General features: G+C 35.9%; 17 protein-coding genes, 1 long non-coding RNA gene and 1 other non-coding gene across 25 annotated transcripts; 8 read left to right on the top strand and 11 right to left on the bottom strand.

The window, feature by feature from the left end:
• Positions 1 to 1,362: 1,362 nt before the first annotated feature.
• Positions 1,363 to 6,294, bottom strand: LOC133859954 (protein FAR1-RELATED SEQUENCE 5-like). 2 transcript variants are annotated; one of them, XM_062295543.1, is made up of 2 exons: positions 5,103 to 6,294; positions 1,363 to 4,136 (listed from the first exon to the last, which is right to left on the bottom strand). In XM_062295543.1, the coding sequence occupies exon 2, from the start codon at positions 4,129 to 4,131 to the stop codon at positions 1,612 to 1,614; it is 2,520 nt and encodes an 839-aa protein (XP_062151527.1). In that variant the 5' UTR covers positions 4,132 to 4,136; positions 5,103 to 6,294; the 3' UTR covers positions 1,363 to 1,611. The 2 variants fall into 2 exon arrangements, with proteins under 2 accessions (XP_062151527.1, XP_062151528.1); XM_062295544.1 differs by having other exon boundaries at positions 1,363 to 4,131.
• A 2,791-nt stretch (positions 6,295 to 9,085) lies between these two features.
• Positions 9,086 to 9,882, bottom strand: LOC133861084 (uncharacterized). The gene has a single exon (XM_062296789.1). It carries the CDS (start codon positions 9,844 to 9,846, stop codon positions 9,247 to 9,249), a length of 600 nt encoding a protein of 199 aa, XP_062152773.1. The 5' UTR covers positions 9,847 to 9,882; the 3' UTR covers positions 9,086 to 9,246.
• Positions 9,883 to 28,162: 18,280 nt separating this feature from the next.
• Positions 28,163 to 31,503, bottom strand: LOC133861271 (cystinosin homolog). Its single transcript, XM_062297017.1, has 8 exons — positions 31,191 to 31,503; positions 30,950 to 31,082; positions 30,059 to 30,148; positions 29,810 to 29,934; positions 29,323 to 29,365; positions 28,806 to 28,923; positions 28,677 to 28,726; positions 28,163 to 28,463 (listed from the first exon to the last, which is right to left on the bottom strand). Exons 1-8 carry the CDS (start codon positions 31,307 to 31,309, stop codon positions 28,317 to 28,319), a joined length of 825 nt encoding a protein of 274 aa, XP_062153001.1. The 5' UTR covers positions 31,310 to 31,503; the 3' UTR covers positions 28,163 to 28,316.
• A 422-nt stretch (positions 31,504 to 31,925) lies between these two features.
• LOC133859953 (cystinosin homolog) lies at positions 31,926 to 37,299 on the bottom strand. Its single transcript, XM_062295542.1, has 8 exons — positions 36,863 to 37,299; positions 36,613 to 36,745; positions 35,897 to 35,986; positions 35,656 to 35,780; positions 34,163 to 34,205; positions 32,897 to 33,014; positions 32,759 to 32,808; positions 31,926 to 32,293 (listed from the first exon to the last, which is right to left on the bottom strand). The coding sequence occupies exons 1-8, from the start codon at positions 36,979 to 36,981 to the stop codon at positions 32,144 to 32,146; spliced, it is 828 nt and encodes a 275-aa protein (XP_062151526.1). The 5' UTR covers positions 36,982 to 37,299; the 3' UTR covers positions 31,926 to 32,143.
• A 467-nt stretch (positions 37,300 to 37,766) lies between these two features.
• LOC133860936 (uncharacterized) lies at positions 37,767 to 40,720 on the top strand. 2 transcript variants are annotated; one of them, XM_062296611.1, is made up of 5 exons: positions 37,767 to 38,307; positions 38,757 to 38,931; positions 39,532 to 39,809; positions 39,937 to 40,049; positions 40,384 to 40,720. In XM_062296611.1, exons 1-4 carry the CDS (start codon positions 37,876 to 37,878, stop codon positions 40,042 to 40,044), a joined length of 993 nt encoding a protein of 330 aa, XP_062152595.1. In that variant the 5' UTR covers positions 37,767 to 37,875; the 3' UTR covers positions 40,045 to 40,049; positions 40,384 to 40,720. The 2 variants fall into 2 exon arrangements, with proteins under 2 accessions (XP_062152595.1, XP_062152594.1); XM_062296610.1 differs by lacking the exon at positions 40,384 to 40,720 and having other exon boundaries at positions 37,768 to 38,307; positions 39,937 to 40,264.
• A 2,336-nt stretch (positions 40,721 to 43,056) lies between these two features.
• Positions 43,057 to 43,917, bottom strand: LOC133861863 (protein NOI4-like). 2 transcript variants are annotated; one of them, XM_062297682.1, is made up of 3 exons: positions 43,756 to 43,917; positions 43,449 to 43,643; positions 43,057 to 43,293 (listed from the first exon to the last, which is right to left on the bottom strand). In XM_062297682.1, exons 1-3 carry the CDS (start codon positions 43,762 to 43,764, stop codon positions 43,270 to 43,272), a joined length of 228 nt encoding a protein of 75 aa, XP_062153666.1. In that variant the 5' UTR covers positions 43,765 to 43,917; the 3' UTR covers positions 43,057 to 43,269. The 2 variants fall into 2 exon arrangements, with proteins under 2 accessions (XP_062153666.1, XP_062153665.1); XM_062297681.1 differs by having other exon boundaries at positions 43,449 to 43,646; positions 43,756 to 43,904.
• A 1,434-nt stretch (positions 43,918 to 45,351) lies between these two features.
• LOC133859952 (succinate dehydrogenase [ubiquinone] iron-sulfur subunit 2, mitochondrial) lies at positions 45,352 to 48,200 on the top strand. Its single transcript, XM_062295541.1, has 2 exons — positions 45,352 to 46,210; positions 47,804 to 48,200. The coding sequence occupies exons 1-2, from the start codon at positions 45,558 to 45,560 to the stop codon at positions 47,985 to 47,987; spliced, it is 837 nt and encodes a 278-aa protein (XP_062151525.1). The 5' UTR covers positions 45,352 to 45,557; the 3' UTR covers positions 47,988 to 48,200.
• A 726-nt stretch (positions 48,201 to 48,926) lies between these two features.
• Positions 48,927 to 49,573, top strand: LOC133860600 (early nodulin-like protein 21). The gene is made up of 2 exons (XM_062296177.1): positions 48,927 to 49,145; positions 49,242 to 49,573. Exons 1-2 carry the CDS (start codon positions 48,947 to 48,949, stop codon positions 49,571 to 49,573), a joined length of 531 nt encoding a protein of 176 aa, XP_062152161.1. The 5' UTR covers positions 48,927 to 48,946.
• Positions 49,574 to 50,617: 1,044 nt separating this feature from the next.
• LOC133859951 (uncharacterized membrane protein At3g27390) lies at positions 50,618 to 56,944 on the bottom strand. Its single transcript, XM_062295540.1, has 10 exons — positions 56,425 to 56,944; positions 55,533 to 55,641; positions 55,238 to 55,433; positions 55,004 to 55,140; positions 52,780 to 53,068; positions 52,111 to 52,217; positions 51,885 to 52,023; positions 51,510 to 51,705; positions 51,141 to 51,384; positions 50,618 to 51,058 (listed from the first exon to the last, which is right to left on the bottom strand). Exons 1-10 carry the CDS (start codon positions 56,516 to 56,518, stop codon positions 50,806 to 50,808), a joined length of 1,764 nt encoding a protein of 587 aa, XP_062151524.1. The 5' UTR covers positions 56,519 to 56,944; the 3' UTR covers positions 50,618 to 50,805.
• Positions 56,945 to 58,890: 1,946 nt separating this feature from the next.
• On the bottom strand, positions 58,891 to 61,666 carry LOC133859949 (protein LOW PHOTOSYNTHETIC EFFICIENCY 1, chloroplastic-like). Of its 2 annotated transcripts, XM_062295539.1 has the most exons (2): positions 61,519 to 61,666; positions 58,891 to 61,240 (listed from the first exon to the last, which is right to left on the bottom strand). In XM_062295539.1, exon 2 carries the CDS (start codon positions 61,210 to 61,212, stop codon positions 59,086 to 59,088), a length of 2,127 nt encoding a protein of 708 aa, XP_062151523.1. In that variant the 5' UTR covers positions 61,213 to 61,240; positions 61,519 to 61,666; the 3' UTR covers positions 58,891 to 59,085. The 2 variants fall into 2 exon arrangements, with proteins under 2 accessions (XP_062151523.1, XP_062151522.1); XM_062295538.1 differs by having other exon boundaries at positions 58,891 to 61,666.
• An 8,480-nt stretch (positions 61,667 to 70,146) lies between these two features.
• On the top strand, positions 70,147 to 71,082 carry LOC133861384 (BAG family molecular chaperone regulator 2-like). The gene is made up of 2 exons (XM_062297168.1): positions 70,147 to 70,448; positions 70,580 to 71,082. Exons 1-2 carry the CDS (start codon positions 70,217 to 70,219, stop codon positions 70,786 to 70,788), a joined length of 441 nt encoding a protein of 146 aa, XP_062153152.1. The 5' UTR covers positions 70,147 to 70,216; the 3' UTR covers positions 70,789 to 71,082.
• A 5,944-nt stretch (positions 71,083 to 77,026) lies between these two features.
• LOC133861565 (uncharacterized) lies at positions 77,027 to 78,931 on the top strand. The gene is made up of 2 exons (XR_009899035.1): positions 77,027 to 77,432; positions 78,565 to 78,931. It is a non-coding gene; the product is annotated as an uncharacterized LOC133861565 (long non-coding RNA).
• Positions 78,932 to 79,436: 505 nt separating this feature from the next.
• On the bottom strand, positions 79,437 to 83,760 carry LOC133861232 (uncharacterized). Its single transcript, XM_062296970.1, has 3 exons — positions 82,812 to 83,760; positions 81,560 to 81,796; positions 79,437 to 79,771 (listed from the first exon to the last, which is right to left on the bottom strand). Exons 1-3 carry the CDS (start codon positions 83,604 to 83,606, stop codon positions 79,748 to 79,750), a joined length of 1,056 nt encoding a protein of 351 aa, XP_062152954.1. The 5' UTR covers positions 83,607 to 83,760; the 3' UTR covers positions 79,437 to 79,747.
• Positions 83,761 to 85,117: 1,357 nt separating this feature from the next.
• TRNAP-AGG (transfer RNA proline (anticodon AGG)) lies at positions 85,118 to 85,189 on the bottom strand. Its single transcript has one exon. It is a non-coding gene; the product is annotated as a tRNA-Pro (tRNA).
• A 7,404-nt stretch (positions 85,190 to 92,593) lies between these two features.
• On the top strand, positions 92,594 to 94,738 carry LOC133860935 (pectate lyase-like). The gene is made up of 3 exons (XM_062296609.1): positions 92,594 to 92,725; positions 92,990 to 93,730; positions 94,084 to 94,738. Exons 1-3 carry the CDS (start codon positions 92,616 to 92,618, stop codon positions 94,442 to 94,444), a joined length of 1,212 nt encoding a protein of 403 aa, XP_062152593.1. The 5' UTR covers positions 92,594 to 92,615; the 3' UTR covers positions 94,445 to 94,738.
• A 10,742-nt stretch (positions 94,739 to 105,480) lies between these two features.
• LOC133860599 (uncharacterized) lies at positions 105,481 to 105,984 on the bottom strand. Its single transcript, XM_062296176.1, has one exon. It carries the CDS (start codon positions 105,982 to 105,984, stop codon positions 105,481 to 105,483), a length of 504 nt encoding a protein of 167 aa, XP_062152160.1.
• A 2,081-nt stretch (positions 105,985 to 108,065) lies between these two features.
• LOC133860002 (mitochondrial inner membrane protease ATP23) lies at positions 108,066 to 112,683 on the top strand. Of its 3 annotated transcripts, none has more exons than XR_009898838.1 (6): positions 108,066 to 108,241; positions 108,402 to 108,523; positions 108,793 to 108,930; positions 109,022 to 109,105; positions 110,357 to 110,586; positions 111,972 to 112,683. XR_009898838.1 is itself a non-coding variant. In XM_062295620.1 (5 exons), the coding sequence occupies exons 1-5, from the start codon at positions 108,127 to 108,129 to the stop codon at positions 110,489 to 110,491; spliced, it is 594 nt and encodes a 197-aa protein (XP_062151604.1). In that variant the 5' UTR covers positions 108,067 to 108,126; the 3' UTR covers positions 110,492 to 110,726. The 3 variants fall into 3 exon arrangements, 1 of the variants encoding a protein (XP_062151604.1); XR_009898839.1 differs by having other exon boundaries at positions 111,965 to 112,683; XM_062295620.1 differs by lacking the exon at positions 111,972 to 112,683 and having other exon boundaries at positions 108,067 to 108,241; positions 110,357 to 110,726.
• A 3,787-nt stretch (positions 112,684 to 116,470) lies between these two features.
• LOC133859946 (glycerol-3-phosphate dehydrogenase [NAD(+)]) lies at positions 116,471 to 119,629 on the top strand. Its single transcript, XM_062295534.1, has 11 exons — positions 116,471 to 116,768; positions 116,848 to 116,924; positions 117,018 to 117,090; positions 117,157 to 117,374; positions 117,446 to 117,553; positions 117,937 to 118,000; positions 118,083 to 118,120; positions 118,211 to 118,331; positions 118,407 to 118,461; positions 118,541 to 118,589; positions 119,059 to 119,629. Exons 1-11 carry the CDS (start codon positions 116,471 to 116,473, stop codon positions 119,239 to 119,241), a joined length of 1,284 nt encoding a protein of 427 aa, XP_062151518.1. The 3' UTR covers positions 119,242 to 119,629.
• Positions 119,630 to 120,501: 872 nt separating this feature from the next.
• On the bottom strand, positions 120,502 to 125,030 carry LOC133859945 (uncharacterized). The gene is made up of 5 exons (XM_062295533.1): positions 124,480 to 125,030; positions 123,608 to 123,644; positions 123,258 to 123,494; positions 123,103 to 123,150; positions 120,502 to 121,185 (listed from the first exon to the last, which is right to left on the bottom strand). The coding sequence occupies exons 1-5, from the start codon at positions 124,779 to 124,781 to the stop codon at positions 120,703 to 120,705; spliced, it is 1,107 nt and encodes a 368-aa protein (XP_062151517.1). The 5' UTR covers positions 124,782 to 125,030; the 3' UTR covers positions 120,502 to 120,702.
• Positions 125,031 to 125,298: the final 268 nt, after the last annotated feature.

The raw sequence follows: 125,298 nt of genomic DNA, 5'->3' as shown, positions 1-125,298 counted from the left end.
TTCCATAATCATGGAAAAAGAAAATTCCTTGACCTTTTTAGGCGCCCTTCTAGCCACATATCCAAATCCAAATCGTAGGCAATGAATAGAACATCGTTTTTCAATTCTGTATCATACATCTCTTCCTACCCAATCCTCATTTACACATACGGTGGACCTTGCGCTATGCTCTTCCTAGCCCCTACCTTGAGTTGAACCTCAACCCAAAGTCATTTCTCTAATCTTCCTTATTTCATTTCGTAAAACACAATAGTCACGCTACAGAAAGTAGAAACATTACATTACAATTTACAAATTCCTTTCTCAGTTAAAAATAAAATTAGCAGGCTCCAAAGTCCAAACCCTATAGAGAGGTTTTGTGTGTTCTACTTTTTACTAACGTTTCAGTTTGAGACGACACAACTCCTGCTCATCCGCACAGAAAACGATGGAGTTTCCCACCCAAGTTATTCCTAGGTCATGCAAGAGGTTCAAGTTCAACAATGAGTCCTTGCCCATTTATTTCTAAAGCTTCCAGCACCCTGAAGCACGCAACACCATATAACTATATTCCATTAGGACAGAAATCTTTGCTAGTTCAACCCCTTAAGCCTACAGGGTACCTGAAACAAATTCCACACATGTTACTTGCCTTTGCAATCTGAAGCAGCTATTCACAATAAATAAAACCAGTCCATTTACAGTTTCACACAGTTCAAGTAACAGAAATGACATCTCATACAGTGAGGAAATGAGCGTCACTTGGGTCAGAAAAATGAGCAGTCACCCATTTGCTTCTCTGTTTCAATACGTTAAGGTTCAATTTTGAGATCTAAAATTTAGGTTGCCAAACTCTTAGAAGAATGCAGCCGTCATAATTAATGATCTTGGGAATCTGCTACCATAGCCTAGCGAGCAGCAGATTTCTCTTGCAATCCACCAGTCCCCAGCAAATAATTTTTTTGCATTTCTATCACTTCTATCATGGTTGGGAAAAGAAACATGTTTTCTTGGCCCACAACCAAGCTTGAATTAGTAAGAACAGTAGTCACGGATTGATTCTACAATGGAATTGCTGTAACGATTTGAACATGATCTACATAACTATTGGCCATCCACCTTTTATAGGAAATGGAAAAACGAAGAAATCAGTGAATTGGTTATATATGCTTCAATGATGCCTGCCTTTCTTTCGCTAGCATGAAGAGTCACCCTTGCTGATTGCCAATGATCATCTGCAGCATCAGGCAAAACAGGTGTCCAACGTTGACGACCTATTGAATGTTGGGAGGAAAATTGATATGCCAAAGATTCCCTTATTCATAAACACAAGGGATGTACTGAAGAAAGGTGAAAAGAAAGATGAAAAAAGGAAAAGAGAGCTTCAAAATCTTTCAAGCTTCATATAAAAATAAAACAAGGTATACAGGATGATTTTGTATAGTATTGACATAAATTCAGACAATACACTGCTTCCTCTTTGCATTGTATTTTATGGGAGCAAATTCACCGGCTTAGTCAAATTTAGATAGCCAACAAATCAACTGTTACACGTCAGAGATCTTTTTATCTGCATTGTTTCAGCCAAGCTGTAATCTTCTGATGTGGTGCCCCCAAAGTTGCCTCTACAATTCAGACTCTTGCATCTTTTGTCCACCTCTTCAAGATGTATTTGGTCGGGAGCAGCTTTATGTTCCTATAATCGAGCACTTTTAATGCATGGCTACACAAAAGTCCCACAAACTCGAATTTCATACAATTGCAGGCAACGTTCTCATCAACGGAATTAAAAGTAACTGTGTACTCTTGTAGTTGCCCATATATGCTAACTTTGTACTCAAACAATGACCCATTCTCAGTGCATTGGTTTACGACTATATTTAGACATGTTTCATATTCTAGCTGAAACCATTCAAACATTTTTGGTGTGTAAATATCCCTTGCCTGCTTCAACAGAATTACATCCCCCATTAATCTTGGCATGTGTTGGCCCATCTCATAATTAGCTTCTAATTCTTTGTAGTGCCAATCATTCACCACCTTTCCAAGATGCTTGAAAAATGGAAGCACATCTGAGTCAGACTTTAGATACTTCTTTAAGTTAGCACTAAAATTTTCACGCAGCTGTGCACTTCTAATGTCAGCGCAAAAGTTATGCCTTCCATATGCTACGGCCCACTTCTCTCTACATTCAAATATCTCATGCAACCACTCATTCTCCCAAAGACCATATACGTCCAGCATAGCCTTCCATGCATTAATGAAATCCTCCTCCTCCTCATGATCAAAAAAGCAACTGCTTAAATCATTACTGAAAGAACCTGAGCCAACAAACATGTGGCTAAGTTGTCTAAGTGCATTTTGGTACACATGCCATACACACATCCGATGATGTGTTTCAGGAAATACTGAATCAATTGCTTCTGTCATTGTTGCATCGCCATATGTGAGGATAGTCTTAGGCTTCTTTCCAGACATGGCTTCTACAAAAGTTCGAAACAGCCACTTGAAAGATTCAACTGTTTCATCATATAAAAGTGCAGCACCAAAGATCACCATTTGCTTATGATGATTTACCCCGATGAAGGGTGCAAAAAGTCTGCAATCTTCGTATAATCTGCAAGTTGTATCAAAGCAAACCACATCGCCAAAATCACTGTAGTCCACCACCATCTTTGCATCCACCCAGAATACGTTAGCTATTTGATCATCCGCATCAAGTTGGATGGCATAAAAGAAAGAAGGGCTCTTTAAATGTTTGCTTTCAAAATATAGCCGTATCCTGTCTGCTTCTCCCACTCTCATCTCCCTCATGCATCGGGAAGGTAGTTTACTTTTATAATCTATGGGATCATAGGCCAGATTCCTGCAATCTCCAATTGTTGTAGATAGTAATTCAGAGGCTAATCTTGGCTGTATCTCAGTACCATCAACCAAATTTCCATCAACACCTTGAGCTACAGCCAGTCTCTTTTGTGACCGCAACATGCGAACTCTACATGCAGCAACAAGCTCATGATTGTGCTTTTCTTCAAAGTGAGTGACACGATATTTGCCATCAGACTGACGAGAAATGACCAGTTGCGCCAAACAGCCAATTCTTGTTTCCCTTCGAGGTCTCTTCACATTCAAATCCCGCTTGTCTTTCTGTCGAAAACCTTCTCTAAAACAAGTAAACCGTCTGGATGCCACAGCACCATCTATCTTACTCCTATTTACATAATCTTTCCGGACGCTGAACCCTACCCGTCCAGCATATGTATTGTAAAACTCATACGCATGATCTTCTGAGTCAAACCTCATTCCAAGTTTTGGTACACCATCCATCCCAGGATGATTGTCTAAGTCATCTGCAACCGCTTGAAAAAAATTTAATCTCTTTTGTGACGGTAACATATGAGCTGTAGATGGCGTTACCAATTCATGATTGTGCTTTGTTTCAAAATGAGTGACACGAAACTTGCCGTTGGATTGACGTGCGATAGTCATATGTGCCAAGCAACCAGTTCTAGTTTCCTGCCGGGATTTCCTCACATTAACATAATGTTTGTTAGGCCGATAACCTTGTCTATAACAAGTATACCTTCTGGACACCACAGCACCATTTATCCTACTTTTATTTACAAAATCTTTTCGAATGCTGAACCCTTCCAGAACAGCATATCTACTGTAACACTTATATGCATCATCTTCTGATTCGAACTCCATGCCAACTTTTGGTATCACATACATGCCATCCTCACTTTTTACAACAACACTGACCCCTGATGCATCGACAGAGAGAGGATTTGGGCTCTGAGACTCCAGCTCACCAATGACGCCCATCTCAAACTTGTTAACAGAGGATACTTTTGGGGTCTGACAGTCCTCACCATCAATTTCCTCCTGACTGTTATCAACAGAAGAAACACTCTGGGTCTGAGAATCATGCTCACTATCAATAAGCACCTGACTCTTGTCAACAGAAGAAACATTTGGACTTTGACAGTCACAGTCACCACCAATAACCACCCGATTCTGCTCAACAAAAGAAGCTTTTGGGCTCTGAGAATTCTTCCCTGGATCAATCACCAATGCAGGTGATGTTTGGCGCTCACTTTCTATATCTTCTTCCTGTGGATGACTTGTTATATCAGGCTCACCACTGTCCATCTGACCTTCAGTACAAGTATACAGGGAAAGGAAAAAATTGTGAGAAAAAATACAGCAGCAGCTTAGGAAGAACAATCATCCATGATCCATCTTAATACCTTTAATCGAAGTTACACACAGATGTAAACATACCAAACATTGACCATGACCAAATAGATTCAATCACAGAGAAGGAAACAGGAAAACAAAACCCTTTCCCTCCATAAAGTGTAAAGTGAATAGAAGCAAGCTGCTTAAAATTGTTGCCAAATGCTCGAGAACAAATACTATTCTTCTACCATGTCACTCAACTGAGAACCAAACTAAGCCTTAAAATCTAAAGAAGATTATAACATCTAAAAATGAAGATTCTTGAACTCATATTCTCCATAAGAACAGCCAACCCAACGATGCAAGATGGGTAAAGCATTAACCCTAACATACAACTATCCATCAATGTTCCATAGACCCTCTATGGGAACTTCTAATTTAGTCCTAGTAAAAATCAAAAAGGGTTCTTTTTTTTTGGGGGGGGGGGGGGGGGGTGGGGGGTGAAAATCAAAATGGGCATGAATGCCTGAGTCTTTGTAAGCATCCCCAGTTACCATGCTTTATAGTAAAATCTTTATACCATATTGCCACCTATATACAAGGAATTAAACAACCTTAGAATACCCAAAAACTAAAACTAACAGAATATAGCATCACTTAAAAAAAAACAAACAAACAAACAAATAGAACCCACTACAAAGTACAAAGTAAGCAACAGAAAAAGCCACGCCAATTGAATTTGACATTAATGCTCAGCTTGGTTTACTCAGTAAATAATGAAATTAGACAATCAGCACCATATTCTGCATATTTCAATTTTCTACAAAACCAAAATAACATAATTTTTTTTATCCCTGAAAAAACATATTAGCGACTGACAATAATTCAATTGCATAAAGAAATTTTACTTAATTTTGAATTTTCATCGCAGGAGGGTTAACCTGAGAGAATAAAGGGAAGGGAAAAGTGAGGAAAAACCCGCTGCGACGGTGGCGCAAACTTGGTTATGTTCCGTCTGGTGTTTTTCAACGGACCAGATTCATTCTGATCTGGGTGAACGGTCGGATGTGTTGGCCAGGCAGAGCAACCGGAAGAATTGTAGAGACTTGGACTTTTCTCAGCGGTTCGGTCAGAGAGTTGTGGAAAAGAAGAGAAAGAACTGGACCAAACTCACGTGGGGTCGTCCGTCTTGACGTGGCAGTTCGTTAGTGGTTATACCAAACTGCTACAGTGCTACCTCAAGGTGCCGTTTTGGACGGATCCGGATCCGGATCCTCTCCAGTTCATTAGAACTGGAGAGGAGCCGGTAAATGGTTGGGATTTTTTTCAAAAGAATAGAAGGTGTAAAAACTGCCACGTCAAAAGCGAAAAAAAAGTTCCTTCTTTCTCGGTTCTTCACTTCTTCCATTGCTCAGACAAAAAAAATCCCTTCGATTCTCTCAGCCTCTCAGGCTTGTTCATTCTCCTTCTACGAATTTTAGCTTCTGGGTCTGAATCTTTTGCGAACTACGTCATCTAGGAGATCTTGGAGTGCTGCATACTTTGGTAGTTTGAATCTCCCGAATTGAATTGGATCTTGGAGTGCTGCATACTCTATTAGGTTTCTGCAGAATTGAATTGGGTCTCTTGAGATTGGAGGGTCGGAATCAATTGGGTTTCCTGGGATTTGGCTTGGGAAAGGAGAGTGGGAGTGAACAGGGTTTACTGGAATTTGGCTAGGGATTGGGGGTTGTAGCAAGTTGGGTCTTTTCGGCTTGGAGTTTGGCTTGGATTGAATTGTGAATGGAGAGGAAGTGGTCACCCAGGTCCTGCCATTGAAGGGCGAAATTGGCAACGGCAGCAGCGTGAGTTTTGAGGTGGTTGAAGGCTTTGCAGAGGCTCTGTTTCTTATGCTCTGCGGACTGAAGATCTGCAGAGCCTTTCTCCAATGTGGACGACATTTCGGTGACGAGAAACAGAAAGGGGAAGTGATGCCTGACGAAGGGTGGATTTGAGTTTGAATCTCCCGATTTCATTAACTTTTCTAATTTACATACCGACAGAAGTGGGTATGGAAGAGGGGATTTGGGATTGAAACTTTGAATAGAAAAAGGGATTTTTTTTTTTCGTCTGAGCAATGGAAGAACGGAAGGAGGAGGGGATTTTTTTTTGCTTTTGACGTGGCAGTTTTTATACCTTTGATTCTTCTAAAAACGATCCCAACCATGTACCGGCTACTGGAGAGGATCCGGATCCGTTTTGGACGGTACTTCACATACCATGAAAATGTTTAGCTCCTTCAAAAAAAAAAAAAAAAAAAAAATGAAAATGTTTAGCGCCAAATGACTTCCAAGCACTTTTTTTTTTTTTTTTTTTTTTTTTTTTTTTTTTTTTTAAAAAAAAAAGAAAAGTAAAAGAAAAAGAGAAATATTAAAATCACTTTCTTTCTTTTTTCTTTTTTTTTTTTTTTTTTTTTTGAAACAAATAGCATGTGCTATTATAAGATCTGCAAATTACATCATGAGAAAGAGGGACAGGACCCCCCTAAGCTCTAAGCCAGAAAGATCTGACTTAAAAACAGCTGCCTGAGCAGAAACATCAAATATTACCAGAATTACATTTGAGCCTCTCTTACATTAACGCTCACTCTCAAATAAAAGAGGGCCGATCTAGCATCAAGCCAACAAAAATTTCAATAAAACATGAGTAATACACAGGCAGACTGTACAGGAGAAACAAGAGAATACACAAACAAACAAACAAACAAACAGAAACACAAAAACCAAGTAGCCGGCAGAAGAGGCAGGGGTGGATTCTGCCGAAGATGGATGCGGGTGGGAGCACGCACCGTCCCTGGTGCCACCCAGCCAAAGATCAACCACCATTAACCACAACCCCACCGCGCATGTTCAGAAAAAAGCGAAGCGTGGCTGTCACGCGCGCCAAAGAACAAAGAGCTCTCTGGCGCGTGCAGACCACGCGCCGGACTCTGTCGACCATCATGAACCGCGCTTCCATCGGCAGGAGCGGACGACGGTGGGGAACTCGGCTGAGGGCCGCGTGTCTTGAGAAAAGTAACGGGATTGAGTAGATCTGGCTCCGAAAAGACGATGAGAACAAATGAAGAAAAGGCCAAAACCACCGTTGAGTGACACAATCGGCCTCCACTACCCCAAGCTGGACTACTTGATTTCAGCTTCCTGCCTGAGATGAACAGAAAGAAAAGAAAAGCAAAGCAAAAAACGAAAACAAGCCACCATAGCCTCGAAAGGCTAGGGGAAAACACAGTCGCCACCGGATTTACCGGGGGGAACACCAACTTCACAACCCAAATGGCCGGAAGAAAACACGCCTCCACTGAGAAACTCAGGGAGGAGAACAAAAAAAACACCTTAGTCCACAAGGACTAAGGGACACACATGAGCCGGGGGGAGGGAGACCATCTCCCTCCCCCGGCAAACAGCCGGCTCCTTTAGGGGACCCTCTCTCTTGCAACAAGCGGAAGAACCAACCAACCCACCCTTTTATTTCATTATTACCTTATCTCGTTGATGTTGCCAAGCTAACAAGCCGCTGTATCAATTCATGTTAAAAAAAAAATTAATAACGAATTAGCATTGACACAGAAGTAGAATGAGGTAATAGTGGAGTAAAAAATATGATTTTTAACATTCTTTTTAAAAAATTAAGAGCTAATTAATAGTACCACATCAATAAAGTAAGATAAAAGTGTAGTATATAATAATATTATTTTTTTAATGAACAATGTCTAAGATTTTATTTTAACTAATATTTTAGACACCAAAAGTATTATAAAACTAATCTTTTGGGCACGTAGTTTCTCTTCATTTCAATTTAAAAAAATAAAAATAAATAATGTTATAAATGTTAACAAGATATTTAAATTTTTTTATCATGATATTTAAAATTTTTTAAATAGCATAACACTATATACCATGAAACAAAATTTGATGACAGATAATCATATTCCAGTTTATTTATCCAAACGGACTGCATGTTATAGGACCATATTAAATGTGGAAGTGAACCTAAATGAATTATCGTACTATTATGGTTTCGAATAAGGAATTTCTTTTTATTTATTTATTTATTTATTTTGATCTTCCTCTTTCCCTTTCCCTTCTATTTTTGTAAGGGACATGATTGGGGAACAACCCCAGCACAACTCCCTCACAACCCCACTCACAATGGAGTGGGTCTCATGTGTGTGGGTCCCACACCATTGTGAGTGGAGTTGTGAGGGAGTTGTGCAAAGGAGTTGTGGTTTTATCATTTTCCTTTTTGTAATGAGAAATGCTTGATTGTACACTCTCATCCCACTCCTATACCACCCTTGTGTACTTGGACCAATAATGTGAGAAATAGTAGAGAGAGTATAGTGGGACCCTATTTTTTTAACAACATTATTGGTCCACGTAGACAAAGGTGGGATATGAGTGGAATAAGAGTGTACAACCAAGCATTTCTCTTTTGTAATTGTCTAAAAAAGAAGAATGAAATAAGGATTTTATGTTTGCTATGTGTTTTCTTAGCCCTCTTTTATACATTTTAGAGGGATTTTTTTCCCGAGTTTCCATTTTTACCCAATGTAAAAAAATTCTAAGACTATATACCATATGTATTATAATAGTGGTAATACTAAAGGCCATTCAACATTTCTGTTGATTTACAAGAATTATTATAACTCAAACTATTGAAATAGTGTAATGCTACATTTTATTTTTTATTTTTGGGTTCTAAAAAATTAATGTGATTTTTAAATTACCATTAAATTTATAATAAATTAATATTGAATTTTGGTCTAATAATAATTTTAAAAACCACATAATATTCTGAATGACACAAAAAATACATTTAACATTACTCATTGAAATCCGTCTTTCAAATGCATGGTGTTAACAAGCTTGTAAATTGTAAAATCAAGTATATGAAAGCTTTACATGGTCCTGAATAAGAATCCATGACCTACTCACATACAAAGAGAGGTACATAAATTTAAGAAAAGTACAAAATAAAATAAAATAAAATACAAAGGAACCATTCACAATGGTCGGTGGACATAATAAATCAAAAAGAGATTAAAAATCACATTTCTTCCACTAGACACCACCCTTCCTCTCCTTCAACTTGGTCCAACACGAATCCCACGTCACAATAACTTACATTATCATCGTTTCTATCGCTATTATTGTCTTTTTTGCCGTCCTTATGATTATTAATCTCATTGTCCCTATCACATGGAGATTCAAAATCCATTATTGGCCCATCATACTCAAAATCACTATTATAAACTTCATCGTCATTCGTATAATCACCAAACATATGATCCAAAAGATTCGTGGCAGAAACTCCAGAAAAACTCAAGCCGGGTTGCCCGTCCACGACCCGCCAGCTGATTAACCGAGAACTCACAACGACGTCGCACGACTTCAACTTCTGGGCCCCCTTGGTCTTGGGCTTGGACTTACATGCCGGGTTGACATGGCACCCGTTGCACCTTGGGGTGCCACACTTCCCAGTGAATTTGGAGTGGTTGGTGGGCTTGGATGGGACCTTGGTGAACAACCCAGCAGTTGGGGGTGAATCGAATTTGTTGACAACCCGAGTCTCGGGTCTCCGGTTTAATGGAAATGGTAGGATCCAGTAGCTCCTAACCATTCCATGTTGGCGACCCTCTCTCTTCATATTTGCTGTGTGTTGTGGGCTAATGAGAAAATTAGAGTTGTGGCCTCTGCTTTATATAGGGAAGAGAAGCTTGGGAGGCAAGGCAAGCTGTATTCGTGTGGACCAAGCAAATGAGATAGACAGCTCATTTAGATAAACTAAAGAGAAACATTAGGCTTGTTTGATAAATACATGTACATAACAGAACAGAGTAGTGGGTTGTTAGTTTTGAAATTAGTAAAAAATGATGATCTGATATAAAATAAAAAGAATTTGTATAAAAATGTGAAAAAAAATTTGTATTGTAGTAATTTTTTTATTTGAATAGTAATAAAAAATTATTAATGTGATATAAAAAGTGAAAAAGTGGGAATGTTTTGATGTTGATTGGTTGTGAAAAATATAAAAAAATGAAAAAAAAAAAAAAAAAAAAAAAAAAGCATGAACAATGCTGTATTGTTTTGTATTCTATCAAACAAGGCCATTATTGTGTAGGTTAGAGAGTATGCTTGACTTTCTATATTATAAATTAAGTTAAAAAAAAAAAAAACAATTATAATAATTCAGTCTATCATCAGTCCTTCAAATACGTAATTTTTGCGTGCATATTTTAAAAATGCATTTTACATGCTCTAAAAATAAATATCAGTTTAATACATTGAATTATAGTTTTATTTAAAATAAAAATTTGCAAGCATCCCCATTTACCATGCTTATATAGCAAGCTCTCTACGTGGAAATGCCACGTGTATATACATGGAATTAAACAACATTAGAATACCCAAAAACTAAAACCAACAAATGATAGAACCAAACAAAACAGGGAAAAAAAACCCAAATAGAACCCACTACAGAGTACAAACTACAAATTAAGCAGCAGAACAAACCACGCCAATTGAATTTAACATTAATGCTCAGCTTGATTTACTCAGGAAATTAATAATGAAATTAGGCAATCAGCGCCATACTCTACATATTTCAATTTTCTACAAAATCAAAATAACATATATATATATATATTACTGAAAAAAATATTGGTGACCGACAATAATTCAATTGCATGAAAAAAATTATTTATTTCTTTTCTTTTTCTTTTTCTTTTTTTTTTTTTTAAAAAAAAAAAAAAAAAATTCATCACAAGAGGGTTCCTGAAACGGTTGCGCAAACTTTGTGATGCTCCAGCAAGTGTTTTTCAACGGACCAGATTCATTCTGATCTAGGTGAACGGTCAAGTGTGTTGGCCACGCATAGCAACCGAAATAATTGTAGAGACTTGCTAACTTGGGGTTTTCCTCAGCAGTTGAGTAAGACTTGAGAGAGTTGTGGACAAGAACAGAAAGAACTGGACCGAACCTCGCACTGGTCCTTCGTCTTGACGTGGCAATTCACTAGTTGTGATGCAAATAACTACCTCAAGGTGTTGTTTTGGAATATCAGGAATTCAATAATCCAAAGTTACAATTGAAAATTATCACTTACATATAATTAAAGATTATGACCTAACTACAGTTGAAGACTATGACATACTACAATTGAAATCTATCACGTAGTTACAGCTGAAAACTATTACGTAGTTGTAGTTGGAGATTATTTGTATTATTCTCATGTACCATAATTTTTCTATAAATAGGAGTGTTATATTGTAAATATTACTAAATAAATAAGAGCAAAATCTAGCTTTTTAAACTTTATCATGTGGACGTAGGTCATAGACTGAACCAGGTAATTCTTTGTGCCTGTTTTAATATTTCACTTTATATTTATTTATCCATTGTATTACTTTACATACCACAAAATGTTTAGCCCAATGGGCCTCCAAAAATAAGGATTTGGATTGGTATCTCTTATTATTAAGACGCTCAAATTGTAGGCAATTCAAACAAAAGTACGATTTTAAAATAGTGATTTTTAAAAATGTAGTTATACGTTTAGTAAAATTACAGTTTAACATTTAAAATCATAATTTAGCATTTAAAAATGCCCCTCGTCTGTGATTTGAAAAGGCATGTGTGTGTATGTATATATATTACATTTTTAAAAACGCAATCCTAAATTATCCATTTTTGGCCATTTGGTTTAAAAATACAAATTTTACTTGCATAATCACAATACTAAATGCACTCATATTATGGTCCTTTAAGGAGTAGCTCAATTTGCTAGAGACCACACCTTATGAAGCGGAAGTCACTAGTTCGAATCTCCCATCCCCCCTCTTGTGTGGACATGTCAAAAAAAAAAAAAAATGCACTAATATTATAAGACCCTCAAACTTATTTTACATTTGATGATCTCTATAAAGAGTTACTTACCCTTTCATAGAGTTATGACGTATGAAAAGACAAAATAAATAATATCTTTACCTTTTGTAAAAATAACTTATTGCATATATTTTTTTTTTCATCTTCTTCTTTTTATTCTGATTACTTATTGCATAGTTACTAGTGATTAAAGTATCGTTTACATTATTGTTGAAAGCTGACAGATTCTCCTTTACTTTTTAAGTTGGTAGATTCTCTTTTACATTATTGTTGTAAGCTGACAAAAGCAAGATTTTAAACCAAATTAAAGAAAACGAATCGTTTAAAAATGTGTTTTTAAAAAATTTTGATTTGAAAACACTTATTTGTGTGCGTTTTCAAATTGCAGACAATAAGATATTTTTTTTGAAAAAGCACAATTTTAAAGGTCAAATTTTGCCAAACACTTAACTGCGTTTTTAAAAATCATGTTTTTATATTGCACTTTTTAAAATCTTAAATCCAAACGGACGAACAACATGGTTCACTTCTTTGATTTGTGGACCCTTACAAGTTATAAGTGATCCACTAAACTTTTCGCATGCATTTCTTCTTCCATCCAACTCATCATGCAATTTGAAGTTTGAACACCCAAATTGTAAAGAATTCTCATTTAAAGAAATTTACATTTTTTTTTTCTTCTAATGATTAGTGTTGATATTTCATCTTGAATAATTTGTAGACACGTGTAGTCTCTCCATTACATATGCACCATATAATTTTATGCATCAGAAAATCAACCGGAGAAGAGCTGGTCCTTTATACAGAGGAGCATTTTTGTAATTTCACATAGTGTGAAATTATAAAATAATGTAAAATTACAAAAATGCCCCTATATAAAAAGGACTGACTCCTTTTCAACTAGAGAGGATTCTAATGACGGAAATGGCTTCACCCAAAAATAGGATTTTGATTTCAACTAGAATTTGCGAAAATCAAATCCAAATATTCAGAGTTTCAAATTCACTATCTCAACCACAATCGAAGACCATCACTGCCAACACCATATCTAATATGACTACATATTTATTTGATTCGGCCCAATCTAGAAAGCAAATATATCCAGCAATCTGGATTTAAACATCACATCATAGCTATAACCCCCTTTCCCCCCCTTCTCCTAGAATGACAAATAAGCATAATGCCCATTGTTGTATTCAAAGCAAATCCAACCTTAACCACCTAACTAGAAGTCTAGAAGAGAATACTCATGGGATAGGTGGTGTGTGGGAGTAACCCAGAAGTTTGAGAAATACACCATGGATAAAGAAGCATTGTTTAGAACACCAGCCTTTTTGACTAAGCCTAAAGCAAGATTAGCGATCCCACCTTACCCAAGTATGAAATACGTGAAACTTTTCCAAGTTAATGCTTGGATCTGAACTTAAAAGGATGAAGACTGAAGAGTATGAATATCACATTATTTTATCCAAATGCATGGGGCAGCTCATTCATATGAAATTGAAACATGTAGACGGCTTAAATCAATGCATGCAATCAAAATATCATACTTTAAAATGAACAAACATATAAAACATGCAAGAAGACAACCATAGATAAAGTCTACAGTACCCCTTCCAAAGGCATAAAAGCTAAATAACATTAGACGACCATGTCTAAATATTCGATGTTCAACAAACAATGCAGAATCCTCTGTTAAGTTCCTGAGTGGTCTTTAACATTCCTTATGCATAATTCAAGCGAAAAATGTCATTCAACACGTAAAAGCTTCTTTGCGGTATCGGTATCAGATGGAACATCTACAGAAAAACCAGGCATGAAACAGAGTTAGAAGACAACAATTGCAATAGAGTGTGAAGCAGAATAAACTCAAATGCCTTCGTTGACAAGTGATCAATTCCCCACTCAAATAACAAGTGCCCACCACCCTAGTGGACAAAATTTGGACACACCACTCCCAAAGTCTCCCCTTTACAGGTTTTGCCAAAACCCCCTCCTTTCCAAAAGTTTCACATTGGAAAAGATCAATCAAACTCACCAGCTATACTATATTGCAGTGTGAAGTAATGATCTTGCTACTAGCTCACCAAAGATACTCTTAAACACTCATGTCTTCCTTATTCAACATATACTACAACCAAGATGCAAAATGTGATATTGATTTTAAATATTTCAAATCAAATGGGAAAACAAGAAACTTACTGTATATCGCAATATCTTATCAAAGTGTGTAATCTGTGTCGTATTTTTTATTCCAATGCATAATCTTGGTCGCACAGATATAGTTAAAGTTTTCTCTCCAGGAATACAAAAAACTTCTACTATAACACATCGAGCATAATCATCATTGGAACATTGAAAGAGGCAGAACCTCTGCTTTGCCAGATGGAAAAAGGAAGGACGAGTGTGTTCCTCCCATATAGAATACTCTGGGAATAAAAATCTTCCGAGACCTCTCAAATACCCATCCGGCCATAGATCCGAATTCATATCATAGGCAATAAAAAATATATATTCCTTCATCCCAATGGGGCGTCCAATCCAGTAGAAAGTGTTATCAACACTTACATCTCTTTCTAGCCACACTTCATCGGGAACCACATGATAACGGAAGAGCTTGCGCTTAGCAGGCTCAAGCATTTTCCAAGCTCTATGCTGCAAGTCATAAGCATAGAATATAACATAATAAGGTTCAGCCGGAACACGGTGACCCACGACCAGCCTATCTGGATTTTGAAGCGCTGTAGAAAGGAGTATACGATCCGAAATGGAACGTACAAAATACTTGGGGGGTTGGGGACAAGTTCACGTGTTTCATTGGTGGGGTCAAAAACCTCAGCCCAATGACGAGAAAGTTCACCCAAAATAGAAATCCAAACAATCAACTTACGGCCTAAAACTGAAACTTGAGGCGGAAATCTTCAAGATTTCAAGGTAGGAATACACACCCATTCGTTAAAGACATAGGAGTAAGCTGTAATTCGTAGATGTTGCGCGTCCCCTGTATCGAGTCGTCGAAACCAATAGGGTTGAGCCCACCAAAGCATATGATTTTGGAGCCTAGGGCTTTAAAGCTGCCGACTGGAACTTTCCCTTTCCAAAAAGGAATGAGGGGAACTATGGTGACATTGCAGGGACCAAGGGTAAGGGTATACCACTCGGAATCGACCCATTGAGATCCCTCATCCTCCTGCCAATCATTCTTATCAAGCACTGAGAAAAAAATGTGGTAAAAAGGACGACGAGCAAAAGGACTAGGACCAGAATGATAAGCAATTGGCAACTCTTTTACATATTCACGAAGTGTTCCTCGAGGGCTGAATAGCGTCGCCGCCACCTCCGGCCACCTCCGACCACCTCCACCGTATGCTCTCCACTCTCTCGTCCTCACTGAGATCTCAACAGTAAAGTGGATTTGAAAATGAGATGTATAGGATATATGTTTATATCATTTATCGTTTTGTTGAGATCTCACAAATAATATATAAATATATAATTTCATTTTTTTTTAAAGAATGGACGATTAATAAATAGACTAGCTGACATAACAATAAATGTATGAGATAACTCTATTTAGAATAGGGTTACACTCCTTGAGTTTTCTAACCTTATTGTATATTTAAAGGAAACAGACTATGAAATAATATTATATTGAGTTTTATGTAGTAAATACAGTTTACTGTGTTTTTTAGAGTTTTTGGCTTACTTGAAATAGTCATTGGAGGTTACGATTCCCTCGAACGAACCAATCTATCAATTTCATGTATGCTTTGTTAATTGGTTCACATCATGTCCCCACTGAGATCTCAACAATAAAGTGGATTTGAAAAATGAGGTGTGTAGGATTTTTTTTTATTTTTTATTTTTAAAAATAAGGATGATTAATAAAGTGAGTGGCTGACAAGACAATAGGCTTTGTTTGGAAACCCCATTTGTCACTTTCACAACTATTATATTTATTAAAATAAACATAAGTACACTTGTGTTTGACTATTTCATTTTTTTTAAAAAAAAGTATTATTATAATTTTTTTTTATAAGATACTTTGAAGAAAATCAAACAAAGAAAATAAATTAGATGCTAGGTGGGAAGAACTTCCTCTTGAAACACGGGAGAAGATCCTTGGCCAAATTTAGAAGATTCCTAACTATTAACAACAATATTTATAAAATTCACAAGATTTAGAAAACAAAAGGCAAGTGAATCTTAAGGACTAATTAGAGAATGCTAACTAAAGAGACATTCAAGTACCAAATATTACCATTATTATGTAAACAATAAAACATACGTAAAAGATAAATAGGTCTAAAAACATAAAATGAGATAATATAGGTCCACATATATAGAAGTAACACTATTTGTGATATGCAACATGGGAAACCAATCCACCGAATATACAAATTAACTACATTACAATGAAAATCATTTCAGCTGTTGCATCGGATAATCAAACAAGCAAGCACTTCAGAGATTCACTAGAGAAATCATATAAACTCACCCAACATAGTGGCATTGACGTACAATAAGTGCATATACAAATGCAAATATAAAACAAAATACTAAATAAATAAATAGATAAAACTAGAATTGCATATGAATATTACATACTAACCACGTACGTCTATGGCCTGAAACCAAAACCAAATGGTTTGCTCTCTGGCATTGTGGCCAACTTCACTCCGAAATTATTGAGATGATCTTCGTTAAATTCCCTTAAAATAGCATCTAAAATTTTAGAACAGATGCCTGAAAATTTTCGATTGAGCTCCGCGTCGACTTGTGCATGCGTCTTCATTCATTAAATAGAACAAAAAATAAGTGTATTAATACGTGCAATTGTTAAAGTTGTTCAATTATCCAACTAACAAAATTAAAAATAGATATATACCATCTCACTGTCCCAAGCATTTGAGAATAATGGTGATGAACGTTCCATATAAAACGAACAACGGAGGAACAGTGTTGCGGATCCGAATTCAATGCATAATCTTGGTCGCACAAAACCAATATAGTTAAAGTCTTCTCCCCAGGAATACGAGAAACTTCTACTATAACGCATCAAGCATAATCATCATTGGAACATTGAAAGAGGCAGAACATTTGCTTTGCCAGATGGAAAAAGGAAGGACGAGTGTGTTCCCCCCATATAGAATACTCTTGGAATAAAAATCTTCCGACACCTCTCAAATACCCATCCAGCCACAGATCCGAATTCATATCATAGGCAATAAAAAAAATATCTTCCTTCATCCCAATGGGGCATTGAATCCAGTATAAAGTGTTATCAACACTTACAGCTCTTTCTAACCACACTTCATCGTGAACCACACGATAGCGGGGGAGCTTGCGCTTAGCAGGCTCAAGCATTTCCTAAGATCTATTATGCAAGTCATAAGCATAAAATATAGCAGAATAAGGTTCAGCCGGAACACGCTGAGCCACGACCAGCCTATCTGGATTCTGAAGTGCTGCAGAAAGGAGTATACGATCATAAACATAACGTACAAAATACTTTGGGGGGTTGGGGACAAGTTCACATGTTTCATTGGCGGGGTAAAAAATCTCAACCCAATGACGAGAAAGTTCACCCAAAATAGAATTCCAAACAATCAACTTACGGCCTAAAACCGAAACTTGAGGCCGAAATCTCCGTGATTTCAAGGTAGAAATACGCACCCATTTGTTAGCGACATGGGGAGTAAGCTGTAATTCGTAGATGTTGCGTGTCCCCCGTACTGAGGTCTCGAAACTAGTAGGGCTGAGCCCACCAAAGCAGATGATCTTGGAGCCTAGGACTTTAAAGCTCCTGATCGAAACTTTCCCTTTACAAAAAGGAATGAGAGGAACTGTGGAGACCTTGCAAGGACCAATGGTAAGGGTATATCACTTGGAATCGGCCCATTGAATTTCCTCATCCTTCTGCCAATCATTCTTATCAAACACCGAGAAAACAATGTGGTAAGAAAGACGATGAGCAAAAGGACTAGGACTTGGATGATATGCATCTGGTAACTCTTTCACGTATTCACGAAGTGTTCCTCGAGGGCTGAATAGCGTCGCCGCCACGCCGTGGTCTATGTCCATGGAGTTTTTTTGTTTTGGAGATTGTAAATTTTCCTTTATTTGGGTTGAATTCGTCTTCCCCTACCAACTCGCCGCCGCCTAGAACCACCACCACCGCATGCTCTCCACCCTCTCTTCCTCATTGAGATCTCAACAGTAAAATGGATTTGAAAATGAGATGTATAGGATATATGTTTATATCATTTATCGTTTTGTTGAGATCTCACAAATAATATATAAATATATAATTTTTTTTTTTTTAAAGAATGGACGATTAATAAATAGACTAGCTGACATGACAATAAATGTATGAGATAACTCTATCTAGAATAGGGTTACACTCCTTGAGTTTTCTAACCTTATTGTATATTTAAAGGAAACAGACTATGAAATAATATTATATTGAGTTTTATGTAGTAAATACAGTTTACTGTGTTTTTTAGAGTTTTTGGCTTACTTGAAATAGTCATTGGAGGTTACGATTCCCTCGAACGAACCAATCTATCAATTTCATGTATTCTTTGTTAATTGGTTCACATCACAGCCCCACTGAAATCTCAACAATAAAGTGGAATTAAAAATGAGATGTGTAGGATTTTTTAAAAAATAAAAAATAAAATAGGGATGATTAATAAATTGACTGGCTGACATGACAATAGGCTTTGTTTGGAAACCCCATTCGTCACTTTCACAACTATTATATTTATTAAAATAGACATAAGTACACTTGTGTTTGACTATTTCAATTTTTTTTTTAATTTTTTTTTTTTTAAGATACTTTGAAGAAAATCAAACAAAGAAAATAAATTAGATGCTAGGTGGGAAGAACTTCCTCTTGAAACACAGGAGAAGATCCTTGACCAAATTTAGAAGATTCCTAACTATTAACAACAATATTTATAAAATCCACAAGATTTAGAAAACAAAAGGCAAGTGAGTCTTAAGGACTAATTAGAGAATGCTAACTAAAGAGACATTCAAGTATCAAATATTAGCATTATTATGTAAACAATAAAACATACGTAAAAGATAAACAGGTCTAAAAACATAAAATGAGATAATATAGGTCCACATATATAGAAGTAACACTATTTGTGATATGCAACATGGGAAACCAATCCACCGAATATACAAATTAACTACATCACAATGAAAATCATCATAGTTGTTGCATCGGATAATCAAACAAGCAAGCACTTCAGAGATTCACTAGAGAAATCATATAAACTCACCCAACATAGTGGCATTGACGTACAATAAGTGCATATAGAAATGCAAATATAAAACAAAATACCAAATAAATAAATAGATAAAACTAGAATTGCATATGAATATTACATACTAACCACGTACATCTATGGCCTGAATCCAAAACCAAATGGTTTGCTCTCTGGCATTGTGGCCAACTTCACTCCGAAATTATTAAGATGATCTTCGTTAAATTTCCTTAAAATAGCATCTAAAATTTTAGAACAGACGCCTGAAAATTTCCGATTGAGCTTCGCGTCGACTTGTGCATGCGTCTTCATTCATTAAATAGAACAAAAAAAAAAAAAAAAAAGTGTATTAGTATGTACAACTGTTAAAGTTGTTCAATTATCCAACTAACAAAATTAAAAATAGATATATACCAATGAATGTTCCATATAAAATGAACAACGGAGGAATTGTGTTGCGGATCCAAATTCAAATAGTCATAAAAAAGAGAAGTGCTCAGAAAATAATGCATAGGATGGTTAGGAGGAAAATTGGTTTCCCAGCCCTGTAGCACATATTATGGTTTACGCAAAGGGAGGTATTAGTGGCGGAGCCAGAAATTTGCCTTTGGGACTTGGGATGACCCTTTTTTTTTTTTCCCGCTCTTTATGTTCTATATTTTTACTATACATAATAGTGGTGGAGCCACGTTAAGGTCAACCATGACCCCTAAAAATGATTTTTAAAAAATTATTTTATAAGAAAACTTGTTAAATAATTGATTCCCCACTGAGATCTCAACACTAAAGTGGATTTGAAAATGACATGTATAGAATTATGTTTATATCATTTTTTGTTTTGTTAAGATCTCAATTTTGATGAAATGTGTAGGATATGTGTTTATATCATTTCTCGTTTTTTGGGATCTCAATTTTGACGAGCTTTTGTTGAGATCTTAGTGGGGGCGTGAATTAATTACTTACAAAGTTTTCTTATAAAATAATAATTTTTTTTTAAACCAATTGTAATGGCCTTAACGTGGCTCCGCCACTGGGAGGTATCTTTCAAAGTGAACATGTTCTATATTCCTATAATCAATGATAATATGTATAGATCTAATTAACTCTATCTAGCGAATCAAACGTGGCAGGGTGATAAAGTTGGTAGAAACTATGCTCACAAACTATATTAAAATTTGGTGAATGCAAACCAACTTTGAAGATACTTGAAAAAAAGAAAACAAAGTTGACAAGAAGAGGCCAAAAGGCATGGGTGTGGTAGTTGAAAATTTTCGGTGTTCTCCTTATTAGAAAGGCGACTAGACGCATAAAGTCAACAGAATCTTCGCAAATTCCACCATGAAGAGTATACGGCTTGTCGTTACACGTGTAGAATATGGAATGGTTAGGGTCATTTCAGGGAGTTTATTAAACACCCTTTCATGGAGATTACTACACCATCTGTGTGAGAGATGGAGTTCGCAAAGATAATCCACGATGTTTCTAATCATTCTATGTCCTCTACGATCGAATTCAGCCATGTTTCCGAGCCGATCAAAGCGCCATAAACAATATGATGCTCTTGTTGCTTCGTTAACAGACGGTAACTTCACAAAAATGTACTGAACTATCACGCGTTTTAATGGAAAGGTACTGAACTATCATTTCTCTCGAACCGGGGTTTTAAACTATAAAAAATCCTTAAATAAGGGTATTTCATAAGCTTTGGGCGTTAAATCCTGACGGAATACCCAAAATACCCATCTTCTTTTTCTAAAAAAAAAAGAGAAGAAAAAAAATACTAGGATTTAGGTGTTGGTCAGAATTTAATGGAATTTGCAAAAATACCTATGCCTGAATTTTTGAAAATTTTTATAAAATTTTTAAAAAAATAAACATAGGGGTATTTTAAAAATTTTGACACGATTTAACGCCCAAATCTGACAGAATACCCTTATTTGAGGGTTTTTGATAATTTAAAACCCTGGTTCGAGAGAAATGATAGTTCCGTATCCTTCCGTCAAAACGTGTGATAGTTCAGTACCCTTTTGTGAAGTTCTCCCTAAATTCTGTCAAACACTACACAAAAATAAGAGAAAATTAATTAATTAAGTGATAATAAATATATATATATATATATATACATTTAAAAGGAAAAAAAGAAGAAGAAAAGAACGAAGAAGAAAAGAAAGAAAAACGTACCATTGTTTCGAGAGGTGGCGGAAACGGGAGTTCGGCTTGTGGTGGTGGACATGGAATATTAAACTCGGAGCAATGAGGAATAGATGGAATAATGGGACACCATTCATACATTTTGACACACAGTTGAAAGAAACACGAACAACTTTTTGGGAGTTCTAACAAACACGAACAGTGTACGTAGACCAAAATGAAATAGTTGAGAGAGATCACAGATTTGATGTGAAAATGGTGAAAGTATAACAGAGAGATGGTTGCCCTGGCCTCTTTATATAGAGGGGAATGATGTAGAATGCGTCTGCTAATCGTCTGATCGGGAGTGGACGAGCATTGTTCAAAATTATTGTAAAAATTAAACCCCATTTCCTTAATTGGAAACTGATAACTTTGGAGGATGAAGATGAGCAGTTGCCTGAAGAGGAAGAAAGAAGAGGACCTGTGTGACGTGATGAGCATTTACAATAAGCTGCACATAGGCTCATAACCGAGAAAAAGAAGGAAAAGAGTGATCCATGGGGAGAAAATTGCAGGAAATGTGATACAATTTTAAAAAATTTCTCATTTTGAAGTTAAACTGTCATTTTAAAGGTTAAATTGTGATTTTATCAAACACTTAGAGTACGTTTGAGATTGTGATTTTAAACCAAATCGTAGAAATGAACCGTCTGACAATTACGTTTTTAAAAAACTACGACTTGAAAATGCTGAAAACTGCTTTTACAAATAAACAATTGGTTTTTTTTTTTAAACGTAAAATTTTAAAGGTTAACATACAAATTTAAATGCTAAACTTTGATTTTAAATGTCAAATGCTTAGCTGAATTTTTAAGAATCACTTTTTCCAATATTTTTAAATCACTATTTTTAAATTTTACTTTCTAAAATCACAAATCCAAACGGACCCTTAGTTGTATTTTTTAAAAAATTGTGTTTTGAAACCATAAATCCAAATGGATCTTAAGTTTAAGAAAAAACAAAAAAAAAAAATTGAGGATAAAGTTTTTTTTCTAAACAATTTAGTTTATTAAACTGATATGTATCCTTAAAACACATGATTTTTACTTACATTTTTAATAATACGTAGTTATATGCTCTAAAGACGTATATCAGTTTAATGGACCGAGTTAAAACAATTTTCTTTTGTTGAAAAATTAATTGTTTGGAACAATATTTCATGACTGAAATTAAAGAAAATGAACCGTTTTGAATTGAATTTTTAAAAAGTTGCGATTGAAAAACACATATTTGTATGCGTTTTCAATCGCAGGCAATAATTTTTTTTTTTTTTTGAGAAAGTACAAACGCTTAACTGTTCTTTTTTTAAAAAAAATTATAATTTTATATCGCATTTTTTAAAATCTCCAACTCAAACAAACCTTATAAATTATAAGTGATCCACTAAACTTTTAGCATGCCTTTTTCATCCATCCTACTCATCACGCAATTTGGGCACCCTAGCCATAAAGAATTCTCATTTAAAGAATTTTACATTTTTTCTTCTTCTAATGATTAGTATTGATATTTCATCTTGAATAATTTTTAGACACGTGTACAGTCTCTCCCTTACACATGCGCCAAATAATTGTAGTGGCTCCAAAAGAATTTTTGGGCTAATCTTTTGGGATTTGGTTTAGGTGCTTCAGGAAAAACTACGAATCTTTTTTTGTTTTTAGTTTTTTTAAGGTCTAATTTTAGTTTCAAGATTTCATAAGAAAGAGAGATAGTGGAATTAAATTTAAAAAATTATAGTAATTTGTGCCTAATTAATGTTTTGTTTGTTTCGATGTAGAATAATTTTCATCATACAATATTTTCGGCGAAATTATTTTCTAGCATTTGGTTCGTACGAAAAAATACGAATGACGAAAAATTGAATCCGGTAACGTCTGGTCGTTGTTGTCAAATTCCTGCGAGCCAGTTTGGTCGGATTTTAGCCAGACTCCGCCAGATCTGGCAATAACTGGATGGATTCTGGCCGGAATCTAGTCTGTTGGAATCCAACCATGGCTGACGGACGTCGTCAGATTCCGGAGCCGGCAGCCGACCATTGCCAGAATCTGGCGAGTGCTGCCGGATTCTAGGAATCAGATATCAAAATTTGAGACTTTAGGCGATAGATTTGAGCTATCAATAAACTTCGATGCCCGGCGGTAACAAATTCCCACAAACGTGCGTGTTAGGACAAAGATTGTAAATCGTTTTCTAAAAATTAAAGAAGTTTTTATGGTTAAACTGAAAATGATTTCCGTTGACCATTATTTTCACCCCTACTAAATACTGTAAATTGCCGAAATCATTTTACGCTGAAACAAACGGAGCATAAACCAAATGCAATCTTTTGGGCCATCCACAAAGAAAACAGAGAATAATTATAAAAATGTTGAAATTTTGATTCAAACTTGATGTGTTGAACTAAGACCACAAAGCAAATTGACTGGGACAAAAGTTAATTATTGTTGAGTATATTAGGGATTTGATTTCAAGGATTTATTGTAATTATCTCCTATAAATTAGATTTGATTACCATCAAATTTGATTGATTTGATTGTTATCAAATTTGATGGTAATTAAATCACATTGATTTGATTACCATATTATCTACCCAAAAACTCTTATAAAATACGAGTCTAATGTATTAATATCTGTAACGCCCCAAATTTGAGCCAGCAAATTCGTAAGCAGAAATCTCCGGTTCCCATGAGACGTTACTACATCAGAGATAACTCTCGCAGCGGAATATATTTTTGTTCTTCTAAAGACTTAGGAATTGATAGCATAACACGTTAGAGCTGACTGAAATACCTCGAAACATTAATTAAAAGTTGTTTAGGTTATCATTACACGCTATTTGCATACTAGGTGCATTAAAAATAAGTGCCACAAACGGCACACAAACATACAACATAAAAATACACCAAACAAAACATCGTCATAATTATTACAAGCCTTGAAATAAAGCACACATAAATATGCCTAGCAATTTCTAAGCTAGCACATATTACTTCAGTAATGGTTTCAAAAACCATTAAAACTGGCATATGAGTCCATGCCTTCCTCTTCTAGATCTGCATCAGAAACTATGCAAATATGACGTTATCATATTTGCATAGACAAACAAGTGAGTCATCCATTTTCATATCTAAGTTACCATCAAACAAATAACAGTTCATAAAGAATGCAAATGCGAGCGTTGTATGAATATGCATCGTAGTAACCATTTAGTTTGATGTTTTATGATCATCTTTCTTCAGACCTCTCGTCCTAGGTTATCTGAACCCGTTTACGTCCGTTGCCTCCCACTTTGAAGTCTTACCTGTTTTTACTGGAATCCTACCGGTCCCAACTGTAGTGATTTATTAGAACTTCGGACTCGCCTTTTTAGGGTTCATTGATGGCCTTTCTGCCCCTTGCTACTACATCAGCTTTGGTTTTTTAACCCCCCTAAGTCAACTGACTAGCCGTTCCATCCACTTGCTACTACATCAGTTTATCGATGGCTATCTTATCAGCCGTTATATTTTATTAGACACAACATGCTATGCATAAACAACCACATGCAATAAACACACAACACACAGTCCTAATGAAACATAGAATCATTCCTCAGTAAGTACATCCATACTTACACTCTTTAGTATAGTTTCTTCGCTCATTTTTCTGCATATAAATCAATCCATATAATAAGTATATATATCAATTATCAATCAAACAAAACATTGTTTATAAACACTTATCTTTTTAAATCCATTACTTCATTATTTGAGATGGTCATTTATAACAATCTTAAATCCTTGGTTCATGATTTGGTGACGAGGCTATATGACCAATACCACCAAATACTAACTTAAAGGATTAAAATATATTATAAAAACATAAAAGTAAATACGATCAACGATTCATGTTTAAGCACCAGAACACAGCGTAGCTCTTGGTGACATAACGCTCAAACATGAATCTTAACAATTTATATGTATAATGATATTATGATGCAAGGGGTAGGGTAAGCAGTTGGCTGAGCCTCCTTACTATAATGCAAATGCTAAGATAAATATGTAAATATATGTACTAACAAGAATATATTCACTATTTTACAAAAGTTATTAAATCAACTAAAATCATTTCTTTGATTCATGGTCGAGCACTAAAACGGGTGACATAATGCTCAAACATGAATCTTAACAATTAATATGGAATGTTATATAATGAATAGACAAGTAATAAAAATTACCTATGATGATCCAAGACCATCACAAAGCTAAAATAAAACAAAAATAATATACATATATATCCATAATTTCATAAAATTCATAATAACATAAAATAAAATCAAAGAGAGGTATATGTGTTCTTTTCTTGAATTCTTTTCTTTTTAACCTTTATTATTTCTTTTGCACATAATGAACATAATCAAGCTTGAACTAATGAAATCAAAACTTAAACCATAAAATCAATGAAACAAATTATTGGAAGCTTACCAAAATACTTCCTAGCACACTTTAAAATTCGAACCACACAAAACTACACAAATTTCACAATTTTCTCTCTTGATCATGGATGTGTGTGTGTGTGAAGCTTGATAGGTAATGCATCCTTCCACTTTGGTTCTATTTATAGGAGAATGAATGGTTAGGATCAAGTAGACACATTTTGATCCAATGGATGAGAATTGGTGCATCTTAGCCTTATCTCCAATGCAAGTGGGTTTCATCATCACTAAGGTAGTGCATTTGCATTATCATTAAAGAAATGAAATTTAAGCCAACTCTCTCTCTCTCTCACTCATGATGTCTTGGCCACTAGGGGATTTTAATACAAAAATACAGATCTGGAAAATATTAGGGCCGGCTAGTGTTAAGCTTCTAATTCATTTCTGCTAAAATTTCGACAGTTGAGTCAATTAGGCACCGGTTTTGGTCAAAAAGTCAACTGTTACCAAATTGAATTCTGACTTCACAGGATTCAAGAATAAACTTAATATATACAATATTGAATAATTAAAACCATAAAAATATATTTATCATTCCTAATTTAGAGGTCAAAGTTCAACTAAAAGTGCCACTTGGCATCTAAATAGTCAACTATAAACCCAAAAAGTCAACCAGTGGACTTTCCACTAAATTTTACCATGTGATAGATATTTCTTTTGTGAGAACAACGGTCTTTGAATCAACTAAATCCGAGTCCGTTTGACTAGTTTTCGGTTCGACCAAAGTTTAAGGTCTGTTTTGAACTTTTATCAAATTGAAACTATGAACATTTTTTAATCAATGAATATTTATTTTCATAAATATTCATATTTATTCTTTTGCCTTATTATTAAGTCTTAAATCTAATTGAAGACATTAAATCTTATGTCTTAAAATCTGGGGCGCTACAATACCAAGCAATAAGAGCATAATATAGTATTATGGTTTTATCTTGTGGATGTAGGTAATAGACCGAACCACGTAAAATTCTTGTCTCTATTTTCTATTATTCTGCTTTATTTTCTTATAAATTTTTGTTTTCTTTCAATTATGACATAAAATCATACTGCCCAATAAGAAAGATTTTGTCAAAAATATGGCGAAATGCGTTAATAAAATCACAAATAAAATGGAAAAAAAAAAAAAAAAAAAAGAAGAAGAAGAAGAAGAAGAAGAAATATTTCTTAAAATGACAAAAATAACCTCCCACTAATTGGGATGTTATTGCCTTAATACGCAATATTATCCCAATGATGCTTAATCACCATTCTTCATCTTCCACTAATAAACACCAACCTTCCTCTTCTTCAACTTGCTCCAACACGAAATCCGGGTCACAAAAACTCATATTATCATCATTCGTATCACTACCACGATAACCGTCTTCGAAGCTATCATAACAACAACTCATATCATCATACGCGTATAAATCAAAATCACCATAGAAAGCCTCATAATCAGTTACATACAGACGATACATTTTTAAAAATTTCACGATTTTAAAGTTAAACCATAATTTTAAAGGTCAAATCTTAATTTTAATAAACATTTAGTTGTGTTTGTAAAAATTACGTTTTTAAACTGTAAATTCAAACGGATCTTAAATTAAAAAAAATTAAGGACAAAGTTTTATTCTAAACAACTCGGTTTATTAAAGTGACACGTGTCCTTCAAACTCATGATTCTTAGTTACATTTTTAATAATACTTACTTACATGCTCTAAAGACATGTGTCGGTTTAATAGAACAAGTTAAACAATTTCCACTTGTGAAACAATTCACAACTGAGATTAAAGACAATATTTATACGGATAGATTTGTAGGAAATTTCTTATAATTCACATACAAAAAGGACATGTGTTATTTAAACATGTGAGAACGTGTTTTTTTTTATTAATACTATTAAAAAATCGTGTAAGAAGCATGTGCTATTTAAATAACATGTGTTTCTCACCTGCTAAGAGACACATGTCAATCTTATATGTGGGCTGCAGGAAATTTCCTACAAATACTACTAAAAAAGCATGTAAGAAGCATGTGCTATTTAAATAACATGTGTTTCTCATATGCTAAGGGACACGTGTCAATCTTATAAGTGAGTTGCAGGAAATTTTCTTACAAACTGGTTTGTAGGAAATTTCTGTCTACTCCGTGAAAGTGGAACAAATACCTTTATTACTTATTACTCACAAACACAATATTCATACCCCGTAGCTACTGCCTTCCAAATCAAATCATTTGTTTCTGTTGAGAAAGATTACAAAACTTGACTGAACTTTTAGATTATGAACAGAGCTAACAGCTAAGCTTTATATATTTTCTGAGTGCGGGCGATCGGGACACTCAACAAGCAGCTCTCTGCTTTCCTCCATGAGTTTGGGACAGACTTGGGGTTGCTTGACAGGATAGAGAACAAAACGTTGGGACATGAATATAATGTCAAAGGACATGGATACCTGCATATATATATATAACAAAATAAATTTCACTGATCAATGAAATGTCAAGAAATCTTTGAAAATAACAGAATAATCATGGCAAAGTCATCTACCACATATATTATCGCAAAAGAAAGAGAAATTAATGTATGCACAAGATCAATCACTGTTAGTTGAAGTAGGAGGCATTGAAGGTGAAAGTAAATCAGAGAAGTGAATAATATTCTATACCAGAGATAACAACATCTTCCCTTTGTTTCCATAAAAGTTCACCAAAGAACCTGGAAAAAAGCAACAAGTTTAGGAATGTATTATGCACGGGAGATAAATTTAGATGGAAAGGTAGATGAAGTAATAGACCTTGATCTATAGACTGCACAACCATCTGCAAGAAACTTGTCAACGCTCCAAAAAAATCGAGTAAAATATAGCCAATACTGAATCCATCCGTGCTTTTGCGCTTAAAATTCATAAACACCTATATTTCTTAACAAATTCATCAATACAATAAGTGAGGTTCAACATGTGAATTATTTAATTGAAATGAGAGGTGAATAACGAAAATAAGGTTCAAACATATATGTTAAATCCCAAATTGTTCTGAACGCTTAAGCTGATAGGAATGAATAAGTTTAATCATTTAATTTATATTCTAACACACTATCACAAAATGTTAAGCATTTACAAGTATCCTCCTCCGCCCCCAATCATCTTATGAGGTAAAGACTTGAAAAATATGAAGCCACTGCTGGTATGGACTTCCCATATTCAAAGCAATTATCAGATTGCATCTATCAGCATAGCCAATAGATTGAGTCCTTTCAACATATCCTTCAGTTAATAATATAGAACAACCTAAAGGGGTTACAGATTTGACCTGGGGAATATATTTGATGACTGTCATAAAAACTTGAATCGAGCTGCAACATAATTGAATTCAAAGAAAGTTAGAAGGGAATTCAACCAGAGGTCTTGGAATCTTGAAACTGTATGATCAAAGACATCACTTTTGTAATGAAGTCAACAGAGAAAATTTAAGGATGTTGCTGCTAGATAGGCATATGGGAAAAAAACCTTAGCTTAGCATTCTGCACCATTACATATCATAAGCAATATAAACTACAGTACAGTTCATCAAATGGTAAACTTCAATCTAGAGCTCTACTTAATTAATGGTAAATTTCACCATGGTAATCCAAGATATCATCTTGATATGAAGAAATATACATATGCATAATTGTAAAAGAGAAAGAAAAGAAGAAAAAAAAATCACTTGAGATTATATGAACCAAGTTGTTGGCCATCATTGCCTTTCACCTAAGGTTCAAATTCAAGGTACAAAAAGGCTAAAGAGAACATCTTACCTAAAGATGGAGATTAGCTGAAGCCAAGAATGACTTGGCAAAGCTATGAAAAAACAAACAGCAGCAAATAGCCACACAGCAGAGACAATTGCAATGGCTATCTTGGAAACCTTCTGGCTTCCGCGCTGCACAAAACCATCAAGAAAGGTCAAATTGAACAATCCATTCTCTAACAAGATTACCAAGATCTTTATCTCACACCTAAGATGAAAGAAGATAGAACTCAGAGAGAAAGAGTAAAACACTTACTTCATATATTACAATTTGGAACAAGAGAAGTGCTGTCACAAGAACAGCATGGGTAGAGAAAGCAACATCGTTTGCAGCTACAGGGATCATCTGCAATAGTTAGAATAACAACGAAACAAATAAAGGGATGAACATTGTTTTTCATCGTTTGCAGCTACAGGTATCATCGTTTTTCAGTAAATGTTTGGAAAATACTCTAGGCCAACATCTTCTGCAGTAGCGGCACTGCTCAGCAATTGAACATTGCCTCGCCAGTTGCACAAAGTCACAAAATGGACACAACGCCTTGTTGGTTAAAATAATAAAATGGCTTCACCCAGAAATGACATTTTTATTCTACTAGAATTTTTTTACGATTCGAAAGGTTAAAAATTTAACCAAATCAGTATCCAATACTCTTAAAAGGTTTTTTAATCAATGGGTAGGCCTTTGACGATCAGTATCATAACAGATACCATGTTACGGAGGAGGCGACCTATAGGCTAGATTATAATGTTTTGATATTATATACGGACGTAGTGTTATGTCATCGAATACTAATAAGTGAGCAGAACCGCCAAAAGATAAAACACTACCAACGAAGAGTGGACCATGAACATTCGCATTTGGAAGCGTTATGAAATGTTGCGATCTTAATTGTTAAGGGTTTAATCAAATTAGTATCCAAAGAATAATAAGGCTTTTGGATCAATAGTTAGGCATTCACAAATTTGCAATGAAAATCAAATCCAAATAAGCAGAACTTCAAATTCACAATTTCAATCACAATCCAAGAACGAACAATACAATTTACACCGCATGTAATATGACAACATGCATAGAGAATCCTAAACTCCAAGAGTTTCTATTCAAAATGAATATTTCTTTATTCTACAAGAAGAAAGCACGAACCTCTCCATAGCCGTACTTTTCGTAGTACTGCTTCTGAACAGTGGGGCTAAAGAAGAGGGACGCGTTGTATATCAGATACGAGGAGTGCTTCGTCAAATTCAGCACCACAAAATCGAAGCTCATCCCCACCACACTACGTTCACACCCCAACACAAAAAAACCCAATCACAGAATTAAAAGCCACGGCTATCTGGAAACAGAGTCCGGGCCAAGAAAGAAGATGGCAATGTATTAATAATACCTTTTCCTGCGGAAATTCAAGATGACTTGTGGGTAGAAACCCAAGGTCCACGACAAGAAAGAAGTCCATCCCAGAACCTGGTACGTGATTTCCAGCGGAACTGAGTTCCACCAAGCCATTTCTCTCCCTGTCGGAGAGAGGAAACGATGAATGGTTAAACTTCAATTCTTTTCCTACATCCTCTGAGGACAACTTGGTCTGAAGTAGCTGTCTCCTAAGAATTTTATATTTCATTGCAAACGTCCAATGCGCGGCATCTTTATGTCTTTTTAGCTAATCTATGGGGATAGCACACTTTCAGATTTTTTATTATCTCCTACACGTCCACTGGCATGTGAAGCACCTGGCATATATGACCTCCTCGCAGCTGTTATATATATATATATATATATATATATATATCAAATGGTTGGTTTCATCTTTTGCTATTTTTTGTCTATTTCTATAAAAGAAATAATTGACAAACTCACCATTGAATATGTGAGTTAATTTATAAGAGATGAATGTGTAAATTATATATATATATATTCCAATTTTTGTAGATATATCTGACAAGCATCGATGGAATCATGGAAGGGGCAAGTGCAACTGTGCAAGTCCCACTCAAGTACGTAGCTTTTCAAACGATTTCATATTATCAACAAAACACAGGCTATACGGCTTGCTTGGCCTAATCTTTGATGTGCCTAATTCCGAGCACTAATAGTAGTACATGTGTACTGAGGAGTGGTAGAATTAAAGGATCACCGATCAAGATCGCCTTTCGCATAATCACATAATACAAGAGGTAAAAAGTAAATGCAAATTACAACAAAGCTTGACTCATTTTCAAATAACATTAACATCATAAGTATCTGTCGACAATTGACTGCCTTTCGCATAAGATCATTTGTTTGTGTGTAAAATAACCATAAAGCTTAACTAACTTTTTTCATTATGAGCCGAGCGGAGATTTATACATTTTCTGATTGCGGGTGATCAGAAGGCTTAACAAGTGGCTCTCTGTTTTCCTCGATGATCAGTTTAGGAGAGACTTGAGGTTTCTTGTCAGGATATATCACATAATGTTGACAGATGAAAATAATGTCAAAGAATATAGAGACCTGCAACAACAAATTCCATCCAATCTTTTCAAATACACAGAAAAGAAGGTCAAAAAATATAGATGATTGCAGCAACATATTCTATCTTAAGAATAAATAATTTCGCTGACCAATGAAATATCAAAAAATCTTTAAAAATAAAAGAAAAATCAGGGGTAAAGATGCATACAAATATTTTATTACGATTGGTCTCAACTATATCTCAAACAAATAATCATCTTCTACCTTGAATTTTACTTTTACCAGAATCTGTACAAATGAACGATCAACTCCTTTTTCACTAAATTTCTTTCTTTAATTAGTTAAAAATATTTGGCAAAAAAATTCTTGCATCAAAATGACAATTTGAATTAAAATCCAACAACAAAAGCATGAGAAAATGTATGCACAAAATTAGTAATATGAGTTAAAGTATGAGGTAAAAAAGGTGAAAGTAAATCAGAGACGTGGAAGAATATTATATACCAGAGATAGTAACGTCTTCCCTATGTTTCCATAAAAGTTTACCCAAGAACCTGCAAAAAGCAACAAGCTTAGGAATGTATTATGCATGAGGGACAAATTCAGCTGGCAGACTCTAGGGTTGAGGAAGAAATAACAAACCTTGATCTATAGATTGCACAACCATCTGTCCATAATTTGTTAAACCTCCAAAAAAATCGAGTAAAATGTTGCCAATGCTGAATCCATCTGTGCTCTTTCTCATAAAGTTCATAAGGACCTATATTTCATAACAAATTCAGTAATACAATATGGATGGCCACTCCAGTTGTTAATAAAGGTAATGAGTCCATCACAACATGTTAATCAATTACAATCATTTTTCTTTTAATCATCTTCTGAGGTAAAGACAACTAAAACACCCAACTAAGCAACATAAAACAATTTTAGGACACATCAAAGCCATGTATGTAAGTAAGCTGTCTGACTTCAGCTTATATATTTGCATATTCCCTGATACTGCCTTAATTATGATAATAGAAGCATATAATTCATAAACTGATGAACCCAATTCTATTTCACTCTCGATGTTCCATGGTAGCAATCAACTTTTGCTAAATAAAAAACAAAGAGCAAAGTCAAATTTGAGAGGCTTATCCTCACACCCAAATTTTTAAGAATATAAGAGCCCAGGCTATGGAGCTAAGTGAAACATGATGAACAAAGTCCAATTTTAGAGGCTTGGCCAAGCACCCAAAGTTTTATTGAACAATCATAAAGCTATCGATTCAAAATGATCCCACTTTCCAAATAAAAACACTGGCGAATAGAGGTAAAGTTATCATCATACTAGTCCTCCCCAAAAAAGTTCCTCTTCAAACACTGGTATGGCACTTAATTGAAAGGCATCTAAATTCAAAAACTTTAATTTGCAACCAAGGATGTTCAGAAAGAGAACTATTAAAATGGATTGGAAGAAGTGGTGCAAAGTTCAATTCAAAATAACATAGCCTCCCATAATGAGAAATGCTGCACTTCCCAAAATTTGCTCCCTAAATGATGTTTCGCAATCCTACATAATTTATTATTTTGGAAAATATGTCAGTGTCACCATTTCATAAGATTGTGACACTTCATTTGGGGGTTTTTTTTTTTTTTTTTTTTTTTTTTTTTTTTTTTAAAAAAGGAACAAATCCAACCCAGGTCCTCTCGTCCTAATTCTTTTCTTTTGCTGTGCACCCACAAGACAAGTTAAGTAAATTGAAGTTCGTATATTTGATGACTAGAAAAATATGAAGTCAGTGCCTGTATGGATTTTCAGATACAAGGTAATTATCAGAGTCGGTCTATCAGCATAGCCAATAGATTAAGGACTTTCAACATCTCCTTCACTAATACAAAATGACATAAAGAGGTAACAAATCTGACCTGGGGAATATATTTGATGACAGTCATGAAAACTTGAATTGAGCTGCATGATAATTGAATTCATTTTAGAAAGGAAAGTTAACCACAGGTCAAGAAATCATGAAACAATATAATAGTAGTCAAAGACAGCACTTTTGTAATGAAGTCAACAGAGAAAATTTAATCAAGTTTCTGCTATATAGGCATTGAAGATAAAAAAAAACACTTAATTTAGTATTCTCACCATTACACATCATAACCAATTTAAAATACAGTAAGGTATCCTCAAATTATAGGAAATTATTGTTTGCAATCCGTAGTCTTTTTTTTTTTTTTTTTTTTTTTTTTTTTTTTTTTTTTTTTCGTTTTTTGTTTGTTTGTTGGGAGGGGGGGGGGGGGGGGGGGGGGGGGGGTGGGGGGGGGGGGGGGGGGTGGTTATGATGTTATAAGTACAGAAAAAAGGCAACTATCTGAAAATGCCCCATTTTTTGGGGATAAGTACACAGAAGACATTTCCCCTTAAGATTGGGGGACAGAGATCACAATTATCTGCTTCCATATTTGCCCAAAATAGGACAATTCATTGCACACTGTTTGGGGGTCTAATTTCAACCTAAGCAGCTTCATATATCACTCTGAGATTTCCCTCTAATCAAGTGAAAGAAGGCCTTTATCGAGAGCCACTAAGTTCATCTGCAGCATCATGCCAAATTTCCAGTAATTCAGCAATAAGCTCGTTTTTTCCAATCCTCACAGGCTTAGCTAGCCTGCCAAGAAGGCCTTCACACCAGTGTAAAGAGAAAAGTCCTACATGTAAGGAGAGGAGTCTAGAGTTTCTTTAACTTTCAACACATAAGCTTTTAGCAATTTCTATCCTGGAAAGATTATATATTAAATATGGTCATTATCGGATCGAAGTTGAGGCTTAAGAAATGAATATGGAGTAACCTTATCGCACAAAGTAAAACCAAAGCAAAAGTAGCAAGGAACATTGCCTGTGAAAAGCATTTCATAGCCCAAAAATTTACAGCTGAAGAAATGCTAGGAAGCTTTACACTCTGAATGCAACTGAGATGGAGATAATAGAGATGAAAGAGGATGGCCTCCAACACGATGAAGAACATTATCACATAGGGGCAAACACCAAGTAAATTTGTACCCATGCTCAACTTATTGGCATATGCCATAGCATTAGTGACAAGTCCACCTTCCCAAACCAGATATGTGGCAATTTCAATCTTACTAGTGCTAAGGCATACTCAGATCAGATCTTGAAAGTTCATTGATGGTAAACTTTAATGTCAAACTACAATACAGGCGAAGTGCTAATCCGAGATACCATGTTGATGTGAAAAAGAAACATAAAAGTAACGAGAAAGAAAAAAGAAGAAGAAGAAGATCCCTTTGCATGTAATGATCATCCTATGCAAATATGAACTAGTACTAGTCGGCCATCATTGCCACTCACATGAAGTTGAAATTCAATCTACAAGATCATAAAGAGAGCAGCTTACTTAAAGATGGAAATTAGCCAAAGCCAAGAATGTTTTGGCAAAGCTATGAAAAAACAAACAGCAGCAAATAACCACACAGCCGAGACAATCGCAATAGCTATCTTGGAAACCTTCTGACTTCCGCGCTGTACAAGACCAGCAAGAAAGGCCAGATTAAACTCACAAGATTACTAAGATAAAGATCTCCCACCTATAAGATAAAAGAACATCTGAACTCAGTGAGGAAAAGTAAACCACCTACGTCATAGATTACGATCTGGAACAAGGTAATTGCTGTCAAAAGAACAGCATGTATAGAGAAAGCGACATCGTTTGCAGCTACAGGTATCATCTGCAATAATTAGAAAAACAACAATACAAATAAAGGGTTAATCCTTTATGTGAAGAGCATCAAAAACCAACTCAAGCTCCCATCCTTTAATATGCACAAGTTGGCTATTCTGGTTCTAGATACTGCTACTTGTACATTCCTTGTTCTAAAACCAAACCAAAACAAATTACCTCGACATTTCACAAAAGTAAATAAAGCCCCCGTATTTCAAGTGAATATCTTCACTTAAATGAATAAATCAAAAAATTCAAAAATAGAAATTAAGAAAGCCCAAAAACTAGAATTACTATAGAAAGCCCAATGTAGGCCAATCTTCTGCTCTAGCTGCGCTTGTCAAAAATTGAACAAACACATCACCTTCATGACGGAAATGGCTTCACCCAGAAATAAGATTTTGATTTCAACTAAAATTTGCCATTAAAATCAAATCCAAATATTCAGAGCTTCAAATTCACTATCTCAACCACAATCCAAGACCATCACTGCCAACATCATATGTAATATGACTACATGTACACTGGGTAGAATCCCCCCCCAAAAAAACAAAAAAACTTAATTTCTTCGTTGAAAACTTGAAATAAATGATTTTTCTTCTTCTGTTCCTTTACAAGAAGAAAGCAACGAACCTCTCCATAGCCGTATTTTTCGTAGTACTCCTTCTGAATAGCGGAGCTGAAGTAGAGGGACGCGTTGAATATCAGATACGACGAGTGCTTCGTCAAATTCAGCAGCACGAAATCGAAGTTCAACCCCACCACACTACGTTCACATCCCCACCACCGAAAAAGCACAACAATAAAATTAAAAACCATGGAAATGAAATCCAGGCTGATAGAGAAGATGATGGAAAATTGCTTGCGTCGTAGTAATACCTACCTTTTCCTATGGAAATTCAAAATCACTTGCGGGTAGAAACTGATCGACCATGAGAGGAAAGCTGTCCATCCCAGAACCTCGTACGTGATTTCCAGCGGAATTGAATTCCACGAAGCCATTTCCCTCTCTCTTTCTCTGAGAGACCAGGGAATTCCCCTAAAAGCCTATCCAATGAAGAGTTTTACACGTTTGTGTGAAACGGTTGACAAGCAGCAAATTCAGTTTTTTTTTTGTCAACTTTTTTGGCCTGAAAAACTTGGGCAAGTCAAGGCTGCTACCGTCGCGGTCGCTGTGATTGGAGCCAAAATTTCATCGAATCTGAACCGCTTGGCGCTTGTGGTTGTAGCACATACATTGGCCTCTACGAAAGCCTATGAACCGAGACGATATTACTGTCACGTTCATTCAATCCTTTTTTATGGCCCTTTTGGGAAAGATGAAAGTCACGTAAATGTCTTCCTCAACTTATTCTGACATCTCAAATATGGGAGCGCCGTATGGCACGTATGCGACCACGGTTAGTTGGATTCGTCTGTATTTGTATAGCGAGGTTATTATTTTTAAGTATTTATATTTACATGGTTATTGTAATTATTGAGTGCGGTTATTGTTTGTTATTTGTATATGATGTAATGGACGCTTTAGATTATTATTTAAATTTATATGTAAAATTAAATAATGAGGTTATTACTATATATAAGTTTAAATAAATTAATATTAAATAATGAAGTTATTATTATATACAAGTTTAAATAAATAATTTTTTTTTTTTTTTTTTTTAATCATCAAAGTTAATATTTTCGGTCGTGCGAAACATTGAAAAAATTATTATACGTGTATAAGTGGGCCGGAGTAGATGACTGCATGTGAAAAATATACGTGGGCCGGAGTTTTCCCAAGAGCCCAATTCCACTGCAAAAGTCAAAATAGTCAAAACCCTAACAAAGTAGGCCAGAATACCATTTCCGGCGAGCAAGCTCCGAAGCAAAAACCCACACAAAAATCTCAAATCCATGGCCAATTCTCTGATTAACAAAACCCTAAACTCACTCAGAAGAAACCCCACATTTCTCATAGCACTCTCATCCCAATCCCACGTTCGCATCTTCACAACCTCCACCTCCACCGCCACCGCCCAAGACCTCCCATCTGACGGCCCTTCTTCTTCCTTCACATTCTCTTCCGATGACAGAATTTACGTCAAGGCGCCGAGGTCGAAGCCTGAAACGCTGTCGTCTTCATCGGTGACGATGCCGATGTCGTTCATGACGGGGTCTATAGTGGGAAAGAGATTCTACAAGGAGGCGAAGATCAGAGAGGCTGAAGATGGGATTGGATGGACGGTGATGCTTGATTATCGGACGCTCAAGACGCCCTCCAAGAGGCCCCTCAAGCTCCCTACTTTGCCTCTAGCTAAGGCCATTGCTGCTGAGTGGGAATACCAGGTTTGTGGGTATAGCCAAATTTATATGATTTTCTGATTTATAACAAGTTTTGAGTTTTCTTTCGGTTTCTATGGTATTTGAGTTGAATGTTTTTGTGGGTCATTTCGGATTTGCTTAAACTCAGATGGGTTGTCTTCATTATATTTATTTATTTATTTTTTTCAGTTAGGATTGTGCCACTGCTATCTTATCTGAAATGGATTATTTTGTGGATATTTGGGTTTACGGTGACTGAAATGCTCTAGAAAAATTCTCCTCTTTGTTTTGGGTTATGCTTTTGTGTAGAATTTTTTTTTTTTTTTTTTTTTTTTTTTTTTTTTTTTGCTTGTTTTTCATATTATTGTAATTCTTGAAATTTTGAATATTTTTGTTGATTCGAGGATTTGTTTGTGAAGTTGGTGTGTGCCTTATGTAAAGGGGGCTGTGTATTGAGATTTTAATTATTGTAGCAAACAGATGGGATCAGACCCTTCACGATGCCTCTAATGAGACTTGCTTGTACTGCATTGGAAAGAGTTCCACTCACACGCACTAAGATTATTGAGAATTTGATGAAGAAGTTTAATCAAGATTTGGTCTTCTGTCGAGCTCCGGAAGATAATAATCTGACAAGTGGTGTCCATGGTATGTTATTGTACTTATGTACTTCATCTTGAGTTAAATTATCATGTGTATTTGTTCCGTGTGATACTTCTTCAATGCATGGTAATTGAGGCAGATTATATATTTTATGTCTCTTATGAGTAATGATGTCTTTTTTCTGCATATTTTCTTGAGTTGAGCTGTGTTACTTTTAAGCTATAAATTTTGCAGTTGATCCTTCCTCTATGTAAGAATTTACTTTTAGGTTAGAGGAATTTGATATGCTTCTCTTAGTTACTTACTTCGTAGTAAAAAATTGAATTTTCCATTTAGGTTTCCTAATTATGCCTTGGTTGGTCCTTGTTCCGCCTGCATATGTGAAAATTCATCCAAAATGAAAATACAGAATGTCAAAATAGTACCAGCAAAATTCCTTCCAATCATAACTATACAGTGTTCAAAAGTGCTCACAAAATGACCCACATGTTTTAAAGTGCATTATTTTACAATAGTTAGGTTTAATATAGTGTTTTACATAAATAGCTTACATATATGATCTTTTGCCGGATATGGATCTTCTTCCTGGGTTAAATTTTAGAAGCGTTCCCTTATCTAACCTATAGTATCTTCGAATTTTTGTAGAATGTCAAGTGCAGAAAATCAATCCTTTACTTGATTGGGTAGAGTCTGAATTTGGCTTTAAGCCTGTTGTCTACTACAGCTTTTTTGGTGGAAAGCAGGAGGATGGTCTCATAAAGGCAATAGATAACATTCTGAAGAAATCGGATGACTGTGAATTGGCAGCAATTGATGCCATTGCATCTGCAGCACATTCTTTGATTATTGCTGTCGGGATCTTTCGTGGGAAATTGCAGATTGAGGAAGCAATTGAGTTGATTAGAATTGAAGAAGATTTGCAGGTTCTCATCATCCCCCCTCCTTTTCTAATCCCTTGTTTGCACACAGACACGAAAGCTTACATACTTTAGGATGTAGCCCGTGACTTGTTCGTCCAAATTATTATAGATTTTCCTTATATCTATGCAGGTGGACGGGTGGGGTCTTGTTGAAGGTGGCCATGATGTGGATATTGCTGATCTCAGGGTGCAGATCTCATCAGCTGCTGTATTCCTTGGTCTTTCCCGAAAGATATAACCCTCGTACATCTTATACTCTTTCTGTCAATTATTGTTTTAAGAGCTAGCTATTTGGCTAGTTTTAGTTCCTTGGTTGTCATAGATCTCGACAACTTTCATGCAAGTAATGCTCAAGATTTTGTTAGAATTTGTTATGGTGGATGAAATAATTGACATGGAAATGTGGATACCCTGTAATTCATCTTTCGCTTAAATAATAGAGAGAAGTCATGGTGCAATTGTATTCTTATCATGGTGCAATTTCCTTAATAAGCACAATCAAAAAGTGAAACTTCTTAAACAATTACAAAATCCTCATTTGTTAGAAAGGGAAAAGATGACAAATTGTTGGTTACAGGAACTGCAGAAATAATACTTATCTGCAAAACCAGTCTCAGTGCCTAAAAGCAAACCTGCATGACAAGGTTCATTCTTGGCAGCATTGCACACATAGTGGTGGTTGTTTCCTGATCTCACAGCTACAACATGCTGTATCGCAGTCATTGTTGCATCCTATAGAAGAAAGTCCAACGTTACAGCCCATCACTATTTAGTAAGATTTCTGAAACTTCTACTGTATTTAGTGAATAAAGTGCAGCAGTTAAAAATGCTCCCTTGTCAGGGAATTGACAGCTTAAACTTAGACCGTTTGTTTTGGCGCAATTTTTTTCTTTTTTTTTTTCCCTTTCTATTTTTGAGTGTTTGTGGCGGCGAAAAATTAATCTAAATACGTTTTCAGTTGACTAAGACTTGTATGTGATTGAGTTAAGAAGCTTAAAAAGTAATTTTAATGCATAGAAAATTGTGCAAAACAAAATAGGTATGTGTGGTAAAACTTCAAAAAGTACTCTTTGACTTTTATGTAAAAAAAAATAAGAAGGCTAAAATGCACTTTTGGGTAAAGCTTGAAAATAATTTTTTTTTTTCTTTTTTCAAAATCTCTGTTCCTAAATACAATCCCAAATGAGCCCTAAGATAAATAAACTTAAAGAAGCGTAAAATGGTTTATACTTCTCATTTGTGTAAATCATTTTCTGTCGTTCTTCTGCACCCCGAGTAAGCAATTGTGAGAGGGCTCTTTATGAGGTTTACCTACCTGAGCAAGTGTTGGGCTGCTCGAACACCTGATTGAGCAAGTAGACCTCACAAGGATCCTCTCTCACATATAGGCAAATAATTACATTGAATCTCAATCTTACTCTCGCAGGCCTTTTATTCTCACACATACTCTCCTCTACAACTTTTCTTTGTCCTCTCTCTATCTCTCTCTCTCTCTTTCTCTCTTGCAGCTCATTCAACTCCTTAGACTATATGAAAATATAAGAAATATTTGACAATTTTTCATACGAGCTAAACCCTGAAAAATATTTTTCAACCTATTTTCAGGGTCCCAAACAAATAGCAAAAAATAACCACTTTATACTTTCAACTAAAAACATTTTTCGGCAAAAAAATATTTTATGCCGAAACAGACTCCCTTAATAGAACAAGGAAGTTCAGTTACATCACCTGTTACAGTAACATATTGAAATGGTTGAGAGTCGATGACAAATGAAAGACGAGTGCTTGCTTGAACAATATTGGTTGTAACCCCAATGGAGACCATGAAAACAGAAAACCAAGCTACTGCCAACAACTTCATCCTCGTGATTAGCTCCACAGTAGGTGAAGTTTTCTCATATCATCTGTTTATATAGGCTTCTTTGTAGTAAGGAGAAGAGTAAACCTAATCCGTTTGATATGGCTTAGAAACTATGGTACAAATTTTATATATGTTGATTAATATATGTAAAGAATCATCCTATAATCGTGGGATTACAATAATCTCATCTTTCGGTTGGTCTATAATGTTTCTTTACCTTTGAATAGGTCTAAAAAGATCTCATGAAAATCATATGAGGAGATTAATCTTATGTTCATGATTAGCTACCAGTTATTAATTATCATCTATATATGGACAATATCAAAGTTATTCGATTTTGCTTTGTTAGAACAATAATAATATAAATGATTAAATCTATCATTTTTCGCCTAGGAAAAAAAGAAAGATTAAATCTATCATTTTTCACCAACTTAGACTTGACTGTTGATATTTTATTTTGGTAGCATAGTAAGAGTGTGTTTGGCATTACGGTTTTTCAGATCAAAAATGCGATTTTAAATGAATTCGTAGAAACTATATCATTTGAGAATGCGTTTTTGAAAAATTTGTAATTTGAAAATATAGAAAAATATGCATTTTAAAATTGTAGGCAAGGGGTGCGTTTTTAAAAAATTGAGATTTGAAAATGTCGAAAAATAAGCGCATTAAATTTGCATGCAAGAGGTGTGTTTTTAAGAATACATGATTTTAAAAACTAAATTGTGATTTTACCAAACTTTTAAATGCGTTTTCAACATTTTTGAAAACTGCATTTTCAAATTACATGCACGTTTTAAAATCGCTAAGTTTTAGATCGCACGTTTTGACTGCTTCGACATCGTGAATTGTAGCTTCTAGAAGAATTGGTTCTTTTGTTAAAAACAAGCACATTCCCATTCCTTGGGGGCCAATTAACAAAGATTATGAAAAAAAAAAAAAAAAAAAACACGCATCTTTCTCTTCTTAGAGTGCGCTTTTGACTTCACGATTTCACAGGCTAAACACACGTTTTTAAACAAAATTATGGAAAGTGTCTCGTTTGAAAAATATTATTTTTAAAAATGTGAAAATATATATTTTCACATTGCAAACAAGTGAGTGTTGTTAAAAAACAAATGATTTTAATAGCCCAAAGGTGATTTTACTAAATGTATAACTACATTATTAAAGAATACATTTTTATTTACTGCGTTTTTAAATCAATAATTTTCTAAAGCTCACGTTTTGAATCTGCTAACTCGATCAAACGGACAATTAAATGGATACTTAAGTTAAACTAAAAATATAATTATTACTGCAAATCTGCCTATTGGGTGAATTATATTGTCACTTCCTGAAAAATCAATATTATGTGATAATCAAGGAGATTCCAAATAAACGCATGAACAATTCAGAAAAATAGTGCAATTAACTTGTATTTGTCGTCTTTCTTAATTTCCTCCTATATTACATACACAGAGATTTGGAACACCAAAGTTGTTTAACAAAAATATCATGTAAAAGATGAAACAGACCGCCATTTTATTCCCCACTGTCAACACCACCATGTTCATATACCGCCATCTCACGTACATGCATGCAGCTGCGAAGCTAGTCTGAGTTTCAGAAACAGCAAAACCATTTTTTCTGCATCCAATACATAACAAGAACATAACTTTCAAGATTTGTCTCTTAAACCACTATTAATTAATCATTTAAATTGATATTCTAAAACCCATGTGTGGATTCAGAATCGTTCGAGCTCAAAATCATTCCTATGATAAGCTTAATAATTTTCTTACCATTGCGGGATTTTGATAAATTTCTTCTGGTTTAGACGGATTATCATTCCTTTGTGTTATCGCTCCACTCGCAGCAGACGTCCCATTAGATTTCTTCTCATCTCTAGCTTTGCTAAATATGACAGTAAACCCCTCGGCCGAGGCCGGATTGTTCACATCCCACTCACCAAATTTTGGTAGAGGCCGACCCTTATCCTGCTATACATGAGAAAAACTAAAGGTTCGCATATAAAATGAACTGGGTAATGTCCCAAAATGAAAATTCGATTCAAAGAAAAAGAAAAGGCAAAAGAGTAGATATTCTTACCGACGCCATATTATATATCGCAGGAACTTCCTACTCTGAGAATGGGAGAGAAAATGAGAGGACAGGGAAGAGAGAAAGGCAATGAGAGAAAGAGAGAGAGAGAGAGAGAGAGAGAGAGAGAGAGAGAGAGAGGAATAGAGAAATCGAAAATGGAGGAACAGTTACATGGTCAGAGCGAGTATTAAGGTAGGAACATAGAAGAGAGCGGGTGCACATCATTGGTCGTTGGTGAATGAGGCACCCACGTTAGAGCCGCGTACCCCAGCTGTTCTTTTGGTACGTACCAACCCTTGAACCCTTCTAGCAGCTTAACCAAATATTTAACATTTCATCCAATCGGACCAATCCAAATTGATAATATAATTGTTGGACCAAGATACCCATCAATTTTATTGTTCGGATTGTTAGTACTTTGAATAGTAAGGATCCGTTTAAATTTGCTATTTAAAAATATAATTTTTAAAAATACAGTTATGTGTTTGGTAAAATCACAATTTGACACACAATTTTGAACGATTTAGTTTAAAATCACATTTTTTGTTTACGAAATCGCAATCTCAAATATACCATAAATATGAGAGAGCTTTGATATGACCCACCTGCACAAACAGGTTTCGAACAACCCGCTCACTTGTTTGGAACAAGTAAGCCTCATAAATACTCTTTCATCAAGAGAGCAAATTATTAGAAATTCGAATCCATATTTATTGTATTGTAAGACCTTTATTAGATCTTAGTTTAGTTTGAAGTCTTAGGTATTGCGTAGATTGTAATAGCTCTAATATGATCAGATCATTTTAAATGAACCGTCCAAAATTTGTCACATCATCAATGCAGATTAAAAAACTATTTTTTTTTTTTATTCTTTCCATTCAAATTCAATTGTTGGCCCTTAATTACTTCCAACATGACCCTTCATCACCGCCACCCTCATCGACACTGTTTCTATTCGTCAACCACCACCACCACCAAAACTCTCTCTCTTATTGTTCGTATATATGTCTAGACAAAGGGATGAGCTGCTTTGAGATGGCTGACCATTCTTAATGGCCAAAAATATAATTTCAGGAGACCACTATGATGGGTTCAACTTCAACTACTCTCCTTTTGGCCTTTGAAATGGTTTGACCGTCCCAAAGCAGCCAAAAGAAGCATGTTGCCATGTTGGGTGGTTCTAGGCTTCTAGCTCAGCATTTGTGTTGCATTATGGGCCATTGATTTAAATGAACCGTCCATATTAAAGTTACTGTACTGATATTGCACGTGATTTCGATCCATATACACCATATTAATATGATTACTTTTATCAGTTTATAGTTAATGGTGGGTGGTGTACATGGGCTGAACTGTGGCCAAAATTGGGCCTTAAAAAGGCTTGAATCACAGAAAAGTCGGTCACATTTAGGCTCAACTGGATGTGGTAGACACGAGCCTACCCTTTTCTGCTTTTTGGACAAGATGATAGAAACGGCGAAAGCGACGGCTAAGAATCAAAGATCAAAACGACTGCTCCACAAGCAAACCACGATTCATGGAATGGAAACCTCTACGCACGGCTCCTAATCCGCCACATCACACACATTAAACTCCGATCCTCTGATACTCCCCAATCAATCCACGGCACCAAGGCAATTAATAGCATCTACTATTCTACTCCCCTTCCCTAATCCCAAAATTAGCCCTCTACGCAACCCTAATTACCTCCCCAAACCTTCCCTATATATAAGCATAAGCCATTTTCGTCATTTTATTCCATTTCCCTTCGTGTCTGTCACGCGCTCAGTCTCTACCTGAAGTTAGCTATGGCGATTGGAGTGTTCAGGAGGGTGGTACCTAGGGCTTCGACCTGGAGATTCGTGCTGGCCCGGGCTCACGCGACCGAGGCCGCGGCGCAGCAGGTGGAGCCCAAGACACGCGCCGCCACGGCGCTGAAGACCTTCTCAATCTACCGATGGAACCCGGACAATCCGTCAAAGCCGGAGCTCCAAAATTACGATATCGACCTGAAGGAGTGCGGGCCGATGGTGCTGGACGCGCTGATCAAGATCAAGAACGAGGTGGACCCAACCCTGACATTCAGGCGGTCGTGCCGGGAGGGAATCTGTGGGTCCTGCGCCATGAACATCGACGGTTGCAACGGCCTGGCGTGCCTGACGAAGATCTCATCGGGGTCGTCCTCGACCATCACGCCCTTGCCGCACATGTTCGTTATCAAGGACCTGGTGGTGGACATGACCAACTTCTACAACCAGTACAAGAGCATCGAGCCCTGGCTCAAGCGGAAGAGTCCGCCGTCTGCCCCTGGGAAGGAGATCCTGCAGAGCAAGAAGGATAGGGCCAAGCTGGATGGGATGTACGAGTGCATACTCTGCGCCTGCTGTAGCACATCCTGCCCCAGCTACTGGTGGAACCCCGAGTCTTATCTCGGCCCCGCGGCTCTGCTCCACGCCAATCGGTAAAATTTTCCGTTTTTTAATGAGGTCAAAATGGTTGAATGTTTTAGGTGTTGGACTCTTTAGAATGAATTGGTTGATAAAATAGAACAAATTGCTTTGAAAACGGGGGTTTCTTTGTTAATAATTTGGTTCATATTGAATAAATTTTCTTTTGTTTTAAATGATTGAGTTGGTTGTGTTGTGTTCCGTACATTTGGGAAGTAAAGCTTTGATAAATTGCTTAGAAAATGACCAAGCTTAGTTCTGTAGTCCTCAGAGTGAAGCTATTTGGAAAATGATTCCGCTATGCATGATATGGTGTATTAGATTTGAATACAGTGAGAGGGAAATGGCGGAGCTGAAAGCCTTCTTTTTCTATACCCTTTCCAATGGATGATTGTTTTCATATTTCTATTTTTCATGACTTTCTTGATTTCTTTTCTTTTTCTGGCTAGGTGCTTATCTTGCATATTTTTTTTGTGAATTTGGGTGCGACCTTTGGTTTTTTTTTTTTTTTAATGAATTTTGTTACTTATAAAAAAATTGGTTGATTTTAAATGAATTTTCTTTAGAATGATTGAGTTAGTTACTTAGTTGTGTTGGGTTCTATAAATTACTTAGAAAAAAATGTTTTTCTTTTTCTTTTTCTTTTTTGATAAATTGGTTGATGTTGAATGAAATTTCTTTAGAATGATTGAGGCATTTGGTTGTGTTCTGTACAATTGGGAAGAGAAGCTTCATTTATTTGAGAAGAAAGGACCTGAGTTAGGTGGTGCGTGATTGGAATGGAAAAAAAAAAAAGAAATTGTAGTGATATGGACGGAAATCATACAGAAGGATCTGATTAGAAATGTTAGGTACCACCGGTGTTTGATTAGCAAAATTGAAAATTTAACCTAGGGTGTTAAATGAAAAACTGGACAAAGCACTGGGGATGTACGATGTAATTTCTTCCTTGGTTTTCAACCTATAGGGCTGGAATAAGATATGCTAGACATGGAAACTGATTAGAAATGTCTGGCCTCTATTTAAACTTGTACATGCAAATAAAGGGGTTCTCTTTCATCATACTTATTTTTTCCACTCATATGTACTAGTTTTATCTCTGAACAATGTTCACTATGTTTTTGGATCAGCATTTTTTTTTTTTTTTTAACTCCATGGTAGAATTCTTGAAATTTCAACTGTCTTTCTGAATTAAATGGTTTAGATTCTGCCAGCTTAGGATTGTCTAGAGGAAATGTACTGTACTTGTTGCACTGTTGTTCTCATCTTAATAAGTACACTTTTGTGATGTCCGTTTTCTTTTACTGTGGGGGTTTTTATCAGAAGGTTCCTAGGAGCAATATATGAATTCTTCCTAGGGATTCAGAAATCATTTTGATTGCTGAAATCCCTTTGTGGTAAAGGGGTGGTGGGTATGTGTTTTTGTGCAGATATCCTTAATTCTGTCCTTGTTTGTCTGTACCCTTAATATCATATACGCATTACCATTACTCTCCCGGAGGAATAATCTTATTTCCCTCGTTTCTTTTTATCAAAAACATTTGCAATGGCTGCAAGTTATGCCTGAAGTTCTAAAGATTTTTTCATGTGGGTTGTACATGCTGTAGATGGATAAGTGACAGCCGTGATGAATATACCAAGGAGCGATTGGATGCCATAAATGATGAGTTCAAGCTATACCGCTGCCATACCATACTAAACTGTGCCCGTGCCTGTCCAAAGGGCTTGAACCCCGGAAAGCAGATCACGCATATCAAGCAGCTCCAAATAGCTAAGCGTTTGACTTTCTAGGTTTGTGAAGCATGCTGATAAGCATTTGGCCAGTTATTCTGGGATTTTGTTGATGACCCATGAACTATGTTGTATCGAGTTAAATAATATGAAGCACTGTCTGTACTCCTATCCCATTTGTACCTAAAGAAATTTGGAAATTGAATTGTATCGTCTTTGTTTGATCTCAAATAAATGTTAATAGAACTCCCCCGATCCATCTGGATTTTGCCATTGGATGTTATTTTGTGTTACAGGTGTGTGAGATGGCTTATTCTAGATATCAAGTCTTGAAACATACGCAGTGTTATAAGTTTGTCATGAGTACCACTATATACACCGGATTTTGTGACTGTCTAATAGTCCGGGACGTACAAAGTCTTATTTTTTAAACTGGGTTAGGAGAAAATTCTTTCAATTTATTATATTGTCATGTGTTTAAAAAATGTGATTTTTGTATGCATTTTTAAAAATACATGTAAGAATCTTATTAATTTTGAACACATGTTAGTTCAATAATATGAGTGGTTTGGAAGAAAATTTTATCCGTGGATTAAAATCTTCTAAAGTTTAGGTAGATAGCCTTTATTGTTCTTACAAACTTAATTTGTTAATTTAAAATAAACTGTTCATATTTTAGGATTTCAAGAATTTTATGTCGAAATTTATCTTTAAAACGGTAGAAAATATTGATTAAACATACAATCATCCAATGTGCCTGTAAAACTAAGGCGACACTATGAGGTTGCTGAAAACCGAGTGTCGATTAGACCAACTGACCAAGTCAAAAGGGAAGGTTTAGCAAACCCTAACCTCCCACTAGAGCACTACCTCCATGTCCATCCACTATCTTTGGGCGTAACCAACTTCACCATGCTCTGTAACTTCCTTATTAAAGCCAATCCAGGCTACCACTCGGACTCATATCACACTGTCACAATAAGCTCAGTCACTGTTTGAGAGCCTTCCCAAGGCAGCCAATGCCTCCTTGCTCCATGAGTTCGACTGCTGTAATTCTCTTCTTATTGACCATCTTCCCTTCTCTTCACCATTTCTCGGTGTCTTCCTTCGAGTTCCAAGTCGGAGGCACCCAAGGTTGGGTCGTCCCTCCGGCCAATGACAGCAAAATCTACAATGACTGGGCCTCAGAAAACCGGTTCCAAGTTGGCGACACCCTCTGTGAGTACACATAAACATGTCTACATAGATTTGCTTCATGTCATTCGTTTCTGAAGAAATGTTTCAAGATTTTACATGTTTGATGTTTTGGTATAGGCTTTAAGTACAGGAAGGACTCAGTTATGCAGGTGAATGAGACAGACTACAAGAGGTGCAATTCCTCTCACCCCAACTTCTTCTCTAATACTGGAAACACAGTTTTTGAGTTTGATTACTCGGGGCCTTTCTACTTCATTAGTGGAGCGTCCGGGCACTGTGAAAAGGGTCAGAGGATGATTGTGAAGGTGATATCTCCAGGGGAGGAAACTCCATCTGGTGGTGGCAAATCGTCTAGTTTCCGTGTTGTCGTTTCTTCGCCTGCAGTATCTGCTACATTAGTCTTTGTTCAGTTAATTATTTTGTCATGTTGTGCTTCTTATGCTATGTAGTCTAGTATTATGCTTGGGTGCTATTTTGTTCTATCGTCTGTTTGGATTTTAAGGGAGTCGAGGGTCTTTTTTAGTTTTTTTTATTCACAAGTGTTATGCGACATTTGTTTAGACATCTAATATTTGTGCATGTAATATATGTCTTTTCTTTTTTCATGATTAGTATTCAACTTCCTAAATTAGTAATAAAGGGGAAAAAAAAAAAAAGGGTCGAGTTCCACAAATCTATTACCAAAAATAAAAAACTGAAAAATCACCAAGTTCTCTAGGGGGAAAAAAAAAAAAAGAAAAGAAAAGAAAAGAAGAAGCATTTTATGTATGATCTACCATATGTAGGAAAGATTTTGCTTGTGTCCAGTTTTAGTTGAAATTGAACCTGTTAGAATGGAGATGTGTCTCACAATAGGACATAAAGGAAGACACATTCTAATTCCAATCGACCCAATTCTTGGAACCGGAGGAATTGGCTTGGCCTACATTATTGCTTGGTGCTATGCTTTTTCATAAGATTTTCTTCTTTGTACTTGCATGTGATGTTATGGACTTCAGAAAGTATAAGCATGCCTAGTAATACTCAATGGATTCGATGATTGCCCAAAACTATTCACAAAATCTTTTGTTTATAGCGAATATAAATTGATTGTGTTTCAACTATAATACAATCATAAAATTTTGTCCAATTGTATCTCACATTTTTTTTTTTTTTGATTGAATAAGGAAAATGTTATAAAGGTAGATCCTTCCCATTCTTGATTCATAAGGAAGAAAAAATAAGAAACCCAGCGAAAATGCTACCAAACACAAGGTGAATCTCACATGTGTCGGCATGAATTGTTTTGAAAGCACTTTTATGTTTTTAAAACACAAATAACTTTTTCTTTTTCTTTTTCTTTTTTTTTATTAAAAAAAAAAAATCACTTTTATGTTATATCTTAATCGAATACAAATATCTGAATAAGAGACAACATGCATTGAGCATTTATTTATTTTTAAAAAAAAAAAAAAAACAAAAAACAAAAAAAACAACACCTCATAATCAGGAAAGAAAAAGAAAAAGAAAAAAAACAAATCTATCTATTCTTTTATGGTAGATTGCATTTTGTTGTACAACGTACACATACATGCTTCAATGCAAGTGTCATGAAGGAGAAGGCAAATATGAGAATGAATAAAAGCTACAAACTAGGAAACCAAGGAAAAAAGAATATTATGATTGGAACAATAATTACATTTCACGAAATTTCCACCTCTCTTTCAACCAGTTGTGACTCTTGATCAGAACCGTGATAGCTTGTTTTCCTGAAAGAGTGCTGACTAAACATTCTTACCAAGGCACTCTTTGATCTTGGAATTGTTTTAGGTCCATCGTTTGATCTGCTGCCACCGTTCTTCTTGGCGAGATCTTCCGACATGGTTTTGACAAGATATTCAAAACGACGCCGATAAGTCGGATACCTTGTGATAGATTTGGTGATCCCTTGCAGCCTTCATAATAAAATAAGAGGATAAATGAAAAACTGCTGAAAGGGGAATTCGGAAAATTCTGCAAATATTTTAACTCTATTACCTTCGAGCTAATGCATCGAGTTCAGCTCGTTTAAGTTCAGATTCAGGAGGCGAGCCGATAATTGGGTTTTTCAACCTCTCAGAATCACCGCTCAACAAAACTAATTTGCAGAAATAGTCCTCTTCTGCCTCAGAAAGGTCCTCAGCTTTAATCTGGTCTTTGATGATCAGAAGTGGGTTAAAAAACCAATCGAAGAAGGTGTCTTTTGGTCCGTTTCTGCTAGTGATCTCAGTAACATTGTCACCTACATAAATAGAGTACAAGAAGCATTTCATTACTTGCCATCAAGACCGTTGCTTAACTATAAAAAGAACAATACAACAGAAGTTTTCTTTAAAGGCAGCTTAAAAGGAAAATCGCTTCACTTACTTAACAATAAACCCGCAGAATTGGCTTTTGCAGAGCGCAGAAGTGTCAGGACAAGGCTGTAAGCTGGTAATCCAATGCTAATAACTCTGCTACCCTTAGTGGACATGGCATCTTCCAAATCTTGAAGTGTTATTAGTCCTTCAGAAGCCATTATTTCCCCGCGGTGTTGACAATCCTTGAATAAGCTGTCCAGTAGCTACATGAGTAACAAGCAAACTTTCATTCAGTACCTAAAACATGAGTCAAAAAAAACTTGGGTGCCTTTGAAAACCAGAGCTGTTAAGTCCACATCATCAAACATATGCAGATAGAGAACATAAATTCATTCCAGAGAGAAGCATTCCTTCAAGGTCAAATGCAATGTGTACAAAATACCTCAAGTGGCTTCAACTCAATCATAGGGTTCTTGAGTGACCCTGTGCGGGAGGGATGATTTCGGATAGAGCTACGCCTTGAGAAAGAAGCCGAATGAGAGGTCGTCCGTGACAATGCATCCTTCTTTCGGTAATGAGGCCTGTTAAACACCAGAATCTTATAAAAACATGTCAAAGTGCATGAACCCTATATCACAGCCATAAATAATTTGAGTGCTGAACAAAACCTAGGAAAGATGGATCCTTCAGGCATGTCAAGAACATCATTGCTGTATTCATCATATATGGACAAGGATGCAACAATATAGGAAAGCCCCAACCAAAAGGACTCCTCCTGTAATCCAAAGACCAAAAGAAATCAATATATATATGTGGCCTGCAATCTGCGTAACAAGGACACTGCACAACAGGTTTCAGTATCTGACATGATCTCAATGTCTCCGACATGAGCATCCTTGGTGATTATAGCATGGGTGAAATTGCTTGAAATGAATCATGACATGCACACGTGTGGTGCGACTCATTGACTAAATGCAAAAAGATGAGATAACTTGCAATTTATTCTAACCTTAAGCTGAAACATTTATTAACTGTAATCAGTTGAAGAAAAAAAAAGGTCAACTATAGCATCTATCACTTTGAAGGCATTTGAACCACATGGAATTTGACAATACAAATTTATTACTAAATGTTACTAGAAAAATCATTTAGTGTCGTTCTTTAGTTGTAAACGTGATCTCATTTGAAACAAACATTTGAACAACAAATTAACTCAATTCAAAAGGCCACTTCCATATGCCCTTCAGCAACAGAAAAAACTTAACAACAGTGATTTACAAACAAGCTATGTTAACCATACAACTAAGAAGCAGCAGCAAAATTCATTGAGGTTTTACCTGATAAACAACCACCCCTGCATAAGCACCAAGAAAGATACTGGCCACCATGGAGCCTAACACTGCCCCACTAACAGCCAATGGCCAGAGTAGGATAGCAAGACCTGCAATAGGTACACATATTGTCTCCAAGAAAGGGCCTTCACGACCTATAAGGTCATGAAACAAACGGTGCCATCCCTTAAAGAGCATGTAAGGACTTTTGCACAGAGCAATGACTGAGATTAACGGCAAATCAATGATGAAACCGAGAACTCCAGCTATAACTGCAGCAGGAAGATAAAGCAATCTGCAAGAGAGTTGACCAAAAAAAAAAAAAAACTCATTATGACAAATAAGCTCCTTATAGTAAGGACAAAACAAAGCTTACCTTCTATGGTCACATCGAAAACTACATAAAATATGATACCTAGAGGGTTTCTGCCCTAATCAAGCTAGTCTTATACTAAGATGTCTAGTGAGAAAGAGGAGAGAGGGAAAAAAATCCACCAAAGCACAAACACGAACACACAAATGCACAAAGCTGGAATAACTAACAATATTAACAACAAAGACAACAAAGATCAGTTATCTGGCTATCTCCATTGGTAAAGAAAAGAAAATGCTTGTGAATAGAACAACGTAACTCAGCTAATCATTACCGTCAGATAATTTTTCCTACAAGTTTCGAAAAATTGTGTGTTTTAATTGAGGCTTGACCAGGATTTGTCCCATTAAAAGATGTGTTTGCAGACAATCATGCTATTATTCTATTTGTTAACAAACTTTTGGTTAATCACATCTTGGACAGTCGATTTGTGTGCTTCCCTCTGCATCAATTCCACATGCGAGTGGTGTGTGTTAACAAGGATCAACCAACCAATGCATTGGATAATTGACCTCTCGTGAATGTCAATTGATTCCACCTACAGAGTAAGCTTATAACTTCTCAAACTTGTACAGGGATCTTGATGTCCAGTCAAAACATTTATGAATTCTGAAATGGATGGGAAATAAATTTTAACCATCAAGCAAATTCTAGATGTTAAGAGTCATTATATCTTCATAAAGAAGCTTTCAAAGATAATACGTGTGAAAAGATTTACAAGACCGGGCACAGCCAGGACAGGGTAAAATAAACCCTGTGACCCCCCCCCCCCCCCCACCCCCCCCCAAAAAAAAAAAAAACTACATCCCTTTTATCATAAATTATTTGTCCCCATTACCTTCCCCTCTCTCTCCTCTCATCTAACCCAAGGAAAAAAAAAAGAAAAAAAAGATAATCGCCCCCCATTCCCTCCCCTCCAAGCGCCCAAATATTTAGTGAAATATGTTACATTAAATCTATTTTTAAAGACTAAAGAATCTATTTAAAAAATATATATATACTCACACAGTGAACAAACATAAGTCTTTAAGAGTAAAACCCGATACACTATATCACATATCAAAATTTCATTCTCAATATTTTATTTAAGCCTAATATTTCAAATTTCTAGATGTCAAATGCACTATATATTATACGTCAATTTTTTTCCAAAACATCCAAATATTTAGTACATAATTTTTCATTCAAAATAGAGCATATATACATCCAGAAAAGCTAGCTAGGTTTTGAATTTTCATTTCATACCTTTCGAATTTTTAGTAATTTTATTTCTCCTAGATATCACAAGAGTATTTCAACACCTTCTTAGTATGGCAAATTTTATTTTAATTTTACTTTGTACAATCTATTTTTGCCCCCTCCCCCTAACGCATAATCCTGACTCTGCCATTAATGAAACTTACAACTACAATTTTTTTTTTGTTTTTTGTTTTTTGTTTTAATGAATAAAACTTACAACTACAATTAATTTCCCAAGATTGAAAAGATGGAGTTCCAAAAAAAAAAAAAAAAAAGAGTAAAGGAAAGTGTAACTATTCTCATATCTGGTTACTCTGTCCCTCACAAAATTAAATATGTTAGCAAATGTGAAGCATAAGAACTCTTTAAGAGCCAATGTTCATCATATAGGTTATGAGAATTAAGATGAGTTATGCCAAGCAGTCCATTCATAAGAGAACTTGTTCTCCTTCTAGCTAGGTGTTTTCTCTTGTATACTTCTTGTGCATCTGGGTGCGTCTTTTGTTTTTAATGATATCTCGATTACTTATATATATATATTCTCGGGGGTATGGTTTAACTGGCATCAACATGGAAAAAACAAGAAGCAAATGTAGAGATCAGATAGAGATGGAAAACCTAATCTCATAATATTTCACATCTGGAGGCTCTTTTAGTTGCAGGTCATCCATATATGAAAAGTAGGAATGGTGACAAAAATCCAAAAAATCTCTGACAATATCGAAGCTCCTTTCAATAGTTTCCCGAGTTCCATCCTGCAAATGTAGTAACAGAGAAAGCTCTCTTATGAATGGCAAAATGGGAAAGAAAATAAAAATATAGAATAACAGAAATTGAATAAGGAAGACATACATAAAAACAGTGGAATAATTTATTAGTCTTTCCTTCTCCAACAGCATCAAAAGTAGCAAATATTGGTGAAAGAAAGCCATATGCTGCTCCGCTTATGATACTTCCGACGATACCAACCACTGGCCACAAAATCAAGAGCGAAGGTAGGACACATATGCAGAGAAGCAGCTTCAAAACTGGTCCTAATAGTTTAGCTCTGCCCATTGGAGAAAAAACAATATGAGAAAGAGATTAACCAAAATATATAAATAGCTCTGGCAATTACAACAGGAAGGTGGAGGGTCAATGAAAGCACCTCAAAGTGGAATAATATGTCCAGAAACTATGCACTGGCCAAAGACCCAATATAATAGCAGAATTTCCAATTGTCACGATAAGGCATATCAATGGGCAGAAAACGATACCTGAAACAAGAATTTGTAAAAAAATTTAATGTGTTTAACAAAAGTAACAGATCATTCAGACAACATACCTTGATTCACCAATCAATGCTATGTATGCTACTTACTACATCAAGAATACCTATTCCATATGTCTACATTAAAATAACTACAATGACTGTTCGTATTTCTAAAATTGCAAAATTTGAAAAACATCCTCAAGGTCTCAACCACAGAAGTTTGTTTTGCATAAAACATGCATGAAAACTAGCATCTAACTTGGAGATATAAACATGAATCAAATGCCTAGTAAAGAAAATTCCATGGAAAAGGGATCAAAACCAGACACGGACAACAGCCCATAAGGAGCAAATTATGAAGCAATGAAAAGGAAATGAAACTAAGGAACCCAAGAAGTGGCTTAACGACCAGATGAAGGGGGGAAACAGAAAGAACACTCCTGAAACTACCATTTCTGTCTATGAAATGTCAAACTTTATCCTCGAAAGCCTTATCATACACAAAGCAAACTATATATATATATATATATATATATATATATATATATATATATATAAAGGAATAAATTAGAGGATTAACTTAACTATACACGACAGTCTATTATAGTACCAAATTTTCTGCAATAAAAAGGTTAATTAAGTCATTTTTTCAAAATTATGTTTGAGCTGAATAACATAAAAGCAAATGCATATATAACTACATGATCAGTTTAAGTGAAAAGAGAATAAACCAGAACAGGAAAGAAGCCGGAGAAAGCCCCAAAACAAGGAACAAATTGACACTGACCTTTAATTATGCCCAGAAGCAGAAGCCCAGTGAAGAAAGGTAGAAAGCAAATAAAGTTCCACAAAGAAGCCAAAACCCCCTTTGGAGGTTCCATCTCTCGCCTTATCCCTCACCCACCCAGATCTCCCTAAGATCACTACAAACCATCCCAGGGTCAACTCCAATTCCGGCTTGCAACCACAAAAGACGCCATTTTCAGCCGGCCAAGTGCCAAAAACAGCACGAAACCGTAAACAACAAAACACCCAACAGTCTAAAAGGCAGTTCGCTGCAAACCCACAACAGGAACTTACATAAAAATCAGTGCTTTACTCTTTTTCTAGACCAAAGGACTACGTAACCCAAAAACAACAGGTGGCCTTCTCTTTGTTTTTGAACGTTGAGGTATAAATTGAAACAAGTATCACTCGGGGTCTGTCGATTGAACACAAGGTCGTTGAAAACCGTTGTGGCTTTCGAGCCCTCGAATTGGGAGGGACGGTGGATAGAGCAGTCGCCAGTCACTGTAAAAATAAAAAATAAAAAGAAGCAAAAAATGCTGACTCAATTCATTTTTTATTTCTTCTTCTGTATTTCTTATTCCTTTTGTGCTTGCGCTAAAAGCAAAGCAAGATGGGTCCTGTTCCTGTGTGTCCCTTGACGAGAAAAACATATACAATTGCATAGAAATGAGTCACATGGAAATTTTCATGGTATTTCTTAATAATTTATTGGGTTGGATAAAATTTTGAAAATCTCTCTGGCCTTTTTTTTTAAGGATTAAATAGATTTTGATCCAATAGTTTGAATATTTATCAAACAACTTTCTGAATTATAAAAATATCAAAAATAATATACACAGTTTTCTCATTTTTTTTTTTTCGTTTAGTCATTATATTATTCAAAAATTTAAGTATCCGCCATATTAAAGCTATTTAGCGATCGTCACGTGTCTTGAATGCCACATCATTCATTCTTAGCTGCCACATCAAATTATTTAAAAAACACCCTTTACTTTTTATGTTTTTAATCAATAGGTCCACGCCAATGAAAATAATTGTAATGGACATCTTGACCAATTATTGCATGGGACCAGCAAAAACAATGATGTGATTGTTCCATATGCATAGCAGTTGAAATTAAGAATTAAGTCAAATTATTTGTACGAATCTGAGTATATAATTGTGAAAGATTATTTATAAGATGTACTTGACCCAATAAAGATTGAGTTATTCAATCATTTATCCAGTTAAATATGTTGCATAAGTGATCTCTCACAACCACCTGTTTAAATTCTCTCAAAATCAAATAAATATTTTGAGAGGATCGTGATTTGAAATTTTACTCAAATTCAACATAAGTAACTTTCATTGGCTGTTTTTCGATGACCGTCCGTGATAGTAAAATCCTATTTCTCTTTCTCTTTCATTTGGGTTAGAAACATGGCTACGGAAGGTATTTTCTTGGTCTAGAGTAGAAGCAAACAAAAAAAGGCTGTCAAGTACTGCACGTACAGCTCCCAACCGTCTCTGAAGTGTATAGCAAGTTAATAGAAGTTTAAGACAAACTCTAAAAATGATTCTGAAAAGCAATTGAATCTTCTGTTCAAGCATGTGAACCCCACTAACTTACTAAGAGCCTTCGACAATTCGTTGCCCCGATTGCAAGAACAGGCAAATCGTTCGTAGGTAGCCCGATCCATCTTAAAAAACAGAACAATTATTCTTCACAAAATCCCTGCTCCAACGGCGTGGATAAGGAGACCCATCAATTCGTGAAAATTGAGGAAGTCCCAGTCATGCTCCAGCAGGCAGCATAATTAATAAGGCCATCGTCTCTCAATGTTTATCATAATTCATAAGTTCATTGTGTTCATGGAATCAGCCATTTCAAATCAGGCCACTTGTGCTTGTCTTGAATGATATGTCCAAGTGGGGGGTTACACCAATTTGCTTTGATAAATCCAGATTCTTTTTTGTCAGACACCCTGCTGATAAAATACTGATTTTCTTTCAACCACTGCTTATATGTGTTTAAAAAAAAAGGAAGTGATAAAGTTCGAATGTTTCTTTCAACCAATACGTATGTGTTGAAAGAACCCCCCCCCCCCCCCCCCCCCCCCCCCAAAAAAAAAAAAAAAACAAAAAAGGAGAAGAAGAAAAAAAAGAGGGAGAAAATATAACGTCAGTTATTGTAGTTGCACCGATTTGTACTAAATTCCTCACGTTAAGCGTTAGTATCAAATAATGCTCTATTCCGAAGTACGAAATAAAGAGTTATTTGCCACTGCATGGACTAATTTTGTATTTTTCCTCAAAAGTAATTTCGAAAGTTTCAGTTTAGCTACCGGGAATTGCCATGACAATTCGTTGTTTGTGACATTGGTTTTTGACTTGAACATGGTCTTGGACTCTTGGATCATAATCCCTAAGGTTGGATTTGGATTTGGACATAATCCCCCCACCCATGATAGGCTCACACGTGGTATTAGCTTTCCATATCTGAATATGTTTATTGGCTACTCGTGTGTTAAAAAATTTCCCATAAGAGACACAATCGGGTCTGTTTTTAAGCAGCAAACAACACAGGAGTTGTTTCAGAGTTAAACTCCATAACCTGATGTACAAAAATATGAAGAAAAAAAAATCCTCTTACACATAGTTGTTTATAGTCACAAATCACTCATGGGTTTCGTTCTGTTTGTGAAATGTAAACCTCCTTTCTGTCAAATGGTTTACTTCTCCTGGGAACGTCTGCCAAGTTACAGAATTCTGTCAAACTTTCTCTAATTTGCAGTCTTTTCTTTTTATCTGGAGGCCGAGGCCCTAAAGCACTTAAATCAATAGTTACTTCATGAAGCTGAGAGGATTGTAGGACTGCATCATAAGCCTTCGAAGAGAGGTTAAGGCCCTCATTCTGAGCCCTCAAATATAAATTGTAGGCAATCTTGGGTTTCCCATCCTTTGCAAGAGCCTCAATCAGCATTTCATAACTAATCTCATTTGGGGAGATGCTCTGAACTTTCATGCGATGAAACCATTCATATGCTACTGCACTGCTCATTCCCTTGCGTGCACAGCCACTGATTACTGCATTGTATGTCACGACTGTTGGTTCTATACCTGCTGAAACCATTTCCTTAAGGATGGCATCAACCAAATCAAACTTTCCTTGTCCAGTGAAAACGGAAGCCATAATTGTGTAGGCATACAAGTTTGGTTCAACACCCACCTTGATCATATGCTCCCACACCTGGCGGGCCTCGTCGTAGAGTTTCTTCTTCTCCAGTGCACTAAGCAAGGCTCCATAGGAGATTATTGTAGGTTTTTCACCTTGCTCAACCATCCTCTTGAATACTTGCACTGCAGCAGAAGTTTCTGAAGCCTTGGAACAGGCAACAAGAACAGCATTCCATTCCCTACTTCCAGGTTTAAGGCCTTTATCTTCCATCTTGTTGAGCAGCCTAATGCCCCATCTCCAAATACCTCTTCTCTTAGCTGCACTGAGAAGGATATTAAAGTGAGAAACTATAAGCTCGTATGACATGTTATTTGGTTTTGGTCCCTTGTCTAATAAATCCTCGTAGACCTCCAAAGCCGCCCACCATTTCTTAGCCTTTCCCATCAACCAAATTGCGTGGTTACAGACAGATAAGCTAATTTCAGAATGCCTTCCTCTTATTCTAGTATACAATTCCTTCACCACAATGTAATGATCTTCACGGGTACAAGCCCACAAAAGACGCTGGTGTTCTTCCTTACCAAATGGAAGGCCAGCATTATCCATATCTGTGAGAAGTTTCAACACATTGGTGCTCAAGTTCTCACTATTCACAAGCCATCGCCGCATCACTTGGTAGCAAACACGAATTGTAAACTTCTCAAGCTTAACAAATTCATTTTCCCAATCTTCATTGGCATCTTTCCTTATGTCACCTTTATGATACTTTTCCCTGAACCCAATAAATAACCTTAGAGCTCCATGTCCATCTTCCATTTTTCGATAAGCCAACAATGCCGTAGAATAGGAAACTGGAGAAGGGGTCAAGCCCTTTTTCTGGATCTCTTCAAGAATATTAAGGGCCTCAGTAGCTCGTCCTTGCTCCAAGTAGATTGACATTAAAGTGTTGTGAGTTACAACATTAGGAAGGACCCCATCCTGAGCCATATCATTCAAGACTTTCTCCATTTCTCCAAACTCTTGGGACTGTTTTACTGCACCCAATAGACTATTATATATGAAAAGATTTGGGCCAATCAAACCATTAGTTTCAAGCTTCTTTTTCTTGAGCCACTCAACAACAGCCTTTGCAGCATTCATTCTCTTGTCTCTGCCAAAACCTCTAATCATGGATGAATATACTTGAAGGGGCAACTCACCCTTGTCCTTAAGAACCTCTTCCACATCATCTGCAGTTCTCGCAAATCTTAAGCTCCGTGCTACTGAACGAACATCAACCTTTGTACTCTTCTCGTCCCCACTTTCTGGATCACCATCTCCTCCTTTATCATTATCATCACTATCATCTGCTTCACCCAAAACAAGAAAATCGCCATCCTTTCTCTCAGTTTCCCCTGACACCTCATTAACTAAATCCGATCCTTGCTCCAATGCCCATGCCAACGCAACCAAGGCACCAAAAGGACTTTTCTTTGGCATACAAAAGAGAGCAAGTTTAGAGCACCTACATCCCAAATCCAATTTTGGGCTCCCACAGCAACTCCCACGCCTAACAACTCTTACATCATTTGAAAGCAATAAGAGACCAGCACTTCTACTATGGCAAACAGGAAAACCAAGACCCCTCATCCTTTTCCTTATCCTTCTAGTTCCAATTCTACAAGAAGAATCTAGTTCAAAGCCCAATTGAGGTACCACCCAAAGGTCACCCTTTGATGGCAAAGTGATTAAAGCTTGCATTTTCTATACAATTTACGAGTCAAGACAAAAACCCATGGCTGAAAATCCCATTAAAAATAAGAAGGCATAGCATTTTCTCTCATGGCAATATTTTTTTTTTTTTTCTGGTAAAGTATCTCACTTGAAAAGAGAAGAAACAAGAAGTATAGCAAGTGGTGTTTGGTTACTGTAATTGAGTTGGGGTTGATGGCTTACCTTGAAGATTGAAGTGCGAGAGAGAAAGATGCAATTTCTGGGTTTGCTTGTCAAAATTGAGTGGATTTCTGAAGTGGGTTTGGGCACTCTTTTGGTATTCTCAGTGGCGCTGCGGTCCTCTCTCAGCCATTCATTTCAACTGCAGAATGAGCGGTCAAGCGAACATCCGCAGACCGCAGTCAATCGCTGGTTTTTAATAATTTTTTTTTAAAATTATTTGTAATTATAAACATAAACAAGAAATATTGAATAAATATTTGCCTTTTTATCATCTAAATTCAATTATTGTACAGATATAGAGTTCAATCCGGTTCAACCAATAAGTTTTATCGACAATTTTGTGAAGAAATCATCAATTCAATCAGCTCTGATCAGTTTCATTTTATACCCAATAATGCCAATATAATAAAATAAAATCATACCAAATTCCTATAGAGAATGTTTTTTATTTAAAATTGTGTTTCAGTTTTTTTTTTTTTTAATTCAGTTTATTAAATTCATATTTTATGGTTTTTTCATAAATTTTTAATTATGTTAACAAAGTATGTGACAAATACGTATTCTAAGAATATGTTAATTTAATATTAATAATGCATATCTTCTGCCTTCTCTTTGTATCCCATTAAAAATTAAAAATTAAAAATAATAATAATAAAATAATAATTCAAAAAAAAATAAATAAATAAAGGGGGTAGAAGGTGAGACGTCGTCGTGGAAGTATCATGGCCGAGCTTGACTCTTTAGTTTTAGTTGGGTCTAGTCTAGACTACAAAGTGAGGTTTAAATGGAAGCAATTGGGCCTTGGGATAGAAACTTTGTGTGAAGTGTATTCACTATGTATGAAGTTTTGTTAGAAAAATTGGGCTTATTTTGCACGAGAACCCATCTAATCCAAGTTGTAAAGAACAATTTCCATTATGATCTTCAAATTTAAACCCAAGAGAAGAAAAGAAAAGAGAAGAAGTAAATGCCACTTTATGGAGCTTTTAACTTATCTTTAGTAACTCTTATGTATTTGTTTTGAGAAATCTAATTTCTCCATCTTCCATTATGGATGTGAGTCTTACGAACAGATCTAATAGTTGATTTGAAAAAACAAAAAGAAATGAAAAATAGCTAGAAAAAAAATTAAAAAAAAATATAACAAGTCTCGTCTGTTTTTCTATTCAGTACAAGAAAATGAGAAAGATTAAAAGGGAAGACCTTGTTGGGAAAATACCTTGGGGAAGTCCTTCTTAGTGAGCCCATTACATAGCATGTTGAGACATCACACAACCAAAAAGCTTAAGCTTATGGGTTTGAGCCCAACAATGTACGTTATATAAACCCCTCACTCTTCTTGTATCTTATGGTGCGTTTGGGTATCGAATATTTCGAATATGAATAATATTCCGAATCTGATCACGGATTTCAAGGCAATGAAAATGTGTTTGAATGTTGAATATAATTTAGATTCTTTTGAATATGTGTTTGGGTGTTGAATTTGGAAGATTGGAAAAAAAATGTTTTATAATAGTATAAAGTGATTGGAAATGATTGGATTATATGAAAAGTTGTGTATAATAATTGGTATGGTAAAAAATAATAATAAAAAATATATGATGGGTTTTAAAAAAGTGTTTTATAATAGTATAAAATGATTGGAAATGATTGGATTGTATAAAAAGTTGTGTATAATGATTGGTATGGTAAAAAATAATTAAAAAAATATATAATGGGTTTATTCAAACTATTCAAACTTTATTCAAGTGACCCATGGGTTTTATTCAACTTGGATCCGGGTATGAATTTTTGAATAAAAACCCGGTTCGAATATTGAATATCACTACGAACCAAACGCACCATTTAGTAATGTGGGACACTTCACAAGTGCATGTACTCTGACCTTCCCACTCCTACTTACTCCTAATACTTCTAATAGAAGATTAAAAAAATAAAATGAAGAGAAGTGGGAATGCTTCCATTTATTTGGTGGGAAGCGATCCATATATTTGACTACTTAGTGTACGCCAAAGTTAAGTTGACATATCTGAAAGTCTTCAAAGTAGTAATATATGAAGTTACTAATGTCATGCAATTTATGGTCAATCACTCTTCAAAGTCATAGCCATTGGTAAGAAAACAAGGAAACATGAATTCAACCCTCAAAGCCTTTTTTCTTTTTTTTCTTTTTTTTCTTTTTCAGTTGAAATCATATTTCAAGGTAAAAACGTTTTCTATGAGTAGCTTAAGATGTTACAATGAATAAAATTGAAGCATTTTATGTTCACTTTATTAGGGTTGGGCATTGAAGCTGGCGAAAGCAAAAATGAACTTTTCACATCAGCTTTTGTTAGAAAGTCAGAATCACCTCCAACTTCTTTTCACACGGAGGTGATTTCCGCCAGTCTCCACCCCCTGAATGTCAAAGGCAGAATTAGATAGAAGTCGAAATCAACATTTTTAACGAACATTGTTGTCCTTATTCAACTTGAGGCGAAAAATTACTTTTTTTTTTTTTTTGACATGTCTACATAAAAAGGAGGAGGAGAGATTCGAACTAGCGACCTCCGCTTCATGAGGCGTGGTCTCCAGCCGATTGAGCTACCCCTGGGATGAAGACGAGGTCTTTATCCCATGTTTAGGTTAAACTAAGGCTAGCAGCAAGACAGAGAGAAGCAGAGAGGAGTGAGAAGATCGACCAGGTGAACGGCACACTAGCGTAAAGGAAGGGCATTTTTACAGTAGGGGGTGTTGGAGTTGGAATTCCGTCAAAAATGGAAACCAACCTCCACCCCCTCCCCCAAATTTCGTCGAAAATACAAATGGATCGACCTTTGTTTCTATCTCTGCCTACCGTCAAAAGCCAACCCTTGTGAGTCGGTGGTGAATCAATCTTCAAAAGCCAATCATCACTTGTTTACGTGTATACCTTTCAATTAATATGAATTAATGTATGAGCTTTGCATTATTAATTGTAGGTGTTAATTTTCATCACATTGGCAAAAAGAGATCGATTATTATATGATGACCACGTTGGCTTTGAAGATGATATTATTCTGATTTAGATATTCTATATATATATAAGCATAAAAAACTCAGACTCGATCGATCGTATTATACATTCATAATAACACAAGAACTACAATTGTAAACATTATTGCAGGACAGTTCCGCCCAGTACTGCCCATGCATGCAACTCTATAATTGATCACAGGTTAAACATCTCCCTTGATGCACGTAAAATCTGAGGCTATATCTTCTGGTCAGAGCATGCCAACAAGAAGCAAATCTTGTGGGATGCGTGAAAGAATCAATCTTCCACTGCATTCTCCCTTTATAATATGTGTAAGCTAGCATGCATGCCTCGGTAGATTTCATATCTTCACGTGTCCTCGATCATACCAACGGTTACTAGCTTGTTTTAATATATTTTCTTTTCCCACTGTAAATCTATCGATTAGTCACCTGGATCTACATACGTACGTACTAAACAATTGATTTTGGCTCTCGATCCCAATGATTATATCATAAAATATTGTTGACCGCTTGTAAACTTGGAAATTAAAGGGAAATGCTAAAGAGGAGACTCTCTTCCCCCCTTTGTCACCCTATTTTTCTTAAAAAAATTGGTTTTTATTAAAAAGTTGTCTCTAATGTCACATCAGAGACAACTTTTTAATAAAAATCAATTTTTTTATTATAAAAGGGTGATAAGGGAGGGATGAAGGGAGGATGTGTAGAAGCTCTCGAAATTAAATGCTTGGGTATTACTAAATTTACTGCATTTTATGAACAGAAATGACGGTTTACATAAGACCAATTACCACCTCAGTAACTAAATTGACGTGACAGTCACGTCAGCCTCCACCTCATGTCACCAACAGAATGGATTGCCGGGTTGAATGAGACTTTTATTTGAAAAATGTTATTTACACAACAGGAACATAACAACCCCTCACATGGGGTGGGCCCTACACATTTGGAACCACCCCATGTGAGGACCTGTTGTACTCTTAATGTGTAAATAACAAGCTCTTTTTTATTTTAGCCACGTGGCTTATTTGGCTAAAATATTCAAATTTTAAAAAAAAAATTGAAACTTTTTCAAATTTTTTTTTTTTTTTTTTTAGGTTTGAAATTTTAATCATGTGGTTTATTGGCTACGTCGCCAATTGGCCATGTGGCACATAAGCCACATGGCTAATTTATTAAAAATTATTTTAATTTATTTTAATATTTAAAATTTTAGCCACATGATTTATTGGCCACGTTGCCAATTGGCCATGTGGCACATAAATCACGTGGCTAATTTATTAAAATTTTTTTAAATTTTTTTTAGATTTAAAATTTTAGTCATATGGTTTATTGGCCACGTCGCCAATTAGCCACATGACACATAAATCACGTGAGTAATTACTTCCCTCCAATCTATTTCTAATTTTCTTTTTAATTATCTCTCTCATTCTTACTTTTTCTAATTTCTCCCCCCCCCCCCTTTTTTTTTTCATTTCCCCACACTCCCTTTAACTTTTCATTTCCCCCTCTAATTTTTTTTTTTATTTTTTTCGTTTCCCCCGCCCCCTTTAACTTTTCTTTTCATTTTCCTCTTCTTTTTTTCTTTCTTCTTTCCCTTTTTCCCACGGAGGCCTTTCCTTTTTCTCCTCTTTTTTTTTTTTTTTCCTTCACACAGAGAGGGAGATGGAAGAGGGAGACTGAGAGAGTTAGAGAGAGAGAACTGGAGCGATTATAAGAGAGAGCTGTGGTCGACGACGGTGTCGGAGTTCGGAGGGTCACAGCCTGACACTGGTGAAGTCAAGGGGGGTGTTTTTCCGGCGTTTTTGGGGTTTTTTTTTTTTTTTTTTTGTAGTTTCATTTCGCAACGTCTCCAGTAAACATGCATTTTCACCGATAAAATAGGAACGATGACATGGTGATTTTTGGTGATTGTTGGTATTTTTGGTATTTTGTTAGTGATTTTTTGGTAATGTAGTCAACAGAGGATTTTTGGAGGATTTTTTTGGATTGGATTTCATGGGGGAAGATTTCGCCAGCCTCGAAGAAGTTTCTAGCGAGCCAAAAAAAAAAAAAAAAAAAAAAAAATTGTGGTTAGCAGCGTGGGTTAGTTCCACGTGGCTAAAAGTGCCTAATTTTTCTTCAAAAATAAAATGCATTTAACCATTTGTGAGTGGCACGTGGCTAAAAACCATGTGGCTAAGTAACTACATGTATAAAAATACCAGTTGCTAAGTGACATTTAGCAACAATCGGATTAACCATGTGGGACTCAAGTGGTTAGCAATTAGTAACGTGGATGACCTTCATTCATGTAGCTAATTGCATGTGGCTAAATACCACGTGGCTAGACGAGCGTCGCCGTCGGTCCAGGTACAAAGGCAACAACAAAAAAGGTGGTTGGGCCGAGGTGGTGTGGTGGGCATTGGTGCTGACGTGGAAGAGAAAGTTAGAATCGTGTGATTGACATGGCGTTGACATGTCAATTTGTAAAGAGAATATAGTAAAGTTGGTAGACAATAGTATCTCTAGAAGAGCAGACGTACCATGTTGGCATAATATCACTAAAATTCCGATTCAAGATGGGGAAAGATGTATGCTAATAATTGCTCTTAAATTAAAAAAATGCATTTGCCTATACCAGGTTAAAACATGCAGGCGCAAAGTGAGAAGTATGCCATCCCAACATAGGGCCCATCCCTCTCACTTTTGCCCTACATATGTGCTTAATTAAAACTGTTTTTTCAGAAAAACCTGTGGAGCCTATCTTTTCCGGCCATTACCAGAACATGTGGGGTGTCCTCAGCTGTGAAACCTTATACAAATTGCTTGCTTTTTCCTTTTTCTCGTATTTTTCTTCCTCTACCAAGTACAAGTGCTAAGTCTTTTATTGGGTTGGAACTTGTTTTAATAGGTCACTTTATACGGGTTGTCCAGTTATGATAGCTAATTAACTACTAGTTGTCGTGAACTTAGTTGGAAAAGAATCTCTCACGGTTGAGATTTTGTTTTGTTGCATTTAATGATCTATAATTTTAAATGACGTAACAACATATACATCATCCTACAACTCAATATCTAAAAAGTGACGTACATTTGTTCTTTTTAAGCATGTGAGAAGTACATACTTTTTTATTAATACTATTGAAAGAGCATGTGATTTTCATACGCTAAGAGATACATGTCATTTTTTTAGAAGTTGGATTGTAGGAAATTATTGTCCACCATTAAATATGCAAATTCTAATCTAGACCATTCTCTCCATTTCACTTAAAATTGAGAGAATCCTTATCCCGCTTATCAGGTGTTAGGCAATGATCGACTAATTAATGATCGAATTTCGTGTTAGCTTATAGAACCTTTTATTGTTAAGTTGTCCTACTTATTCCTTAATCTCAGAAAATAATTAACTTATCTCTTAATATAAAGAAATTGTATAAAATTGAATGGAGAACCATTCAATCTTGAGGACATCATGGTTGAGACTTGAGTGAGAGGTGTGTATTTTTCAAACTCTCCCACATGGGTTGATACCCTGAAGATTAGCCACCCATCCATAAAAAATTAAAAATAGTAAACCAAAAATAAATTTATATAAGTCCCACCTAACTAAACCTAACATTAATTAATTAAATCAAAATCAAAAGTGTACGAGTCGAGACAAAAAAGCTTTATTTTTTATTTTTATTTTATATTGTTTAATGTAACATATATTCCATGGGACATTTGAAAGCTATGACATTTCTGGATCCGGGAGAAAATATTATTTAGGGCCTGTTTGCATGATTCTTTAACTCCAAGGTGAAGGATGTGATAATTAAGAGAGAACTCCACACTCGATGGTTAGACTATACCCACGCCTAAAGTTAACTCGCAGCCTCCAACTGCTTTAATTCCTCATTTGGTTAATTATAATTCATGCTATCGATCTTTCACAAGCTCTTAAGGTGAAAAGCACTTAACATATATGTTGTCAATAATTTATCATTGTCTAAGCATATTTTTGGATGGCTAGACTGATGGTGGGGCTCCTACAAAATAAGAGATATTTTTGGACGGCCGGACCGGCAACAGGGCTCCTGCAAAACAAAGAAAAAAGTTATCAGAAACTGCCGGTCTCAGGGAACCGAGAGAGCCTCTGATGCTTAAGTCAATAAATGGTTCACCGAGATAAAACTGAATGGAGAAAGTGAGAGATGAGAGAATGTGCGTGCTTGAAGATGTGTCATGTGTGCCCCTTTTTATGTGAGGCTCCATGGGGGTTATCCCTTGTATGCTTGCCATGTATAAGCTCTCTTATTTTTTTTCATGTAAAGACTGCTTGAGTGAGTCTAGGGTGATTATTTATTGTATCGCCAATCATTTTATTCTTGCTATTTTTTTTCTCTCTTTTTCTTCTTTTGCCATGCTTGAATATTTTCTCGATGTGGGGGCATTATAGAACGAGTGTGATACTCTAGAAAGTTAGTCTTATGTTGAGAAGATGAATTGCACAAGTTGAGTGGATGGATTATAAAGGTATATATTCATGGTATTATTATGTTTTACATTGGTTTCTTAGTAACTGAAACTGAGTTTTATAAGTGATTTTATGGAGTTCCGATTATAACTTGACTAATCATTTTAAAATAATAACATAAATGTGGTTAGCGCTTTCCCTAATCCGTTACAACGAATACCCGAAGGAAGTCAAAAACTAGAATCTGAGTTTATGGATATTGGTTATGTAAAATGGGAAAAACAAATCTAATTTGTTTCTAATTGGATTTAGACAAGCAGCATTTATGATTTTGGACAACTTTCTGCCGCTTGTCTTGCGGGTGGTGCATTCAATAACTTGGGCACTTGCGTATGCAATGAAATTAAAAAGGGAAGATGTTTTTTCACCTCTAAAAAAGGAATCAATTGCAAGCTTCTTCTTCATGCTAGTACAAAAGGAAATGAATCCTAGGAAGAAGAAAATAGGAAAAGAAAAAGATGGTCACAAAGGTGGATCTAGATTTGGGCAAGTTGTTGTTAGGATCGGTGACAATTTGGATAACAAACATGAAAGTTTTTATGGGTCTATCCACCCAAACATATGGGCGAACAGTCCAAAAATTTGCTTATGCAGATGAATTCAATATTGACTCATATTTGAAGTCCTGATTGCTGGTGATCACCATTCCACTAAGGTAAGGGAAAATAGCACAGTCAAATTGATTACCTTTTCTACGTTTTGGTTTTCCCAAACAAGGCCTTTGTGTGACAGTTTCTTAAACCTAGTCCTAGACTAAATGATATATATATATATATATATATATATATATATATATATATATATAAGAGAAACCCATTTTATAGAAAGACCAACCGACCAATCAAGTCGATTGTGTTTGGCCCGCTAATCAAGCAAGCGTGTTGTGAAGCACCCACCCCCATGTGCCTGAGGTCCCCCATGAAATAAGCAGAAGAAACTATGCCCATATTGTCCACCACTATGTCTCAAACTCATTGCCCCGTGAATTATCTAACCCTTTTTTAACTTGCCTAGACTAATTAAAGGCGGCTTGTATTTTATTTATGCCTTTTGTTGGTCCAAATGCACGCTCTCTTCTCTGTACACTCTCTCTACTATTATATATACATAGCCAGCCAACACCCAACACTTTATCTTCCTCCACTGACTTTGAGTTAATTTTGAGAAACAGAAACAGAGGAAAAAATGATGAAGCTGAGGTCAAAGAGGTTCTGCAGAAGCAGCTCAAAGCTCAGTAATGGTGGCAATAGCATGAAAGGATCAGTTGAAAAGGAAATCAAATGGGAACTTCGCCCTGGTGGCATGCTTGTCCAAAAGAGAGACACTGCTGAAAATGAGGGAGAGGGGATGATCACCATTAGAGTGGCTACTGTCTCAAAATGGCATGACATTTCTGTTGAGGCCACTTCAACTTTTGGTAAGCATATATCGATCACTAATTTATTAGTTTTCTCATCTGGGCATGGGTCAAAAGTTTCAAAACCAATATTGTAGATCTTCTTCTTTTTGTGAGGGTTGATTAAATTTCTTTCTTATAATAATGTTCAGGAGAATTGAAGATGATATTGTCATTGGTGACAAGCTTGGAGCCAAGAGAGCAAAGGGTATTGTTCAAAGGGAAAGAGAGAGAGGATGATGAATACTTACACATGGTTGGGGTTAGAGACAAGGACAAGGTGCTGCTGTTAGAAGATCCAGCTACTAAGGAGAGGAAACTCTATGGCTTTGGGGCTGCATGCCGTACCATTAGTGTATAACTCGGATAGAAATTTCAGCAATTTTGTTGTTCTGATTGTTAATAGTTCAGACATCAAATTGCTGGAAATTCAAATCTGTATAACAGTACTAGTTAATTGAAAGTACTGTTCATTACTAACCATATAAAAAAAAAAAATGCTAAAATATGGTGGTGAAACCTTCTTCACTTGGCTAGATTGGGGACTTAATTGTATCATTTTGGGTCGGAGTGGTTAATTTACTAAAATGCTTAACCTAATGCGCGCATCTTGTGTCAAATTGCAAATCGTTTACTATGTTAATACAAATGTTGAGCCCTTTGCCATATACAAGAGTATTATTAAGGTACTACATTTTTTATTATAAATTCTTTACATAACGAAGAATCGTCATCCATTAAATAATTAAATTTATTTGTCAAATTTTGTTACTTATATCGTACCGATGCGGCACTTTCGAAATATTTTTCTTTTTATTTTTCCAATAAGCAATGAAGTATCTTTTCTCCTATTACACATTTCCCATGCGTGCACGGGTACCAAAAATTAAAAAGAAAAAGGAAAAAATGTGTCGTGTAAAGCGGAAGTAGTAGTAAAGGACTTGGATAATTTTTATGACTAAAAGCTGGCATTTTTATGGGTTCCACGGTATACATTGCTTGAGCCAGAAGTGAGTACCATCAATAGCCAAAAAAATATCCTAATATTTTAGGGGGGGTCCCATGACAGGGGGGGATCCCATGACCGGTATTCCATCCCTTTTCTTGTATTCTAAAATATTGGAGTCTCCCGGTGATGTCTATAATCGTGTTTGGTCCAACCGTCTTAATTGGCGGTCACTTTTTTTTTTTAGTGCTTGTGCTAAAAATTCATAAAATCGTGACATTTATTTGATGCATTTTCTTTTAATTTTTGTTTATTTTAACTGTTTTGATGCTTATTATTGGGTTGTCCAGCCATTCTTTGTTGTTCTTGATTATAATTCTTATTCGATGTATTTATAAAAAATATTGGAGTTTTCGGGTACAACTCTTTCATACCTCCTCATGCACGATTTTATGGCTACATTAAAAATTAAAAAATGTTAAATTTTTTATTTTGGTACATATGCTTTGCGTTGTTATTAAATAGTTACCTCGATTTGCAAGAGTGTGATAAATGGTACTTATGGACTTCTTAGGCCATCTCCAACAGGTAAAGTTAAAGTAGCTACTCAAAAACTACAAATATTTATTTTAGCTACTCCAACAGTTAAAAACACTCCAACAATACTCTTTATTCTATTCTTCATTTCCTTAAAATATTGTTTTCCAATCTTTTTTTATTGTTTTATTTTCTTTCTCTCTCTTTCGTCCCCATCCCCAACAACCGGCCAACCCCATCAAACCCACAACCAAACCAGTAAAACCACCATTGCCCACCCACACCCAAGACCCATAACCGGTCGATGGTGGCTGGTGCAATCAATGGTCCCTTGTCGGTGGTGTGGTTATGAGCCAGAAAGCGAGTTGGTGAGTCCCCTCCACGATCCCATTCGCGTCGTTTTTCAAATCTCCCCTATGCCATGAGCCACCAGCAGCGGCCTTCTCCGACCCAACCGCGGCCCGCATCGGCGGAATCGGAGTCGTACAACATCATACCCATCCACAACCTGCTGGTGGACCACTCGTCCCTGCGGTTTCCTGAGGTCCGCGCAGTGACGAGTGCCCTTCGAGTGGTGGGGGACCTGAGAAAGCCGTCATACGGGCAATGGGCACCCCACATGGACCTACTGGACTAGCTGGCCCTCTTCTTCGGCTTCCAAAATGACAACGTGTCGAACCAGCGGGAGCACCTGGTGCTCCACCTGGCCAACGCCCAGATGCACCTCTCGCCTCCCCCTGACAACATCGACATCCTCGACGCAGCCGCTTTGCGCCGCTTCCGCAAGAAGCTCCTACCTCGGCAAGAAGTCTAACATCTGGATCTCCGATTGCCGGGAGATGGGGATGACGGAGAGAGATCGATGGAGAGGGACAGAGGGAGTGAGGGGAGAGAGAAAATATTAATAAAAATTTTTTTCTTGTGTGAATAGTTAATAGGCAACTCTGCATATTCACTGTTCAATGTTAAATGAAAAAGTTTACTTTGGCTATTCTGCTGAAGAGGAGAAAAGAGCAAAAATAGTTAAATTTAACCATTTCAACTAAAGTAGCAACTCTGCTGGAGATGGCCTTATAAACGTAATTGGTATTTTCGTCTATTTTTCATCTAAAAATTTAACGGCTTCCCAAGCCAAACTTATCCGTCCTTATTTAAAAAAAAAAATTAAAAATTGATGGAGACTGAAAACATCTTCTTCACAAGAAGCCCAGTGCACCGACTTATGTAGGCCTCGTCTGATGAGCCTCAATGCAACCGTAGGGGCTATGATCTCTCTAGGCCCGAAAGCCATGTTAGTAGACCAAGCAGATAGGCTTCCGTTCTTGGGCTGAAAACTAAAACAAAAATCCGGTAAATATATATATTTTCATTGTGTTTATGTACACGAGACAATCTTGGATACTTGTCTTTTATTGGACTAGAAACTGAAATTAGAGTTCAAACATTCTCGATGTTTTAATATAAAGAATAAGTTATTGATGTTTTTTCGAGGTATAATAGACCGTGATTTTTATTTTATTTTTTAATTATGACTGATTAAAGGTTTATTATTATTATTATTATTATATGAATCTTTTTATAATTATTAGTCTCTCATTCATATGTTGAACTCTTCTATCCATCAAAAGCAAACTATTTTGTGGAACGAAATTGTCATAAAGGATTTTACAATTCAATTACCTTCTCAATATCAGGATCTCTTTTCTAAATGTAATTGATACTTTTATTAATCAAAGGATAATACCTTTTTGAATTCAATCATCATACTATTAGAGAAAAATTCTTCCAACACAATCTATTAGATTAATATATGTTTTTAAACCATATGATTCTCACATGTATTTTTAAAGTTGTTTAATAAATTGAATTGAAAAAACCTAAGAAAAAGTTTATCCAAATATCAATAGCCTAAGAAAAACCGCGATAGAAGAAAAGTAAAAGTAATGCTAAAAATCACATTTTTATTCTAACATTGACGTGACAATAACAATTAACCCTTGAATTTATTTTTTTGCCCCATCAGCAAGGCGTTATATATAGTGATGGAATAAAAGTGTGGTTTTGTTTGGTTATTTCTAAAAGCATGCTTCATTTAAAAAATAAAAAATAAATAAAAATAAAATTCTAAACTTAAATCCATGAACTTTATATATATATATATATATATATATATATATATATATATATATATATATATATATATAACACATTCAAGGGCGGAACTACCAAGGCCCAAGGTTTTCCCTCCAAAAATAAAAAAATAAAAAAATATTAAGATTTAAAATTTTAACTTTAAACTTTAAACTTTTTTAGTTTTGCCTCCAATTTTATTTTATTTTATTTTTTTTTATTAATTTTGTTTCCCCATCCTAAATGCTGGCTATGCCCCACCCCCATGACACACTTGATATATATTTTCTTCTTCACGCTCTATCAATTTCTTTCTTGACCCTTTACTTTCCTTCAATCTGGATCATCACCTTCCTTTCGGGTTTATTGATCTCTTGTTTTGGCACAATCACAGTAAGGACTCCATTCTCCATGAACGCCTTAACTTCACCTAAACCTTCTAATTAAGGAACTTGACACGGCAACGTTCAACTCGGCGCCGGCCAGTTATCATTTTTATCATCTTCCCGGCCGCCTGATCAACATTATTCCTTTCACCACTTATTTGGAGCACTCTTCCATCATTAACTACTTCAACTTTCACTTAATTCCTCCCCTGCTGAGCCCCGGAAGATCGGGTTTGAAAACATGGGCTTCTGGGGTCACCTTCCAATCCGTTGGAGTGTTAAGCACTGGCCGGACGCCTGTTGATCAAAGAAAGGAAGGGGCCCAAAATTTCATGATCACCAAATAGTTGGGAAGTAAGTGCCGCCGTGCATGCTTTGTTCGTGGAATTAATTGAGTTAGTTCTTCATGGGAGGCTTTCGGAGTGGTGCATGTCTATATAAAGGAGACCCTGGGCGCATCTTCAACTATATATAGTAATGTGTTTTTTTGTCTATTTTTTATCCTTTAAAGTTGATATGGCTTTTAAAATCACCGTCGGATCAAAATTAAGTTTAATCCAATGATAATTTTAAAAGACACATCAACTTTAGGAGGATAAAAAGTGAACAAAAAAAATGGTTACTGGCATTACTTATATATATTAACAAGAATTGATCTAAGAATTGGTTGAGACTACCATATCAACATTGCAAAATAATTATAAGATAAAAATATAGTTTTTAGCATTACTCGACTCAATGATATATTAAAATTTGAAACTTGTATATCGAATTTTTACAAATTCAGTTTTTTAAATTATATGTACGTATTTTTAAAGCATGTAACAATTACATAATTTATTAAAAATATATGTGAAAATCACATTTTTTTTAAATATATATATATATATATATTTTATGAATTACATTTTCTAAAATATATGATAAGGAATAATATATGTTGAAAATTATTTAATGAAAATTTAAGTTTCCCTCCAATTAGAATGTTTCAACTTTCTCTCTATTTTTTCAATTACTCTTTGTTCTACATTAAAAAGCTATGAGTATTTTTGTGTGCTTTATAAGCATTTATCTTGCTATTATAGTATATAGGATTTTGAGTACACATGTGCTAGTTGTGTTTTGCATTGGTCGTCGCACACACACGTCACCTTGACGCTTTATTGTTTTCTAATGTGTACAACTGCTTTTCTAACAGTAATATTTTTGGAATAATTAACTGTTTTTTCAACCGTCAGAAACTATATTTTCTAACTGTTAGAAACTGCTATAAATTGTTAACTACAATTTAGATTAAAAGATATTTTTCTAGCATATTTTGGTTAACTTTTTTTCCTTCTTTTCTTCTTTTTATTTGCTGTTATAGAATTTCTTATTCAGAGCAGTGTTCAGAATTTGTAATCTGCATTCTACATTCGGGCAGTATTGTATCCCGAGGACAGATTTGTTGTATTCCATTTTGCAAAACTTATTGTTTAAGTAGAAGACAATATTTATCTAAGAGACAGATTAATATTCGTCTTATTGTCCAAAAATTCAATTTTTTTCATACAATTTTTATTTTTTGCTTTCTTCGATCAATTTATGTAGATCAACATCTTTATTTCCACAACAATATATATGGGGGTTCTACAATCTTCGGTGGGTGCAGAGCTTGAACATTATTAATTCTGCTTTCTTCTCATGGATACCCGTACGTCGGTACGTGTCTCTACTGCATTACTAGAAGAGGAATCAAGTCAAAGCTATGAAGTTTTATATTCTTCATATGCAAATTAAAGTTCCAGATAAGGTTGTCGATATATACAGTTCCGTTATTGTCTTTTTTGAAAGTTCCAGATCAAGGATATTAATTGTTGGACATGAATTTTTGTCCTTGCCCGACACGAGAAATAACACATTATTTCTTAATTATTATATAAAAAGCACATTTTTTTTTGGTAAACAAAACTATTGAAAAAAAGCATGTATTTTTAGAGAAATGATCCCTACACTCATTTCTCACAACAGCCCCACAACAAGCTGACGTGGCTGGTAGTATTTTATTATTTTTTTACAAAAAGAAAGAAAACAAAACAAAAAAAGTAATAAAATATTACCAGCCACATCAGCTTGTTGTGGAGTTGTGAGAAATGAGTGTAGGGATCATTTCTCGTATTTTTAACGTATTTAGAAAAACACGTAATAATTTATAAATAAGAAAAAAAAAAATCTTAAAAGCAGGGACGGAGTCACGGAGGGAGGAGGAGGGTGGCAGGGGCCATGGCCCCCCAATTTCCTAAAAAAAAGAATTTATTAAGTGAAATTTTTTTTTCTAAAAAATATAAAAATATAAGGTAAAAATAAAAATTTAACCCATATCAAAAAAAAATTTTTTGCTCATTGGTCCTTCGCATAAAAACTTCTGACTCCGCCATGCTTAAAAGCCCAAACTTTTGTCAACTTATTCAACATATATAGTACATGCCCATGCCTAACCTAACCCTGTAGGGACAGTTGTGGGCTACACGAAGACCCTCTACTTCATCAGACAGTACACCTTTATATATATATAACTTCAAAGTAATTAAGGGGAGGGGGGGGGTCATGGCTCTCAGCCTCTCCTGGCCTATATGTAGCACAAGACTATACAGAAATGCATGTTGGTCACCACCTTTCTAAAAGTAATTTCCCAAGAAAATGAAAGCTGAGGAAGAAAGGTGGTTAGTTGTGATTAATTGATCGAAGTGATGGTGATATCAAAGCCATCCTTAATGAGACACTTGCAATTCAGAAGGGCCTTTTCAATTCCCTCTCTTATCTGCAAGAGAAGGCAGCCTCCCACTTCCATGTTCTTCAAAGACTCAAAAGTCAACTTTTCTTTCTTCTGTGCTGAAAAACCAAAGGACCGTAGTATACTTTCTCTATATATCTTTGATTCCTTCCTTCCTTCCAATCACTCTCGATCGACTTGCATGGCTGCTGTTGATACAGATGAATCTTTTCTTTTCCCCCTTCCCAAACAAGGTTGGTGACTGTTCTTCTGCTTAAGGGTGGCTTTAATTCATGATGATGATATTTATTTGTTGACAGAAGATAGAGAGCACAATTGAGCATACCCAGGAAGGCTTGTGTATGGCCTGTTTTGTGCTCTCTTTTCTTCTGTCAACAGAATTTTCTGCTGGCCGGTGATCAGAACATCATATATTCTTGGGTTTTTCTCTATCATACTGCTTTCTGACTTGTTAAGATTTATGTGTATTTATGTTTGTTTGCACATATATAGACATATAGTCCTTCAGTTTTTTCATGCGCGCCACAGCTTTTTCATGAAAAATTAACAATCTTATTAGCCACGATGCTCGTGGTTGTGGTTTCTTGCTAGATTTAATCAATTTTATACCATTAAAAAAAATATTAGGTCAAAATATGATTTTACTTTTTTCTAAATCGGGTATTATAATTCAAATTCATTGTTTCATATCTTGGTGACATAACAGAAGGTACTGGGAAGGGAAAAGAGAAGAAGAATCCCTTCTTCTTCCATAGTCCCTATTCTCCTTAAGAATATTTTTATCATATATTCTAACAAGTCCTTGGATCCCTAGGGAGGAAGAGAAGAAAAAAAACGTTTATTTCATTCGAATAATGATATGAAAGCATAATCCATAAAACATTATATATTTCTTAGGGAAAAATTAAATCTAATTCCTTAAGTTTTCGTATGATTTTAATTTAGTCCTAGGTTTTCGATTTCAATTAATAATTAGGTCATTAAGTTTTCCTATGATTTCAAATAAGTTCATCTGATACCCTAATGTTCAATTAATTAATGGTATATCAAACCAATTATCTTAAAACACTAGGCTCCTCAAATTAAAAAAGTTTTAATAAACCCTCGAAAATGATGAAAAAGAAAGCATAATAAAACCTTAGTCGTCATTTAAATTTAAGGGTCTAACTTGTCTTTGATTAATCTCCTACACTTAAGAAGAAGTCATTCTCGAGTTAACACGAAATCCACGCATTGTCATCTCCACTGGCACATGAGGTACACGCACTGCCACATATGGTGGTTTTGGGCTCCAGTTCTTCCCTTGGAAAGCCTATTCCCACCTCATTTTTCAATAAAATGGAAATGTAACTCTTTTGTTCGAAGCTGTAGCGGAGCATGCTCCTTTGTCCATGGATGCGGGATAAGTGATCGTTATCGACAGTCTCATCAAAGTCATCCTCAATACATCCTTTGTTCAGAAATCTAATATTCGGTCTACATTACATAAGGACATCAAAACAACATTTTGGTTAAGGAGCTATATATGCGACTGAGTTTGATTGGATCCACTTCCCATTTTATTTGTGGCTTTATTCTCTTGCATTGTAATGATTGTTTTTCGAGTGCTTGTTGAGGGTACTGGCCTCCTCTTTTTGTAGTCCATTTTTTTTTTTTTTTTTTTGTTTTGTTTTTTTGTTGGTAATTGTTAATTTGCCCCCAAAAGAATCAAATATCAAGAATTAGCCGTGTAGCCTTGAGATTCTAGAATGAGTTTGACCTTTACCAACTTAGAGTATGTGAACGCTTCTTCAAATAGTTATATGAGAAATATAGTGGGGAAAAGACTACAATTATGCATCATTTAAGTGTTGGCTAAATTCAACACTCCTGTTTTTAAAACTCCTTGTATCAAATATCGATCCATGAATTCTTTTTTTTCTTTTTTTTTTTTTGGTAAGCTATATATTTTTCCTAAGTAGGATCAAATATCATCTTTTTTTTTTTATCATTTTCAATTTTTAAAGGAAATAAATGAGTCATCGATTTCATCAAACAGTTGATACGCATCCAAAATTTGAATATCATCCGAGTGTTACGCTTCAACTTTGGGTTAGGTGATCCCAAAATTAAAGCATGTTTGTGGGTGGTTCGGTAGCTCTCTTTAAGAAGTTGGCAACCACCTCATTTGGGATGGTCAGATCACCCCATCTTGTTTTGGCATGATTGGCCAACCAACCTCAAAACAGTTAAAAGACTGTCACAACCGAAAGCTTTAAGACGAGAAATTGCTGGGAAAGCACAAGCAAAAAGGATCAGATTTGATCCATTATTCCAAACTAGGCATTCCCTAGAACTTACAACTTTACTTTTTGTTATTCTTTTTTTTTCTTTACGTTTGTTTTGGCATCATTGCTTAGCATCATATTAGTGCCTCTATCTACTATGTTACAAGCTAAATGGAACAAGACAAAATATTAAATAATAATAAAAAAAAAAACTACTAATTTAAACACACCAAAGATCATGCCCTCTTTGCAGTAACATTATGTCCAACAGCCTACACTTCTCAACTTCTCTTCACGAATCGACCCTGCAAAGGTGGGGAATATAACATATAATTACCACAAGAAAAAAAATATATATACATATGATTGAGAAAAGTCGAGAAATCTATAGACAAGAAAAAATGTTCAACTTATCTTGATTTATATCATTTATGTCACATCAGAACATTTTTCAAACCATAAAAAAAAAAAAAACACCCATCAAAACAAGTTAAAAGTATTTCTGCAGTTAGAACCTTGCTTCTTTTAATTATATGTATTTTGAACACACGTCAGTTTAATAGACTGAATTTAACGAAATTTCTCCGACCCAGTTTAGAGAAAAACTTTGTCATCATCAGTTTGAATAGTAAAATAAAATAAAGCCCATTTGAGTAATAGAGAGCCTAGGCAGAGTTTGATTGATCGGTGGGCATACAAGTCAAAATGTTACTTGTCACAACTCACAACCAGACATTGAATTAAATAAGGTACAATAAAATTGTCCTTGTTATGAATTAAATGGCCACATGACTTGATAATTCAATTGTTGGGACTTTTCAAAACAGGGTTGGCTTTGAAATTAATGGCGGTAGCAATCGTGACTTTGATTGAAAATGAAAACACAATACAGACTTGATTGTTCCTTCGTATCAGAAGGGACACCCATTAATTTATGGCCATATTTTTCCTTCAAATTGGGTTAAAGAAAATTCTTTCCGATCCAATCTATTAAACTAACATTTTTTCCTTTAAGCGACTCTCACACGCACATGCATTAGTCACATGCTCTGTTCCAAGGGACTGAAACAATTTATAGACAAATATGGATCTTTGGAACTCCACTTAAATCTTTGACTTTGAATGGTTCTATTAGAACATTGAAAAGAGTAGTGTTAGGTGTTAAATCATTTACCAAAAGTTAAAGCTAATAGAAAAAAAGTGGACTTTATTATTAAACTAATGTTTTTGCGGGTGTAAACTCCCTCTTAATCAATGAGACCCAACACGTAGAATATTTAACTGAAATTGAGAGTAAACTATACTGTGTAGGGTTCAAACTGATGACATCTGGTGTAATACCATGTTGAATTAACATTTATCTCAAAAGCTTAAACCGATAAAAAAAAATGATAGATTTGGTCCTTCAAACTAATATTCTAGCATTAGGTTGGTTTGCCAAAGACAACAATTTCCTCAACTAAAATGTTAACGTGGCACTTTGGACACTGGACACTCTAGAATTCCCTATTTACAGGCCGTCTATATTAAATTTAAACCCTTCTTAATTAGTTAACCATACCCACAGGCATGCAAAAAATGTCAATTTTCAGGACAAAAATTCATCATTAGTCTCTACCCACTGTTGACACAGCAACTTTGAAATTAGTGGGAATAATGTTAACTTAGATTTCAAACTACACTGAGGACTTTGAATATGATCATGGAAATGCACCTTTCACAAATTCAACAATGCAGCATTGCACTGCTAAAAATAAAAAAAAGTAGGGGGTGTCAATTCAGGCCGGGTCGAATAGGGGTATAAGATTATATATAGGTCAAGCCCAACCTAATCCATTTAATTAAATAGGTCAAATCCCTCGACCCTAACTGCTAAATTCGTGTTGGGTTCGTGTCGTGCCGAGACAAAGATATAAAATTATACAAGTCAACCATAATCCAACCTATTTAATTAAACATGTCAAACCCTTCAACTCTAATCTGCTGATTTTGTGTTTGATTCGCATGTCATGTCAAAAATTATTAGCCCTAACAAAAAGACATAATCCGACTAGAAGAAAAAGAACAAGTGCATAGGGCAGGCTAAGGGTTACCTTCATACGGGGTCGTTTCTCGGCATTAAGCTTTCGAACTTCGTATCTAATCCGCTTTGAGAAGAGTCTGTTTTGCCTCTTCTCCTTGTATCTCAACACACTTGCTTCTCTGTGCCTCATCTTCCAACCATCTTTGTCTTCAACTTCCTCCTTCACTTTGATGCTACCAATATAATCATTACCCATTTCTGGCACCCTCCATACATTTGCAGCGCTGCCCCAACTATCCACTAAAACCTGCCCATCACAGATATAAACATTGTCAGCATTTGTTGCTATACTATGATTAAATCCATGCATGTCTCAAGCCAACTTCAATGCAATTCCCAAGACCAATTAGAAAAACCTATTGCCCATCCCTTTGTGAAAAAAGAAAAAAGAAAAAAGAAAAAAGAAAAAGAGAAATGGAAAGAGATGAAAAGGAAAAGAACACTTTATTGGACAAGTAAATTATTCTTTTTATCCGTTTTTTTATAGTGCTACGTAGATTGACACGTCAGTTGGCAAGTCATGTGACACTAACAAGTTCGAAACTAAACAATTAAATTTGATTGTGGCTCATGTGGCGGTGCCATATGGACTGTCAAATTACTTTGTAAAGAGTTGTAATACCCCAAACATTTTCACGTTTTTCATTAAACATTTCACCCCATACAATGTACATCCCCTCTTGATTCTCAATTCCACCCATATTGGAGGCAATGCATATAAAGGAATGGAATGGAACCTATGGACCCTTTTCTTCTTTTCCTCTCTTTTAAAAGAACTTCCAAAGAAGAGAAAATTAAGTGCATTGCCCATATTCTTTTATCCATTAATTCTTCCCAAATGGGTTATTACTGTCATAGCATGCAAGAGACCTTACCCCAAATGACTCAAGCCCACACTCCTATGTAAGTGAAAAAATGAGGAGGTAGATCTTCCCGTAGGGTTGAGTTATGGGTCTCAGTGTCCTCCGGAAAATATCAATAATAATTCCAACCAACAAAAAAGTTGGTGGAGTGGGCCAAAAGCCACAGCTGGCTAAGGCACAATGGGCCCCAGAAGAGCAAAAAGTGCTAGTAATTAATCAGATTCAAAACAATGCTCAATTGCAAGCAATCACTGCAATATTGCCATATGTACTCAATCATCACCATCATTCATTCAAATATATATATATATATATATACACATTCGTATATATATTAGAAAGATTATGGAATAGATGAGATATAATACTAAGAAAATTGAGCAGTAATCAAGAACTTACATTGGCAGTGTCATGGGGAAGAAAGTCATCATGCAAGTCAGGCACATGCAAGTCAGGCACAGTCTGTGGAGGAGACTCTCCTTCAATGTAAAGAGGGCCCTTACCAGACCAAGCGTTCAAGATGCCCTGATAATCAAGCTTTAATGACAACAACCCTTGCGACGTCGGCCGCCGCGCCTTTGCACACCACACGTCGGTGACGCAGCTAGTCACCTCCTCCGGCTCCTTCTTCTCCACCAGCACCTCCGAGTAACAAACCCACTTCTCGTCGCTCGGGTCCCTGTCTCTGTTCCTCATGGCCGTCCGAACCAGCTTTGAGCTCGCACTGTGACAGTTATTACCACCGTCAGCAAGACGACCCCCCTCCTCGCTATCCTGTCCCCCGTAGGCGTACGGCGGCACGGAGAGGGAGTCCTCCTCGGAGGAAGACACTCCGGCGAGGAGGCCGTTGAGGGTGGTGGTGGCGCCGCCACCGCCCTCGGAGCTGAAGAGGAACGCCACGTTCTCGTCGTGTATCATGTCTTTGTCTTCGACAAGGTTTTCTGGGTGTAGAGGGAACAGGTTGAGCTGGTGCTGCTTCTGGTACTGCTCATGGTGGTTGGTTTTGGGGCTGTGGGTCATTTGGTTAGAGTTCTGCGAGTTTTCTGAGGAGAGCTCTAGGCGGAGACTGAGGAACTTGGGCTTTCTGGTCTTTGATCTTGACTTGCGAGCTGGTTTTAGTGGTTCTCTGGCTTTGATCTCTTTCTTGATCGTAGACCTGGTTTTCATATCAGAAGGAGTGTTCTTGTTGCACATCTCTCAACACACTCACACACACGCGCGCGCTCTCTTTCTACTTCTGAATTGGGGGTTGAAGAGAACATGTAAGAAGAAGAAAAAATGATGAACTTTTAGTGGGGGCAGGATACTAATCCACTTTTAGTGGCACCATTGGGAAGGGAGAAAGGGCGACATGACATGGGTTGTTTAGTCAGCCGAGCTCTTACAGGGAGATGATGGTGATGGAATGCTTTATCGACACGTGGGCTGAGAGGATTGGGCGAGGCAGTGGATTGTGTTGTTATCCGGATTTCGTTTGCTGTGGATGGATTGGGGTTTTCCTAGTATAATTTTTTACCTATAAAAGCTGCCCCTTTGTCTTTATTTACTCCGCGCTTACCGTGAATTAATCCGTGGGTCTGATTAATGCTAATTATGCTATTCACGTGGTGATTACTTTTGCAGTTTACCTTTCAAAAGAAAATACAGAAAACAAATAAATAAATAACTTTTAAATTTTTTTTAATTTTATTGATTTTAAATAATGAATTTTCTAAATATTTTTAGATTAAATAAATATTATTTTTTTATTAACAAAGTCAACTACTTAAAGTATTTAATGCATTATGCATTAAATTCATGTCAAGCATTCAATACAAAAAATAATATTAAAAAAAATTTGACATTTACTTTTTGACCCTTTAGAGAGATTTTGAAAAATGTTCAATTTAACTTCTGTTATAAAGTTTGTTAAATGGTATTTTTCTTTTTTTTTCTTTTTTTTTTTTTTACGTTTTGTTAAAAAAAAAATTTAAAAATATTTACTCCAAATATTTGAACTTTACCCGCTGAGTTAAAAAGTTCAAAGCATTTACTCTGATTGCCTGAACACTTGTTTAACCGGATAAAACCTAAGTGCCTCGTTATATGAATTGTCCTTATTTACTTGCAAAACGAAAAGCTTGTTACGCTTGAACCCAATCCATCCTTGCTAGTGTGACATTTGAAAGGGTAATTTTTACTATTTGAATTAGACCTATATTTATGTTAATTTGCTTTCTTTTCTTATGTTAATAGCCTATTTTCTATTCACATAAGTAGCCCCATTTCACATTAACTTATCACTATTTTCAATTAAAATAATTAATGTATTATATATATGATGTAACATTAAGGTGTATTCAGTATGTCATTGTTGTATGAGTGTGTGATCATTATGTGCGATGTGGACACTCTCACGACCACTCATCATCTACATCTAGAGGGAATCAACTAATAACACATAAAAAAATACAAAAAAAAAAATAACACATGACATGGGCTTCCATGGTTTTTGGCAGAACAGGAAAAAAAAAATGCAGGGATAGATTGGGAAAGGATGAAGCCCAATCAGCAACAACTTTATAGGAGAAAGTACATGGTGGGACCCCCATCCTCATCTCCTTTTTGTGCTGCCGTGTGATGCTGGAAACCCACGTGTTGTAACCTCCAAAAGAAAATATCTCCCATAATAAAAAAAGGCCTCTTTTCACGCTGAAGAGTAAGGGGGGGCATTCCGAGAATTGAACTCGGGACCTCTCGCACCCTAAGCGAGAATCATACCACTAGACCAAATGCCCTGTTACTTTTTGAACCTTAGATATGGACTACACGTGGTTGATTTTTATTAAAATCATATTAGGGCCGGCTCAATAATTAGATGAGCGAGGTTACTAAATTTGTCAAAAAAGAACAAAAAACAAAAAAGGTAAAAGAATGTGATACGCCTTAGAAAAAAATAAAATAACAATGAAAAGACAAAGATTGCACGCATGCAGGCCATTTAGATTGTCAAATCGTATTAGAACTATAATTGTTTTGTTTAAATTTGAGATAATTTAAGCAGATAATTGTGAAGAATTACTTATAAAATTGATCTGACTTCATAAATAATTAGACAGTTAAATTTTTATTTGATTAAGTAGATCTCATAAGTCATCTTTCATAATCACTTATCTGAATTCTCTTAAATTCAAATAAATAATTTTAAATAATCTTGATCCGGCCAAATCCACCAACTTTTTTTCAGCAGTCTCAACTGACTTCTCTCTTTTTTTGTTTTACCAAATAATTTTTGTCCAACCATCCCAATGATCAAAGGTGTGATTTGACCATTTCAATATGGCATCGATATGGCTTGTCGGTGGTGCAAGTCACATTTTTCCTTCTCTTTTATGTCCTATCAGAGCATTCCTAGCAGCTTCCATTCCCTTCCCCTTCATTTTTCTTAAATGTAGGGAATAAAACTACTTTTTACTTCCTTATCAAAAAATACCCCACACAGCTTCCCTTCATTTTTCTCTATATCATTAAAATATTATTTTGTTACTTTTACTTTAATTAAAAGTAAGAAAAGAAGGAGATAAAGTAAGAGAGAGATTATATTTTTAGAATAAACAATTGAATGGGAGGTGTATTGGGAAGCACTGTTCACTTCATAGGGAATAGATAATTGTAGGGAAGCTGTTATTGGATGGTTTTTTTGACTTTCTTAAAATTTTCCCTAAAATTTAGGGAACAGATCCCTTGTAGGGAAGCTGCTAGTAATACTCTCACCATGTAGGCTGCTCATTTAAAATGAATAGTTAATAAGAACATTACTAGCAGCTTCCCTACAAGGGATCTGTTCCCTAAATTTTAGGGAAAATTTTAAGAAAGTCAAAAAAACCATCCCACAGCAGCTTCCCTACAATTATCTGTTCCCTAGGAAGTGAACAGTGCTTCCCAATGCATTGGGAAGCACTGTTCACATCCCAATCAATTGTTTATTCTAAAAATATAATCTCTCTCTTACTTTATCTCTTTCTTTTCTTACTTTTAATTAAAGTAAAAGTAACAAAATAATATTTTAATGATATAGGAAAAAATGAAGGGAAACTGCTGTGGGATGTTTTTTGATAGGGAAGCAAAAAGTAGTTTTATTCCCTACATTTAGGGAAAATGAAGAGGAATGGAAGAGAAACTGCTAGGAATGCTCTAATAGAGGCTTAGTGCTCTTGTACGTTCAATTCTCTAAATATTGCATGATATCGAAAGAGATGGAGTTTGGAAATATAAATGAAAAGAAAGGTAGGAATTTTTTTTATTTTTTATTTTTTATTTAATGAGCAATTTGATCATTACATTACACTAAAATAAAATTATAAACTGAAGGGTGTGAGATCCTAACAAACATCCTACAATCAGGCCATTATAGTGCATAAAATTAAAACTATAAATAAAAGACAGACCAAATTCATAATCTCTTAACCAAAAGGTAGAAGAAAGACAAAAGGTTGACTTGACCGCGATATGATGCAGTTTAAAGATTGGACTGTTGTAAAAAAGGTAGATTGCAATGACTGCAATGTAAAAAAGGTGTAAAAATGCATAATTTGTGTTTGTCGAAGGATACTCCCATTAGTATTTTTAGTATTGTTATTAGAGAAACTGTATGTCCCTAAATTCTTACTTTTAAGGGCTAAGTATATTTTGTTATGAATGAAGAGTATGAATATTTCTATTAAAATAAGAAAAGGATGATTTGCGACAAAAAAAAAAAGAAAAGAAAAGAACAAATTTATTCCGACTTTATGAGAAATTAAGAAGATGAAAATGGGATTTGGAAAGAAAGAAGCGGTGGAAAAGCGGGATGGCGCCAGGCGGCGGCTCCTGGGACCTGGTGGATACGATTACCGTCCCTTTCTTTTTCTCCAAAACTTGAAAAAGAAACTGAATGAAGTGGTCTGGCTTTTGGGCTTATATTGGGCTTTGAACTCTGATCCACAAACATTCACGTGAGAGGCAGAGAAACCTCCAGGGCAAAGGGCCTCAAATAAACCCAATAGGAAAAAAGAACCAAAAAAAAGGAGGGAAGCAGGCTTGAACCACCAGCTACGAATTCCACATTAAATGTTTACACATAAATTTTGTATGCATATTTTGTTTGGACACAAATTAACTTTAAATTGGTTTGTAGCATACGAGAATTACATGTTTTTTTTAATATTATATAATTTTTATATGTTTTTTTATAGCATTAATAAACAAGCATATGTTTTATACATACTTTAAAAATACATATTACTTTATTAGACTGATTTGTAACTAATTTTTGTCATGTTTGTTTGGTTAATCTAATTTTTAGACTAATATATATATATATATATATATATATATATATACACAGAGACCGAACTAAGAGGGGTTGGTGGAGCCATGGCCCCACGCCAGCCCCCACATCTAAAAAAAATTATATATTTTTTCATCTTTAAATTTGTTAGAATTTATTTTCTTTCTTATATATATATATATATATATATATATATATATCAAAACTAATTTTTAACTATATATACATATATTAAATATATAATATGTACATTCAAAACAAGGGGGAGGGCGCAAGCGAGGTATTGTCCCAGACTCTTTATGTTTGTCATGTAATATATATGGACAATGAAATGGTGAAACATATTTTATGGGATTGCCCTTCAGTTAAAGATATATGAGGGGCGTGTGGGAGAAAAATCCAAAAGAGCATTGATGAAGGCACCACTTTCGTGGATGTGTTAGAGAACATGATTGATATGTGTACAAGAGAAGAGGCAGAGCTCCATGCTAATTAAGATTGCTCACATAATCTGGTTCAAAAGGAATAACGTGTTTCGTTTGGAGGGGGGGGGGACCCAAACGTGTTGATCCAAACATCATCTACTTCCCTTCAAGCATACAGGGAGGCCATTGCAAAATTAAGCCCTTAGGGGACAACACGGGAGGAGCATGACCTGTCCAGTGGAGATCTCCACCCGTAGGTGTTTACAAAATCAATTGGGATGCCACTTTGGATCTCAAGTCTGGAAGAATGGGTATTGGCATCATTGTGAGAAACTTAGAAGAAAGAGTGTATGCTGCCACCAGCCAATCATTATGTGCACTGCCGGAACCTATAGTAGTAGAAGCAACCGCGGCGTTGAGAGCGGTGAAATTCAGTTGAAATAATTAGGGGTTTACACAAGATTATTTTAGAAGATGACTCCTTACAGGTTGTGAATGCTTTAAATGCAGCTGACCCTAATTGTAGCACTTATGGGCAAATAGTGATGGACGTTCAAGCTATCCTACATACGTGTTGGAGTTGGCAAGTATATCATACCAAAAGAGGGGCGAACCATGTAGCTCATGGTCTTGCAAAAGAGGGGGTCAAACATGGCACAAATTAAATCGGATTTGAGTAGATTGTATTCTAGAGAGTATCCGTGAAATTGTACTATCAAAGGTTTACACTCTGGTTCTTTAGAGCTTTTCCGCTCTAGTGTCTTCAATATTTATTGTTGAAGTCAAAAATATTTATTCAAATAAAAAAGGGGGGGGAGGGGCCGGGGCCATGTACCCCTTGCCCCCATGTAGTTTCATCGCTACGTACTAATACATAATATGAGAACTTAGTATATTTAATCAAATGCATGCTGGTGTAAACGACCAATTATGAATAACACATAAAAAAATTTAAAGTTAAAACTTATAATAAATTCACGTGAGAATATGTTCTAAAAACACATGTTAATTTAATAAATCGGGCTGGAATAATTTTTGTTCAATAGTTTTAAATGAAAACTTTGACCCATTTTAATTAACAAGAAAAAAAAAAATCCAAAGATTGAGTTATGTTAATTTAAAAATTATATTTATCTAACTCCGGCATTGATGTTTAGGATTCTTCAAGAATGATTATTTAGCTCTGAAAACCACATAAGTTCTTAAAACTATAAATCTAGCTAATAGCCCCATTTTTTATTATCAGGAAGAGCATAATTGCATGGTAAAAATATTTAAAATTTAAAAATTTTAAACTAAGTTTGACCTATATTTATTTAAATAAGTAATGGTCTTCATCCCAACTCACCAACAGTAAATAAACATTAACTTATATTCTTTGGGTTTGAATAAAGGTACTAAAAGAAATTCGGTCATTAACTAAGTAAAATAAACATTAACTTTAAAGTTTTAGCGATGAGTACTTATGATAAGTGTTTTTCAGCGACAACTTTTGCTCACATCATTGATATTATGACTAGCTATTAAAACAATTCCTATTAGCGATGACAAAATAGTTGTTGATATATCGTCACTAATAACCTGATTGATAATGACATATCAGCGATGACACTAACGCTACTTAAATCGTCGCTGATAATTAATTTTTGTTGACGGAACATCTTCGCCGACTTTTAGTCGTCACTGAAAGCCAAATTTCTTGTAGTGGGATACATTTATTTAATTTGTGTATGGTTGGTGATTGTATGAGAAATTAATGCAGCAAGTCATAAAGTTGTGGAGTAGTAAGTTGCACGACATGTTTGGCATCCTAGAAAAAAGCAGAAAGCTAGAAAGCATGGGTGGCAAAACGTTTAAAGCCTTATTTAATTTTGATGGTACAGTTTCCGGTATGGTGTGAATCTGCACGTTCCTTTGAGGGACCCTTCCGAGGGTCCCGCTCCGATGCCTAAATTAGCTTATGTAAGAAAAACAATACTCTATGCATAAAAACTGAGTCTTAGTTTGTACTTGGGGTATGAGCCTATTTATAGGTATAGAGGTGGAGTCAAACCTGGATTAGGACTCCTGCTCCTTGTTGATCTAGAACTGCTGTCAGAGTTCTAATTGGACTTTAATCCTTTATTAGACTTCTAATTGGATATCTTCTTAGACTTCCAATCTGATATCTTCTTAGACTTCTGATATGATCATTATTCTTATCTGTTTGGACCTTATTTGACTTTTAAATCTCCTCTTTGAATCGGATTGAGTGGAATTTATCCCCAACAAATTTTATCATTGCATTTGCGTTGCACTCTTCTTCTTTTCTATTTTCTTTTTCATTCTTTCTGTCTGAGTAAAAACATCTTTGTGTTGCACGTTGTGATCGATCTTGATATAATTGATCCCACTGGCCTCTTTCTTTGCTAGATTAGATTAGGGTTCTAGCTAGACTCCTCTTCCATTTTTCCCATCATATCATATCATTACATAATGTACTTGGTGTCCATGCCAGAAATTTCCAATTTAGGAAGTCTACGCACCAGATTAAAAATGGCTTCTAGTGATTCTACATGTTAATTAGTTCACACAAATAGAGATCGATGAGAAGAAACTTAAGTTTCCAAATAATAAATAATAAACTCTCCGAAGTCCAATCCTTTCCTTTTTTTTCCCTGCAAAAGAGAAAAATGTATGCGGTTAATTAACTTTTATTAAATTCACATCATTCTATAAACTTAATTTTTTAGAATAAGTTGTAATTTAACATGGTATAAAAAAAAAAATTTTAAATTCAAACCTTGACTCTAGAGTTTATCCCAAATTTCATTTAAAATAATTTAGTGTTGTATGATCTCACATGTGAAGATAAATGTTAAAATATTAATTAAATTCACATATTCTTTTTAGCTTAAGCTTTAATTTTGGATAAATTATGATTTAACAAAATTCCGCTCATTGCTGAGGTAGGCTTTTAGATAGAGAGAGAGAGAGAGAGATGATTTCTCACTTATCAACCTATACCAACCTACTTGATAACCATGTCTTTGACAATTTAATAGTGGCTTCATGTGCAAGGTCAAGTAAAAGTAAGTTAGGGCGAATAAGGACTAAATTTGTTCCGCAGTCAGGGGAAAAAAGAAGAAGAAGAAGAGCTAGATAATGGAATATACTTTTGGGTCAGGGTCATATTTCTCGACTAAATCTTATTTTAAATGAGGGAATAAGTGTAATCTTCTCAATGTGTATTATCACACAATTATTCAATTAAACATTTATCTCGACTAATTCTAAATATATATTAATTCATGAATCTTAGTCTGATTGCACAACTCTTATCTTTGGAAAATCGTTTGACAAAGATTTGGCACAATAATGCCATGAATTAGACCCTCGCTAATGAGTATCGCGTCCTTATAATAAGCATAATTAACCTATTAACATGGGCGGATAGCAAGAATTGTATATAATTTATCCATCATTAAATTAATTAATGATAAATAAAAAGAATAAATAAGGCTATTATATTTTGACAAACACACACACACACACCCAATTCTATAGCTTTAGGTCGGCTATCCCTTATATTGATTTTCTTACCCCCCCCCCCACGGAAAAGGCTCCTCCGATCCATTTTTGGCTGGTTGTGGACGAGAAGGGATTTGGCCCCCCGACACTGTGGTTCGTAGCCATGTCCACTAATCCATTGAGCTACAAGACCCACCCCATCTTCACTGGATTTGTTTTCAGAAGTATACTAAATAAATATATAACACTTCCTCTATCTCTCCAACCATTTCGGGCTGATTAAGTATGGGGGATATAGATTGTTTAAGAAAATACAGACGACCGCCTATAGGTGGTAGCTAGGGTAGTGTCGATGGTACCGTTCAGATTGCGGCCATTAATCTTTCCAACCCCGCACGGGCTAGAGCACGTGAAACTCATCACTACCTCGTAAAGGCATTGAGACCATAGCATGTTACACTCGTTATGATTAGATATATTTATTAAAATAAAAGAATTAGTTAAGAAATAAGATTTTTTTTTTCTTTGGTCTCAACACAAGATTAGATCTAAGATCCACACTACTTTCAGTTGGACGAGGCTTGAGAGTGTGAAATTACAGTTTAAATTAACTCATAAAAAAATAATTATTTTAATTATTTTCTTCAACAATTAATGTTTAAAACCGAAGCGTTTAAATAATGGGGAGTGTGAAAGGAGAAAGAGGATAAGGAAACACTTTACGGGCCGATCAAAACCAAGCGTCAACAAATTTGACTTGGAGCAGAGGACTTTGATTAACGGTTTAAAACTACCACATTTTAAATGAAATTAAAAAAGAATATAAGAAAACCCCTGAAATTACGATAATGGAGACCCCACATGCTAAGATTAATCACGCCTCCACTCTCGGCTTTTTAATCCTTTATAACCCACAGAGTCTTCCACCATCTCTCTCACTTCTTCCAAACACAAGAAAAAATGGCTCATCTTTCTCTTTTTCTCGTCATTTCCATCTATATTCTTTCTTCAACTCTTGCTTTCTCCTCAGCTGTACAAGACCCTGATCTTGTTGTACAAGAAGTACACAGGTAAGATCCACATTACATTCAATGAGTTCGGTTTACCTCCGGTAAATAAATTATTAAAAAATATAAACGGTGACGGGTCACCAGCCTCGTAAGCCTACCTTTTTCTCATTCGAGAATCTCCTCTTTTCTTCCGCTCCGGCCGAAGAGTGTAAGATTATTATTTGTAGTAAAAAGGAAATCTCATATTGAATGTGCTTATTTCATACGTGAAATGGTTTATATATGTATGCTTACATTAAAATGTGTCACATTTTATTTTCCTAGGAGCATCAATGCCTCTAGGAGAAACTTGGGCTATTTATCGTGTGGAACCGGCAACCCAATTGATGATTGCTGGCGGTGCGACCCAAACTGGGACAATAACCGGCAGAGGTTAGCTGATTGCGCCATTGGGTTCGGAAAGAATGCAATCGGCGGAAGAAATGGTGCCATCTACGTGGTCACTGACTCTGGTGACGATGACCCGGTGAACCCCAAGCCGGGGACTCTACGACATGCCGTCATACAAGATGAGCCGTTGTGGATTATTTTCAAAAGAGATATGGTTATTAAGCTGAAGCAGGAGCTTGTGATGAACTCGTTCAAGACCATTGATGGCAGGGGTGCCAGCGTCCACATTGCAGGAGGGGCGTGCATCACCATACATTATGTGAGTAACATCATCATCCATGGCATCAACATTCATGACTGTAAGCCGGCAGGGAACACCAATATAAGAGACTCCCCTCACCACTCCGGCTGGTGGACCATGTCGGACGGCGATGGGGTGTCCATCTTTGGAGGGAGGCATGTATGGGTGGACCATTGCTCGCTGTCTAACTGCCATGATGGTCTCATTGATGCCATCCATGGATCCACGGCCATCACCATCTCCAACAACTACATGACCCATCATGACAAGGTCATGCTTTTGGGCCACAGTGACTCGTATACACAAGACAAGGACATGCAAATCACTGTTGCCTTTAATCATTTTGGAGAAGGGCTAGTGCAAAGGATGCCGAGGTTAGATTATTCTTAAAAGATCGAGGTTCATTTGACCTCATGAGCTGTTATTATTTTTATATATAGTGTCCTTCTTAAAGTTTAATTTATTTTAATTTAGCATATTCATATTACAATTGTTTGCGGTGTGACCTTTTTGTTAGAATTTTTCGTTAACTCCTATTTGATGGATAACATGACAAAGAATTAAAAGATTGATATAAAATTAAGAGAAATTGAACTTTAAGAAAACATTAGAAAAGTGGTGACAATTTAGAATGGTTAATTGAAATTTTTTCTTAATAAATAATTAAATCTTATAAACTTTTGAGATAAACAGTAATTTAACTGTTAAATTAATTATAACGTTGCAGGTGTAGGCATGGGTATTTTCATGTGGTGAACAATGACTACACTCACTGGGAAATGTATGCAATTGGAGGGAGTGCTGCGCCAACTATCTACAGCCAAGGCAATAGATTTCTTGCACCCAATGAGAGGTTTAAGAAAGAGGTGACGAAGCATGAGGATGCGGCAGAGAGTGAATGGAGGCATTGGAACTGGAGATCGGACGGCGATTTGATGCTGAACGGCGCCTACTTCCGGCAGTCGGGCGCAGGTGCATCTTCCAGCTATGCCAGGGCATATAGCCTGAGTGCAAGACCATCGTCTCTGGTGGGCTCAATGACCACGACTGCCGGTGCACTTACTTGTAGGAAGGGTTCCCGCTGCTAATTATTTAGCACGCAGATCGAACCTCTAATTAATTATATTAGCTGCTGATCGAAAACTGCGGGAATTAGGCAAGAATATATATAAAGGATGAGAGAAGAACATTAATCCTTTGTTTGCCAGCAGTTTACTCTGTATTTGTAGTTTTCCAGCCACTCACTTAAGAGGAAGTAAGAGCTTAATTATTTTACAACTTTGGCCTGCAGCTTTAAAAGCCATTGGATATCGATGTACGACATCCGTATGTATAATTACTGTCTTAATTGCATGCAATATTATAAATAATTTTATCTCAAATCTATTGGTTATTTGTCTAATTACCCAAATCAACTAAAGAGCTTAATATTAATAATTTTTACTTAAATTTTATTAATGAATTATGAATTTATAGTGTCTTTAAATAGACATTTACATTAATGCATAATAAAAGTAAAAGATTAACTAGAATAAATCACTTCTAATAATAATAATTATCTCTAATATTTAAATTCTAATCATAATCCTAATGTTATCAATAAAAATAACTTATTATATTTAAAGTATTTTAATCCTAAAATACCTCTACTCGGTCCGTAACACCACGCCATTCTTGCAGCCTTATTTGACAATTCTCCCGGGGTGACCTTTATGTGATGGTGGATAAGTGCATGCGGATTCTTAAAGACTATCTTTACTATATTGTTATATATCATACTTTTATTTTATTATTAGCGTATCAAAATGTAATAACTATTGAATTCGGCTTTTGTTTAAAAAAAAAAAAAAAAAAAAAATCAATTTAGCTAATAACTATTAAATCATGCCACGTCGGCATAAAAACTTCATCCCCAATAGGGATTGCCTTTTCCCTGTCAATCTGCAATTAATCGCCAAAAGAGAATCTAATTAATCTTCATAAGCACACGAGTCTCACATCGATCTATAATTGACTAAGGTACGTACGGTGGGGGTGGGGCTAACACTTCCCAGTAAGATTAAAAATTACTTTTTTTCTTTTTTAATCTCTTTATTAATTATTTTATAAGCATAATAAGATGATAATAATAAAATTAAAAATGTAATTTTAAGAGTCACTAATGCTCCGTTTGTTTCGACGTAAAATGGTTTCCGTCGTAAAATGATTTTAGGGAAGTCATTTTTCAGGAAACCATTTTCCGTCAAAAGCATTTTCCGGTGTTTGGCGCGTACGGAAAATCGCAAATATTTTTTTATATTTTTATTCAATCATATTAACTTATAAAAATCAATTTTTATTCAGAACATAAAAATATTAATGTAAAATAATATAAAAATCATCGATGACGAGATTCGGTCACTGACCGACAAGATTCTGACTATTTTTACCTGATTCTAGCTAATATAGCCAAAATTCGAGATAAAGGACGGAATCCGAACAGTTTCGTTGGAATCTGGGATAGTCGGATTCCGGCGAAAGTGGCCGGATTCCGGCAGTTTCGCCGGATTCCGGCCATCTGGCCAGATCTGTCCGGCCAGCCGGCCGGATTCCGTCTCCAGATTCCGGCGACATTAACCGGATGTTGGATTCCGATACCGGCAATATTTCGATGGTGGTCGACTGCTTGAACGTGAAGGTCGACTGTGCCGTTTAAAATAGATCGACTGCGTCTGGCGTCTTCGGAAAATGATTTACGCTTTTAAAAAGTGTAAATCATTTTCCGAAATTTACTAAGCATTTTTGGTCAAACAGAAATCATTTTTCGGTTGACTATTATTTTCGCCCCTACCAAACACCAGAAAATACCGAAATCATTTTCTAGAAATCATTTTACGCCGAAACAAACGGAGCATAAAACAAACACTCATTGTGGTTACTAGTCATGATTGACTTTTACGTGCTCTCTCTCTCCACTCTTCCTGCATTACAGAAAATCTGTCGTAAAACTAAGTATAAAGTAAGAAATTAATGGTCGGTTGGTGACATATACATTGAACTTTGATTTTGATTAGGGCATGGTCAAAACGGAGGCAAAAAAGCCACCCTACTTAGATTCCCCGGATCATTTCAACCCATGAAAAGAAGTGATGGTAACAGTGTGTAGAAAAAGCAAATTAGGAAATGATTAAACGGGTGGGTTCAAACATCAAACCACCGTAAAATGAGTGGACTCCTTATAAATAACAAACAAAAAACGAAAATAAAGTGCAGAAAAAACAATTAAACAGTAGAAAATAAGACCCAAAAAAAAATAAAAAAAATGATACGGTCCTCTTTGAAAGGATCAAAGGAAGTAGTCACTGATCAGGTAAAACCAATGGACACGAGGGTGGCATGAACTTCGAAGAGGGTGTTACACATGCACCTTTTATCCCCTCTCATTCTTTCTTTTTATTAAACAAATTGATTTTAATAAAAAAGTAGTCTCTGATGTGACATCAGAGACTACTTTTTTATTAAAATCAATTTGTTTAATGAAAAGGAGGGAATGAAGGGGGAATGAAGGGATGTTTTTTAGCATTTCTCAACTTCGAAACGTCTTTTAACCCTTTTTGAGTTTCGCTAACAAGCAACTGTTATATATTTTGTTAGATTGTTATATTATAATTGTGATTTGGTGGCTTAGTGGTTTAACAGTTTCTTACAAACTCAAAGAGCAGTGGTTCGAGTCTTCTCCTTGGCAAAGTAACGGTTTTTGATGTTTTTATTGTCTACAACAATTAAAACCGTAAAAACGCAGTTATGAAGACTCAAACCTATACTCAATTTTAGAAATTCACAAGTGAAATTGTAGGAATTCTCCAGAATTGCTATCTGTAGAATTTATAGCTTTGTTGTATCATGGAGGCGATTTGCTAGCAACCTATTAGCAAACTCATTCCGAGTGGGGGCAAATATCGTCTTAAAGATAGCGATTCATCGTGCCTCAAAGCTATCTTTTATTTCAGATTTTTGTTCTTTCTCACAAAATATTTTCCTAACAATTTCAGTGTTTTTGTTTTGATTCTTCTTTTTATAACATTATTTCTAACAATTTTAAGACGATATTTAACAATGGAAGGAGGATCAGACGTAACAGGTTTCAAAGTTATGAATCAAGATTTTGTGAAGTTGGATAGGTTCGATGGAACCAATTTCACTCGTTGGCAAGATAAGATGAAGTTTCTTCTCACTGCACTAAAGATTTTCTATGTTCTCGATCCAAACCTGAACCCACTTTCTGAACCAACTCCTGAAGATACCGATGCTATCAAGGCAGAGAGGAAGAAATGTGAAGAGGATGAACTTGTATGCAGAGGGCATATTCTAAACACTCTTTCTGATCGGTTGTATGATTTGTTCACTGCAATTGAGTCACCGCGGGAAATTTGGAATGCACTGGAAGCAAAGTACAAAACAGAAAAAATAGGTACGGATAAATTTTTGATTTTGAAGTACTTTGAATTTAAAATGATAGATAATTTGTCTGTTCTAGACCAAATGCATGAATTGCAGGTTTTGGTCAATAAACTCCGTGATCTTTCTATTAATATTCCTGAGTCATTTCAAGTGGGAGCAATTATTGCAAAACTCCCACCAAGTTGGAATAATTACAGGAAGAAGCTTCTGCATATGACAGAAGATCTTACATTAGAGCAAATTGGAAAACACATACGAATTGAAATAGAAAGTCGAATTCGTGATGGTATTCAATTTGAGTCTAATGTAAATGTTAATAATGTCCACAACGGAGGTAGTAGAACAAAAAATTATCTTAAAGTAAATAAAAAGGGAACTAGCTTTAAGAAGAACAACTCTAAGGATCCCAATAAAGACAAGAATGACAGATCATGTTTTAACTGTGGAAAAAAGGGCCATTATATTCGTGAATGTAGATTCTTAAAGAACAAGAAGAAAGAAAATGGCAGCAGTTCAAACATGGCGAATACAGTTGAAGAAATTATCACTATGGTGACTGATATGCAAATTGGCATGATTACAGAAGTGCATATGGCTGCGGCTACAAATAGAATTGATTGGTGGTTTGATTCTGGTGCTACCGTGCATGTGTGCAACGAGAAAGCATTGTTCAATAACTATGTCACATCAACTGATAGCAAAGAAGTTCTGATGGGCAACCACAATTCTTCTAAGGTTCATGGAAAATGGACTGTAGAGATGCAATTTACTTCTGGGAAGAAATTAATTTTAACTAATGTCTTACATGTCCCAGAAATAAAGATGAACCTTGTATCTGCCAGTTTGTTGTGTAAAAGAGGCATAAAAGCTGTCATTGAGTCTGATAATTTAATATTGTCTAAGAATGGGATATTTATAGGAAAGGGTTATTCTTCTAATGGATTGTTCAAACTCAGTATTATTAATAAATCTATTTCAAATTTGTCTTATATTGTTGATTCATCTTCTTTATGGCATGGTCGTTTAGCACATTTGAATTTTAAATATTTGAAATATATGTCTAAGCATGGCTTAATTTCTTATAAGCCTGATAATAATTAAAAATGTGAAATATGTATTCAAGCTAAAATGACTAAAAAACCATTTCCCAAGATTCATAGAAATTCACAAATTTTAGAACTCATACATTCTGATATATGTGAATTAAATGGTATATTAACTAGAGGAGACAGAAGATATTTTATTACATTTATAGATGATTTTTCTAGATACACTTATGTGTATTTAATGAAAAATAAAGATGAAGCCTTTAGCATGTTCAAACGTTACAAATATGAAGTAGAAAATAAAAAAGAGAAGAAAATAAAAACCCTTAGAACTGATAGAGGTGGAGAATACTTTCCTCATGAATTTTCTACTTTCTGTGAAGAACATGGAATTGTGCATCAAAAGTCTGCTCCTTACACACCACAACAAAATGGTTTGGCTGAAAGAAAAAATAGGACACTTGTAGACATGGTTAATTGCATGATTTTAAGTGCAAAGTTGCATTTTAATTTATGGGGAGAGGCATTACTTACAGCATGCCATGTGCATAATAGAGTGTCTTCTATTAAAATGCAAGTGTCACCATATGAGTTATGGAACGACAGAAAACCAAACCTGAATTATCTCAAAGTGTGGGGGTATTTAGCCTTTTACAGAGTTCCTGATCCTAAAAGAAATAAATTAGGACCGAGAGCAATTAAAAGTGTGTTTGTAGGTTATGCTGAAAATTCTAAGGCATATAGACTATTAGACTTAAGTTCTAATGTCATAATGGAATCAAGGGATGTTGAATTTATTGAAAATAAGTTTAACTATGATTCTAAATATGTTTCAGAACCTAATCAAACACAAGTATTTGATTCTTATCCTAGTACTTCTCTTAACAATAATAAAAGATTAGCTATAGATTTACCAATAGAACAAAGGAAGAGTCAGAGAGTTAGAAAAGAAAAGAATTTTGGTCCTGATTTTATTTCATTACAAGCTATAGTTTTCCTTGTAGAAGGAAACAGGGATATAGTCCTTAGTAAAATACTTATTGTACTTAACACAGAGGATGATCCAAAAAGTTTTAGTGAAGCTATGTCTTCTAGAGATGCAGCATTCTGGAAAGAAGCTGTAAATGATGAAATGGACTCAATATTATTAAATAATACTTGGGTACTAGTGGATCTACCTCTAGGTACCAAACCTATTGGTTGTAAATGAGTATTTAGAAGGAAATATAATTCTGATGGATCAATTCAAACCTTTAAGGCAAGGTTAGTTGCAAAAGGCTTTAAACAAAAAGAGGGCATAGATTACTTTGATACATATGCTCCTGTAGCAAGGATTACATCTATTCGTATTCTTTTGGCTCTTGCGTCTATATATGATTTGTATGTGCATCAAATTGATGTAAAAACTGCTTTCTTAAATGGTGATCTTGATGAGGAAGTATATATGGAACAACCAGAAGGGTTTATTCTGCCTAATAATGAAAAGAAAGTCTGTAAATTAGTTAAGTCATTATATGGGTTGAAACAAGCACCTAAACAATGGCATGAAAAGTTTGATACTGTTATTTTATCTAATGGTTTCAAACATAATGGAGCTGACAAGTGTATTTATTCAAAATTCACAAAAGATTATGGTGTCATTGTTTGCCTTTATGTTGATGACATGCTAATTTTTGGAACGAATATGAAAGGTGTGTATGCAACTAAAAAGTATCTTACTTCAATGTTTAAGATGAAAGATCTAAATGAAGTAGATACTATTTTAGGAATTAAAGTAAAGAAACATAGTGAGGGTTATGCACTATGTCAATCTCATTATATTGAGAAAGTGCTTCTTAAATTCAAACATCTTGGAATAAAAGAAGCAAATACACCTTTTGATTCTAGTATAAAATTAAATGATAATTCTGGAAGGGCAATAGCACAACTTGAGTATGCTAGTGCGATTGGTAGTATGATGTATGCCATGCATTGTACTAGACCAGATATTGCATTTGCAGTGTGCAAACTTTCTAGATACACTAGTAATCCTAGTATAGATCACTGGAAAGCAATCGGTAGAGTCCTTGGGTATCTGAAAAGAACCATAAATTTAGGACTATTTTATTCAAAGTTTCCAGCTGTACTAGAAGGGTATTCAGATGCTAGTTGGATTACTAGTACAAGTGACAATAAGTCTACGTCTGGTTGAGTATTTACCCTTGGAGGAGGTGCAATTTCTTGGGCATCAAAGAAGCAGACGTGTATTTCGCATTCCACAATGGAATCAGAGTTTATAGCTTTGGCAGCAGCAGGAAAAGAGGCAGAATGGCTTAGGAATATGTTGTTAGACATAAATTTGTGGCCACAACCTATGCCAGCCATTTCCGTGCATTGCGATAGTGAAGCTACGATGTCTAGAGCTTATAGTAAAGTATATAATGAGAAGTCTAGACACATAAGCCTAAGACATGAGTATGTTAGACAATTAATTCTTGATGGAATCATAACTATTGTCTATGTAAGGTCAAGTAATAACTTGGCAGATCCTTTTACCAAAGGTTTATCTCGAGAATTGGTAAGGATAACATCTATTGGAATGGGACTAAAACTCTTTTAAAAGAATCACCATTAATGGTAACCCAACCTTTTTCAAGGTTTATTCTTATAAAAGGTTTAATGGGTAATAACAAGTTATTGATAAATGATTAATTTAGCACTGAAATAATTAAGTCTCATTCAGGATAGATCAGTGCTGACTGTTACGATTACGAAGGATGAGTTACACTCTTAACGAGGTTCAAATCTAAAGATAAATGTCTTAGTAACAGGGACATAAAAGGAACTTCACCTATATGAACATGGAAGTGGTGCCGCTTCTAACAAGAGTTGGAGTTTACTCTTGTAAATGTTCATTAAACCAGGATGTAGCACAAGGCCATAATAGTGCTAACAATTATGAATTTCTTACGTGAATTAGATAGTTTCATGTGTATGTTATTTCCGGTTATAAATTATAAAGTTTTGGTTTAAGCTTAGGCCACCACTAACTTTTTATAACTTTGAAATGACTATACTAAGAGAAGGTTTAAGTCGAAAGATACCTTTTTGTATGCATGATAATATCAATACTAAAGTTGAGAATTTAATATCACAATCTAAGTGGGAGATTGTTATATATTTTGTTAGATTGTTATATTATAATTGTGATTTGGTGGTTTAGTGGTTTAACAGTTTCTTACAAACTCAAAGAGTAGTGGTTCGAGTCTTCTCCTCGGCAAAGTAATGGTTTTTTGATGTTTTTATTGTCTAAAAGAATTAAACCTATGCATTGGATGACATGAAAAGGCGCCTTATCCATCAGACCAACTACTCTATTAAGTGTTGTGAAACGGTTAATAATATAAATATTGTAACTGATAGCAGTTACATGTAATGAAAAGTTATGACTTTTCACATGTGTCCCTTCAATATTTATAAATATAACATTCCTCCACCGATTTTACTGTTCAGATTTTCATTCTCAATTTTAGAAATTCACAAGTGAAATTGTAGGAATTCTCCAGAATTGCTATATGTAGAATTTATAGCTTTGTTGTATCCTGGAGGCGATTTGTTAGCAACCTATTAGCAAACTCATTCCGAGTGGGGGCAAATATCGTCTTAAAGATAGCGATTCATCGTGCCTCAAAGCTATCTTTTATTTCAGATTTTTGTTCTTTCTCACAAAATATTTTCCTAACAATTTCAGTGTTTTTGTTTTGATTCTTCTTTTTATAACATTATTTCTAACAGCAACTGTAACGACAACTAAACAAATATTGTTGGTGAAGGATGAGCACTGAAATCCAATCTGGATCCGATGGAGAGGAAAGAGCATCGGAGTAAAAATTCTTCACAACAATCTCAGAACACATAGGCACATGGAGATTAATAACCACCAAGCCCAAAAAATATGACATTAAACACTGAAAAACAAAGCGAGAGATAGAAACACAAGGCACTAACTAGGTGTACGAAGGACGCTACAAAAAAAAGCCTCCTCAACTAAAACAAACCAAATAAAAATAGGGATATGGAAACCCACAAAAGATAGCAACATAAATACAACGAAAAAAAGAAAACAGAAAACAGAAAAATAATAATAATAATAATAATAAAAGCCTAACAAACTGGCCGGTGGAGGAAGAGCCGGGGGAATGGTGGATAAGGGCACTGATCAGCGCGTGGGCTACAGGTAGAGGAGTGGAGGACGGCGGCACGGAACTAAGAGGCTGAAGATGATAGTGGACGGTCATGTTGGAGGCTGGGAATGACAGAGGAAAGTAGATTAAGCTTTGAAAAAAATTCGATCTAATTAGAACCACGCCAGTTTCGAGATGGAGGTGTCAAGCGGCACGATGCTATGTTGTGGACAAGGCGAGCGGTTGGCAGAGGTAGGGGTGTGCAAAACCCGTAGGAACCGCCCTGCCTCGCCTCGAATTTCAGCATAAACCGCATAAAAGTTGCAGTTCACATTCGTGTTTCCCGCAAACCCTGCAGTGCGGTGCGGTTTGCGGGTCGTGCGTTTTCAAAATCTCGGGGACCCGACCTGAACCGCCCTGCACCATTTTAATATATATATAAATTAAAAATAAAAAACAAAAAACACTAAACTTAATTCTTAACCCTAGCTAGCGTCGCCCCCCATCTTATTTCTTATATTTTCTTTTCTTCGAAGTTCCAGAGAGTTCCACAGTCACTTGTCCCCTATGCCACACAGCCTTTTTCTCCTCTCTTCACGCTGCGCCGACACCGATCTACGATTATTCGCCTCTCCATCTTCTTTAACCTTTGCCTATTCATCTTCTTCAACGTCACTGTGAACCCCCGAGTCAAGTTTTGTTTACATCTCATATTCTCATTTCTCATATCATAAAAGGATTATCATCTGCATCTCATTGCTCTTTTGTTTTCCTTTTTTTTGTTGGCTTTGATTGTTGGGAACTTATTGATTTTGCATTTTTTTGGAGGTCTTGAGCAGAAGCGAGAGCTAGAATCCAAAGACCTGCCCCGCTCTCCAAACCCGCTCCCCCCCGGCCCCGCACAGACCCGCACCACATGGATTTCTCTTAAATTTTGCGATGCACAGGTTGGATTTACCCAACTCGCAGGAGTGTGGGGTGGGGCCAAAAAGGGCAAAAAACCACCCCGCCCCGCCTCGCCCCATGCACACCCCTAGGCGGAGGAGCATAGGACGCCAATAAAGGGAGGGTTGACGTTGTCACATTGTGTTCATGGGTGGAAGAGAGACCAACAAGTAGAAAATAACACTACAAGGGAACAAGGAAGGGGTAAGGGAGGGAAGAAGACCCAACCCTACTTCCCTTAATGGCCACACCATCAGCGGAAGGATGTCTCACAAGGGGGGAAGGGAGGGCTCTACTAAGAGAGAGGGAAGAGCTTCTCTCTCTAAAGGGAGATAAGTAGGGCACTGGTAAGGTGATGTTTTGAAATTGCTAGACCACCCCAAGTCTGATATGGGGTGGTTGACGATTCTTTTAAGGTTGAAGAATAGTTGAACCACCCTTAAAGCTTGTTGATGGGTGGTTTAGTCACCTTCTAGTAGCCTGTTTTAGGTGGTAATGAAACTATCCTCAAAACAGCAAATAAGAATAGCCTTGAGGGGGTGGTCAACTTGCTCGAAACAAGTTTGGAGGTGGTTGACCATCCTTTAAGACTTTGGGAATGGACCGCCCCATCAATTATTTTGAGGATGATCAGCTCACCCCAAAACAGGTTGGGAGGAGGTTGAACTACAAAATAACCATTCGCCCCTTCTTTTTTTCTATGCATTAATGATATGACTCATTTATAGTAGTTCGTTTGGGTTTGTTAATTTTTTATTTTTTATTTTTTTTAAGGATAAATATAAAATTAGTTATTCTTGTCAGCTTAAATTACAAATCGCTCACCGCAGTATAAAAAATAATTCAAAAGTCCTCGTGGCAGGCTAAAATAACAATTTAATCACTGCAATCAAATTCCTGTCCAAACACTTGACGAACTCCATTATATTAAGGATAATGTGGCACACTAGCAGAATCCGTGAAGTGCATGTTTTAATGGAATTTGACAAAAATGACTAAATTGTTATATATTTTGGCGTGCCTCGAGGATCTCGGATTAATTTTTTATATCGTAGAGAACGATTTATAATTTAGGCCAATTATATGTACTGATTTTACGTTCATTTATCATATATATATATATATATATATATATATATATAGCTCCAATCATATATTAACACATGCCAATAAGTTGTAAAAGAATTGCTAAAGCATATGATTTCGTAAGAAAGGTAAATTTTTGGCTCGTAGATCTAAATTAAATAGTAATTAATAAGAATAGTATGGAATTAATTATAAGCTTATATATTAAGAATGCATGTCAACAAATGAATTCTCGATCCTGCTCCTCTCAAAATGCTTTTAACCCCAAAAAAGCACATACACATTCAATTCAAAAAATTATTCAATGAATAAACAGACATAGTCCCCTAATTAATAATCAAATGGCTTCCCCCGAATTGAAAAAAAAAACTAATACACAAATTTATCAATCATATGGATATAAATAATAAGAACATGCAGACGCAAAGAATTAATGAATATAAACTACATGAAGACGAAGAAGCCAGCGATGAAGGCAGCACCAGTGGCGGCAGAGACCTTGAGAGCGGTGGTGCCGCTGCCTGAGGGTGCAGCTGCAGGGGCATCATCACCAGCAGGCCCAGAGGCGGGTCCATCTACGGGAGTGGACTCGCTCCCAGGGGCCGGTGGAGAGGAGGCGTCGCTGCTGGGGGGGGAAGCGGAGTCATGGGTGGGTGAGGCTGCAGGTATGGAAGAAGAGGGGGTGGTGGGAGAGGTAGCTGAACCCTGAGGCGAGGAGGCAGTGGGGGTGGAGGCTGAGGCCTGAGGGGTGGAGGCTGAGGCTTGTGGGGCTGAAGAAGATGACTGGGGGGTCGAGGCTGCTGGTGGTGATGATGATGGGGTGGTGGGCGATGATTTCGGCGACGGCGAGGCCGTGGGGGTGGTTGTAGGAGCTTGAGTTTCGGCGGCAGCAGCCCCAGCAATGGCAACGAAGATGAGAGCCAAAACAACAACAACTTGACGTGCCATTTCGAAGTACTCTTTTTTCTTTTGTGTTTGAATTATTGTGTGTGTATTTATTTGCTGTGGATTCTAGAGATTACAGTACTTCTCTAAGTTATATAGAGAAACACTGCACCTTAGAATGAGGAAGAGGATCGAGATGGGAAGGGGATATATAGTGGGAGGGGTGGGAGGGAAGCTAGGGAAATGTATGGAGGAGAGGAAGAGAGAGGGATAGTTCTGGTTTTGGTTTTCCCTTAAGTTAGTTGCCTTTTCTGGTTATAGGACAAAGGATAGGAGAGGGAGGAGGGTCTTTTGGGTGGCTTTCAGACGATTGGCCCGGGTCTTTTGTTACACGGGCTAAACTCGGATCTAGAAGGGTTCAAATTAGATACACCAGGTTGTAATTAAATTTAGTACAATTAATTTCCTCAAATTTAAAAACATTTTTCTCTACAAACATAATAAAAATTAACAAGCAAAAAAGGGCCTATTGTGCCCACCTTGACCGTAATTAGGATTAATTTTCATATCCAATTTCTTCATAAAGCTACTATTATATATTAGTATACCATTTTATCTATGGACGTTAATTAACATCATGCAGGGCGGTCAATTCAATTTCGACATGACTTGCGAACTTAACATGAAATCAGCGTGTTAAGATTGGGAGATCTAATTGTTAAATTAAATGGGTTGGATTATGGTTGACCTATATAGTTTTACATTTATGCCTTGATACAACCTAAACTCGACATGCGACATTTAAGATTAGCAATTTTTAATACGACTCAAACTATACACGTTTAATTAAATGGGTCAATCGTGTTAGAGTACGTTGACCTATATTATATATTCTTATATACATACACGTGAACAGGAATTGACATACTTAATACTCTATACCTATTAGTAAATCAGTTAATTAAGAATAGCACTCACTCGAGACAAATTGAGCCACAACTCTAGCATTATTGAACAGATGAACATCAGGTGCAACGAGGTTAATTGCCAATTGCACACCCGATCTGGATCTTATCAAACCTTCAATAACACCAAACAAGCCTCCTGTGGATTGACTTGAGGACCTAGCTAATCCTCTCGGACCTCAAAACAATCTTTGAGGCACAAATGGTGAATTTGGATTTTGCATTCATTAGGCTGATTTTACCTACACAAGTTAAGCACTACGAAAAATGATTCCATCTATATCAAGTCATATACATTGTGAAGTTCACTGAATATATATATTTCCTTTGAAGTATATGATCCCTAATATATATACTTCCAGCTTAAAGCAAGTCCACCTCCTCTCCTCATCCTTTTTAAGTTTTTATCTTTTCGCTAATGCTCCCGGGCTTTGGTTTGTGTTCCGTACCATTTTGAAGACGCAAGTTGGTGTGTCACGCGTCTTCAATTTTTAATGTGGCACCTCCCACTTGTATCTTATGCACACATAATACACAAAGCCCTATTCTTGTCCTAGAAGCCACCTAAATAATCGATCTTCCAACAAAAGAATAATGGTAGCTAGAGGATCGATTGTCAAATCGATCCTAAGAGTGTCTATAAAAAATGCTATGCATTTTAGCTATTAAAAAGCACAATTTTCTACTTTTTTTTTCACTATTTTTTCAATACAAACTTGAAAAGATTTTTTAATTCTTTATTTTCTTTTTTCTTTTTTTCATTTTCTTAAACCACCAAAAGAGAAGAGAGAGAGAGAGAGAGAGAAATGACTATAGCAAAAAGAGAGAGAAAAATGATTAAAAAAAGAATACATAAGTTATAGGAGTGCTGGCCTAGAAATAGCTAATCAAAAAGCAAAATATATGTTTTAAAGAGGAAAAATACAAGCTGCTATACGTACGTGATTTTTGCCTTATATTAATTAAATATTTACAATGGTTTTAGAGCATTGCTGCAGATTTATGCTCGAAGGCAAAAGAATTTTGACTGATCATAAAAACGGCAAATAAAATTTGTGCCGTTTAACCAACCTACATCGAACGGAAGCGAACCGTACCCAGCTAGCCTAACCCCACCCGCCCCCCCGCGCCAACCCAAAAAAAAACCCGAACCGACCGTTGACCCGCCAATCACTTCGCGAGGAAAGACACCAAAAAAACACTGTTACACAAACCAAGCTCTCACACGCACACAAAGAAAATGGCAGAGGAGACCGCCCCGGAACCCGGATCCGGATCCGGAAGCTTCTCCTCCGCCGTCAACGGTGGCAAGTCCATAGAGGAATGCCAAGACATGATCCGGCGGAGTCTCCGAAGTACTTCAAAACCTCTTCTCTAATTAGGGTTTAGGGTTTTAGGATTTTATTACATTTTTTCAATTTCTTTTCTTTTCTTTTCCCACTGATTTTCCGGGCAACGAAACAGGGAATATCTGTTCCACGGACTTCATTCATTTCTTGGGTTTTGCTCTGACAGGTCCAATGGTGAAGTTTCTGATGGAGCATTTGGAGAAGGCGGGGTGCGTGGTTGGGGACAACTTCATCAAGGCCGTCCATTGCGACAAGCTGATTAGCGGCGGTTACGTTCGCGGTGAAGGGGTATTATTGTTTGTTCAATTGAATTACTTTCGGGTTTATAATTGAGATTAAGCTTTTAAGATTAAAATTTTCAAAAAAAAAAGATTAAAATTTTGTGCTCCGATGTAGTTGGGGTTTTGTTGTTTTAGCAGTCTTAAATTATGGTATTGGGTTTTCGAATGTTCATTCTATGCGAGCATAGTGTTTTAGGTATAAAAAAGTTTGAATTTTGTACACCCAACATGGTCATTAATTGCTAAATTGCTGTTTTTGTATGCATTTGTTTTTAGATTATGGTGTGTAGTAATCACATGAGCATTCAAGATGAGGTCAACCAAGTGGTGATACATGAGCTAATTCATGCTTATGATGACTGTCGTGCTGCAAACCTGGACTGGGCTAATTGTGCTCACCATGCTTGTAGTGAGGTTTGTTTCAGTCGTGATGGAAATTTTTTACTCCTTAGATTATTTTTTCTTTTCATCAAATTAGTAACATTCTTTTATCTATGTGAAACAGATTCGGGCTGGTCATCTGAGTGGTGATTGCCACTACAAGCGGGAATTGCTGCGGGGTTTTATGAATATACGAGGCCATGAACAAGTGATATTTTTTGTTTACGTCTTAAATAACATCTTCTTTCACTACTCTTCTCCCATCTTTATTAGATCATAACATTGAATTGTCTCTTTTCATCATTGTAGCAATATTTTCAATTTTGATGTCTGCAAAGGCCAAAACATTTGGTTGTAAGTTGGTAGCAAAGAAGAGATGACTTCAACTTTTGTGTTTGAGGGTAGTAAGGTGTTTCAGCAAAAATAAAGTCTGTTGAATCTTGAAATTTCCAATTACAAATGAAAGGATCACGAATTACAAATGAAAAGTATTAACAGTTTTCAAAGGAGAATGCTACTGGATACAGTATGCTAAATTCAAACCACATGAGATGCGTGCGAGCTTTGTGGCAGCTAAAATATTCATATAAAAGGCCCGAGTGCCCATTACATTTATACATAGTTAATAGTGTATCAAATTTTCTAGCAGACATGATGGTGCTCCTCAAGGAAACGAATTAAAATGTTGGGTAGACCCAAAACCTGAGTATATGGATTAACTATTAGAACTCTTTTTTATTAAGCTCTTTATTGCATATTTTCTTCAAGTACTGTAACTTAGGTAAAATCTTTATAGGAGAGGTGGAATTTTAAAGTTTATTCTGCTTCCCTAGCATGGAAGTAGTTATCATTATGGTTCCCATTTCAATATCAGCTGGCAACCATCCTGTTGGCTGAAGAATTCAGTGAGGACAATGATTAGATGCTACCTTACTTCAGAGAACAATGTAGGCTTGTTGAAATGACCTGTGTTACTGCTGAAATTCAATGAGAAGGAATTCTTTCTAATGTTATTGGTATTACGTAAGCAAAGATCTTCATTCCCCACCTTTAGAAGGGTAAAGCATCTTAATTTTTTTCTCAGTATACTGTTGAGGATCATAGGAGTACATTACTCATAATTCATCTCTCTCTCCCTCCCTCCCTCCTCTCTATTGTGTGTGCAGTGTGTGTTGTGTCTGTGTGCATGTGTGTATGCTAAGTTGTTGGATTGTTATTAGCGATTACTACTTTTGAAATGCTCAAGCATGCTTCGCCAATTGGAGCATTCCATTGTCTTTTAGGTATTGAAAAGAAGCAGATCTTTCATAATGGTGAACTAAAGGTGTAAAACTGTCTAGGCATACGTAACTCACAATTAATTTCATAGCATATGCAATACTCTTATTCTCTAGTGTAATTTAGACATTCTTTTACATGTAATTAATCCAGTTGTGGGTTTTCATTTTGATATTTGAAGGAGTGCGTGAGAAGAAGAGTCATGAAATCAGTGATTGCTAACCCTTACTGCTCAGAAGCAGCTGCAAAGGATGCCATGGAAGCTGTCTGGGATGTTTGTTACAATGATACACAGCCCTTTGACAGAGCTCCCTGAAACATGATGATCACTACTTGCCAAATGCTAAACCAGCTGTCCCCTTCCATTTTTCTTGTAGGAAGGGTATTGTTGCAGCACTGGCTTCGAAGAGAGTAATATGCCCTTATTTTTTAAGTTGATATGACATAAGTCAATCAGAAAGTTCATCTTATTTAATTTTTTTCCCATTGTCTCTGAGATATAACTGCATAAAGACAATTTTACAATTTTTGAATGTTATACATTACACCAATGATTAGTTTTTTTTTTTTTTTTTTTTGAATTTCAATGATTAATGTTAATCTGAAAGACAAATTTAAAAAATAAGAATTCATTTTTTTTACTGTTGCATTTTTCGATCAGATGAAGCACACATTTTTGTTATAATGCTGATGGAATGCTTCTGTCATTCAAGCAATGCATGTTATAATGATTGGGATGTGCATACTGAGCATGTTTTGCTGATATTGACTCCATAAGAAAAGCAACTTTCTCCTCCTCCTTTAGAAATTAAACAAGTAACTTTCAGTCATTTACTGTTCTGCTTGTGTTTGAAACCTTCTTCTGAAACCATCTCCTGAATTGTATTATTGACCTGATTGAGGAGATAGAAGGTGTACGTGGTTTGTATGTGTCAGGTCCTTTTGAAGTAACAACTGCCTCAGTTGTGATTTCTGGGGGGAAGTCATTATTCATAAGAGAATAGCTTATTAATCTTAGGCATGAGAAGCCAAATTTAGTTGATAAAATGTTGGGCTGGAACAAAGTCTGCCAACTTCACAGAGATGATTATGCTGTACCATTGAGATGCAAGGAAAAAAAATTCAGGCAGAGATACATAGAAATTTCAATAGACACGATAGCTGCAGTTTTGAAATGAACTTTTCTTCATGTGTGCTTGCTTTTGCATTTGTGCGGTTGCCAATCGAACCATCTAGCTGATTGGCTGGCTGACTGGCTGATCCTAGCGTTCAGTCGTCTACAATGTAATGGCTCCATTTTATATCAAGATTATGAACCATGTGGTGATATCCATATAGCTTTATTCTTTTTGACAGTTGATAAGAAAGAACAAAAATAAATGCTCGACGTGTTAGATCCACAAGCCCAAAGAATTGTTCTTTTTAGATTACCACGTTAGCTAGATTCACCTAAGATCCATTTTTCATTATTTAAGTGCATTTTTGTTCTTTTCTTTATTTTTTTCATTAGTGGGTCCTTTCTTAGTCTTATCCTCTTCATAAAGGGATAGTCGGTACGAATGTAGCAGAGTAAGAAGTGTTTTATAGCATAGAGAGAAAGTTGGAAGGAGGGAAGAGTATGGAGAAGGATTAAGATGAAGGTAGGTTTGGTGCTTAGGATGATTATTGTCCTCTTCTTTCTCGGTCAATACCACACGGTTGCTGCTAGACCACATATTTCAGGTAGAAATAGATTGCTCTTATGCATTGGTTTTCCTATGTGCATTAAGCTTAGCAGTACATTGGTTAGCTTGCAGGTGTGGAGAGGTTACAGGATCTTCAGCAGCAAATGGGAGTGAAACAAGTAAATGTGCCAGCGCCAGTGCCTCAGTGGTGGTCGGAGGATTATTCTCTACCTCACAGGCGGCGGCCTGTGCACAATAAGCTGGACCCTTGAGTGAGGCTTCCCTCTCGTTTCCTCTGCTGAGCTATCTGTTTGTACTTGTAGTGACTAGTTATTTAGCTGTTAGTGTTTTACATCTTTTTGTACTGGCTTCTGTTGGCACAACTATGAGTAAGGCAATGGATGAAAATTCCACATAATTGCAACAGCTTCAAATAGTCTCAGTTCTGTGCAACTGAACACATTCAAGAAAGTTCATAAAAAGATCATTCTAGTTTTCAGCAAACCGGAGAGCTTGTACATGAAATCTTTTGTTTGCTGAAATCTGTGCTGCTTGATTGCCAACCTCCAGAACATGACCCAGGAAGATTGAAGCGGCCAAGCTCTAGAAGGGTCCAGTTTCAATATGCAACCACTCCATCTTAGTCTTCAAATCTTGCATCATTCAAATTGACTAAGCTAGAGGCTAGAGGCCGGCAGTCTCTCTTACTATTATATTCTTTATTACATAGCCCACTCACTAATTTGACTGAAAATGGCCGAAAGAAGAGAAATGTACTACTTTATGCTTCTTTTGGGGCAACATTATGGGATTTGCTTGATTAAACAAAGCAATGGGAATGAAAGCGGTCTCTTCTCCTTCTCCTTCTAGGCACACTAGTTGGCTGCGCATGCATAAACAGTTCTAGTTGCCCATGTTCCAAAAGGCACGCACCGGACTCGGTTTGCGTTACTTTTGAAGCATATCATATGCTTTGCTCAATCACCCTAACATTTGCTTTGGACCGTCTTTCATAATATTTTACTGCTCTCTTACCTATGTTGTCGCTCAATATATGTTAAAATAATACAAAAAAAAGAAAGAAAAAGAAAACACTAAAAATTACAGAAAGAGTAATGATTCACTACCACCTAAATATACAACTTTTTACCAACTTATCTATGTTGCAAGGTGGTCCTCCACCTTAATTTATTTTTAAAAAATAAAAAAACTCAAAAAATAGTGGGGGACCACCTTGCCACATAGGCAAGGTGGTAAAAAGTTGTATATTTAGGTGGCATTGAATCATTATTCTTACAGAAATAACAATAGAGTAAACGTTTCAAGATTTAGAGATGAGGTACTTACCAAGATTTGGACGACTCCTGCCGCTGAGGTAAGTTTTGGTTTTAACTCTTCAGTACTGAATTAGTGTTAGAAAATTAAGTTAAGACGTTATAATGTTGTTAAAAATAATAAAGAAAATACAAACATCCATGATGAGTATTAAACATAAAAATGATGTCGTTTTGATGAATTTATTTATGTATTTAAGGGTATGCAGATGCGGTTAACGTTGCATTGCTTGTCTTAAAATTGCTTCCTACTTTTGAGCGCACTTTTTTAACTTTGTCAATGTGGTAGAAATATTTCTTAGAAAATTCGGTGATGATGAGAAAGTTCAACCGTTAAAAGACAAAGGTTTGCCCGTAGAAACAAATATACATTTTATATTATGTAGTCATTCAAACAAATATTCAGAACAAATATCAAATAATGGATTTTTATCGATTTTTTGACTCGTGTGTCACTGCAGTCTTGGCTCGTGATTCGTGAAAATCCAAAGTCAGAATACTAGTACGTACGTAAAAGCTTCATTGCGTTAACTTAAGCACCGACAATGAACATTTTGAAACAAAAGAACCTACGTCTCACGTGCGTTTTGAAACATCTCAATCTATTTTTAAATTAATCTTAATAAATAAGAACAAAAAAAATGATTAATAGATCGTCAATGTCATATCAACATAAAAAGATTAGAGAATATGAAATAGCATTTATTGACATTGACAAAAAAAAAACAAAAAAAATATAAAAGAAATCTAAGACTTTGTTTGTTTCGGCATTTTTAATATTTTTTGTTATTTGGTGCTACAAAAAATGATAGTCAAACAAAAAAATAAAATAAAATATCGATTTGACAAAAAAACTTCTTTAGTTTCGAAAAATGGTTTTTGTTTTTAAATTTCATAAATCATTTTTTGAGTTTGAACTTCTCCTTCTCAAACTGTCGGAAGTCGCCGGCCGTTTTCTGCTATTGCACATTTTCCATACGAGTCAAATACCAAAAAAACATTTTTCTTACAAATATTTTTTTGACAAAACATTTTACATGGAAACATTTTATATAAAGAAAGCTTACTCCGCCAGACAGAGACAGAGAGACGATCAGTGTGTAATAACATGATATAGAAAAACGCACCGGTTCACTTGATCACGGTTCAGTACACGTTAAAAATCAAAACGACTTACAGTTTAAAGTAAACGCACGCAGGTTAAAAACGTTTCCATCTTTAAAGACGATGGGTTCAATACACGTGTGTAATTCTAAACTACCTCTATGAATGGACTTGCCTTCTTTTTATATATATATATATGATCCATCCTAGAAGAATGGAAAAAAAATAAAAATAGCGTGAACTCTTATGCTCTCCCCTCTGGTGATTTTTTCTCTGTGAGTAAGAACTTTTTGAGCATGATAATGGAGGAGGGGAGCGGAACCCTAGTAGGTTATTTTCGGTCTTGTTTATAAATAAGTTTCATTTTCTCTTTTTGGGTGTCGTCGGCAACTATTGAGGTGAAGTTGATGTATTTTATCTTGTCTTTTTCCGAGACAGAGACGTGGTTTTTCGCATAGTAGGGTGTAATGGCGGACGTTTTTTCTCCCGATTCGTGGCGCATGAGGTCTGATCTCTAACTAGGAGGTCGTGATTTGCTGCTGGTTTGGCTGGATTTGCCGAAGACGCAATTGCAAGAAGAATCGCACTGGTCCAAGTTTTGAGTTTCTTCCATGGGTTTTCCGGCCTAACAGTATTGATTTCGTATGGGAGGCTTTGATCTGCCGTTGCTGGTTTGGTTTGCCACGTCGGAAACGAAATAGCTCAGTTGTGTTTTCGTGGTAGTTCTGCAGCAGTGGAGGCCTAAGGTTTTCCTTTGGAACGGCGGTTTAGGGGAACGGGGATTGGCGGTTTCTTTGGCAGTTTTGTTTTTCACCGATTATCTCGCCATTGGGGCGACGTGCGGCGCTTAATCAGGACCGACAGTGCTTGATTGAGGGCGTTATTTTGGGTGTAGTTTTGGAGCGTGTTTCAGGGACCAATTCCAGATTTTTATGGAGTCTTAATAGGTGATTCCAACCGTTTGCGCAACAAGGGGAAGTGGGAGAAATGGTCCGGCCATTGCATTTGTAGTTGATTTTATTTTTTGTTTGTGTCTTTGTTGTTTTTTCCCCTTAGTCTTGTGAGCTAATGATGGAGTTGTTGTCCCCTTGGTGTTGATCCAGAGGGGTAGTTTGTTGGTGTTGGTTCTCTTGGCAGTGTGTTCTGTGCTAATCAATCTAGTCATTGCTTTTTGCACAGAATGTGTGACCGACTCCCTTTAAAGATAATGATTATGTCACCGTAGATGTATCATTCTGTTTGGCTAGATTTCATTATTTGTAGCATTTCTGTCTGTAATGGTCTGAGTCTTTTGGCTCAGGTGGGGTATTCACTTGTTTGAAGGTGTGTTGTGTACACCTATATGGTAGTTTGTTCTGTACCCTTCTTTGATCAATGAAAGATTTATCTTTCCTTAAAAAAAAAAAAAAAAAAAAAGAAAAAAAGAAAAAGAAAGAAAGAAAGGGAAAATCAAGTAAAATATAAAATTCTCAATAAAATATAAAATGGTAAGGATCGATTTAAGATATTCTTTATCTATATTTAAAAGTCAAACAATTTTCTTAAGAATCTTGTTTATTGTATAAAAAGCATAACACTAATAAATTGAGACAAACAAGATACACAACCAAGTTTATTATATGTTATTTTTTTGATAGTCCAAATTTATTATACTTAGTGCTAATAAGGATATTATAACTTTTATTATAAATTGATGTGGCAGTCCACATAACATTTATTGTAATATCAATTTGTAAGAAAATTGAAGAGGAATTAGATTTGATTGTGATCGACATTATAGTGGCATGTTAGTTTGTAAGTCCACGTAACACTTATCGCGTTAATCAAAAAAATAATTAAATTTGATTGTAACTGCTCCGTCAATTTGTAAGAAAATTATTGTAATATCCTAAGCATTTTTCTTATTATATTAATTAAGAAAATGAACTAAATGGAACATATTAAACTATGGTCTCCATCATATTATTAAAAAAAATAAAATAAATAAAAAAAAATAAAAAAGATATTTAATTGTCTACACCGTTAGATTTCGTATTAAAATAAAAAATAATTGATGGAGAGGATGATTGTCCTCTCGACGAAGGCACACCTCACACAAGACACAAAATACCAGAAACAGACATAGATGAGATCGCCAAGATTTAAGACGATACACATAGTTTCTCACGAAACGTGTATGGCTTCTCCGCCCCCATGACTCTGCCTCCTCCTCTTATACTCACTCTTCGCCTTCGCCTTCGTCTCTCACTCCCACCTCCTCCTAAGCTTCCTCGCTTCCGCAGATCATTCACATATCTCTCTCCCCTCATGGCTCCAGCAATGGAAGCCCAAGAAACAGCACAAGATGAAGCCGCCGCGCCACACAACAACGAATTCTCAAACGACGAAGGTGCTCACAAGTCTAAAGTCACCGTTGTTGGTAGCGGCAACTGGGGCAGTGTGGCTGCCAGGCTCATTGCCTCCAACACGCTTAAGCTCAGCTCTTTCCATGGTATTCATGTCTTCCACTCAATAATAGGTATGTATAATGAAAACCCAATATGAATTTAACTTTTCCTGTGAAATTTCAGATGAAGTGAGGATGTGGGTGTATGAGGAAACATTGCCAAGTGGTGAGAAGCTCACAGATGTCATCAACCGTGCCAATGTAAACACCTTATGACCTGCATTACATCATTATCATATATCATTATATCTGTGTTGTTCCAATATTTAATCTTTTTAGTTTCTTAATTAACAGGAAAATGTTAAATATCTCCCTGGCATTAAGCTTGGAAAAAATGTTGTTGCAGACCCAGACCTTGAAAATGCAGGTAATGGTTTCTTGCTTTCTTCTGAGTGTCCTGGCTTAAAATTAACATTTACAATTTAAAATGCAGTAAAGGATGCAAACATGTTGGTTTTTGTGACCCCACATCAATTTATGGAGGGAATATGCAAGAATCTTGTTGGGAAAATTAAGGGAGATGTGGAGGCTATTTCCCTCATCAAAGGAATGGAGGTGAAGATGGAAGGCCCATGCATGATCTCTACTCTCATCTCCCAGCAATTGGGGATTAATTGTTGTGTCCTAATGGGGGCAAATATTGCTAATGAGGTAGTTAATACAATTTTCAATAGTTCTTTTGGTCATTTGCTTTTCCTAAAACTAGAAGCTACACTATGCAGATTGCTGTGGAGAAGTTTAGTGAAGCTACGGTTGGATATAGAGGGAACAGACAGATTGCAGAGAAATGGGTTCAACTCTTTAGTACTCCCTATTTCCTAGTCACAGCTGTGAGTGCAGTACACACATTGTTCAGTTGATTTTGTGAATTACTTAGCAAGTAATGTGAAGAACTATGATTCCAATCATTCACAAAAACCTTGATTTGAATTTGGAGTGGCAATTCGTGTTCGCATATTGGGTTTGGGTCGTGTCGATGCATGAATATAAGGCAATATAGGTTAATCCTAACCCACAAATTTCGTGTTTGGTTTGTGTCGAGTTTGCGAGTCGTGTAAAAAATTGACAATCCTAATTTGAATAAAGAAATTGACTTAAGAGTATTCTGTCGGACTAATAGCTTTTAGAAGCGCTATCTTATAAATTGGGTATGATTAAGTGTACATCAAATATATATCTAAGACATGGTTTGTTTGCAATTGTTTGTAAATAGGTCCAAGATGTGGAAGGAGTCGAACTTTGCGGGACCCTGAAAAATGTTGTGGCCTTAGCAGCAGGTTATTAGTACAACTTAGCTCTTTCTTTTCTCCTTTAAATAAATTTAATAAGTAATGGAGGAATTAATCAGTAATGGGACAGGTTTTGTGGATGGCTTGGAGATGGGGAATAACACAAAAGTGAGTAAACAATACTTGTCTCTGCTAGAAGGTATCTAAGCAGTGTCTCCTTGTCTTTGCTATTCATCTTGGCTGTTTATGTATGCTTAGGCTGCAATCATGAGAATTGGTCTGAGAGAGATGAAGGCATTTTCCAAGTTGTTGTTTTCAACTGTTAAGGATACCACCTTCTTTGAGAGCTGTGGCGTTGCCGATCTGATTACAACATGCTGTAAGGAAGTAAATAGATTCCTTCAATTCTCCTTCAGCATAATTTTGCTTATACTATAACCATATCGTGTGGCAGTGGGAGGAAGAAACAGAAAAGTTGCAGAGGCTTTTGCAAAGAATGGAGGGAAAAGGTTAATCTTGTCTATCTGGTGCACAATTTTCATCTCATAAATGAAGTTTACCTGTGACCTTGCTATTCCTTGGCTGCAGGTCATTTGATGAGCTTGAAGCAGAGATGCTGCAGGGCCAGAAATTACAGGTTTTTTTATTTGAAACTAACCATAACAAAGTGCTGAATGCTTCTGGCCAAAGAAAACAATAATAAATAAAAGAGAATTAACAAGTTGAACACTTGACTAGATAAACTTAACAGTTTTACGTGCATAATCTTCAGAAATCAAGAATTACAACATAAGGGGAAGTAGAGGATTTGTATTATAAATGCACACACATCAACGGCCTTCTTGTCACCTTGAATAACTCTGACTGGGAAATAAAGAAAGAAATTCCAAAATGCCATATCAACTTCCATGTTCATAGTTGCAAAATATAGAGGGCAGGATGTATTTCATGACTAACAACGGTTGTACATATTCCAGAAAACAAACACCCTAGCCAAAAATTAGAAGAAAAAAGAGTCCCAGAAAACCATTTCTTAATTACAGCTATCAAGGACTCTGAATACTTCCTGGTTTCTTCTACTTATCTAGTTTTCTTTTGTCTTGAAGGGTGTCTCAACGGCTAGAGAGGTTTATGAGGTTCTAAGCCACCGTGGATGGCTAGAGTTGTTTCCACTTTTTGCGTCAGTGCATGAGATCTGCATTGGTCATCTTCCACCATCAGCCATAGTTGCACATAGTGAGCGCACACCCAGATTGTCTCTGGTAGATGGCTCTGCCCAATACTGCTGACTGTTCCTTGGATACAACCATATATTTCCCAAACAGAATTTATGACAGTAGTTATCTTCAGTTATGCATCAACCACGAAAGAGAGAACTAGGTGAAGTTTTGGACTAGCCTAAATATATAACACTAAAGCAAAAAAAGGTTGAGGGTTGAGACGCGGCATGTCAGCAAACTTCAGGCCGTTTCCATTGACGAAGGATGGAAATTAACTCTTTCTCAAAGTTCCTACTATGTACTTTTTTTTTCTTCTTTTTTTTTTTTTTTTTTTCTTTTTCACTTTGTCTGGTATATTTGAATTGTTCTCTTGTTCGGCAACAGACATTGTTCTCTTGTTCCTCAATGGTATACAAATCATACAATAAAAGAACAGATATTACGTGCTCTAAAGATATATGTTTCGATAATCCTATATAAAATGTATGTGATAATCACATGCTTAAAGAACAAATGTCAATTTAATAGACTGAGTTGAAGGAATTTTTTTCAGCCGGAGGAAATCTTTGCCCAATATCCATAGTTATGTTAATATGCAAGATGAGATTTACAGTGACCCAAATGAGCAAAGAATAATCCAGGTGCATTACCTCTGGACTGGTAATGAGGCAGACGAGTAAATTTATCGGTTCATAGGGCAACTTGTATACGGTAAAGTTTTAGAAATATTCATTGTCTCACTGATGCCTGAAAGTCATTCAAGGAGGCTCACACAAGGAAAATCCTCAATGCTCAGTATGGGCGTGCAGTGAGCACGGTACCTTCCAAGCACATGAATGACTACAGATCCCCATGCTGCAAAATTTTAATGTTGCTGGGGCAGACAAGCACGCACCTTGTACATTATTACCCCAAGCAGTACAAGTCGCTTTTGTTCAGAATTATAAAGGTGCCTTGAGTACTAAGTCATACATTAGTTTCTCAATAGTTAAAACTGAATTTTATAAATAATTCTAGACGTTCCAACTATAACTTTACAAGTCATTTTCAAGTTATAGCATAACCATGACTGGTTCTTTCTTGATCTTTACATCCGGACACAGATAACTCTGCAACATTAAAGAGACCAATTTTACATCTTTCACCATACCATAGGGACATGCCATGAACACATTAATAGAGAGTATCCTGCAATTAAGTGATATTTTCTACTTATGAGCACAATGGATTGGAGGTAAATCTAGATTTAATAATCAATAAAATGATTGAAAACTGAAAAAAAAAAATAAAGAAAATGGAGTCACAAACTGGAATGAAAGAAGGAACCCATTGTAACACCAGACCCTTTCTCATTTCATACCATAGTTATTTTGAACTGCAATAAGCCAAACTACACAGCTGAAAAACCATAAATTAAAAAGAAATAGAAAAAAGAAAAAGAAAAAAAAAAGAAAAAGGAAAAGAAAACCCAAATAAATTTCCCACAATACCAAACCCGTAGATGAATTATACAACTGGTTATAAGAAAAATTACCCAGTTCGTATTCTATCCAGCCGGTCAACACTCTTGCGTGCTCTTTCCAACTGGTGGTCAATGCTTTTTCGAGACTTCTCATGGCAATCCACACTTCTCCGGGACCTTTCCAGGTGATCAAAAGAGATTCTTAACTTCTCTAGCTTATCAACATTAGTAGACAGATTTTTCAGTTTTTCAGGTCTGTCAGTGCTCTGCCTTGGTTTTTCTCTCCTGTCAGTGCTCTTTCTTGAAACTTCAAAAAAATCAGTGCTCTTCCGAGGCTGTTCAAACTGGTCTGTGCTCCTCCTGGAACTGTATCTTTGGGAAGGAGACTTCTCGACTGTTGATATAAACTTCTTGAGATGCCTGATATACTCAGGATAGAGCTCCAAATCACAGTGGTTTCCTCCTTTAAGCCATAGTGGTTCATACTTCTCTTTGCACAGTTCCCAGAGTTGCTTACCATGAGAGCAATCAACAACTTCATCCGAAGTCCCCTACAAAAGGATATAAAAGACCCAGATTAATGTGGTATCGTTTTCACTTATTTTTCTTTGAAGCATCCACCAAACAATCCCTCAAGCAACGGATTGAGCTTTATAAAGCCATTGCGCGTTAGAACAAGCAACGGACTGAGCCTTGCTCTCTCTCGATGGGAAGCAATCTACTTGTGATTGTAAATGCTTTCTTACAAATGAATGCCCTAAGAGAGGAAAAACCATAACATCTTTAACAGTTAGAAGACTTCAAAGAATAAAGAAGTTATTAACACTGGCCTTATATTGAGATGTTAAAAATGATGAATCAACTTCAGCAAAAATGCCAAGCTTTCCATGTTAAAACTGGATCAGGATCCTCTCCATTCCATTTCATGGTTCAATTAGATTTCACAGATCTAATGGTGTATAGGTTGCTATATGGTAAAAATGTTGCCACGCTATTTAAAATTTTTAAATGACGTGACACTTTATATACACCATTAGATATAGCAAAATCAATTCTTGATTGTGTTCCGCTAAAAATGTGGATTCGATTCCCATTGAATTGAATGTAATGCACACTGAATGGATGCACAATTTAAAATATATTGTACATTAACTGAATTTTCTCGCATATTATTTTCCCCCAAACACGAGACATGAAAATAATATAAGTAAAGAAATTACTAGAACGGACTCTCTTTCTATAATGTATACAACTCAATCCTTTTCCCTCTTTGACTTATTATTTTTTTATCCATCTTAAATTTTGTTCAAAAGGTACATATCAACAATAAAATCCTCGGAATATGGAAGCTAGACATTGCGTTAAACATCCAAAGAGTAATGTCATACAGAAACACAACTAAATCAATATCTAAACAAATGTCAACTATGGCCCCTCTCATAAGAGAACTCATCCCATAGTTCTCTCACTGAGGTAATGAAGGGTGCTTCGAAGGCAGAAATGTTTCTTTTTATGAACCATAGTTAACAAAATATGTATAAATTGCCAATCCTCCAAAATTGGCAATCAGTGCTTACTACCACAACAGCTATCTTCTTCTTTGAACTTTGAATTTGAACCCCTTCATAGGCAACAATACTAAAGCAGTGCTTGTCATATCAAACTTGATTCATAAGAATTGGATTAGAACCTAACCCACATGGGAAAACATGAAAGTTGAAATAGGTGATGAAATAAGATTGTTTAAATGCAACCTGACATTCAAAAATTAGAAAAGGAAAAAATTTCAAAATGCCTCAAGTCCAATCAAACATGTTTTTTTTTTTTTTGGGTATAAGTCCAAGCAAACATGTTTTCCCACACTTGATATATCCTACAGAAAAACAATAGTTAAGATCTTATGAAAATAGCCACATGAATAGGAATTAAGAAGCGTCAATGAGTTAAGATAAATGACATGTACCAGAACCGTTAGGTTACTTGGTGTGTTGGGTGTTGCATTTTTGAAATCAGAATTGAATTGTTATTCTGTTTGCGAATTTCGAAGTTTGACATTTTAGAAAAAGTTGAATAAAATATTATTTGTTTTTGAAAAAGTTGAATAAAATATGATTTATTTTTGAAAAAAGTAGAATCAGAATTATATTTTGTATTCAAACTAAATACAACGGATGTTAACTTCCACCATATCAAATTATATTTTGAACAGGACAATATGCAGCGTATAAAGAGCCAACTAGGTCATATTTATGAACTTGTCCCTTGTGTTCTTCTTCCTCTTCCTAATTAAGGATCTCTCTTATATACTTCTTGTGTACTTAGCGCCCCCTTGCGTTCTTTAATGAGATTGATTTACTTATAAAAACAATTTATGAAATTGTCCCTTATAAATCTAAAATCCATATGGGTAATGATTTTTATAGCATGTGTTATTACAAAACAGAAAACATTTAGAATAGCATACTTACATGAATGATAAGAACAGGACAATTAACCAGTGGGATTTTGTCAATATTCTGCATACAAACAACAGAAAATCAGCATCCTATTAGATTAAAGAATTCATAGATGTATCAATTAACCTGAATAAATATGAAAAGCAAGCTGAACAGAACTATATTACCTTATAAATGTCAAACCAGTATGAACGCTTTACAGGATACATGACTCTTAAGCCAGAGAGTATGGGACTATGCAGAACAACAGCTCTTAACTGAGGCAGTCGAGCTGCAAGGTCCAAAGTGGGGCCACTGCCAACAGATTGCCCATAAAGGACGATATCTTCCTGCTTAGTACCATAGCTTTCTTCAAGACACTTGTATGCAGCCTCAATATCAGCATATGTATTCTGCTCACTAGGCTGCAAGGCAGAAAAGAAAAGTGCTTTAAGACAATGCTTTCAGCTTTCTAGCACCTGCACCACATAGGTTGCAGAACAAGATAGTTTTGTAAACTTTCAAATTTCCAACAAACCTTTCCAGATGATTGCCCATATCCGGAATAGTCATACCTGCACAAAATTACCCACTTTTGTATGAGAAAACTGACATTTCATGCTTTATTAGTCACTTTGTAATTGAGAATATGTTGTTGATTCTGCAGATGCATCAACAGATAAGATGTGATTATGAAGTTTTGACTCATCAAAAAGAATATCATAAAAAAATCTAATAAGACACCCACACTCAGAACCTAGTGGACCAATTACACCATACTGTAAATAATTGGGCATGGGGATGCCAATCCACATTAGAAATAGGCACAAGTTAGTAATCAGTAATGACACAGAATAATCAAGTTATTCTGCATTACATTCACAAAGCTACACCTCCAAGGCGCCAACCCTTTTTTTTTTTTGGCTCTAAGCTATAGGTTAATCAAGACGAGTCAGAACCGACTCCCCAATTCAGCTGGAGATCAACTGAGCAAACTACAATGCAAAAGGTGCAGTAATCACTTCAGATTGTGGGAAACGTAGATAAAGGGACAAAACCTCTAATTGATTTATATATCTATGAAGCAACTCAAGTAATACAATTTTCATTTCCAATTAAATCTAGATGCTAAATTAAATCATGCTAGAATTACAAATAGACCAACCAAATCCCAATTTTCAGCTAATTGTCAATAATCCGAGCTTGTCACACAGAATTCCCACTTCTATCAACCAAATGCAAACTACATCTTAAACACTAGAACTACCAAAACTCAAAAACCAGCAAGAACAAAGCACAAAAAGCTCAAATTTTCGAACACCCAGATGCCAAAACTGACCAAACCACGAGAGGAAAGCACCGAAAAGTCTCAAATTTTGAATGAAGAGACAGTAGCTAAATTCAGAGTACCCCATGAGATTGACGCGGAGGTGGATGCTTAGTTCAATGAAGAGCTCGTACATCTGGCCCAGATCGGCGGCGTTGCCGTGAGAGTAGAGCAGAGTAGAGGTGGCCATGGGGTGCCGAATGTAGATGGCGACGATCTCGGTGCCCCGGCGAGTCGGCAGTTTGAGAACCTCGACGTTTTCGCGGTGAGGAAAGGGGCTGAGAAGCAAGAGGCCCGTGAGCTCGTCCTTGACCAGCTTATACGACGGTGGGTTCGGCGGGAAGAAGGCGAACTTGGCCGCCATGGACGACGTCACCCCACCCATCTCTCTCTGCTCTCTCTGTTTCTGCCTCTGTCTCTCTGTGAGTTCCTGCTTCTTTTTTCTTTTTTAATTCGTCAAGACTGAATAGGCTCAGATCGACATTCTATTCTTTATTTCTCTTCTTTTTTCTGTTCTTTTTTCCAGAAGATTAAACTTTTTGGAATTAGAAAAAAGTTGGAGAAAGAGAAAAAAAGAATGAGAGCTTCTTTCTATGCCATGGTGACTCTTGAGAGAGAGAGAGAGAGAGGTATTGCTTGCTTTTACTCTGCTTTTACTTGGGGTCACTAAGCTTGGACCATTGGTAACTTTGGCATCATTTAAACCATGGTGGTAGGGTCAGGGAGATTAGGACACCAACAAGCTTGCTAAATTGTGGTTAATGGTAATGGCTACCCTTAAACCCCACACCTCCATAAAGTAAGTTGTTATTTTGGACTTGCTACATGTCGATTTGAACCCAGTCTAGTCTATTAAACTGATATAATTATGTATTTGAACGCACGCGTCACTACATGCATCT

This window comes from Alnus glutinosa, chromosome 2 (assembly GCF_958979055.1).
Source record: "Alnus glutinosa chromosome 2, dhAlnGlut1.1, whole genome shotgun sequence".
NCBI classification, from domain to species: Eukaryota; Viridiplantae; Streptophyta; class Magnoliopsida; order Fagales; family Betulaceae; genus Alnus; species Alnus glutinosa.
The sequence above is the reverse complement of the archived record's forward strand: the minus strand, read 5'-3'. Positions and strand labels throughout refer to the sequence as shown.

What these genes read in the sequence shown, in the direction of transcription:
- LOC133859954 (XM_062295543.1), bottom strand. Translation starts at nt 4,131, where the DNA reads ATGGACAGTGGTGAGCCTGATATAACAAGTCATCCACAGGAAGAAGAT.
- LOC133861084 (XM_062296789.1), bottom strand. Translation starts at nt 9,846, where the DNA reads ATGAAGAGAGAGGGTCGCCAACATGGAATGGTTAGGAGCTACTGGATC.
- LOC133861271 (XM_062297017.1), bottom strand. Translation starts at nt 31,309, where the DNA reads ATGGCTTGGTGGAACTCAGTTCCGCTGGAAATCACGTACCAGGTTCTG. An exon ending in TCATCAAATATATTCCCCAG is followed by an intron (nt 28,924 to 29,322) that starts GTCAAATCTGTA and finishes TAAGAAATATAG; the next exon opens with GTGTTTATGAATTTTAAGCG. An exon ending in TGTGCAGTCTATAGATCAAG is followed by an intron (nt 28,727 to 28,805) that starts GTCTATTACTTC and finishes GCTTTTTTCCAG; the next exon opens with GTTCTTTGGTGAACTTTTAT.
- LOC133859953 (XM_062295542.1), bottom strand. Translation starts at nt 36,981, where the DNA reads ATGGCTTCGTGGAATTCAATTCCGCTGGAAATCACGTACGAGGTTCTG. An exon ending in TTGAATTTCCATAGGAAAAG is followed by an intron (nt 36,746 to 36,862) that starts GTAGGTATTACT and finishes ATGTGAACGTAG; the next exon opens with TGTGGTGGGGTTGAACTTCG. An exon ending in AAAAATACGGCTATGGAGAG is followed by an intron (nt 35,987 to 36,612) that starts GTTCGTTGCTTT and finishes TAATTATTGCAG; the next exon opens with ATGATACCTGTAGCTGCAAA.
- LOC133860936 (XM_062296611.1), top strand. Translation starts at nt 37,876, where the DNA reads ATGGCCAATTCTCTGATTAACAAAACCCTAAACTCACTCAGAAGAAAC. An exon ending in CTGCTGAGTGGGAATACCAG is followed by an intron (nt 38,308 to 38,756) that starts GTTTGTGGGTAT and finishes TAATTATTGTAG; the next exon opens with CAAACAGATGGGATCAGACC. An exon ending in GAATTGAAGAAGATTTGCAG is followed by an intron (nt 39,810 to 39,936) that starts GTTCTCATCATC and finishes ATATCTATGCAG; the next exon opens with GTGGACGGGTGGGGTCTTGT.
- LOC133861863 (XM_062297681.1), bottom strand. An exon ending in TTTATCAAAATCCCGCAATG is followed by an intron (nt 43,294 to 43,448) that starts GTAAGAAAATTA and finishes TATTGGATGCAG; the next exon opens with AAAAAATGGTTTTGCTGTTT.
- LOC133859952 (XM_062295541.1), top strand. Translation starts at nt 45,558, where the DNA reads ATGGCGATTGGAGTGTTCAGGAGGGTGGTACCTAGGGCTTCGACCTGG. An exon ending in GCTCTGCTCCACGCCAATCG is followed by an intron (nt 46,211 to 47,803) that starts GTAAAATTTTCC and finishes TACATGCTGTAG; the next exon opens with ATGGATAAGTGACAGCCGTG.
- LOC133860600 (XM_062296177.1), top strand. Translation starts at nt 48,947, where the DNA reads ATGCCTCCTTGCTCCATGAGTTCGACTGCTGTAATTCTCTTCTTATTG. An exon ending in CCAAGTTGGCGACACCCTCT is followed by an intron (nt 49,146 to 49,241) that starts GTGAGTACACAT and finishes GTTTTGGTATAG; the next exon opens with GCTTTAAGTACAGGAAGGAC.
- LOC133859951 (XM_062295540.1), bottom strand. Translation starts at nt 56,518, where the DNA reads ATGGAACCTCCAAAGGGGGTTTTGGCTTCTTTGTGGAACTTTATTTGC. An exon ending in GTGAAATATTATGAGATTAG is followed by an intron (nt 53,069 to 55,003) that starts GTTTTCCATCTC and finishes ACTCTCTTGCAG; the next exon opens with ATTGCTTTATCTTCCTGCTG. An exon ending in TTCTGCGGGTTTATTGTTAA is followed by an intron (nt 51,385 to 51,509) that starts GTAAGTGAAGCG and finishes CTATTTATGTAG; the next exon opens with GTGACAATGTTACTGAGATC.
- LOC133859949 (XM_062295538.1), bottom strand. Translation starts at nt 61,323, where the DNA reads ATGCAAGCTTTAATCACTTTGCCATCAAAGGGTGACCTTTGGGTGGTA.
- LOC133861384 (XM_062297168.1), top strand. Translation starts at nt 70,217, where the DNA reads ATGATGAAGCTGAGGTCAAAGAGGTTCTGCAGAAGCAGCTCAAAGCTC. An exon ending in TGAGGCCACTTCAACTTTTG is followed by an intron (nt 70,449 to 70,579) that starts GTAAGCATATAT and finishes AATAATGTTCAG; the next exon opens with GAGAATTGAAGATGATATTG.
- LOC133861232 (XM_062296970.1), bottom strand. Translation starts at nt 83,606, where the DNA reads ATGTGCAACAAGAACACTCCTTCTGATATGAAAACCAGGTCTACGATC. An exon ending in TTCCCCATGACACTGCCAAT is followed by an intron (nt 81,797 to 82,811) that starts GTAAGTTCTTGA and finishes TGTGATGGGCAG; the next exon opens with GTTTTAGTGGATAGTTGGGG. An exon ending in AGAAACGACCCCGTATGAAG is followed by an intron (nt 79,772 to 81,559) that starts GTAACCCTTAGC and finishes CCACCTTTGCAG; the next exon opens with GGTCGATTCGTGAAGAGAAG.
- LOC133860935 (XM_062296609.1), top strand. Translation starts at nt 92,616, where the DNA reads ATGGCTCATCTTTCTCTTTTTCTCGTCATTTCCATCTATATTCTTTCT. An exon ending in GTTGTACAAGAAGTACACAG is followed by an intron (nt 92,726 to 92,989) that starts GTAAGATCCACA and finishes TTATTTTCCTAG; the next exon opens with GAGCATCAATGCCTCTAGGA. An exon ending in CTAGTGCAAAGGATGCCGAG is followed by an intron (nt 93,731 to 94,083) that starts GTTAGATTATTC and finishes ATAACGTTGCAG; the next exon opens with GTGTAGGCATGGGTATTTTC.
- LOC133860599 (XM_062296176.1), bottom strand. Translation starts at nt 105,984, where the DNA reads ATGGCACGTCAAGTTGTTGTTGTTTTGGCTCTCATCTTCGTTGCCATT.
- LOC133860002 (XM_062295620.1), top strand. Translation starts at nt 108,127, where the DNA reads ATGGCAGAGGAGACCGCCCCGGAACCCGGATCCGGATCCGGAAGCTTC. An exon ending in CTCACCATGCTTGTAGTGAG is followed by an intron (nt 108,931 to 109,021) that starts GTTTGTTTCAGT and finishes TATGTGAAACAG; the next exon opens with ATTCGGGCTGGTCATCTGAG. An exon ending in ATATACGAGGCCATGAACAA is followed by an intron (nt 109,106 to 110,356) that starts GTGATATTTTTT and finishes TGATATTTGAAG; the next exon opens with GAGTGCGTGAGAAGAAGAGT.
- LOC133859946 (XM_062295534.1), top strand. Translation starts at nt 116,471, where the DNA reads ATGACTCTGCCTCCTCCTCTTATACTCACTCTTCGCCTTCGCCTTCGT. An exon ending in TGTTGTGGCCTTAGCAGCAG is followed by an intron (nt 118,001 to 118,082) that starts GTTATTAGTACA and finishes GTAATGGGACAG; the next exon opens with GTTTTGTGGATGGCTTGGAG. An exon ending in AGATGGGGAATAACACAAAA is followed by an intron (nt 118,121 to 118,210) that starts GTGAGTAAACAA and finishes ATGTATGCTTAG; the next exon opens with GCTGCAATCATGAGAATTGG.
- LOC133859945 (XM_062295533.1), bottom strand. Translation starts at nt 124,781, where the DNA reads ATGGGTGGGGTGACGTCGTCCATGGCGGCCAAGTTCGCCTTCTTCCCG. An exon ending in ACTGGTTTGACATTTATAAG is followed by an intron (nt 123,151 to 123,257) that starts GTAATATAGTTC and finishes GTTTGTATGCAG; the next exon opens with AATATTGACAAAATCCCACT. An exon ending in GTCCTGTTCTTATCATTCAT is followed by an intron (nt 121,186 to 123,102) that starts GTAAGTATGCTA and finishes ATCCTTTTGTAG; the next exon opens with GGGACTTCGGATGAAGTTGT.